The 142,502-nt window shown below is 44.1% G+C and overlaps 4 protein-coding genes, 1 long non-coding RNA gene and 2 other non-coding genes across 15 annotated transcripts; 3 read left to right on the plus strand and 4 right to left on the minus strand.

The window, feature by feature from the left end:
• Window positions 1-5,886: 5,886 nt before the first annotated feature.
• Window positions 5,887-64,242, minus strand: NCAPD2 (non-SMC condensin I complex subunit D2). 5 transcript variants are annotated; one of them, XM_078384741.1, is made up of 31 exons: window positions 63,545-64,242; window positions 49,557-49,632; window positions 48,314-48,372; window positions 47,683-47,864; window positions 45,038-45,171; window positions 42,362-42,489; window positions 41,731-41,854; window positions 41,508-41,655; window positions 40,227-40,424; window positions 39,438-39,572; window positions 36,047-36,128; window positions 31,832-32,009; window positions 31,423-31,547; window positions 30,514-30,726; window positions 28,908-29,082; window positions 28,467-28,551; window positions 26,720-26,853; window positions 25,528-25,660; window positions 23,974-24,061; window positions 23,721-23,882; window positions 23,301-23,518; window positions 22,383-22,494; window positions 21,443-21,566; window positions 21,138-21,293; window positions 20,771-20,948; window positions 19,258-19,352; window positions 17,690-17,770; window positions 14,534-14,720; window positions 14,218-14,359; window positions 12,907-13,059; window positions 5,887-6,414 (listed from the first exon to the last, which is right to left on the minus strand). In XM_078384741.1, the coding sequence occupies exons 3-31, from the start codon at window positions 48,321-48,323 to the stop codon at window positions 6,332-6,334; spliced, it is 3,963 nt and encodes a 1,320-aa protein (XP_078240867.1). In that variant the 5' UTR covers window positions 48,324-48,372; window positions 49,557-49,632; window positions 63,545-64,242; the 3' UTR covers window positions 5,887-6,331. The 5 variants fall into 5 exon arrangements, with proteins under 5 accessions (XP_078240867.1, XP_078240866.1, XP_072847906.2 ...); XM_078384740.1 differs by having other exon boundaries at window positions 31,832-32,012; window positions 63,545-64,209; XM_072991805.2 differs by lacking the exon at window positions 63,545-64,242 and adding an exon at window positions 55,215-55,338 and having other exon boundaries at window positions 31,832-32,012.
• On the minus strand, window positions 43,858-44,024 carry LOC140705159 (U1 spliceosomal RNA). Its single transcript, XR_012084654.2, has one exon. It is a non-coding gene; the product is annotated as a U1 spliceosomal RNA (small nuclear RNA).
• LOC140705304 (small nucleolar RNA U85) lies at window positions 47,943-48,266 on the minus strand. The gene has a single exon (XR_012084732.2). It is a non-coding gene; the product is annotated as a small nucleolar RNA U85 (small nucleolar RNA).
• On the plus strand, window positions 55,786-61,175 carry MRPL51 (mitochondrial ribosomal protein L51). The gene is made up of 3 exons (XM_020804195.3): window positions 55,786-56,014; window positions 56,983-57,090; window positions 59,283-61,175. Exons 1-3 carry the CDS (start codon window positions 55,906-55,908, stop codon window positions 59,480-59,482), a joined length of 417 nt encoding a protein of 138 aa, XP_020659854.3. The 5' UTR covers window positions 55,786-55,905; the 3' UTR covers window positions 59,483-61,175.
• Window positions 64,243-64,509: 267 nt separating the features above from the next.
• On the plus strand, window positions 64,510-73,463 carry VAMP1 (vesicle associated membrane protein 1). Of its 5 annotated transcripts, none has more exons than XM_020804159.3 (5): window positions 64,510-64,680; window positions 67,280-67,412; window positions 67,502-67,660; window positions 68,653-68,704; window positions 69,026-71,799. In XM_020804159.3, coding segments are annotated over exons 1-5 (363 nt in total). In that variant the 5' UTR covers window positions 64,510-64,678; the 3' UTR covers window positions 69,043-71,799. The 5 variants fall into 5 exon arrangements, with proteins under 5 accessions (XP_020659818.1, XP_020659817.1, XP_078240868.1 ...); XM_020804158.3 differs by having other exon boundaries at window positions 70,583-71,799; XM_078384742.1 differs by lacking the exon at window positions 64,510-64,680 and adding an exon at window positions 66,527-66,660 and having other exon boundaries at window positions 70,583-71,799.
• A 1,227-nt stretch (window positions 73,464-74,690) lies between these two features.
• Window positions 74,691-109,746, minus strand: SCNN1A (sodium channel epithelial 1 subunit alpha). The gene is made up of 14 exons (XM_020804156.3): window positions 109,372-109,746; window positions 104,532-104,580; window positions 101,803-102,211; window positions 101,159-101,414; window positions 96,022-96,209; window positions 86,550-86,650; window positions 85,282-85,445; window positions 83,757-83,855; window positions 79,583-79,700; window positions 79,321-79,399; window positions 78,505-78,562; window positions 78,012-78,067; window positions 76,766-76,841; window positions 74,691-75,388 (listed from the first exon to the last, which is right to left on the minus strand). The coding sequence occupies exons 1-14, from the start codon at window positions 109,378-109,380 to the stop codon at window positions 75,068-75,070; spliced, it is 1,983 nt and encodes a 660-aa protein (XP_020659815.3). The 5' UTR covers window positions 109,381-109,746; the 3' UTR covers window positions 74,691-75,067.
• Window positions 75,388-78,452, plus strand: LOC140704763 (uncharacterized). Its single transcript, XR_012084181.2, has 2 exons — window positions 75,388-77,187; window positions 77,999-78,452. It is a non-coding gene; the product is annotated as an uncharacterized LOC140704763 (long non-coding RNA).
• Window positions 109,747-142,502: the final 32,756 nt, after the last annotated feature.

Raw genomic sequence — 142,502 nt, forward strand, 5'->3', positions numbered from 1 at the left:
TGCCTCTTTCATGTAAATGTAAGCAAGATGACTGAATGATCAAAATCAATGTCAAAATGGCCAAAACATTCAATTTCAGTGGGGGTTGAATAATTTTGAACACAACTGTACATATAAAATGTGTGTGTGTGTTCTGTGCAATCAAGTTGGAACTGGTTTATAGTGACCCTAATAGGGTTTTCAAGGTGAGATATTTAAGGGGTGGTTTTACTAGTCCCAAACCCCCAGTGGGTTTCCATGGCCAAATGGGGATTTGAACTCTGTTCTCCAGAGTCGTAGTCCAGCACTGCCTTCACTACAGCACACCTTAATACCATCATTGCCTTCTGAAAACTTATGAAGAATTCAAAAGCTCATCTTATTTGTAACAAACCACAGATTATATTGCTGTTCCAAGATACAGATTCATGAAGGCTATTATGAAGATTGGTCCAGAAAATTTGGATGGAAAAAGTAACAGCCAGCCTCACGAGAAGATGAATCAATAAATGAATAACAACCAGAAATGAGGGTAATCTTAAGGAATTATAGATTTTTTTTTTAAAGGGACAAAATCAAATGCCTAGGATAAAGTGAGAACTGTGTAAGAATCACAAGGGAAAGCAGTAACTGAGGAATGACAGAATCTTCTCAAAGTGCAAATATTAATCAGAGCTATGCAAAAATTATGTGGAGGAAATATTAGAAAACATAACCTGTGGGGGGAAAAAATTAAACCTTCTTTCAGAATGAGTGCAGTAAATGCAAGGTGAGGGAGAAAGACCAGCAAAATATGCAAAAAAGCAAAAGTAAATGAGAAATGAGATGAAAAAGAAGTCATTTGATATGGTGTGATCACTTTTTGATCCATTTACACTCTTCATTTTCCCCATATGCCTCTTTTGCTCTCAACTAAAATTAAGATGTGCCTTGGTGCATGGCAAATAAAGAGAAACAAGGCATTTAATCCGTTTTCTTTACTGCCCAGAAAAAGCAACCTTTTTTCCTTGGGGCAAAATGAGTGATCCTAGGGTCTTAAAAGGGAAGAGTCTGGGCACAGAGCCATTGAAAGTATCTACTTTTGTAGCTTTATATGATTCCATTGTCTTCCAGCCTGGCCATGGCTTGGTCACCATAGCAACTATTTATCTCACTTTACACTCATTTCAAAGGTTCAAGCCAAGAGAAAAACCCTTTGCCTTCTCTTTCAAGAAGAGATTTGTGTGAAGTAGTGAATTGCAATCCCAGAAGCCTGGATATTGGAATAGTTAGCATTTCCCCTTTTAGGAAGAAAAATACATCCACACTTCTAGGAAAACAAGAAAACTGAGAAATACATTGAGATAGGAAAGACCACAGATTTGTTGTTCCGGTAGTAGCAAAGTACTAACCATAGCTAATTGAGGTGGAGATTCAAGGGGCCATAGGCAGCCCCTCATCTCTCAAGAACAAAGGCAGGAGATTTCTTTTGTTTTATTTTCTGAGACAGAGAATCAAAGGAGGTCTATCCATAGGCCACACCAAGAGGAGCACATGGTAGGAAACTTGAAGAGTCCCCCCCTGTGTCTACTCATCCCCATGAAAAGACATGCATCTTCTTCAGTGTAAGCTGAGTTGTAGTATCTAGTCTCTTCCAACATCCTAAACATGTAGCAGTCATTTAAGAAACCTGCACCAGAAAAGGGTATAAAGGGTGCCACTTTTGCTGGGGGGGGGGGGGTCCCACACTTCTCACCCTCCCTCACTGGATTGCACTGGGTCTAAAGGAAGTGTATGTCCTCATAGGCCGTCTCTTTCCTCCAACCCACCCTTGCACTAAGAGGTCCTGATAGTGGGCCCGGAGGTGATCTGCCATTTTTAGGCCAAGGCCAGCATCTCTCCATCGCTTCCCTGCCCGACCTCTGCAGGTACTTCCTCTGAGTGGGTGCCCACCAGAGGGAGCGGGGCACTGAGCCACAGAAGGCCTGTTCTGCTGTCCGCTGAACCGGCATGAACTGCCAAACCAGTGGTTCATGCCCGTCTCTAATCTCCACTGTGGACAGGTGGCTGTTTACCCTCCAAGGTCAAGTGTGAATCCAAGGATTCTTAGCCTGATCTGTTCAAAGTGTGTGTAGTTCTAAGCATCAGGATAAAATAAGTGTGGCGGACAGCCCACACGTCACTCCTGTCAGTCATCTTGGAGCTCTAGTGCAGGAGCCAATGACAGGACAGGAGTGGGTGGAGTCAACAGAATTGTGTGTGACAGAGACAGGGAGAAGACTGAGAAGGGTTTAGACAAGATATTGGACAGTTGGTTTGTTAGAGAATATTGAAGAGTTAAAAGGAATTAGAAGTACATTGACAGTCAGAATATATTGAGGCCTTGTAAAGTACAGTGGTGCCTCGCTTGACGATGTTAATTTGTTCCAGCGAAATCGCTGTAGTGAAAAAATCGTCAAACGAAATGAAAAAAGCCCATTGAAACGCATTGAAAACCCATGGTGGCCATTTTCGGTGCCTGTATAGCGAGGAATCCATCCTAGAAAACAGGGGGGGGGGGCATTTTGAAAGCCAGCGGCCATTTTGAAACCTGACAATCAGCTATTTGCTGATCATCGTAAAGTGAAAAATCGGTTCCTGAAACAGGGAACCAACCAATGTGAAACGAAATTCCCCCATTTAAAACATTGTTTTCTGATCACAAAAACATTGACGTAATGCGGATTCGTCGTCAAGCGGGGTAATCATCCAGCGGGGCATGACTGTAAATGAGTACAAGCAAGCTTATAAGTAATCAAATCCACATTTAATGAATGAATGACAGTAGAACATCCATGGTTTTCCTTCTGAGATTTACTTACTACTCCATGAATAAACCTTGTTATGTTTGGCAGCAAGAGTGTGAGATTCATAATTGATATGGTGAGGATAATATCCTCTGGTGGCAGCAAAAAAGGGGAAAAGAACAAGGCATGTCAAAAGATGAACTTGTGTGAGAGGCAACACATACAGGGGTCACTGGGGGTGCGCGACAGTGAGCATTGTGGAATATTTTGCTGATATCTTACTCAGTAGAGTAAGAAGACTGCTTTGCAAGAGGGGATAGTTTGAAATGTTCTTCTTTGCTATAGGCTGCTTGATGATGGCTTTATTATGTTTTCCAACCTGATTTCTCCGGAGCTCTCAAACCCAGAGGCAACTAGTGGCAATCCATAGATCTACAGTTGCAATGTATTCCAAATTTCTTAAGATTATTAAGAAGCCAGCCTGGCTGGATAGCTCCATGCTTTAGGTATCCAGCAGGGGAGCCAAAGGTTTGGGAGTTTGATTCCCAACTGTGCCTTCTGGGAGAATAGCCAGCCTGTGTAGTCAAGGGCACGCTCTATTCCCAGATATTCCCCACCTAGAAAACCCCCAAAAAGGATCACCATAAGTCAGAATCAAGCTGTGGACCCAAATGCTCCTATCTCCCTTCGGGCTTCCATGCCGCAAAACAGGCTGTAAGTTCTACCTGCTATTTTTCCAGTTGCAGAACATTCCTCCTTTTCTCTCTCTCTCTGTCTTCCTCTACGTTGAAATTATCAGTCAAAAGTGCAAGGTTGTAATTTTGTAGCTTTTGATACTACAAAAGCTAAGACCCCAAACAAGGTTACCTGGCAGAACAGAATACGCTGGCATTTAAGGAGGTACCACTGGAAAGGGAAGGCATCTTACTCGCTGCTTACTACACCTGGCAAGCCAAACATCATGGCATATTTGGTAGATGGGACAAAGAAGCTACTCCAATAGACCTTGACAGTGCAGTGCCCAACTCTTGATTGCTTGGCCTTGAAATTTTGCTGACTGTGTGGCACTGATTTGGCTTCAGGCCATCATTTGGGATGAAAGTTACTGGTGGGAACCCCCCCACTCCCTTTAAGCCTCCATGCAAAGGCCTTGAATGCTTGTAATGAAAACTGGCTCTGTTGGTGGGATTTAATCCTCACGTGCCTTTGGACATGGGCAGAATACTTCTCACCTGACCAATCACAACTTTATACATTTGAGATGTATCCCTCAAACAGAATAAAATCTCAGCACCCATCTTTTACAAACTGAAGTTCTATTCAGCTCTGCTGTTAGAAGGGAAAGAGGGCAAAAGGCAGGGACTTCCACCAAGGAAAGTGGCTTTGTTCCTGTGTCCCTTCCCAGCAAGGAAAGGAGGGCAAAGAGCCAGCCAGGTCTTTCAGAGCCTGCTGAGTACTGTTCATGCCAGGAATGGGCCAGATTCTTAAGAACACCTGGAGTTGCTCCTTCCTCATCTTCTCTATGCAGGGAAGGCTGCCCAGGTGCACCCATATTGCTGGGGAAGCTACCAATATATCAGCAGAGCACCATGTAGCTACTTCCTGATAAGCGGCACAGTCATGTTCTTTGATGCAACCAAAGGATAAGCAAGATCTTAAATAGGTTCCCCAGCCTCCCTCTAGAATACGGAGATAATGCCTATTTTCTCATTGCCGAGGCCACAATTCAAGCTAAAAGACACAACACCAAGGACCAAAGTACAGGCGAGGGTAGGGGTAGAATGGCCGGGGAAGTGCATTGAGCTTGCAGTAGTCTGGTCACAACTCAAGATTTACCTCTGTGTAAACCATATAACTTACTTTATTCCAAGGTTATGTGCCTGCTGGTGTTGCCTTTAAGTTCTCCACCTGCAGCCTCCTCACACTATCCTGTAATAAAGCATCTTCATAGTCCTAAACCTTCACTTGTTACAATCTCCAGCTTGTTCCCATACAGGAAAAGTAAAAAGGCAGAGGTAAGAAGATTGTGGAAGCAAAGACATTTCTTTGGGTTTTCCAAAGCCAGGGGGCCTCTACACAGGCCAGTAATGATAGGATGCAGCAGCACAAGCAGTCATTGTCTGAAATGCATAGATATTTTAATAATATTCTTTCCAGGATTGTTTTGCTTGACACAATGGAATTATACAAATTGTGCGAAAGCTATAGTGCCACCGTCATCTGGTGGATGCCCAGTTATATATCCTCTTGCTGACAATTCCGCTTGTATACCACATTCTTGCTTAGATGCTATAGGCAATATGTAATAGTAGAAAAAGAATCTGCCCTTGGAAGAAGAAAAAGAAGCAAAAGTGGCTGCGTTCTTATAGTTTAGATTAAGCTTAGTCCATTCATATCACACCCCCTGGTGGTTTGCTAAGGGAATGGGTGTTTATGGTCTCCATCAGTGGGGAGAGAAGGGCAAGTGATCATGGCAACTGAAAATATCTGGGGCAGAGCACAGATTTAGGGCACATGCCCTGGTCTACTCCTGCCGTAACACTCTTGCCTCCCAGGTGTCATTTCAGTAACCCCTTGGATAGCATTCCAGCATAAGCTAGTGTCCTTTTCCATTTGGGAGCAAATTAGTTCACTCTGACAGTTCACAAATTTTGCCTGGAGTTGGGAAAGAGAAGGGTGCTATTGTTAGAGGGTAACGTTGGTACTGAACAAGCCCACTGGTTGAAAGCACCCACTTTTAGCCACTACAACTGGTTCCTGTGACATAACAAAGCAAATGCAGGCAAAGCTAGAACTCCAGGGTGTCTTAGAGCAGCGGTCCCCAACCTTTTTGGGACAGCGGACAGGTTGGGGGTGCAGGCTCCATGTGCGGGGGCACCCCTGCGCTTGCGGGTGGGCATGTCACGCTCACGCAGCGAGGTGTGTGACATGCCCACCGTTTGTGCATGGGGGCGGAGATCCATCTCCATGGCCCAGTTTCAGGAAGCCCATGGATGGGCACCGGGCCGCGGATGGGGGTTGGAGACCCCTGCCTTAGAGCACTGTTTGTGCCTCAAAACAATTCTATTATAGAACATCATTGGTACATTTTTAGGGTCACTTCTAAAAACCCAACATTAGCCCAAATATGGAGGAAGCACTTAGCAGGAAATGGCTCATATTTACTGAAGGTTTATACTGTTTTTTTCATTACTTTATGCATCAGTATCAAGGTTCCTTCTAAGCTAGGTGCGCGCGCACGAGTGCCTCTGCCTCCCTCTGCAGCCATCTTCCCCCTCCGCCTAACAATCACTTTAGGTTCTGGTCGCGATGGAACCCTGCATGGCAGGTGGGGCGGCGGAGTTGCACGCAATAGGTGGAGCCCCACCCAGCGGAGCTGACCGGTAGAGAGTACACGTGGGTCAGTACATAACATCATCCATCGGCCTAAAGCTGAGAGGATGAGCCGTCTTCACATCATAATGCATGGTCTCCAAATATAAGCTAAAACATTCTGCATCGTCTTCATATACAAATCTGGGAGATGCAGGTCTTCTGGAACCTGAAGTTTTATTCCCCCATTATCCTAGAGCGTCTAAAAAACAGCATCACTGAACACGACGGGATGATGTGCGAGAAATGGGGGTAGTTTTCAAAGGTGTCTCCTCCTCTGTAAGTTCAGCTTCGAGTTCTGAAAGATGAAAAGGAAATTATCAAAAAGCTTTAGAGGACGATGCAATCTGCAGAAGACATAGCAACAGGCAGAAAGGCAGCCAATTGTAAGGAAAAAATTAATGTCCTGTTTATTTAATGAACATATAGCTTGTCTTCAGCATGCTGGATAGTTCAGTGGCTTAGCGCTCTGGATGCAGTCAGAGGTTGGGAATTCAGTTCCCGGACACTGTACCTCCTTGAGGGGAAGGAGTGAAGAGGTTACTTACCTGTAACCATAGTTCTTCGAGTGAACCTCTGTGAATTCACACTATAGGGTTAAGTCCGCGCCTGCGCCGGAATCCTCGGAAATTTCTAGAGCTTTAGAGAAAAAAACAAGTTAATTAATTGGTGCCCCTACAGCGCACGCTCTTCCCGCCCTTAGCCTCAGTTCCGTTTTATCCGCCACAGATAAGCTCTATATTACATGGAGCCAGTTAAACAGTGACGGAAGCGGGGAGGCCGGGCGGGACGTGTGAATTCACAGAGGTTCACTCGAAGAACTATGGTTACAGGTAAGTAACCTCTTCTTCTTCGTTCGTGACCTCTGTGAATGCACACTATAGGGTGACTAGCAAGCAGCCTTACCGGATGGAGGGCCGTCACTGAAGTAACGATGTGAGAACAGCTCTCCCAAAACTGGCCTCCCTCTTAGCTCGAAGGTCCAGTCTGTAATGCTTTATAAAGGTGGACACTCTGGACCATGTTGCCGCTCTACAAATGTCCGAAAGGTCCACACCACGAAGCAGAGCCGTAGATGTTGCCATGGCTCGAGTAGAATGTCCTTTTACGCCAACAGGAGGAGTTTTGCCCGCTGTTTCATAGGCAATAGAGATGGTAGATACTAGCCATCTGGATAGAGTTTGAGAAGAAGCCGGTGCACCTTTATGACATCCATAAAAACAGAGAAAAAGCTTCGGGGACTGGCGGAAGTCTTTAGTCCTCGAAGTGTAGTATGCTAGTGCTCGTCGTACATCGAGGCTATGAAGCAAACGTTCAATCGGAGATGACGGCTTTGGAAAAAGGGTCGGCAGGACCAGCGGCTGATTGATATGGAAAGTAGAGACAACCTTAGGGAGAAAGGAAACATCCGGGTGAAGCACCACCTTATCGAGGAAGAATTGAAGGTATGGAGGGTCAGCTCGTAGAGCAGCCAGCTCACTAGCTCGTCTAGCTGAGGTGATAGCCACCAGAAACAAAGTCTTAAAAGAAAGTAAACGAAGGTCTGTCGAAGCGAGAGGCTCAAAGGGAGGACGGGTGAGCGCGTACAGAACCAGATGGAGAGACCATTGAGGTAGTGGGGACCTGGCTGTTGGGCGCAGATTAGATAAGCCCTTGAGGAAGAGTTTCAACTTCGGGTGCGAAAAAAGGCGAGCTGAATCAGAGGAGTGAGGTTGGTGTGCTACAATCGCGGACAAGTACACCTTGATGGTGGCAACAACGAGACCCATATCGAAAAGATGTCTCAAATAGGTGAGGAGGTGTGGCAAGGCAACTGGTCTAGATTGAAAACCCTTGGATGAGGCGTATTTACAAAAATTGTTCCATTTATACGAGTATAACATAGTCGTGGAGGGCTTTCTTGCTTTACGTAAGACCTCTTGAATTAGGGGAGGATCCTCCATGCTGTGAGGTGGAGGGAGTGAACATCCGGGTGGTGAATGCGACTGGCATCCAGCGTCAGGAGGTGAGGCAGGCAAGGTAGTCTGAAGTGCTCGACTGCCATGGTCCTGAGCGTGGTGAACCATGGCTGGCGTGGCCACCACGGTGCAATCAGAATTGCATCTGCCTTCATTTGACGTATTCGAACAATGGAGCGTTGGACAAGCGGTAGCGGGGGAAAGAGATAGAGAAGCGACTTTGTCCAGGGGACCATCAACGCGTCTCCCATGGAGCCGACACCCCTTCCCGCTCTCGAACAATACACTTGGCATTTCTTGTTTGTTTGAGAGGCGAACACATCCACTTGTGGCACCCCCCACTTCAGACAAATCTGAGAGAAGACTGTTGTGTCCAGTTCCCATTCGTGTGTCTGAGTGGGCAGGCGACTGAGGGAATCCGCTAGGTAGTTGTCGGCAGTGGACACGTAAACGGCGATGGGAAATATGTGGTGGGTGTAACAATATTCCCAAAGAATAACTGCTAGGTAAAGAAGCGTCATGGAGTGGGTGCCGCCTTGCTTGTTTATGTAATGCATCGTGGTCGTGTTGTCCGTCACCAGCTGAACAGCACGACCATGAAGAAGTGGAAGGAATGCGCGGAAAGCTTTTATTACAGCCCACATCTCCAGGTGGTTGATGTGAAGACGCTTCTCCTTTGTGGACCATAACGCATGAACCCTGTGGGACTTGCAATGGGCGCCCCAGCCCGTTGTGCTGGCGTCTGTTGTCACTTGTATTGTTAACTGAAGTGGTCGAAAAGGACGGCCTATGAGAAGGTGAGGAGGAAAAACCCACCACCTGAGTTGCTGAGCAAGCTCTGGAGTTACTCTGAGACGTTTTTCTTGATCGTCCGTCATAGGATTGAATAGCGTCAGAAACCATGCCTGTAATGATCTCATTTTTAGGCGAGCATGTTGGACAGTTGCAGTGGTTGAGGCCATGAGGCCTAACAGGTGCTGTGCATGGCGAGCTGAAACTGTACGGTGCGGCCGGAAACGCCGTATGGCTTTCTGAAGCTTCTTTATACGAGCAGTAGGAAGAGAAACACGAGCAGTGAGAGAGTTGATTGTTGCGCCTATATAATCTGCCACCTGAGATGGGCGGAGACGGGACTTTGACTTGTTGATTCTTAGCCCAAGGCACTTTAAGGTATGCAGGACAAACTGAGTGTTTTGGATCGCTTGCTGTGGTGAGTCTGCGACAATGAGCCAGTCGTCTATGTAGGGGTAGATAGCTATGTTGTGCAGTCGAAGGTACGCTGCGACAGGAGCCATGCACTTGGTGAAAGTGCGAGGGGCGGTACACAACCCGAAAGGGAGAGCGGAGAATTGAAAAATGGTGTCTTGAAAATAAAATCGCAGATATTTTTGATGTTGAGGATGAATGGAGATGTGAAAATAGGCGTCTTGGAGATCTATGACAACGAACCAGTCTCCTTGTCGTAGCAAGTGGAGTATGGTTTCTATTGTTACCATGCGGAACTTTCTTGTGCGGAGGTAGAGGTTTAATGTTCGAAGATCCAGAATAGGGCGGATACCTCCGCCCTTCTTGGGGACGGAAAAGTAGCGGGAGTAGAAACCGTTGCCTGCTTGACTGTGTGGAACAACTTGTATGGCATGTTTCTGAAGAAGGCTGTGGATTTCTTCCTGCAGAGTTGGATCGAATTTTGAGTATCTGATGTGACCCAAGGGGGGAAGTTCTATGAATTCGAGTCGGTAGCCGAACTGAATGATGTCCAGCACCCATTTGTCGTCTGTGATGAGAGACCAGTTTGGAAGGAACTTTGCAAGGCGGGTTTGCGGGTGGGGTGGTGCGTGAAGTGTTGTCGGAGAGTCAAAGATAATGCTTTGTTTTCTTGGCAGGTGGACGGTAGGACTGCCGGCGATGAGTCTGGGCCTGCGAGCGAAAGGGAACAGCAGAAGTCGATGGCTGAGGAAACCTGGCATTAGGTTGTTGTTTGAAGGAACGGTAGGTTTGTGAAGAAGAGGGTAAGTATTGATTAGCAGTGTAAGGTTTTCGCCACTGATAAGGTTGAAATCTAGATTGTTGATGAATTGTATAGGATTTCGCAGTCTTCTTCATTTTGTGAAAACTCTCCATGGATTCATCTGTCTTGTCATTGAAGACCCCTGTAGCATCGAAAGGGAGTGCTTCTATGCGAGTTTTGGCGTCTTCGTTGATACCAGATGACCTGAGCCAGGCATGGCGTCGCAGAATGATAGAGGAAACCATGGTCTTGGAAGCAATGTCAGCAGAATGTCTGGAAGCAAGAAGCTGATGCTTGGCTACATTAGAGGCTTCTTCAAAGGTGTTGAGAAAAAAGGACCGAACATCATCTGAAGTGTCTTGCAAAGCAGGTAAGACCCTTTCCCACAGCTCCATCTGGTAAGCTGCCATTGCTGCTTGATAGTTAGCAGCTCTAATCAAAAAGGTAGTGAAAGAATACATTTTCCTACCTAGCACATCCAACTTCCTGCCTTCCCTATTGGAGGGGGTGGCTTGGGTCTTTGATGAAGTTTTAGATTGGTTGGATTGCACGATTATAGAATTAGGGATAGGATGTTTGGTCAGAAATGCAGCGTCCTCACCATGGGTTTTGTAGTGGTTTTCGACTCTCCTAGTCACCTGTGAAGACGTTGCTGGAGCAGACCATGACTCCTTGACTGTGTTCATGAGAGAAGGAATGAAAGCAATACTGAGTGGAGGTGCTTTGTCCTTTTCAATTCTGCCAAAAACAAGATCATCAGTAGGAGGTGGGGGTTTTTCAATGTCCAGTTTAAGGGCTCTTGCCATACGGGACACCATTTGTACATAAGAGGAATAGTCCTCAGAAGATGAATTATGAATGTCAGAACTGCCCTGCTCAGATGGAGCCTCAGCGTTGGACTCATCATCTGACCTCTCTGATGGTGCTGAAAATGGTGCAGGGGATTCCTGTAAGGGATATCTGTCCCTTGGCAGAGACGGTTCTGGAGAGGATGGTCTAATAGTTGTTCTATGTGGCTTCCTAGGGGCTACCCCAGAGAAGGGTGCAGCAGAGGAAGGTGCAGTTTTTTGCCTAGTATGGGCTGTTCCCAATGAGGTGGAGTTATGGGATTCACCAGCCTTTCTGTGTTTGTGCTCTGTTTTCGATTCCAATGAGTGATGTGTCCTATATTTTTCTCGAGGACGGTGTCGGGGGGGCGAGGGTGAGGGGGACGAGGAGGAGGCATAGATGTAGCGGACCCTTTTCCTCAGGTGTCGCGCCTCATCCTCCGACCAAGAATCTGAGTCATCAGCGATGTCCCGACGCCGATGGAGACGATCGAGATCAATCACATAGGGCCCCTTGTTTCCCTCCTTTTCCCGACGGCGAGCTGCCCTTGGGAGGATGAAAATTTCCCTCGTAGAATGGTGACGATGAGGGGGGGAGCAATGCTTTAATTTCGCTGCTCGTTTTCGCGGCGGTGAGGCTGGAACTGGTGATCGCGAAAAGGAGCGCGAGTGGATGGATAACGCCCGCCCGGCTGACGCAGGGCTGAGAGGGGCAGAACCAGCACTAGAGATATGCTCTTCCTCTAGTGGGGGCGGGCTAGGTGAACGGCTACGCCTCCTGGCTGATGCCGATCCCTGCCGGGGAGGAATAGGTTCAATGTCCTCAGTGCATTCCTCCGCAATTCCTTCCTCCTCCTCCAGAATCGGGGGTGGTGGTGAACTTGGAGCAGCCAGAATGGAGCATAACCGATCCTCCCCTTTGGAAGCAGATCCCTTTTGAGATCTAGCAGAGACCCTTTCCTTTTTCTTTTTCATAGGGTCTGCTGCGGAAGATTTCGCCGCCCTCAAAGTTGCTTTGTGGGCGGGAACCTCAGAGGAAACAGCCAGGGCAACGGAGGCGCCGGGCGCCGGTAAGGCTGCATGAGGAGCCGAGGAGGAAGACTTTTTTGTTGGTTTCCCTGCTTTAGAAGTGAGCTGAGGAGGCAATGACTTAGCTCCGCGCTCAGATTTTGACCCCAGAGAGGCAGCTGGGGGAGGCTCCATAACGGTGTGCGTCAAGGCAGACAGAGCTGCTTCCCAGAGGAAAAGGCGGAGCTGCTGCTGGCGCGCTCTGAGGGCAGCTCGAGTAAAGTTTTTACAATGGCTGCAGGATCGAGCCAAATGCCCCTCTCCCAGGCAAAACAAACAGTTCTCGTGAGCGTCTGAGGACGGTAGCTTTCGGCCACACGAAATACACTTCTTAAAGGGGCCCAAGGGGGGCATAAAATCAGGGAGGGAACTCACTGATCGGACCTGAAGGCGGGCTCTGGCGTGGTCAGGCAGTCCGAGGTCAAACCGGAGAAAGGGAAAAAGACAATCCAAATCGCAAAGGCGAGAACTCAGTCCAAATCCAGTCCAAAGTAGGGGCAAAGAATAGTCGTATATAAAGAGTTGTCGAAAAGGCCGAAGAGGCAATCAGTAAGAAGAGCTCTATCGAGGAGTTCCTAACGCTGAAGGCGGTAAAACGGAACTGAGGCTAAGGGCGGGAAGAGCGTGCGCTGTAGGGGCACCAATTAATTAACTTGTTTTTTTCTCTAAAGCTCTAGAAATTTCCGAGGATTCCGGCGCAGGCGCGGACTTAACCCTATAGTGTGCATTCACAGAGGTCACGAACGAAGAACAATGTTTATTATTAATTATTTAAAAACATTTCCAAGGCAGCTTCTAGGACAAAGGGATGACAGAAAGACACACGAGATTACCTTAAATGTCCTGCCAAAAAAGAATTTGTAAAATGAGAACCTTCCAGTTATGATGCAATCAGCCAGTGGTTAGAAAAATGCCAGACATATTCTCACCTTCCTCTAGGTCGTTCTCCTCATCGCTAGAGAAGACAATAGAAATTTTGCGCCGTGAAGTCTTTCTGCGGGATCTGGAGAGACGAGGTTCTGGAGTGATGAAAGGAGAGCCAGTGTCTCTGTTGGCTGCACGGAGCGGTTGCCGGCGGGACCCTGTAAAAGGACATGGTACAGAATTTACGGAAAAAAACTAAACATACAAATGGCTAAGTAGCTACAGTACTACTACAGCACTGTTTGTCAAACACTTGTTGCAGCATATATCTGTGCAAGGGACTGCTGAAAAACAGTAACAATTTGGAGTCTTGAAGTACCTTAAAGAAGTGGTCCCCAACCTTTTCCCAATCGCGGACTGGATGGGGGGGGGGATGGCACGCTCGTGGGGGTGTGGCGTGCCTGCAGGGGTGTGGAGCATGCTAGCGTGCATTGCACTCGCAGGACGCTGAGCCCACTCATGCGCATGGCGGCAGATCTGTGTCCATAGACCGCTGTCGGGTTGCAGACTGGAAGTTGGGGTCCCCTGCCTTAAAGAGTACAAGTTTTATTCTGGCCTAGGCTTTTGTTGTGGCCTTCATGATGCCCAAGGACTCTTTGTTGCTTTTGCTACAAAAGACTAAAATGGCTGCCCCCCCCCCTTTTGGAACTCATTCCAAAGCCAAGTGTACTACATCCAATCAGCCTCCGGTATGCTGTCCTATCTCCCATCCTGGACATACAGCATTAGGGCAAAGGTAGGCAAACTGCAACTCCGTTTTTTGGCTATCTTTTCCGGTAGAGCACAAGTTTTAAAAGGAAAACTAATCTGAGTGAGTAAGGCATGGGAGTGGGACAGGTCCAGGGGGTGGGCGGGCATGTATGGCTCTTGAATCTCTGAAGGCCACCCAGCCCTGCTTTAGAGGGAAGCACCATTAAGTGTGCAGAAATACGTACAAAGGGTTATAACTTGTACTGATGAATCACTGCAAGGTTTTTCAGAATCCTCAGATGTTCTAACTCCAATTTTAAAAAACAAACAAACCACCACAGGCTGAACTCCGAAGAAAACTTGGGCAACACTTTGTTTTTCTCTAATAAACCTACACAATGTTTTATGTTTGTTTCACCCACAGTGTGAGAAGCCGTATTCACTCAGTATGATTCTCAGCAGTGCCCTGAATTTCACTCCTCTAAGCTCTGCAATGGCTCAGAAAATGCTTCAAAATTTATAAACTGTCAACAGTAAATATGGGCCACTTAATTTAATGGTCCAATGGCGGTTCATGCTACACAGATATTGCCGTTTTAGTACAGATGGTTGAACTGTGGACATACTTGATGCTCCTTTCTTTGCTGTAGGGCAGACAGATGTATTTCTGTGGTCTTGGCCTTTGGATGTCCCGGGAGTTTCAGCGGAGGAGTCCAGGCCCTTGCTGTGGCACGTTCGGAGCTTCTGCTCAAATTCTTCAGTAAGAGCCTGACAAATGGCACAAAATGCAAAAGTGAGTAGAAACGAAACAATAAAAATAGGGGAATGATGATGGTTGCTTAGGCTGCAGCACTGAGCACCTCTTGCTTTGCCTTGTTTCCAGGGGGAGGTGGAAATGGCAATTGCTCCCTAACCCAGACTGGGAAAAGAGATGAGCCGTACCTTCATCTCAGGCTTATTGGCCACCCGGCGAAGCCGGCCCAGGGCACCCAAGAAACAGCTGTACACCGTTGCATCCTGCAGCTTATCAGCAAAGCAATCAAAGTTGTCTTGCATCTTGCGGAGACCTCGCTCCGTGAGAGGAAGCAACGTAAGGCAGTACGCCAGATCATGGTGCTGACGCTCCGTCCTGCAAATCAGGGAGGAACACAAATGTTCAGTTTCAACTAGAGCAAAACCATGCCCTGAGAGACGGACCTGCATGTTGTAGATCTGAAATGCATGCAAGATTGCTGGCATCTCCGGGGTAAAGCTAGGAAAAATGCTCAGAATATTCAAGTGGTGATGTAACAAGGATAAGGAAAGCTTAAAAACACAGGAACCCTGCTTAATTTAGGCAGATGTCCATGGGAAGCCCACAAGCAAGACCACAGGGCAACACCCACATCTATTTGGTGCTGCAACTGGCACTCATCCAAACTTCTCCCTTTAAAAAAAAATGTTCTTACATATACCAGTAGCTAATGATGGCCAAGTTTATATTAAGGCAATGTCTCTTAATTACTGGGTCGTTCCATTTCAGATCAGTTTGCTCTAGGAGACACACCCACGTTTCTTAATTAACAATGGGATGAAAGACTTGCGACTGAGTGTTTCAAATGGAACTCAAATTCAAGGAACATAGTCAGGATCCAGTCCGTAACATTGCTTCTTTCGGATACTCATTTTATTTGCACCATGTGTGCACAAATGCACAATTTGAACAATGACAGATGTGTACGCTTAAGAGGAAAGGTATCAAGAAATGGGTCAAGGTAATCTCAAGGTGTCAACTTCCCACTGTGAATTAAGTGTGTTTGTACAAGAGTGTACAACTGCCCTGCCTTTGTGTTACAAGGATTATTGAGCATATGGCAAGCTGATGGATTGTCCCAATGAACTTTAAGAAGGAAGAAGGCAGCTTTGGTAATGAATGAGGAAGGTAACAGAACTATGATTAAGGGAGGTATGTTGCAAGACAAATGGCGGCTGCCCAACCCAAACACTGTCATCCCCAGGACCCTTCTCCCTCAAGGTGCAGGCCTTGGCTTTATCCTTGCGTTATGCCTCTGAAACACAGCATAGGGGGCGAGAGGAATCTAGACATGGAGCTGGAGAAAGGGAGTCTAATCCAAGTCAGCTACCAAGCCTTGTGGGCTTTTTCTCACCTCCTGTATCTCGCCTCTCTAGTCTATAGATGGAGAGAAGGGGTAGAAGCTTCTTCACTGCTCTCCGCTTTCATCGGCAAGTACAGAAACACGTCAAATCCCGGCTGAGCTTTTGGAACTGGGCAGCAGGGGCAGTTCACCCCTTCCATTTTGCAGATCTGGAGGAAGCCCAAACTCATCTTTCTCTTGGCTCTTCAGGTAAAGGTCTCTCTCTGCCACTCCCCAACCCACTCTTTAATGGCCACAACTTTGTTTACAAGTGTTTCCATGACGGCATGGCTGAGAACGTTTCAATTCTGACTAAAAGATGTTTTATAACTCAGACCAAGACAGCTTATTATATCAGCTTCTGCAAGATTCCGACCCTCCTTTTGGGTCTACTGCCCTTTTTAAAAACTGAAACTGATTAGCCTAGACATTGGGTCTTTAGGTTCACTGAGTCTAGAGCTAGCATTTCAAACAGTTAAGAGACGAATAATGGACACTGAGATTGAGGAATTGTGGAGTGCAGCTGATAAGACTTGTTCCCCGTTGTCTCTCCACATCCCCTTGGAAATGGGACAACCAGCTGCTTTCCTCACGCTGCTTAAATGTCCACAAAACCACAGGGCTTTTTCTCTGGCCAGATGTAACATCATGCCTGGTGCTGTATCATATGGTACGTATAACATGACCCCTTAATTCCGAAAGATATTGTCCATGTGAGCGCTCCCTGTGAATCCAGAAATCTAACAAACTACCTTGACTATGTTTATTTTATATGTCAATAATGGTTTGTTATTATTATTACAAGTGTTTCCACCCTGTGGGCTATCACCTAAAGAATAAAGCGGTCTAGACCAGACAAAGCTTTACAATTCCTTCTTTCGTGTGAAGAAGCTACAAAGCAGGGAGCTAGATCAGAGCAGTGCAGGAACAGAACAGGAGAGGACATACTGACTGCATCAGCATTCCATGTTATTTTTGGAAGTAAGCAGTGAAAAAGTAGTTCTACTTAGGAGAAGAAGGATTTGGGCACATGCAGGGAAGAGAGGTGAGAGGAAAGCCTGACTTTCAAAATAAAGAAAACAAATAAACAGAGGCAGAGTTGTTCAGTAGAAAATTGTAAAACTCACTGAATCCAGATCTAGTTGGTGTGGACTGCTGACTCACTTTGACTAAAGGAAGCATTACAACATATCCTGGCCTGTTGGCTGCTGTAACAGTCCCCTGTGTTCCCAGAGCAGCATACAAACTGGACTAAAGAATTCTTTGTAGATAGTCTGTTGCAAATATGCAGCCTGATAAAAGCAACAGCAAATGCTCTTTATAGGCACACCTCTTTCCTAGCGCTACCATGACCAGAACAGAGAAATTCTTTAGCTGTCCCCTCAAACGAGAGCAGCTTCTATTTTAAGAGCAGGCGGATTGCCTTCACTGGCCTCAAAACAGTCATAGCGTAGGTGGCAGCTCACCAGGATGAAAATAGGATTTTTAACCCAACCCTAAGCCCTACCCCAGTAGGAAATATGGCAGATCTACATATAAAAAAGGCACACACTACAACTGGGGGCTGGGGGGGGGATTTCACCCCTAATAACCGGAAAAAATTCTCATAGAAGCAAGACATGATGCAGCAACCCAAAGAGCTCGTGGTTTGGATGGAGTTTCCACCTGTAAGGAAGGGAGTGCAGTCTGCTATGAAATCACAATTCCTTTGTCCAAGTTGTTCCACTGCACAGAAATGAGCCAAAGCTATCTAACCAGCTGCATCTTGTGTATTGCTCCACATTGTCCCAGGCGATACCAACAGCAGCAATACAAGCAACAAATATGACCGATCACGAAGTAGGGAACACCCTTTCCAGCCAACTCTCTCCCACCAGGTTCCTCGTCCCTGAGGTCATTGTCTCTCTCATTGAGAGATGCTCTGGGCTTGTACGCTACTTCCTTCGGCAGTTTCCTTACTCACCGAGCCGTCCGAAACCGCTGACAAAGCTTTTCCACTAGGCTTTCGGTCTGCTTGTCTTTGGTGATAAAAGAGAAAAGCTGCCTGTTGGGGAAAGAATGGTTAAAAATCAGGAGCTGGTTATGAGGGAAAAGAGAAAAAACTATTTTGCAAAGTTAGAGCACAAGCTACACTGCTGGATCTAGGATTTTCTGCTGGGCTAGAATCAGAGATACAACCTTGCAGAGAAGGTGGTCTAACATTTATTCCATGCAGGCCAAAATTTACTGTTTGTTGAAGCCAACCACACACAAGCCTTTCAGTAAAGAACGGGCTCTTCTCTCTGCCAAAACAGTACATGTGTGGAATGGGTTTTCGTGCTCACCCTCTGTCAAGAGATGCTTGGGCTGGGGATTTCCTATTTTGACAGAGAAGCTTGATGCCCTGTGGCAGTGGTTCCCCACCTTAGATAGCCCAGGTGTCCTTGGACTGCAATTCCCAGAAATCCTGGTCAGCACAGCTACTGGTGAAGGCTTCTGGGAACTGCAGTCCAAAACAACAACAACAACAACAACAAAAACCTGGGCTACCCAAGGTGGGGAACCACTGCCCTGTGGGATCCCTTCCAGCTCCATGACTCTGTGATCATTTCAACACTTGAGACACACCCTGCACATACTCACAGCCTCAGATGTTGTATTTCATTCTATCTTATTAACCAGTGGTTCACGAAATAACGACTGCTATTACCCAAGCACTGCCACCACTGGTCCTTGGCTTGAGTTTCCTAACATATGCACAGGACTATGGGAAAGGCCAGGGTCTAGGTTCGCCTGCAGTGGGGCTTTGGGGAAAGCATGAAGTCATGTGACCCCCTAACGTCTGCAGCCTTTCTTTGGCTATCCTAAGTTTTAAGGACAAAAGGACTCATACAGCTTCCTGCCTTCTTCTGACCACTGTAAGTTGTGCAACAGGATGCTAACCTTTGTCCAAATCCCCTAAAGCCCACCAGAAGAAGGGTAGACAGGAAAGGGGTTGGCCCTTGTTTCATTAATCACCACTTTCCTCCATCCCATAAAGCTGTTGCCTGCACTCCTTCTAACCAATCTAGATTTTTTTTTTTAAATGAAACTCGCACTAGGAATGCCCTGGTTACCTAAGGTATGATTTCTACAAGAGCATTCTGAAGGTTTCTCAAAACTCCTGACCCTCATTCTGATTTTTAGTATGGAGTAGCTGAAATGCAAGGTGAGCAGGCCCTTGAAACTGAGCCTCTTGACCTAGCTTCATTCTGGATCAGAACCAGGGGGCTCGAGGGGGCTCCTTGTCCGCTGCCTGTCTGCCGACATTCAGAGGCACAACCTTTCTGAACATGAAAGCTCCGTTTCTTGAAGAAACCTGTCCGATACAATCTGACACACTGTCACATCTCCTGTTCTGTTTGTTAAGAATTCCAACGTGGCCTACAGAACACTTGGCCTGGTAACAGACCTGCCTCCATTGGCCAGCCTAAGCGCCAAGGTCACTCTGTGCCTGGGAAACCAACTTTAAGGGAGAAAAACCAAAAAGAAAAGAAAAAAAAAGCAAGCCACCTCATAATGGTATGGAAAGGCTGCTCTTCTATGCCAGAGTCTGGGTCAGAGAGACGGCTGATCATATCTGGGAGCAAGTTGTACACAGCGTTGTCCTGTATGGAGAAAGCGAGAGCGCAGCGTGTTAAACCCTTGAACTCCTCCAGTACCAAAGCTAGGGCTGGACTTGGCAGGGCTACAGATTCTGGCTAAGATACAGGCACTAAAATCAAGGCACAGGCCAGCTGCTTTGTTTTTTTCACCAGCCATGCAGAGAGAGAGGCTTCCCTGACATAGAAATGTGAGAACAGCTATCAGGAAATGAACTGTCAAAGGGTAAGATAAAAAAAATACTGTCTCACCTTTGAATAAGTGGGCTACAGTGCCAGAGCTAAATATAGAACAATATCTTAAAAGAATGCTTAAAAATAAAATCAATCTAGAGAGTTTATAGCCCTATTAAGGACATAAAAGAGGTGGTTTCCATGGGACTTCAAACCAGCATTTGATATTTACCAAAGTATCATTCTGGATCATTTTTGCGATATGAATTTAGGAAGTACAAAAGGTGGCTCCAGACATTCCCTGCACAGCAGATCACTGAAAGGGGTGTGTGCTTGGGGCAGGGTGTTTGAAGTAGTACAGTACTTCCCTCATATGAATGTGCAGGAGGAGGCTGTCCAGAGATGTGGGCTCAGATGCCAAACATTTGGCAGTGGGGACCAGAGCAGGAAGGAAAGGTTCATTTGGCTGCCCCACTATGCAAAGAGCCAGCTCCACCCTCTCTATCTAGGAGGAACTAGTGACGAGAATGGGGATCCAGCTGTTGCACTGGAAATATTTCCCTTTTTAAAGCTGAACTCAAATGCTGCCCCCGCCACCAAAAGCCAACACACAGATATTCCTGTGCAGACACTAATTGTTGCCTTTACCTGTTTCCCAAACCATGGCCTCCACCTCTTTTGGTTGCTTAATTTAATTGTCCTTAATTGGCTACTGCTCAATTATACTATTCTACTTAATTTACTCTTTGATTTCATGTCTCCTTTTGTATTTATTTATTTATTTATTTATTTGATTTATATACCACCCATCTAGAACGTGTCTACTCTGGGCGGTTTACATATAACATAAAAATAAACTAAGGTAAAATCCAGATTAATCACAGAGTCCAAGATGGGAAGAGAAGAAAAAGAAGAGAGAAAAAAGAAAAGGAGAGATATGCTAGGTAATGGCTGCAGGGAAGGCCTGCCTGTATTGCCTTTATTTTAATGTTATCTGTTAGGTAGTTTGGACACAGAAAGGGAGCTTCAGGTCACTGGTGAGATAAGATTCTATTTGCATGTGATCTGATTTCGTAGGGAAGATGGCTTTCTGTTCTAATTGCCATGAGATCTCTGACAAGTATAACTGGGCCTGTTACCTGGCAATTGGGTTTTGATCACCTGCTCTATCTAACAATATTTGAATCGTAACGCACAGCAGTGAGGTGTTCTGTATTCCAAAGATTTAGCACTACGGTCCATTGACCCACCTTGCTGGAGAGTTCAGTGAAGAAGTTTTGCGCCAGTCTCGCGATCTCTTCCTCCGGATCAATGAGAAGCGTTGCCATTTCGCTCACCTGCCCCTTCACTTTTACCATGTCCTTCAGGATCAGGTGAGTCATGACCAAAGCAGCGGTCTGCCTCACGTACTGACAAGGGTCACGCAGCCTGAGGAGCAAACCCGTTCAGAAACAGCGTGAGCATGAAATCAGTATCACCCTGGGCACCATCAGACTCCCTGGTGGCCTTCCCACCTGGAAACCGCTTGATTCAGCTACCAGCCATCCTGTGCTAATTCTACGGCTTGCACTCTCAGGCCCTTCCCACCTCCCACGGCTCTCCTTCCCAAGGCTTCACCTGGCGTAGAGGTGGGACGTCCAAGGTTCCACCACATTGGGGAAACGGATCGCCAGGTCCCCAGCGGCAATCATGAGGTTGGCACGCACGCTGGAGTGAGTGGATTTTTCCATCATCGTGAAGAAGAGACGCAAGTGAGCATCACAGAATCCTGCACTGCATCGAAAAGAAAAGAAAAGCAACTCTGGCTATATCATGAAGAGACTTCCAGTTGTAACCTGCTTACAAGAAAACATACAACCAATGTGAAAAGAGCCCCAAAAGAATAAAGAGGGTATGGGGGGTGGGAAGAGGATAAGAAATACCTGATCATACAGTATTTTCCAAGGGCCAAGGCAGCTGCTGCTGAGAGGGCTGGATCATTGTAAAGTCCTGGGTTATTGCAAATCTTGAGCACCAGGGGAATAAAGGCGGAAATAAGTTGTTTTCCTATTCCATAAGAAGAAGCAGAGAGGTTGCAACAGATCAATTTAGGGAACCTTTAGATCTTTTCCCCAACAACCTGAGGCTGGAAAGCACATTTTCTCTCTAAAACATGTTTGCTTTTCGGTCTGTTTCAGGTAAGTGCAAGTAAGCAGTTATAATTAACTTTATGTTTTTAAACACAATTCAAGAGGTCCAAGAGATTAACAAGAAAAGAGCCATGATCAGACCCAAGGCTTCATTTAGTCCAGTATTCTGTCCATGCCGTGGCCAGCCAGGTACCCAGGGGAAGTCCATTAGTAAGGCATGAAGCCACCACCAGCATTCTGCTTGTACCACTGCCATCAATGTGATTTTATCCTCACACATTATTTTACATGTTGTAACACATCTTGAGTGTGAAATACAAGGCATGGATCAAATCACGGAAAATAAAATGATGCTTTTATTGGGAAGACATGAGAACATTCCAGATTCCTTTTAACATTACTGAGCACTTTTTACGTTGCAGTGAACATGAAGGCTTCTCTGTTCAGCTAATTACTTTTCACTCCAGACACCATTATAACCATCACTAACGGTGCTTTAGATTAATCATTCCTTACAACATCAACCCTGTAAAACCTTAACATCCTATGGAGTAGGGGCCATTTGTGGATTGCCTAAAGTCACCTACCATTTTTATGGGAAAGGCAAAACACAAGCTGGGAGGTTTGTTGTCAGTCACTATGATGCTAACATAACTATTGACTACAAAGAAGCTCAGCCATGTGGGAGAGATGAGACAGAAGGAACGTCTTCTACTCAGAAAGCCATACTCACCGTCCAGCAGCTCCGTCTCACAGATGGTGCGGATGAGCTCTGCTTCTGCGTCCTCAGCAGAGGCCCCCACCAACCCAAGGTCCTCTTCCATAGTGGTCTCGTTCCCAGTACTCTGTGCAGAGGGAAGGAAACTACTGGAAGTTAACATTCCTCATTCCCCAATCCTCCGATAAAGGCTGTTGTTTGTAGCAGGGCATGGTTAAAGCAAAGCAAAGTGTGATGCTTACATACTGCCCCATAGCATTTAAAACACTCTCTGGGTGGTTTACAAGTTAATTATGCAGACTACACATCCCTCTCCCCCCAGCGATCTGGATACTCAGTTTACCAATCTTGGAAGGATAGAAGGCTGAGTCAACCTTGAGCTGGCCATGAAGCTCTCTAAGGCCAAAGGAAAGGGACAATATTAACAACCGTTTCAGGTTCTATCCCTGTACTTCAGAAAATCATTCACTAGGTAAAGAGGCTGGAGGAGAGTTTTGCAGATACCCCGGACAGCCAGAAAGACAAACTAGCAGGTTCTAGATCAAACCAAGCCTGAATTATCTCCGGAGATAAAAATGTCGAAACTGAGGCTGTCCTCTATTGGCCTCATCATGAGAAAGCAGGGTTCTCTGGAAAAGGCAATAATGCTGAGAAAGGTGGAAGGCATCAGGAAAAGAGGAAGACCCAATATGAGATGGACTGACTCCCTAAAAAGGAGGTTACAAGAGCTAAGGAGGGCTTTTGGGGACAGGACATCATAGAGATTGCTTATTCATAGGATCGCCATAAGCTGCAGACATCTTGATGACACGTAACAACAAAGGGTAAGAAGTGTAATGGCCATCTTTTATAGGTCTAAGTGACTTAAGTCAAGTGAACTTTAAAAAAGAGGGGGTGGAGGAGACAACAAACCAAGAGAAGACCGGCTCTCACCTTGTTCTTCTTGTCCTTTGTCTTGCTGGCAGCCTGCTCCTTTGCTTCTTGCTCTTCTCCAAGGATCCGGCGCCTGCGTAGCTCATTGCTCACGGATAACTCGAGATGTACAAGCTGCTGCAAAGCCACATCCCCCGCGAGGGAGACCAAATGCGTTAACACGACAGTATCCACTGTGCTAGAATCACCACCGGTTTCACTGGGAGAAGATCCGGGTTCTGAAAAACAGACAGAAACTTTTTCATGACATGGTTACAGTCTATTCTTTCTTCCTGGTTGTTTCTCTGGAATGCATAATTATGGACTGAGCTCTTGTTGTCCCACACCTAGTCTTTTTTTTTGGGGGGGGGAGTGGCGGCGGCTTCACTGGTCTCTGCTCCCAAGGAGGTCCTACTAATAGTAATTCTGTTCCCAACTAACCTGTTTCAGTCCTTTCAGATTCCTGCAGCTTCTCCAAGGCACGTTGGCTGCAAGACTGCAAGATCTGAGCACATATTTCCTCAGGTCCTTCTGCCAACTGATAGATGAGAGCGACTGCTGTCTCGGTGAATGGGATCCAGTGTGCACTTGATCTTCCAAAGCCTAAAGCAAGTCAGATGGAGGGGCACATGATCAGAGAAGCCCATGGGTCTGTATACAGGTCCACCCTTAGCTTTAAGCTTCAGAAACTCACCCGCCGTCACGACCTCTTGTAGCCGTTCAAAGAGCATGTGTGACTGCAGAAGCCGGAAGGGGGCACTGCTGTTCTTCCCGAGGCCAGGCTGTAAGGGGAGGGGGAGACTGCTTTAGTTTTCCCCAGTCAGGACCTTTTCTCCTTTGCCTTTTGGCAATGGCTTTGTACACTGGTTAAGTGAAGCAGAAACATACTTCTTGTAATGAGTGGCAGCTTGTCTGTAGCTCCTTGTGTACAACACCCAATTTATGGACCTGTTTCAACTAGTTTACACCGTAGTTGGAGAACTAAAACCTCCACTGATACCATAAACTATGTTATTATTCTGAATCAATTTTCTGTGGATGGAGACACTACCTTGCAATGGTTTTGTTGCTACACAGCTAGCAGTTTCCCGAAGAGGCTGCTGAGCTGTAGTTCCTCCGCTGGGTGCTGCTTACGCTACAGGGTTTCATTCTATCTCCTATGCCATTTAACATTTGAGTAGACTAGGGAACAATCTGAAACTATGAGGTCTCAAAGGAACCCTCTTTCGTATGAAACTGCCCGAGAGCTCCCTAAAGACCTCTTCTGGGTTCACCCGCCTTTGCAAGCTAGCTCAAGCTTTGGTACCCTTTCAACCTAGACTTTTGCTTGTTACCACCACAAGGTACTTCTGTTCACCCAGCTTGGTCTAACCCGTTCACCCAAGATCTTAAAGGAATCAACCTCTGAGTGGGCCTGCCCGTTTGGCCCTGCTGAAACCATTAGGCCTGAAAACACAGAAAAGACAAAATGGGTGGCAGAGACTATGCAAGCACACGGAGAGCAGTCATTCAGAAATTCAGACGTGTGGTGCCAAGCGGGTAAAGGAGTGGAAAGGGCCTTTGGCCAAAAGCACTTAGGAGCTCCTGTGACTAGAAAGAACCTCCTGATAAGGCAAGGCTTGTGATCCCAAGAGCTCTGTAACAGCACTTGGCAGAAGAAACCGACAGCAGCTTCTGCAGAATTTGTTCTATGCCTGCAACCCATTCTTGTCTCTGCCTCCCATTTAGTCCTCTTCATGCTTTCAGGCATAACACCTGAATAGAGGGCTTTTGTTTTAATGGACATTGTTTGTTGCTTGGGGCGGTGTTCGCTGTTTAAATAGTGTATTTTCAGTTACACATACAGTTCCCCCCCCCTTTCAGGGGGGGACAGGCAGGAGAAACATATTTATATAAAAATAAAGCTTTCAAGAATATTTGGATACTTGAAAAACTGCACCTGCACTGCATCTGATGGAGAATATTTGTAATGCAAAAATGTGACTAGACAGAGAATGTAGAGACATCAGAACTCCAAGCCTACTACTGAAAATGTCAATAGTATTTACAGATATTCTCCTAGAAATAGTTGCCTTTTCCAGAGTACAAAATAATCTTAATTCCACATGACGAGCAATTGTAGCTCTCCCATCTCCACGTAGTGAGTCCTCAAACTCATCTGAAGAGCATACTTTAATAAATTAGGTGCACCTGCTGTGGTACATACGGTGTAAAAAAGAATCCAATATGATCAGAAGCACTTTCTCACCTTCTGGCTATTACCAATTTTGGAGATAGCATGGCATACTTCCCGGGCAAGGTGATAATCTTCATGTGCTCTCTCGTCCAACCCCACTTTTACCAAAACGTCAAGGTTGCTCCCCACAATCTCAGGGTTCCCCCTGGTGTTGGGAAAACAGATTTTGTTAGAGTCAATGTACTGCTGAATTCCTCCAAGATGTTAGAGGGACTATGAAGGACTAAAGTCATTTCTTTCAATGGGTGAGGCAACGGAGACTGCTTCCCAGACCAAGTTCTACTTTTGCACAAAGTCTCAGCTAGAGGAAGATAAAAAAAAAAACACAAAAATCTCACTGGGATGCTGCAACTACAAGAACCTCACAAAACTCAGGTATCCTTGCTCACTATACTAGAATCCATATCAAGGCAACCAAACTGGCAGGAAATTTATACAAGCTTTCTGTTCTGCAAATCTCTTCATCAAGCGAATTAGGGAAGGGAAAGGCTTAGGGTGGAAATATAGCTCTCATCCCCTGGAATAGAATGGGAGAAGTTTCTCTGTGCCCTCACCTTCTCAGTGGGAAGGCACATAGTATGTGGGAGAATTGCACTCCTGTTTCCAATCAAATTAAAGAGTAGCAATGCCTTCTCACCTAACTAACTGGGAAGGAAAGCAATGGAAGCATAGCTGTAGAGTTCTCTCCAAATCAAGAGGGAGCTTCACCTGACCTGCATGTATAAATCCATTCACTGGGGAGAAATCATTTTGTTTTAAAGGTGAGGAAAGCAAAGATATGTGGCTAATTGGAAGACAGTAAAGCACTCAGTTGCCCAAAAACCTAAATGTGAGAAATCCAAATGTCCAACAACACGGGACTCTTCTGTGCGAAGCAGGGAAGAAAAACTGGCAGCACATCCCGAGAACTAGAACTGTTTCAAAAATCACAAGTCATGGGATCCCTGTCTCCTTGGGCAGGTGCCTAGTCCTTGGATACCTCCGGACAACAGCCAGAGAATGGCAACTTCAAAATCCTGAGAAGCAATGGCAAGTCATTCCACCTCTTCAAGAATGAACAGACGTGTGAATGCAAGAATAAATTTGTATGACCTTTCCTGAGAAAAGTGCAAATTCTTTTAGGACCCACTGCACGCTGATTTTCCTTATATTTTCTGAACTTCATGCCAGAGTGAAGAAGGCAGAAACAGAAGCAGTGACTCACCTTGCCATCATCCCCAAAAGCATGAGGGCAGCACGGCGCTCCAACCCTGAGCACTGTGATTTCTCCGTAAATCGCTCCCAGAGCAGCTGGACCACAGCAGGTTTTATTTCATCTTTTTGCACAAACTCAGAGATCTAGGAAACCACAAATCAGGGGAAGGAAAGTGTTCAGCTATTTTAAAGGATAAAGTAAGAATGAAAGCTAGTGCCTGATCAAGACACAACAAACTATAAATGGAGCAGCTGGAATAAACCTAACCCTGAATCTGCCCTGGCCAGCTACCATGGGATTTTTATATCATTTTGATATAAAAAGTGTAACTCCATGAAGGCCACTGCTTTGGAGTCAGCAGGCTAGAAATTCAGAGGGAATTCTCTCTATTTGGATGATGTACAAGTGGAAGGATTCAAATGTAAGGTGGGTGGGAGTAAAAACTATGCTGAAACTATAAAAAGAAATGTAAAAGTAGGAGATACTTTTAAGACCACTAAAAAAAAAACCCATACAGTCTCCTAGCTTTTGTGGATCAGGACCATCCACTTTATCTGGCTTATACTGCTATGAAGAACTTGGAAGTCCCAAAAGTTCATGGCAAGATGGGATTTTGCCAGATGGTGCTTTTCTCAGATCTAAGCCAGGAAAGATGCAGACTGCACTAGAGATGCTTTAACGTTATAGCCAAGGAAGATGTGGATTGCGTATCAAACCCCAGTTCACAAAAGGATTTTTGTCAAGAGTGGTAAACATGTGCCTCAGCTTTTAAAAATGGTTGGAACGTGGCTTAAGAGAGTGCTATTTTGGGTTTTATTTTACTTCTAGACCATAGCATGTTTCATTCTTAGGCGATTAAACAAGGACAGAGCGGAGGCATTACACAGTGCAGCAAGACAGAAGAAGGATCTTACAGCCAAGGAGCTAATTCATAAGAAGTGCCCAAGAAGTCCATAAACAGGACATGAAGGCAATATAGTTTGCTCCTTGAAGGTGGTATTCAGAAGAACATATCTCTGAAACACACAGGTCCAACTTAGCTAACCGTCAGTAAATTTGCCTTCTCCTCAAAAAGATTTCAGCCAGATGCCATCACTACATCCTGCAACAGGGCAGTCTGTAAAGTGTGCTTTGTGGGAACCACAGTGGAATATGCTGCCTCGGAGTGTGGTGGAGTCTCCTTCTTCGGAGGTTTTCAAGCAGAAGCTGGATGGCCATCTGTCAGGAGTGCTTTGATGGGAGTTCCTGCATGGCAGCGGGTTGGACTCGATGGCCCCTGCGGTCTCTTCCAACTCTGTGATTCTATGAATCTACTGGTCCTTCAATGCCACCGGACATCCCCATAGTCCAACAGGATGAGGGAAAAATATTTCTCACCATACAGCTAGGCATTTTATACTCCACTCTCATGTCTCCCCCTCAGCTGTGTTGTTTCCAGGCTAAGGGACACCTAGCTTGCGCCAACTTAACCTGCCTTCAATCAAATTCCTGTCTCTTATTAGCATCAACAGCAGAGGTCTGAAGAACACCTGTATGATGGTGAGGCACTTCAAAAGTTTAAGAAACCCACAAGGAAATGTGTTAAGACAGATAACAATGCTGCCACATCTGGGAATGCAGATTGTGTAGTGCTCAAGGTGGAAACCCTTTGAGCCAGCAAGGCAGATTTTAGGGCAACCAAGATTCATAACCACAAAGCAGAAATATTCTGAACGGAGCATGACTAGGATTATGTTACAAGGCAAAAGGCACTCACAATTTCTCCAAGGCATTGAACAGTTGTCAGTGATGCGTCTACCATGAGGAGGGAGAGAGAATGCACCAAACTCTGGGCTCTAGCCCTGTGTAAAAGATAAGAACACCTATATGGGTTCCACTGATTTCTGCTAGTTAATAACGCAACTTTACATAGACACATAAACGGAGGACTTCTTTGGGGGAAGAATGGATCTTGACAGCCCACAGACTCCCTATCCTCTTGCAACTTGATCGGTGAGATTGAAGTCTACTAGGTAAGGACAACAAGCCTCAGCAGAAGCAGTCAACGCAGTGCTCAGGCTTTGGCAAGCAGCAATATTACACTTCACAGTCACTGCACTCTGTATTCTCCTCACAACCATCCCCATACTCTCAGGAGAGAGAGAGAGTGTGCACGCACTCCCATGTGCTGTGGCTTGAGGAAGAGGATCGTGCAAACCTTTCAGTCTCTCCATTAGGGTTTAGATAGAGCCTCCTGTAGGCATCCAGCACAGCTTCTCTGATGCCCGGTTCCTTTGACCATATGAGGGGGAGCATTTGGCGAACTCCAAGAACTGCCTGAGGGATGCCAAACTGAGAAACGACCACAAAGAATTCAATAGCTTCTTGTACCACTGGAAAAGAAGAAAAGGATGAGGAAGGCAGTTTTGTACTGCCGCCCAAAAAACTTTTTTGGAAAGTACATTTCTGGACCTGAAGCTGCTTCTAAAACATTTGCAACTGGCTGCCTTATTGAAACGACCTATTTATTTATTTATTTAGTTTATATCCCGCCTATCTGGTTGGGTCAGGACCACTCTAGGTGGCTAGTTCCTACTTATGTTCCTGGTTGCATGTGCATGCTAGGGTTGAGTCACTCCCTGGTCCTTCTATTAACCAATGCTTTCTTGTAACCAAGGTATTTCCCACCGTTGTATGTTTATCTTCCAGACAGATCATTCGGTCCCCCTCTTCTACAAAACTTGACATTTGAGAAGCAGTAAAAGATGCCTCTTAAACGCAGGTAAGTACATTAAGCCCCTGTGTGTATTTTGTACACTAGGTTACTCATGCAATGGCATCAGTGTTGTGGAAGATCAAGGGCAGAAAGTGCTGTATGTAGGAAGCTCACTGCCTAGCTAGCCCTACCAGCATTACCACACACGTGCCTTTGAGGCTCTCCAGTCGGAAGCTATCCTCTCAGTCAGTTCTTATCTTCTCAACTGGGCCCTTTCTGGAGGGGCAAGAGCACAGCGTAGCGGGATTATCCAGCTCCTCCAAGTCTTGGGCATTCAGTGGAAAAGCCTAACATATCAAGTGACCATAATGAGTAGGGCTAAGCGAGAGAGAGGGTCTTAGTGAACTTTCCAGTTTCTTACATAGGAAAGTCTGAGGAAAAGTGGGGGTGAAACCACGACATGATGTGAATTGTCCTCTCCATTTTGATGCTCTTCCTGTGAGTCTGTAAAGGTAAAGGTTCCCCTTGACAATTTTTGTCCAGTCGTGTTCGACTCTAAGGGGCGGTGCTCATCCCCGTTTCCAAGCCATAGAGCCAGCGTTTTGTCCGAAGACAATCTTCCGTGGTCACATGGCCAGTGCGACTTAGAACGCTGTTACCTTCCCACCGAAGTGGTCCCTATTTATCTACTTGCATTTGCATGCTTTCGAACCACTAGGTTGGCGGGAGCTGGGACAAGCGACGGGTGCTCACTCCCTTGCGTGTATTCGATCTTACAATGCTGGTCTTCTGACCCTGCAGCACAGGCTTCTGCGGTTTAGCCCGCAGCGCCACCATGTCCCATTGTGAGTCTGTGGAGCTTCTCAAATCTTAGAAGTGGATTTTTGGAGGTGCAAGTGTCGCCTTACTATTTGTGTCACTTTTCAGATTTTCCCTTCAGTGGTTTAGGTCTCTGGCTGTGGACCCAGAGGTTAAGGAGTTCAATTCCTCATGGTGCCTCCTTGAAAGGGGCTGGGCTGGATGATCCAGAGGGTCCCTTTCCAGCTCTGCTGTTCTAGGGTAATGGTTCTAAATGCCTTGACTACCCAAAACCCTTCTTTACACCTACCAGAGACTGAATTTTCATACATCAGTTTGGAGACCATGCTCAAGGCTTCGGTGATTTTTGCAGAGAAGTTGTAGGCGTCCTGTAAATATTGTACCAGCATCTCTTGCTTCACCAACTCTGCTGGCGCCTGCTCCTCCTCTAGAACGTGCTCTTTGTTCCCACCATTCTGTACATCATCTGTCGATTCCTGAACACTGGTTTCAGCCTGGGAACCTACACCGTGGGAACCAGAACGGAAGATATCCACTTTACCAATTTCCTGATCTTGTGTTGAGTCATAACAAAGCAAAGCACGTACAAACCTGCATGTTTTGCAACCAAAGTCTCCTGAATGGTGTTTTTAGACAGAAAAGAACTGGCAACCATCTAAGTGTATTGGTGGCCGCCTCTTTAGTTTCATCATGCCTAAAACTGGTGTGTGTGTGTGTGTGTGTGTGTGTGTGTGTGTGTGTGTGTGTGTGTGTGTGTGTGTGTGTGTGTGTGTGTGTGTGTGTGTGTGTGTGTGCGCGCGCGCGTGCGCGCGCGCGCGTGTTAATCAAGTGTAATTTCTTCACAAGGAGTGAAGGCAGCAGAACAGACAAATCCCCTGTAGCTTACATTCTTCTGCTCTCAGGGCTCAAGGCACTTTTCTCTCACGGTGCCTCTCTGGTGATACAGGAACTGGGCTAAGAGAAAATGGTGGCTGGCTGACTAGAGAGGTCAGGGGGCATGGAAAGTAAGGCTCGGTGTTGAACACTCTTCCATTCCTTTAAGCTCTGAAATGTTTTTTGTCACACTATCACTTTTACACACAAAGACAGCAGACAACAATGATTAAACAAAAAGAGCCACTACTGCCAATAGGAAGATCACCTTTTGTTTCCATGTGAACCCACAAAGTGACAAAATGGAGTACCAGCAGATGGTTACCTAGGTAGAATGTTCTCAGTGTGCTCAGGATAAAACCTTCATCATCACTCTCTCTTCTTGGACTGGTGAAGGGTTCCTCTCCTTGGAAGCGGTGGATCCCTTCTTGTGTCAGACGGATGGCACCCCTGCATTAAGAGGGTGTAGGGTACCGTGAGACATGATCTTTTCTTTACATATCCTTCCAATGTATCCACAGGAGGTGCAAGGTACCTCAAGGATCATTTACAGGCTAGTAAGATAAAAGAAGCAGATCCCAAGACAAGCCCTCCTACTGCAGTCAGAGGCACCCATAATGTTATGTGCCATGATCTTTGCCATGGGTTTCCATGGCTGAGTGGGATTTGAACCCAGGTCTTCTAAGTCCTATATATCACACTGTATACTGCACTACAAAGCTCTCTTCACTCACTTGTAATTGGATTTTCTCAAGAGCTGGACAACACTTTTGGATAACTGTGCTGAGTCCTCCATCTCAAGCTGATTCTGGTTCAGTTCTTCTTCCTGTTCCTGTGAGGAAAGACAACTCTTCAAAGTCGCCTGGATCTCTGGCTGCATTGCTTCCCATTCCTCCTCTGGGGAAATCACCACTGCGGTGGAATGAAAGGCAAAGTAAGTTGCAACTTTCTTCCACTGTGATAAAGAACATTTCGTGGAGTCTTTGAACCCTAAAAATCCAGGAAATATAGTGTTTCTGCAGTGAACTCTCTGACAAACTGGGAGGCTGGACACCAAACATTCCAGGAAATAATGACTCAGAGAGTGCTTATAACTTTCGATAGAAGCTACTGGTATGGAGAAAAGAACATTGGTACTTAGTGTGGAACTTCCTTTCTTGTCCTTCCTACTCACTTCCACAGGCAGAAATGACCAGTCAGTCAGGTAGCACCTCCGTTTCCCTTCAAAGAGAGGAAGGGAAAGTTGTTCAGGCCAGCTGTCAGAAAGAAAAAGGAATAAAACAAGGCAGAACAGTAGAGAGAGTAAAAGACAGACTTGGTAGGTGCCCCTCCGACAATTTGATTGTAAGAGATTCAAGGGAGAGGAAGGATATCCTCCTTCTGCTACATAAAACGACTATTTCATAGTGAATACCAACATTTCTTTTTTCTGCAGTAGAGGAGGACATCCTCATGGGATGTGATTTACTGAACCAAATTGTCTCGAGATTGGAATGAGGAGGGGTTCATCCATCAACTACAGGTACAAAACCATTCAAGTTCGGTTTAGGAGAGGTTCACCACCTGCTGAAGGACTTTTCTCCAAAATGCCACCTCAGTCAAGGCAAAGTGTTCCGTGGACAAGGCTGGATTTGACCTTGGGGGCCATGGGGCACTTCAGCTTCGGGGAACTTATGTGTACACAGGAAGGTTTAATGGAGAATACATGTATACATTTAAATATATGCCAGGAAAACTCCAAGCAGATTTTAGGTAGAAAATTACAAAAAACATAGTTCTGCTGCTATATCCCTTTAGTTTCCATGGATAACAATGGTTAAATCAACAATTTACACAACCAAAATTAAACTCTGAACCTGTCAATGCAAACGTTTTAAGTTTATCTAAGTCAAGGAAAGGCCCTAAACACATGCTTATTCTGCTTAACGGTTAACTTTTACAGATGACTGCAGGCAAAGTACTGTTTCCCAATATCAATTTTAATAAAAGAAACTTGAAAATTATATTTTTGTAAGAGGGGCCCCCCTTCTGGCAGGGCCTATCAGGGCAATTGCCCCCTTATAAATCCAGCAGTGTCCATGGAGTAATGCCTGACAAAGGAAGAGTGCACCTTCCACGTGGCTGCCTTGCAAATTTCTTCCAGAGAAGCCCTGATACTAAATGTGGCTGATGTGGCCACACTCCTAGTAGTGTAAGCAGTGATCCACCCCAAGCAGTCTGGAACCAGAATTCTAAAAGCATACACTGATGCAAACTTTTAGTCATCTAGAGAGTTTGCGTAGAAACTCTTTTTTCCATGGTAGATGGTTAACTTGGAAGAAAAAAGTGCTCCTGGTCAGTTGAAAGAGTTCACAGAACTGTGTTAGATGGGGTGACACTCCCCCTGAAAACAAAGGTGTGCTGCTTGGGTGTGCTCCTGGATTTCTCTCTGAGCCTGGACGCCTAGGTTTTGGCAGTGCCTGGAAGGGCATGTGCACAATTAAGGCTAGTTTACTGTATATATATATTTTAAAGAAGAGGAAAGACTGAAGAAAGAAGAGGCAAGGTGAAGACAAGGTTGAGATAACCCAGTGCAAAGTGGAGGCAAAAACTGAAACTGAACCAGCCAGAGTGGGTCCCCGTCTCTTAAAGGGGTCCTAGTGCCACCTGATTGGCTGATCAGTTCTGCCTCAGGAAGCAAGGAGGAGGAACGATCTTCGTTACAGGAAAAGGAAAATTATCTGTTATCTGTTTTCCAGCATAACCTGCCTGGCTTTCACAATGCCACAATAAACCTCTTCCCAAAGCACATACACAACAGCCAGTGGATCAGCACAGCAAACAAGTCCAAATGCTTGACTCTGAAGCAGCCCAGTTTTCCTGACTGAAACCTCAGTTACCTTAATGCATGAGAAGACAAATCAGCACAACAATCACAGTCAACTTATTATATGTGCACTAGGCTTGCCTTTAAGCAGTTTGTTGACAGTGTACATAAAGAGTTGACTCACTGTTATTCTGTGCTGTCAGGTTGCTTCTCACTTATGGTGACCCTAACAAGGTTTTCAGCATATACGAGATACTCAGGGAAGAGTTTACTATTGCCACCACTGGGTAAATTTTCATAACTGAGTAGGGATTTGAACCCTTCTCCTGAGTCCTAGTCTGACACTCTATCCACTACACATGGACAATTTAAATATATTACCGTATTTTTCGCTCCATAAGACGCACCTTTCCATAAGACGCACCAAATTTTTAGGAGAAGAAAACAGGAAAAAATTATCTGCTTTCTTCTCCTAAAATTTGGTGAGCCTTATGGAGAGGTCCATCTTATGGAACACACCCTAGGGTCCTAGGGTGTGTTCCAGGACCCTTTGGAGCCTCCCCCTGCCTCCCTCGGGGGCGAGAGGGGGTGAAATCGCCACCTTCTGGGGCTCTTCTGAAGTTTCCCAAGCCTCAGAAGAGCCCCCAAAGGTGGTGATTTCATCCCCTCTGGCCCCCAGGGGAGGCAGGGTCAGTCTCCAAAGAGTCCTAGAACACACCCTAGGACCCTTTGGAGACTCACCCTGCCTCCCCCGGGCGACAGAGGGGGCAAAATAGGCAGCTTCCAGGATCTTTTCTGAGCCTTTCCAGGCTCAGAAAAGGTCCTGGAAGCTCCCGATTTTGCCCCCGCTGTCCCCGTGGGGGTGGGTGGGTGCCTGGCAAGGGTCCAAGGGAGCCTCCCACCCCCCCATGGGACCAGGGGGGGTAAAATCGCCAGCTCCCGATTTTACCCCCCCCCGGCCACGTGGGGGTGGGTGGGGGGAGGGTGGCATGGGTCCAAGGGAGGGTCCCTTGGACCCTTGCCACCCTCCACCCCCCCCACGGAGCGGGGGGGGTGTTTAAAATCGCCAGCTTCTGAGTGTGTTTGGAGGCTTATCAAGCTTCCAAACACTCCCAGAACCTGGCGATTTCGCCAGGGCTGGCCCCGTGGGGGGTGGGTGGCAAGGGTCCTGGGAGGCTCCCTTGGACCCTTGCCACCCTCCACCCCCCCCATGGGACCAGGGGGGGTAAAATCGCCAGCTTCTGGGAGTGTTTTGAGGCTTGGGAAGCCTCCAAACACCCCCAGAACCTGGCGATTTTGCCAGTGCTGGCCCCGCGGGGGGTGGGGGGAGGGTGGCAAGGGTCCAAGGGAGGCTCCCTTGGACCCTTGCCACCCTCCACCAACCCCCCACAGAGCGGGGGGGGGGGGGTTAAAATCGCCAGCTTCTGAGAGTGTTTGGAGGCTTATCAAGCTTCCAAACACTCCCAGAACCTGGCGATTTCGCCAGGGCTGGCCCCGCGGGGGGTGGGGTGGGGGGAGGGTGGCAAGGGTCCTGGAAGGCTCCCTTGGACCCTTGCCACCCTCCACCCACCCCCCCATGGGACCAGGGGGGGTAAAATCGCCAGGTTCTGGGAGTGTTTGGAGGCTTGGGAAGCCTCAAAACACTCCCAGAACCTGGCGATTTTGCCAGTGCTGGCCGGTGCGTGGGTGGGAGGAGCGTCGCAAGGATCTGAGTGAGCTCCCAGGACCCTTGCGACGTTCCCCCCACCTGGAAGCTGGCGATTTCGCCGGTGCTGGCCCCGTGGGGGCGTGGGGGAGCCTCGCAAGGGTCCTGGAAGGCTCACCCGGACCCTTGCGACGTTCCCCCCCACGGGGCCAGCAGCGACGAAATTGCTGCATTCACACCATTAGACGCACTGACTTCCCCACCCACATTTTGGAGGGGGGAAAGTGCGTCTTATGGTGCAAAAAATACGGTAAATGTGGAATGTATGATACGCTGAAGACCAGAGACCTTTTGTTGGCTTCTGCCTTTCTGTTTGCATCATTCCCAAAACGAGCCCCACCCCTGCCATTCTATTCCTCATCATCCCAATTTGGGTGGCACTGGGACTTAACCCATTCCTGGATGGCACTTCCCCTACAAAAAGAGACGCCTCATTACCGGCTGTGGTTCTGCGTTTTTTCATTTCCTGAAGTTTCTGCCTTTCTTTTGCAAGTAGATCAGTTAACTCTGTGCAGCTCAGCTGTGGATACAAAGAGAATTCTTAGTATTTTTTCATTCCCCAGCAGAATCCTCTTCTTTTCCTCTGTGGCCATGTTTTATCTCCCAGTCCTATGCGATATGACACAGAACACTGCAAAAATCAGACCAAGCTCCACCTCCTTGAGCAAATGCTGATCAAATGCACTTCTGCTGGTAAGGAACCTCTTAGGAAACACAGCTAATTCTGAAGATCATCCTAGAGCAGGGGTCAGGGAACTTTTTTACCTTTTACCACCACCACCCCAAATTTATATACACCGACATTACTCCCTTGATTTGAAAGGAAGGAAATCATACATTATTTGAATTCAAAATATTATTGAATCTACACAGGCTGTGTACCGAACTAGCAGGATATATCATAACTATCAATGGCTGCCAGACTATGTACCAAACTAGCAGGATGCACCAAATCTGATAAAGATGTGCACTATTTTTGGTGGAACACATTGCACTCCAGCCATGGGGTGGTATAGGGAGTAGTAAGGTGGCCAATGTGCCTAGCAAGTTGCATTAAATTTTTGCTAGCTCGCAGAGGATTTAATCATCATCAGTGGCTGCCAGAGTGGATTTAGCAATGATGTGCTTGCTAGAGACAGCCAAGGCAGAGTTGGGGGTGGTGGTTTCCTACCAATTTTAATCATTCTATGTTTGGTGTGCAAAAAGGAACAAAGCAGGCTAAAGGTCATGTCACCCACCCTGGTGCCACAGCCCAATATCAAAGGACCAGTGCACTATTTTTTATCATCATCAATGGAAAACTCAACAGTGGCCAGAGGACTGGAAAAGATCAGTCTACATCCCAATCCCAAAGAAAGGCAGTGCCAAAGAATGCTCCAATTACTGTACAATTGCACTCATTTCACATGCTAGCAAGGTTATGCTCAAAATCCTCCAAGGTAGGCTTCAGCAGTATGTGGACCGAGAACTCCCAGAAGTACAAGCTGGATTCCAAAGGGGCAGAGGAACTAGAGACCAAATTGCTAACATGCGCTGGATTATGGAGAAAGCCAGAGAGTTCCAGAAAATTTTTTACTTCTGCTTCATTGACTACGCAAAAGCCTTTGACTGTGTGGACCACAGCAAACTATGGCAAGTTCTTAAAGAAATGGGAGTGCCTGACCACCTTATCTATCTACTGAGAAATCTACATGTGGGACAGGAAGCAACAGTTAGAACTGGATATGCAGCAACTGATTGATTCAAAATTGGGAAAGGAGTACGACAAGGCTGTATATTGTCTCCCTGCTTATTTAACTTATATGCAGAATACATCATGCAAAAGGCAGGACTGGAAGAATCCCAAACCGGAATTCAGATTGCCGGAAGAAATATCAACAACCTCAGATATGCAGATGATGCCACTCTGATGGCAGAAAGTGAGGAGGAATTGAAGAACCTCTTAATGAGGATGAAAGAAGAGAGCGCAAAAAATGGTCTGAAGCGCAACATCCAAAAAACTAAGATCATGGCCACTGGTCCTATCACCTCCTAGCAAATAGAAAGGGAAGACATGGAGGCAGTGACAGATTTTACTTTCTTGGGCTCCATGATCACTGCAGATGGGGACAGAAGCCATGAAATTAAAAGACGCCTGCCTCTTGGGAGGAAAGCGATGACAAACCTATTATGACATGTCAGAAAAATAAGTAAAGCAAATTAAGTGTGAGCTTTTACTAGAAGCTAAAATAACCAAACAAATGGTATTGTACTACAGTGACATCATAAGAAGACAAGCTCACTGGAAAAGGCAGTAATGCAGGAAAAAGTGCAATGCAGTAAAAAAAGAGGAAGACTGCACATAGAAAGAAACCCATAGTCTTTTGTTTGGTGCTGCAGTCAAAGTAGGACTAGGAGCAGAAAGACTGGGATTCAGGTTTTGGGAATAAACTATGATACAATTGTCTCCTTTGGGGATGAGAAATAGAGAAATGTGATTGCTACACACTTCAGACTTCTGTTGTTCTCAGCATAAACTGCAGAGCTAAATGCAGTGGAGATTAAATTTTAGAAGGTTCCTTTTTCATGGTTTTATGAAAGAGTCAAGTCTCTCTCATGCACGCACACACACACACACACACACACACACACACACACACACACACAGAGAGAGAAACCCTTCATCCTTCAATTTTGAACAATTAGTTGCTTCTGTTCAGTATGTCCATTTCCTCGCATTACATTTAAACAAGCTCGATGAAGTCACCCTTTCCCCCCTTAATTCAAGTCTTCCATCCTCCTTGCCTGTTCCTTTTTTTATAGTTTCGAGTCAGTCTCTCTCTCTCTCTCACACACACACACATTCACCTTCCCTCCCTCCCTCAATTTTCTACATACATTTAAACTAGCTGATGAAACCACCCGTCGCTCTCTTGTACCTTCCTTTCCTCCTTAACTGGAGCTTTCCTTCCTCCTGCTTGCAGTCACCTCCAGCAGAAGCAGTCATTCACAAGCCGGATTGACTGCCCGGGGCTGTTCTACAGCTGCAACCAATCAAGCCACCTTATCTCCACTCTAAAAGAATGGATGATTTACAAGTGCCAAGTGCCGCAACCAAGGGAGGAGGGAGAGGTGGCTTCCAGTTTGAGGTTCAACTGCAGGGGGTGGGGGTGGGGGGGTTTAGCACTTTGCTCATTACCCCCAGGATTTTCATTTTTACCCCATTTGGGGTAATTTACCCCTGTTCCCTGACCACTGTCCTAGAGCAGTGGTTCCCAACCGTGTGTCCCAGGTGTTCTTGGACTACAATTCCCAGCATAGGTAGTGGTGAAGGGTTCTGGGAATTGCAGCCCAAGGACCCAAAGTTGGGAATCACTGCCCACTTATGCAACGGCTACTCATCCTGTTCTTCATGCGTAAAGGAATAGAAGAAAAAATTAAGCCAGCAAGTGTGAGCTAGGATATAACTTATGTCCCCTGCGCTGAACAGAAAAATGCATCTCCATTGTGCTGAACAGAAAAAAAAAGTGAAGTTCTTTACCAAAGGAAAAAAGAGATGAATGGTTGGTTTTGGGTGGGATATCCAGATGAAGCTTTTTACTACTGCTCTGGTCTGTATCGTATGCTGCACTTCCTACAGCTTCACTGTGTTTTATGTTTTTGAATGACTATACTTTCCAGCTGATGTGTTCATGGGCAGGAACCAAATTTGAGAGGGAGGGTGTCTACTGGCACAAGAGAAGGTGAAGTGTAGGTGTACCATTTACACACAAACACACACACACACAGAGAGAGAGAGAGAGAGAGAGAGAGACGCGCGCACACACACACACAATTATCAAGTGTTTACCTTACAGGAGAAAGGATTGTTGGAAAGGAAGGCAGCCAGCAGCTGAATAGCATTCTTAACAACAGTTACTGATTTGTCCTGTAGGCGACCCACAGCAAGGCACACGACAGCCTGGAAACAAGTTAAAGGCAGAGCCTACGGCAAGGAAGGAAGAGTCAAAACTGTTACCAAAGTAGAAGTAATAAGCAAAAACATTTAGCAAGACCAATACCACTATGCTTTGGCTTTCCACCTTGATCAGCCAGTAGTGAAATCTTTACTGGAAAACATGCTCCTTCGAGACACAGAAAGACTTCAGACACACTATTCAAAAATGTATTACTTGCTCTTGAGTTTCTGTGAACTAATTTTGCCAAAGGTCAAGGGAGGGACCCAGCCTCACTTGGCTTAAACTTCACTGTCCATTCTTTGTTAGCAACGGCCATGTGGGGTTGACTGACCTGCACTCCTCAAACAGCTGGATTTGGCTTACTGATCCCTCATCTAGATTCTTTTTGTTCCTTACAAGTTATGAACTAGATTGAGAGGAAATAGAAGGTGACACCTCTTTGACATATGTGGGACTTCACATGTGGGTCACAGCAACAGTGCCACCATCAAATTCTTTCTTCACAGTTTTGATTAAGTGCAAAGTAGAGTGATTGAGGCAGACGCCTAGTGTGGAAGCTCCTCTAAACATTATGCAGGTTATTTCTCCATTGAAACTAGACTTTGTACCCACCCCACACTGCGTTAGGAAGTTGAAGGCCAGCCACCAACAACAAACTATTCACTTTGCCCCAAACTCACTTTTTGTTGCACAATTCGGGTGAAAAGCTGCAGCACACGGCTGCGCACAAAGCCATGGACATCGCACGTGTGTGCCTGGAGAGTGTCCAAGAACTGATCCCTTGTGCTTCTGGCGCTTTCTTCGAGTTGCTCTCCATTTAGGACCTGCAGCAGCACTTCAGCCATTGCAGTCAAAATGGCATTACGCATCCCATAGCTCTGAAGGACAGCAATGCAAAGAAAAGAACTTTTTTTTTAATGGTTCCCAGATCTTTCAGCAAGCCGAAGAGGACAAGAGGCTCAGGAGCCAAGTGTCCCAAGGAACATCCACCCTGACTTACAAGGACTTCTCCAACAGTCCTGCATCCAATGGGCCAGAGCACAGCAGCCGCTTGGTGCCAGGTGGGGACTAATGGTTGTGGGTTGCCAAATGCTGCTGGTAAGAGGCCATCCAAATTATGCTGCTGATTAAATACTTGACTGATATTGGTGAGTCATCGCTCAAGAGGTCCAATTCAATAAATTAAGATGTTTCCCCCTGCTTTTCCAAAGAGCTGAACAAGCACTGGCACAGTCTCACAACCCTGGTGTTCAACCTTCCATCTTGATCTAAGTTGAGTTTACTCAGGAGAAAGAAACCCCACCCCCACCCCGGAATTCAATACTGCTAACGTCTAAGTAAGCACGAGCAGAACTAACAGGCAGCTTCATTAACTGAGAATCACAAAGCTTGTATTTAGGCCAGGCCTTGTAAAAGCTGATTTTTCCATTCCTGCACAGAGTACACAATTATAATTTAAGATAAAGAAAAATGCTAGATGCTTATTACTAGAAGGAGGGTTTCCAGGTCATGTCATCTCTTTTCTGCTGCCTGTGTTTGAACTTATAAGTGGGCTTGGAAATGTTTATGAGTAATCTGGTAAGAAAGGCCAGATTATCCGTAAACATGTTGAAAATTGCTTGTGGGTTCAAGTACAGGTTGCAGAGAATATATGAAATGTCACAGAAATCTTCCCCCTACTTATTACTTTGAACCTTGAATTATCAAGCGAATTGATATGGTTCTAAGCCTAAAAATATGCAACAACAGAAAGAGCAAGCAGGCAAAACAACAGAAGACACGCCGCTTCAAAACACAGAAAGCTTAAGGAATATAAAAGGAGGCTTTTCTCTTCTCTTTTCTGGTCAAAGAAACAGATCAGGTACAAGTCCTCTCAAACACGTTCAAGTTCTCAGGTCGAAGGAAAGCAGCCAGTAATATAATATTAATAATATCTTACAGGATCCCTGTTAAAACAGTACCTCTCCATCTAGGTGATGAACCAGGACGCTCATGTTGGCCAACACAATGGCTGGCATTTGTTCAGCTAGTTCTGTAAGGAAGGCAGCATAGCCCTTCATTCCTGAGGCATCCCGAGCCAGGTCTTGAGGGCACTTCTGTCCAATCTCCCTGCACGATGAACCAAGAGTCAGTGGCCAAAGCAGCCAAAGATTGTGGGGATGAGGATAGAAGAGTGTCTCTTACCTTAATAACTCCCCAACAATGCTCTTCATACCATACTCCTTGATCCAGACACTCACAGCTTCTACAAACACTGGGGCCACATGTTCAAAGTGCTGAAGCATTTGTGTGACCTTCAGAGTGGCACCTACCAAAGACACCAGTGGTAAAAAAGAAGACTGGCTTTCAGTGTTTGGAATCCTACTGCCAACTTGCACCAACATTAAGGAAATCACATCTGTCTCAGCAACACACCAATGCCCTTTAATTTGTTGCTAGGACTTTACACAATTTCCCTTACACAAGTGCAAATCAGTACTGTGTTTCCCTGAAAATAAGACAGGGTCTTATATTTTTTTACTCCAAAAAACACAGCAGGGCTTATTTTCAGGGTACGTTTTATTTTTTTCATGCACAACAATCTACATTTATTCAAATACAGTCATGTCATCTTTCGTTTGCTGCACAAAGGTGGAGGGTGGGGTTTCACTTAACTAGGTCTTATTTTCAGTTTAGGTCTTATTTTCGGAAAAACAGGGTAATAGGATTCTGGCCAATGGGAGGGCTGATTTAAGTTAGGAGTTATTGTGTAGCAAGAGCTAAACTACATCATGCCAAACATCAAAACAGCTTTGAGAGAGATTAGCAGACTTACTGAGCATATGGTCATATCGTCGCAAAGCAACACCTAGTAGATGGATTGCTGCCTCTCGTGTAGATCGATGTCTCTGGTGCCCAATGGTAGGATTTTCCAGGATGCGGTAACAGCTGCTAGTCACTAAACTGAAGGAGAAATCAAAACAGCAATTGCAACATGTGTTCCTAAACACATGGATTTGATTTAAATACCCATTGAAATGACTACTCAGATAGACTTACTTTAATCATGTGATTTTCTCCTTCCCACTACATTTTCCCTTGATCTAACTTCTAACCTCAGTATCTATTTTACACAAATTACAGGGGTTTTTTTTTTGTCAAAAAAGCCATATTATATATTTCAAAAGCATTTGTCTTTAAAATGCCTGCAATTCACATGTCACTGGATATGACAACTTCATTATCCTTTTGTTTGTTTTTGTTTTTGCAAAGTTAATGGTAAAACAGCTGGTTGAATGAGTGAGTGCTTGGGTTGATTGACAGGTGACTGTTGAATAAGTGGCAGCTGGGCCTGTTATGATAGTTGGAAATTGGATAAAAGGATGCCTCCATGAAACTCTGTTGTGATTTAGCTGCTCTCCCCTGTGTGTGTGTGTGTGTGTGTGTGTGTGTGTGTGTGTGTGTGTGTGTGTGTGTGTGTGCGTGCGTGCGTGCGTGCGTGCGTGCGCGCGCGCGCGCAGGATGCTAAACAGAGATAAACAGGAATGGACAGGATGATGTTAAGACAGAGATTGGATTTTGAAAACTGTCAGGATAAGGCTTAGATAATGACAAGATGAAGAAAAGAGGGATATGTGCTACAATTAATAAAATCTGACCTAGTTTAGGTGTATGTGTGTATCTATCTATCTATCTATCTATCTATCTATCTATCTATCTATCTATCTATCTATCTATCTATCTATCTATCTATCTATCTATCTATCTAGAGAGAAAGAGACAAAGAATGAGCACTAAATAGGCTAAATTTTACTTTTCCCCCCAAGTTTTAAAATTAGGGTGTAACCTGTACAATGGTGCCTCACAAGACGATTTTAATTCGTTCCATGGAAATCGCTGTCTTGCAAAAACATTGTCTTGTGAAACCCAGTTCCCCACTGGAATGCACTGAAATCTATTTAATGCGTTCCAATTGGGGGAAAAAAATCACTGTCTTGCAAAAATTATCCATAGATAGAAGATATCGTCTTGCAAAACACAGTTCCCCATACTATCTTGGGGAAAAGCAATCCCCTCACCTGCACTGTCTTTGAAAATTCAAGGGGTGTCAGATGGCCTTACCCCTCTTTCTCTCTCTAGCAACAAAGAAAGAGGATAAAAGGAGTCAAAGCAGCCACCTGGCTCCTGACAATGGTAACTCCACTTGCCCTGATCCTTTAACACAGAGGAAAAAAAAGAGAAATAATTGAATATAAAATATCATCAAGACTTGCTGCCTTTGAAATAGGTCCTGATGAGGAGAAAGAGAGATGAAAAAGAATTTAGAAAAACTAGGGCTAATCACAAGTGCAATCTTCCTTTAACACAAATTATGCAGTTGAGTTCCCCACATTTGGGGAAATCACAGGGATCATTAGCACACCCAAAGTGCAATGGATGAGCCTCCCCTCCAGCATAGCCATTTTTATGACATGGTATTTCCCCTGCAAGGTATGACTTGAAATGGCCCTTGCATCTCCTACCCCATTCTGTCCCGTAACCCCCCAAGGCATGGTGACCTCCTGGCTGCACCTCCCACTCAGTACAGGGCTGCACAGCCCCAGTCCTGCCAGAGGCCAAGAGAGCTCCTCAGTGTTTTGGGGTGCCCTGCGGGACCCCCATCAGGGGCTAAGTGCTCCTCTCACAATCCTCTAGTGCACAGGTATTATTCTTGGCAAAAGAAGCTGGTTTGGATGCAACACAACATCAGTTTTTAGGGTGGCCACATCCAAAGTCAAAATAGCCATGATAACTTCCAGTTTACCATTATGAAATATCTTTATTGTCTGATCTCCCAAAGTTAAGAAATGTATGGCTAAAGACCAGTATATTTAAAGACACCAAAAATCAGATTTTCAAAATACCGTGAAATGCTTTTGTTTAAAATAAATGCTCTTCCATGTTGTTAGTAATAAATGTGCCATAGTTTAATGATCTATGAATATAAATTCTATCTCTCTTTTATGCGAAATGTATTTGCATAATTGATTTTAATGTAACAGGGCACAGAAAATCTAGATGGGATTATTGTTAGCCTCAGTCTTGAGGGTTTGAAGGAATGCCCACAATGATGTTAATATATGTGTTTTTGTGACAACAGAAGAAGGAACTGTCTTCCTTCAGAAATAATGCATACGTAACAAAATATGTGCAAAAAGTAGCAGTAAGAGATTATAATAGATTAATTACGAAAGATTGAAATCACAGCAGTAGAAACAGGTTATAGAGATACCTTATGCTAATACCTGTGCACTAGAGGATTGTGGGAGGAACACTTAGCCCCTGATGGGGGTCCTGCAGTGTATTCCATTTTATTGCAAGCCTCCAAGAATTACTAATTCCAAGCATTTTCTCCTGGGCTTCAGTTCTCTTTGTTAGCCCTATGGTTCCATCTCCTTGCAAATGACTGATTTCTATCAGTTTCGCGCCAGGGAAATAAAGATGTCTGAAAAACAGCTTCCAATACCCTTACCTGACAAATTCTTCCTCCACGACCAAGCCGTTCCACAGACGATGAAGGTCCAGCTGAAGTAATTGCGTCAGCAGCTGCAAGACTGACTGTCTTTCGTCCTCCCACAGAAATCCTTTAGCCTGGCTCTTCTTGCTCTGTGGGGCAAATGGAAAACATCCCCTTCAAAAAAGGATGAGATAACAGAACATACTGGGTACAGGCATCCCTCTTCAGAAATTAGGTTCCACACACTCAAAACACACCAGTGCCTCCCATTCAGACCTCTATTGTCTTTGGCAGAAATCAGAATGTATAATATACGTTTGATTCATCCTTCATAGCTACCTCCCAATGCAAAAACGCACAATTGCAGTTGGCAGTAGATCACAGGAACAACAGGATGATGCAGGAGTGGCCAGTGGGTACAGTCTCATTGTCCCCTCCATATGTTCTTCTAACACATGAAGTCTGTACATCAGTGGTTCCTAACCTTTTTGCCTCCACAGACTGGCTTAGCTTGCGGGGGGGGGGGGGGGAGTGTCCATGCAGGGGTGGAAGGGACCATGGGGGTGGGAGAAATAGAATGGATAATAAATGAACAATGTATTGGAAGGAAGAAAGTTAGGATAAATAATAAAAAGGTATCTACCACACAAAAAAGGGGGAGAATTGGGATTGCCAAATATTAGTAATTATTATTTAGCAAATCAGTGGAGAATCATCCTGGATATTATAGTAGAAAGTGATGAATTAATATGGAGTGGCATGGAGTGACATTGAATTACAGGAATTATACAAATTGGGATACCAACAAGAGACATATTGGTATAGAAAGAATATTAGAAGAACCATTAACAAGATTCAGAATCCTTTTATAAAGAATGTATTTGAAATTTGGAATAAATGGAGACATCTTTTTTTCTCCTGGTATATAACCTTTAACGACGGTGGTAGAGTTAGAGAATTTTGCAATATATGGGATTAATTAACAAATTACAAAAAGAGAGATACATAAAAGGGAAGATTTGAAAAATAAAAAATATAAGAATCAATTAAGAGGTATTTTTGAAGAAGAAAACTTAAATTGGTTAAATCTGATACAACTGGAACAATGATACAATGGTTGAAAGAAAGAAAAATTTAACTAAAGGATAGGCAATTGACAAAGTTTGAACATATCATAAAATATATGGAGAATGAGGTGAACAGAAAAAAGGAGAAAGAGACTTGGTAATAGTTATAGAATACTGACAGAAGAGGCCGATCAGGAGGGTTAAAATAGTATGGGAGGCAGATTTAGGAAAAATAGATAAAGATGAATGGAAAAATATATGTAACAGGAGGGTTTTTAAAAACATGTCAGTTAGAATAGGAAAGAATGGTTATAAAACAATGTGAAGATGGTATTTAACAACAAAATAATTAAACAAAATTGATTCTAAATATTCCAAGATGTACTGGAGATGCAATAAAGAATTAGGTACATATCTGTAGTTATGGTGGAATGTGAAATTATACAAAGGGTTTGGAGGGAAGATTTAAAAGAAATTAGAGAAATATTGCAAATCAACTTTGAAGCATCAAGAACATTATTACTGTTAACAGATACTCATAATGTAAATAACTCAAAGAAAGAGATGATGATAAATATGATAACAGTTGCCCGATTACTTATAGCAAGAAACTGGAAGAACCGGAATTTTCAACCACATGAATGCTATCATGAAATCTGAAATATTGCGATTAATGATAAATTGACATCTGAAATTAAGTTTTAAAAAGATGCATAAATTTAATGAGATATGGAGTGGCTTTATAAATGCCACACTGAATATAGGAAAAGGGCAAAAACAAGGTCAAGAATATAAGTACTGTATTTCTGAAAGCGACGAGGGACCTTTGGAAAGGTGAAGGAAACAGTGTAAAATATATCTCAATATTGTATTAATGGATGATCCCTGGAGCGAGGGGTGCACTATTCCTTTGGGGTTTTTTTTTTTTTGGGGGGGGGGGTTGTATGTAAACCAATTAAATTTGATAAAAAAAATAATATTAAAGAAAAAGATGGGGGAGAGACAGCCTAATCCACAACATCAAAGGTGAAATTGGAAACCAAGACCACTGGCCTGAGTTTCAAGTCATTATTACAGAAATTCCATTAAACGAAAGAGCCTGGCCTGCTCATCTGTACCATGATTTTTGGAACTTTTAAAAGCTTTAGTCCTCGGCCAGATGAAGACCCATCCTTGCCCTTGGAGTGTAACCAGTAGGGTCACTAAAGACTTGCCTATGGTGTGCTTGTTGCATTTGTGTTCTTACACGGTTTTGGGCAAGTGTTGCAAAACTCTTGACTACATACTTTTGTTACCTAAGCCTAAGCCAGAGGCAAAAAGGTAAGTTTTGCTAGATCTCCTCTTCTCTATATCCCTGGAGTGGGCAAAACCTCAGTGGGATGGGGCTCCTCCCTGAGAAAGAGACTAGGCAGAAACCAGTTAACACACGTTTAGTTACGGGAGGAAGCTGAATGAGTTTTCCCTCCTCCGGATAATCTTCCAATTAGCAAAGTGGGTCTTGGGGTGCAGGTGGTGTCTAGGAGTACCACGTGAGTAAACTCAGAGGAAGAAATTCAGTCAATATTCAGTATGTTTACAGATTCAGCCTCCTACCTTCCTCTTGGAATCCAGCCCCACCAGGTTGCTCTTCCCAGATTCTGTTTCAAAAGCCTCTACGAGACGTACAAGTAGATAGCAGTTCATTTTAAGAGCATTAAGATGAAGAGCCTGAACCGAGGGCACCAGATCAGCATCACTCAAGACGGAGGTGAGGTCGCTGGAGTGAGTGGTCACCACTAGAGGGAGAAGCAAGACGACAAGGTCACCAGGCACCAGCTCTTGAGGCAGATTGGCCCCAAATGCCAACGGACTCCAGCTTTCAGATTACCAAAGACTTGTGCTCATGAGGCCCCAACTGCCAAAACTCTTGCAGCACCCGCCAACCCATAACCGAGGCGCACGAAGCTGGTCTTGTTGCCACCCTCCCTGACCGTTCATTCCCTGCAACGCTTTGCAAAGAGACGGGTGCCTCCCCAGGACTGGAGAGCAGGAGGAGTGGAACATCCTGTCGGTCTGCCCTTACAGTGAACACACATTACTCTGTGTTGACCACCAAGATTACAGACCTTTTGAAAGGCGACAGGTTAAGGGAGCAGCAAGCCAGTCAGGTCACACTTGCCTTGACATCATCACGAAGCTGTCAAAAAGAAATCACGCCTGCCTGACTTCAAGTTGTCTCACTCACCTTTCATCATCAGTTCTAGAGCATCTTCTTTAACGGCAGAATCCACAGCTCTGAAGTGGCTAAAGTGCAGACACATGGGGAATTTAAAAACGAGTAAGTAGAATGCAGATTTAATTTAAAACAGCTATAATTCTAAGCAGAAAATCGTTCTGCCCCCCCCCCAAAGCTTCTCACACACAACCTGCCCCAAAGAATATTAAAAAGGCCTGGAAGGTGCCCTTAGGATCAGGGTAAAAGGGACATACTACTTTTTCTGGGGAAATGTTTTAACCCACCAATAACATATATAGTAAACAGCACCCAAAGCTATATAAAGTTCATTTCACTATACAGTGGTGCCTCGCACAGCGAGGTTAATCTGTTCCGGATTAACCCTCGCTGTGTGAAAGCATCGTTGAATGGGGCAGGAAAAGCCATTGGGCCGAATACTCACCGTTCAGCGATGCTTCCCTATGGCCGGCAGCCATTTTCACACCCTCCCCTCACTTTACAAGGGCACGAAAACGCTGCGCGCGGCCATTTTGGGGCTTCCGGCGGCCATTTTGTAGCCGCGGAACAGCTGATCGGCAGGTCGCAAAGCGAAGGTCGGTAAGCAAACCGCTTACTGACCTTCGCTCTGCAACTTTCACCCTATGCAGGCACCGTTTTGCGATAGCATTTGCGATCGCAAAACCAGCCTCGTAGAGCGAATTCATCGCTCTATGAGGCGCCCGTTGTGCGAGGCACCACTGTAGCATAGTAACCAACCTAATTAGCAGATTTAGAGGGGGGGGGGAAGATTAATTAAAAGTGTCAATGCATATTAGCCAACATACTAAGGGTGCACATTTTTTCATTCCCAACAACTGCAACTGACCAGAGCACAGGTTGCTGTCCTCTGAAGATGCCGGCCACAGAGACTGGCGAAACGTTAGGAAGAACAACCTTCAGAACACGGCCAAAGAGCATGAAAAACACAGAACAACTGCAATGATTGCTTCATTCATACGTTCCAAAATTGAGAATATCTCAAGTGGTGTGGCAAAACTTCATGCCAAGACAGAGGAGTTAGTGCTGGACCTTGTGTTTGTAACATTCCATATGAGGGCTGTGGATCAGTCACATACAGCCTTCTTGTCCCTGGAAACTCTCAACAGCATCTTCATCACTAAGAAAAGCATCCCAGCCAAGAGCCTCCCAACCCCAGGAAGCAGAGGTCCCTCCACTGCAATCTGTAGAAAATTATTTAACTGTGCAAACTCACTGTAAAATGCTGTAGACAGTATCAAAATGCTGCAGGATAGCAAGAGCGCCTTGTGTGCGGAACACTGCCCGGAATTCTGTAAAAGGAGGAAAAAAATACGTGATGGGCCAACTTAGGACAGGTGAACAGACATGTCCATGTGAACCTATAGACTTGAGACACATTTATGGAATAACAAGCCTATTGACAGCTCTTAGTCACAAAAGACGGTATCTTATGATGCTTCCACTGATGCTGCCCAATAAGCTTGGCAGTCTTAGGAAAGTCACAATTTTCCAGCCTCAGATTTCCATGTTCAGAGTGAACAATTGAGGGGTGTTTTTGTGGAATCTTTTGAAGAATAGAAAAGCAAAGAAAAAAAATGATGTAGTAAAATAAAATACTACTTAATTACCTTACAGGGTATCTGTAAGTATTACACAAAGGCCTCTGAACACAATAGAAGAGATATGTCTTTTAAAAAAGTCTTTTAAATGACTTTTGAAAATAACTAGAGAACTACAGCAAATGTAATGTAACTCTTTGGTTACAACCCAAAGAGTAGCTATTTATAGACAAACAAGTTACTTCTAAGTAGTTACTCTGATGGGGATGCCATTGCTCTGTAATACTACAATATACACACAGGTTTCCTTTAAAATTGTTGGTGCTGTTGCTGTATTTGAACAATAGCAATAAGACTGCTCTGGAAGGCTGAATGACAAAGACCAGTGTCTTGTTCAACATTCCGACTTGCAGAACTCCAAATACAGTGGGGTCTCTACTTAAGAACGTCCCTACTTAAGAACAATCCAACTTAAGAACAGCTCCATTTGCTAAATTTTGCTTCTACTTGAGAACAGAAATCCAAGATAAGAACAGGAAAAAAAACCTTTCCTGCTCTTTTTTTAACCTTAGGTCATTTTTGGTTAAAAAAATTCTCCCCCTAGTGGTAGAGTACGTATTAACCAGCTTTGCATTAGTTCCTCTGGGAACTAATGCTTCAATGTACAAACGCACCTCTACATAACAAAAAAACATCCAGAACGGATTAATTGGTTTTCAGTCCATTCTTATGGGAAATTTTGCTTCAACTTAAGAACGTTTCACCTTAAGAACACCATTCCAAAACGGATTAAGTTCTTAAGTAGAGGTTCCACTGTAGTTTCTATGGACGGAAAAGAGCAGATACGGATTAAATGGTTTTCAATGCATTCCTATGGGAAATGCAGATTCAACATAAGAACTTTTCAACTTGAGAACCACCTTCCAATACGGATTAAGTTCTTAAGTAGAGACCCCACTGTACAGTACATAAGCTGCCATGGGAATCTGATGAGGCACTGGTTGTTTGTCTAGTCATGTGCAACTGATATCACTTCTGATTCCTGTGGCCACTTAGTTGTCACATCATGCCCTCCAGCTACTGCTAAGGAGCATCTAAAGTGGGTTCACCTCTAGGTTTCAGTGCCCTACTGTGTTTCCCTGAAAATACAGTTTATATTAATTTTTATTAATAGTTTCTTTTTTATTAATTTTATTACATTTTATTAATATTAATTTTTGCTCCAAAAACGCTTTAGGGCTTATTTTCAGGGGATGTTTTATTTTTTTCAGGTACAACAATCTACATTTATTCAAATACAGTCATGTCATCTTGTTGCTGCACAATAGTGGCGGGCGGAGTTTCACTTAACTGGGGCTTCTTTTGGGGTAAGGCTTATATTATGAGCATCCTGAAAAATCACACTACGGCTTATTTTCAGGTTAGGTCTTATTTTCGGGGAAACAGGGTACGTGCAGCCCCAGACTCCCTTTATTTCTTCACAAGGTCTCCCACAGCACTGGTTGGCTACTTCTAAGCATACAAGTAGCATTGAAGTAAAACTGGTCTGAGTAATACACCCCAAAACATCTCTGGAAACAGTCATGTATCTATGACTTCTGCTTTAGAATGGGTGTCTAGAGACGTTTAGTCAAACAATATCTAAGCCAGTCTGTGCTAGATGGGATATGCCTATAAAAGGAGGTGAGGTTGGCTTGGGAGCTAATTATGACCGTTACATGCATGGTGCAGGTAGACTGCATCTAAGCTTATTTCAAGAAGCAAATCCTGGCCTTAACAACCATGTAACTTTGAGAATCTAATACATATTTTTCTCAACTACCGACAAAATCCTGGTCCATAGCTTGAGGAAGATGAATCGAAAGCTATCTGTAGTTTGCTTGTGTTTTTTTAAGTGGTCTAATAAGGGTATCACCACCTCTTGTATTTAGAAACAGAGCAACAGTCAATGGCATAGAATAGAGATGGTAAACCGCATGCCACAGCTGGCACGCAGAGGCCTCTCTGTGGGCATGTGAGCCATGTCGATGCCGCCACCCATGCCAGTCTGGTGTGGGACGTGGCACCGCTCACTACTCAGGCTCAGCTCAAGGCACTGCCTCGCCCCCTGCCCGGAAGGAGCCCACGAGTGGTGCTCAAGGAGGTGATTGGGCGGCGGCGGCGGCGGCAGCAGCAGCAGGAGGCGAAGGAGGAGCTACACTTGGCGCCCCTCACAGCTCCCTATTGACTGCGGTTCTGGCAGCGCAAGAGAGCGAGCGGTGCGGAGGAAGCCCAGGCGAGGGCCCTGCCTATATTTGGGGAGGGGGGAAAAGCGCCCCCTAACCACCCTCTGGAGGACGCGTCGGCCCAGAGGGTGCCCCTTGATTTGGGCAGTCAGGTTCAAAAAGGTTTGCCATCACTGGCATAGCTCAACATACAATTCTTTCTTTCTATTACAGCTGTGACAGCAGCCAAGATAGGCAAAGGGCCAACCATGCTTTGTCCATCTGTTGCTGTGAACAAGTGAGAATTCAGATTGCTTCATGCTTGTTCAGTTGAAGTCAAAATAAATAACAAAAAGAGAAGCCCCTATGCCCATTTCCCTACATTTTCCGTTGGAAAACACCCTCCAGCGTTCAATGTGTCCGACCAAAACTTGTCCTGCTCGAGAAGGAGAGGATAGAAAACCACAGTCCCACCCTCAAATTACAACCGTGCATTTTTAATTTAGAGAAAAGATGCAAGTAGAGACCACCAGCTTTCAGAAGGTGAAGGATGGAGAGACAGAGCTGTAGCATTTGTGAATACAGGTGCATGTGGGTGGACATCCTCCACCATTTGTTTCTATAAGAAAAGGACAATTGAAAGCTGACACTGTCCATTATTCTATGGGGTTTGATTCACTTTTGGCAGTCAGAATCTGGACACCTATGCTATGGATGGGGTTCAGAATGAACACATGGCTTAATTGAGACACTTTCACATGCAGCTATCCAGTTCATGGCACTCCCATGGCAGCATAGCAGTTCTTTGAAGAATACAATCTAAGTTCACACATGACAGAAATCAAAAGATGCAGGCTTTTGACCTTGCCATGCCTTCAATTTCACTTACATGACTTTTGGGAGAGAGTGTTGTGTTCATTGAACAAAACCTAAATGGGACTTTAAAGGACTGACTAGGTTTGGCATAGGGCATCATCTCAGACTGGTTACTTCCAGCAGTGATTCAAGCGAAATGTGATTCATTCATTGATGTGAAGACATATATGCTAAAACAACTTTAAGTTCATTATACTTATGATTCCACTCTGTGCTGTATGATGATTCCTGAATGAGTAGCCCTCCCCACAGGCTGAGAATGTCACTAAAATCATAGTTGGTCGGTGGCAGAAGAAAGGTTGGGTTTCGTTCTCTCCTTGAATCTGCTCTTATCAAATTAACATGATAATTACTGAAATCTTATGCTGTTGTTGTTTTGTGCCATCAAGTCACCTCTGACTTATGGTCACCCTATGAATGAGCGATCTCCAAAATACCCTGTTCTCAACAGACCTGCTCAGTTCCTGTAGACTCAAGTCTGTGGCCTCTTTTAAAGAGTCAGTTCATCATCATATTTGCTCTTCCTCTTTTACTAACTTGTAAGTTAATGGTTAAAAAAGGAGAGTTGAAAAAGAATAATTTTTATGAAACATGTGGCAGATTTTTGATATATGTGTTAACAAGAGGAAAAGGGAAAGCTCCAAATCAAGAACCAATGCAGTTCTGGAGAAGAGAACAATAACAGAAGAATATAGATGGAGGAAGATTATTGCAAGAGGTCCCATCTATGGTGGTGGGGAACACGGTTAAATTGTATTTTGGTTTGTGTATTTTATGTTTACGGCATAGTTATTTAAAAAATTTAAAAGGAAGTGTTTGGAAAGGGAGACTCCTGCTTTTGTCCTGTTCAGAAGGTGGAGGAATCCAGCTCCACGGGTGGGCTCAGGGTGTGAGGGAGCGCCTTCTCAGTCAGGGCTGGATGGAGGCAGCTGCTCATGCTTCGTCCTGGCAACCAAGGAAAGATTCTGTGTCCTCTGACCAAGGGTCCTGTTTCTGTTCCCCGAGTGCCAGGAGGTAATGTTCCCATCAAAAGAAGCCCAGAGTCCCACCTGCTCCCTCCTCCTCAGGAGAGATGTTTGCTGAGGGACCCCAGAGATGGGATCCAGTTGCTGGACAAGATCCTGTCGGAATTCCCGGAGTCTGAGGAACTGGTTGCCTCCCTGGAGCCCCTCCTTCCAGACTGCCTCTGTGCCTCTCAAGCCCCAGCAGAGCCAAGAGAGTTGATTTACTGACTGCTGGCGAGGAGAGGGGCCTCTGGGTGCCTTCCCAGAGGAGGGGAAAGGATCCAAGATCCGGAGGGCAAATGAGGAGCCACCGCCGCCCCCCCTTTCAGCCCATCCCTGGCCTCGCCCTCTTTCCCTCACCCGCGTCCCATCTGCCCAACTGACCTGAGAGGCTCCCCGGGAGCTGTTTCAGCAGCAGCACCTCCTGCACCACGTACTGCGAGGCTTCCCCGCCGCGGAGCAAGTCGGCGGGAGACAAAGGCAGCTGGAACTCCCACGAGGGAGCCGCCATCGGAGCCGCCCCGGCCATCCCGCTCAAGTCCCCGGCCGGAAGCAGAATGAACAGACCCCCTCTTCGCGCCACGCAGAGTTCAGCGGCAATCGGCTAATCAGAGCGTTTGGAATGCAAGCCGGACCAATCACCGTGCGAACACCTCCGCTGCCCCGCCTAATCAGAAAAGGCCCCCAAAAAGCCCTCAAAACTGCCGAACGAGCCTCAGCCTCTGGTGCCCGCAGCAGCGGTGAAGGAAAAGGCGCGCCGTCATTTCGAATAGGCTCAGCCAATCAGAGTGCTGGGTCTGAGATTAGCGGCCAACCAGCTGAAGAGGACGGTACTCGCCCCCGCGGCCCTTGCAATCTCACATCCGTCGTACCGAAGAGATACGAAAAGAGTAGCGGGGCCACCTACGCTGCTCTAGAGGGAGCTGGCGGGTTCCTTTCGGGCAAACCAAAACAACACCACCGAGAAATTCATCGTTTTTACAAACCAACAGCACTTCTTCGCCAAAAAGAAAACAGCATTTCTTATTTTGCGTGCAAATGTTGGGGTTTTTTACATTTAACCTTCCTAATTTTTATAAAGGATGATCTCACTATGAGAGGGAAAGGACTTCAGCCCTGGGAGCCCCCTTTGCACTCAAAAGGGCCAAAACCAGAGAAGCCCCCTTTCACCCGATGCACCAAAGCGAGCCCTTTCACGCTCTCCCCTAACTCAGGGCATGATTCGTGCGGGTTTTTCCATTATCCTTACCGATTTCGAAAGAGTTCCCATCAGGAAATCCGTCGGATCACAAGTTTTATCCATGGAAAACAGGCACAAAAAAAAGAGGCAGGGAGCCGGCTTGGTTTTTGGGGGTGACTCGACTCGATGGACTTTGAGGAGTGAAGTGGGTGCGGGTGGGACCCCTTGCAGAATCAAATCGGGAGCGGGCTTGAGGGTGGTGTTTCGTGGGTTGAACCATGAAATCTTGCCCGTCCCGTAGCTGGACGGAGAGTTGGGTCGTAGGGATTAAAAACACACCCGCCCCCCCTCGATATAATATAGTAACCGGGGGGCGGCTTGCCTTTGCAGCTACGGTCCCTTCACCCCCCCCCCCCCGCTTTTCAGGGCGAAAGGCGTCCTGTGTCCTGATCGCTGCAGAAGAAATCCGCCCAAGCCCTTCATTTTGCCCTCTCGACGTCCCCTTCCTCGCTCCCGCCTTGGCTTTTCCAGCGGAGGTTCTCCAAGCCCAAGAATCCCTGGGAAGCCCGATCGGATGGACCCGCTCCTGGCCGGCGTGGATGCTCTACTGTTTTCCTGCCTCTCTGCGGCGACGGCGCCGCTTCCGCTCCAAGGCCAGGAGGAAGACCCCGCGGCCTTGTGGGTCGTGTGAATGGCGGCTCCCTGAGCGTGTCGCGCTGCTCGGGAGGAAGGGAGGAGGTCTCGCCGAGCAGGGAGCGCGATGGCGGCGATGGCGGCCAAGCGGTGGTGGTGGGCGGCGGCGCGGGACTTCTTGAGCCGCCCCTTCTTCCCGCCCGAAGCCCGCCGACTCTGCAGCAGCACGAGTGCCAGTAAGGCGGGAGAGGGGGATAAAAAAAAGAGAAAGAAATGGCCCTGCCAAGGGTAGGCGAGGGAGGGTTTTGTAGCCCAGGTCACCTTCAGGCAGGCTCTGGCGCAGTTCTCCCCCACCCCGTTTTATAATTTTTGTGACCCAATACCCTGTTATGATTTTTTTTAGAAACTAGTATACGAATCACATACTGTACTTAGATTTTTTTTAAGGAACTGCCTTTCTTCATAAAACATCCTTCATAAAACAGACCTGGTTTTAAAGGAGAATCCTGCTTTCTAAGACAAGGTGCACGTTCCTCAGGTGTATTGCTGTAGGATACAGTGGTAGTGTTGCTGCCATCACGCTATCAATTAATGTCCAAGATTGTAAAAAAGCAATCTGGATTGCATAGGTGGAGCAATACAGGCATGCATTTCATTTCGACACAATACTGTAGTTTGCTCACTGCATGTCTTCAAAGTCTATATTGCAAAAAAAATGGTTTCAAGTTGGTTCTGACTTATGACAGCACTTCCTAGGATATTTTAGACATACACTAGTAGTCGGATTAAGTTTGCTACATTTTTTAGTGATGCGCTCAGAGCATGCGGCCCAATCAAGTTTGCACAAGCTGGCTTTTTACCCAGGAGGCATGGTGGGGAATTGAACTCCCAAACTCATGTCTGTAGCTAGTTGTTTAAGCCCGCTGAGCTGACCAGCCAGCTGTAATAGTGAATATGAAATAGAACTGATAAAATAGAACTAATTTGTTAAATGCTTTTCAGTCTGTACCCAATAATATCCAATACTCAGTTATGAATTTTTAGAAACGAGTATACAAATCACATACTGGATCCAGAATCTTGCTTATGTAAGACCAACTCTCTGGTGTTGTAATAGTGGCTCCTGTTGGAATATGCAGTGTGAAAGATCTGGTTATGAACACCCATCTAGCAGTTCTACTGAATTTTCTGTCCATTTTTTTAGGACTCCCAAAAGTCAGGCATGTGAGAGAGCCCCCCAGACCGAAAGAGGTTGACAGGTGGACAGAGAAGCGAGCATTGTTTGGGGTGTATGACAACATTGGAATTCTGGGTAAGTATTCTGAAGGTATATTTTGAATAGATAAAAGAATGTATTTTCCGCCATTGATGGGACTGGCATGTTTAAGCCCTTCCGTGACACTAGAGAAGTGATATTATGATGTGTTGTATTAAATTAAGTGTGAGGAATCAAAAAAATATGTGATTTTTTCAGAGTAGGTTGTGGTTGTGTAAAGAGGCAAGGGCATCCACAATCCAGGACATGGCCTAAAAATGTTAGTGCTTTGCTTGTTGTTTTTGGTTATGCTTATTGTTACAAAAATATTAAAAAGTGCCTAACATTTTCAAAATCTTGTAGAGCGATTGAAAGATAGTCTCTACTTGTAAGCCTATAAATTAATGGGAGGAGGGGATACAAAAGGGAAAGAGGAACATTAGAGCAGCTGCAGTTTCAGTGACCATGGGATGGGGTTGAACTGGTCTCCCTTTTGCCATATTGTTCTTCCTGGAGACACGATTCATTGGATTCAGCCTCCCAAGAATCCTTGATCTTCTCACCATTGAGCAGACACTAGTGTGTTCCATTCTTCATCAGTGCAGTTTCAAGGTAATTCTGTGCGGAATGTGTGGTGCAGCAAACATTTTAAAAGTAATGAGCAGTGACAAGCATCCCATGCTATCATTTTTGTAGTCTGATGAGCTCACCAAGCTAGCCAACAACATTTACATTTCACTTTTCTGCTGTGCATTTCTGATAGCTGAATGATTCAGTTATCTGACTGTGGAGCCAGAGATTGGGAGTTCGATTCCCCAGTGTGCCTCCTTGAGAATTTATGTTATATTATATTATTGAATTTTATAGCTTCAGTGCTCCTTTTTCTCCTCTTTGTTTCTATTTCATTTGCATGTCTTTTTTCCTGTGTTAGTTTCTAATTTCCATTTTCTCCTCCTTAATTGTGCGTTTCTCATTGCATGTATTCCCTTTTCTCCTTTTTCTTATTTTTAGTGTCTTATGACCTCTTTTTTATTTACCTAAGACTGCCTCTTGGATTTTTTTTTCTGCTAATAGTGTTCATCTATGATCTTTTCCTCTCCTACACACACAAAAAAGGGGTAGAGGTTATTCCAGTCCCTGCTCAAGCAGATTTCCTTCCCATTATGCCACATGTGGTTAAAGGATACAGTACTTTTCATCTTTTTTTGAGGGGTTTTCTTTTTTTTTGCTAAGTGATTAGGTAATATGTATTCACGAAGGCTTTCACGGCCGGGATCTAATGGTTGTTGAGGGTTTTTCGGGCTCTTTGGCCGTGTTCTGAAGGTTGTTCTTCCTAACGTTTCGCCAGTCTCTATGGCCGGCATCTTCAGAGGACAGCACTCTGTGCTCAGTGCTAATATGTTCATATACATTCTTACAATGATTTTGGTTTCCCGAGGAAAAGGGGATACCTTGGGAGATGTGTACAGTGGTGCCTCGCAGGATGAGCCCCCGTTTAACGACGAAATCGCATTACAACGAAGTTTTTGCGATTGCAAAACGATGTTTCCTATGGGGGAATTTCGCTTTGCGATGATTGGTTCCCTGCTTCGGGAACCGATTCTCACAAAATGATGATTTTCGGCCAGCTGATCAGCGGTTTCAAAATGGCCGCCGGGTTAAAAAAAAAAGGCTCCCCGCTCTTTTCTGGGACGGATTTCACTGCACAGGCAGTGAAAATGGCCGCGCTATGGAGAATCTTCACTGGACGGTGAGTTTCAAGCCCATAGGAATACATTAATCAGGTTTTAATGCATTTCTATGGGCTTTTAAATTTCGCTTTATGATGTTTTTGTTCTACAGCGATTTCGCTGGAACGAATTAACATCGTAATGCAAGGCACCACTGTATTTGAGAAAGAGGTGAAAGGGGCCGCAACAAAAAACCAATCCCTCACCAGAACGTAGTGGAAGAATCATGGCGGATTACGTCCCCTGGGATAAATTTCAACAGCAAATTGTGATTAGGGAAGAAGTCAGTGTAGGCATTTGGTGATGTGCTCTGAATCCTGTATGTGGTGTGTAGCACCAGAAGCATGGGCTGACTTCTTTACTAGCAGCAATTCATTACTGAGACTTATGCCGGTGGATGCATATTGGCTTGTTTCTGCTCTCCGGGTGCTAAACCTAATAGCTACTTGTGCACGGAAGTGATGGACTCATGGCTAACCTCTCTTTCTATTACATCATTTGTCTTTCTCTTTCTCTCAGGGGATTTCATGGTTCATCCCAAGGAACTTATAAAAGGCCCAGCATGGCTGCGTGGGTGGAAAGGAAATGAGCTACAGAGATGTATCCGTAAAAAGAAAATAGTGGGTGACCGGATGTTTTTAGAGGATTACCACAATCTCAACAAGAGGATCAGATATCTGTACAGTCGATTTAATCGATATGGAAAGCATCGTCATTGAGAATAGTTCCTCAAGAACCACATCTATCTCAGACTACATGGTGCATTCAAGTAAAACATCAGTCATCTTTATGACTTTGGTATTATCAAGAAAATGATGGCTATGTGAAATTTTACTGATGATATTCTTATTCTGGTTTTTCTAAGCTGTATCTGTCTTCTGCTTTACCTACTAATGCATTCTTGCATAGTGCACTGAAATTCTACTCCTGTAATCCTCCCTCTGCTTAATCACCAGAAGATGCCACCTTTTCTGTGGTTTATGTCATGTTTCTGTACACGACAGTATGAGAATTTTGTAACATGTTCCTTGATTATGTGCACCCCAAATATTTGTCTACTAGACCTTTGTTTTAGGATTAAAATGACTTAGTTTAAGGATACAATGACATTGCTATGAATATTAATTATAAGTATAAGATGGATCATCTTGGCAATATGAATTTCATTTTTCTAATTTCTTTTTGTGCCTACCCATCTCTGTTTATAAGGAATGTGTTGCTTTCCACATATTTATGGATTACAGGTCTCAACAGCTAAGGTAGCAAGTGATGAAGGAAATTGGGAGGGCCGTTTTTTAATGATGATGTGGATTGCTTTTCCTTGTATTATTTATGTTAAGATTATGGCCAGATCATAGCTTGTACTAACCATTTAGACACACTGTCCAAATTTTCCTGGTGTTGGTAAGTTCCAGGAGGGCCAGATGTGCTGCGGGAAAATCTTCATGCCCTGGATCCCTCCCAACACGCTGAGTTATTCTGATTACACAGTGCTCCAGGGAGTTACCAAAAACCACAAGATTAAGTTCTTTGCTTTGTATACCAACGCTGCAATATAGGAATACCAAAATATCCACAAAATATAAAAGCACTTAGTAGGTGATCAAGGTAAGGCCCTTCTTTAGTGCCAACAATCCTTTTGTTCCCAGAAATAACCAAGCTGTTATAAAAATGTTCATTTCATTTAATGATCTTACAAGAAAAAGGCAAAACTTCCAAACAATTTCAGAAGTCACAAAAAAGTCAAAAGCTGTGCAGCAAATAAATATTCAAAAAGATTTAAAGCTTGAGGCAAGAACACTTCCAGAACAGTTGGCACAAGGAAGTAAGAAAGCTAGCTGATCTAAGCTAATACTTAGAAAAAGACAGAATATCAACATGGTTTCAGAGCATACATAGAATACAAGTCAGGCAGCAATGCAACAGATGAGCATAGAAGTCTCCAAAGAGATACCAGGCTAAGCAATTTCCTTCTCACTTTTATACCTATCATTCCCTTTTTAGACTTTTCAAGGAGATGTTCCAATCAGGCAGCAAATTGTCCCAATATTTCTTGAAGAGAGTAACTTCTTCAAAGTGACTTCTCTCCCCCTCCCTTCCTCTTTGCTGAAACCATTCCTTGTTAAAGCTCTGTACCAAGTTGTGAGGGGCCTTGAAGATTCCTCTCTCACACAGTGTTAAGGTTTCCCATTTAATGGGTACTTTCTTGACCCACTCCTGGCTAGCTCATCCCAGGCACAAACAGGCCTGTATTTCAAAAGGGCAACTGAACCCATGATCCCCTATCTTCCCAATCTCTTGACAATTCAGCATTTTAATAACATGTTCTAAGCCTTTAGTGTAAAGTGCTTGGGGCAATGAACTGCTTTGTGTTTGTTAATCAAAATCCAGAATAAATGACTGAAATCTTGACTTCTGTTTTTTAAAATCATTTTATCTACATATTGTGGGCATCTGCCCTTTTTGCTTATTATTTTTACTGAATAGCTTTACTATGGGCAGTTTGTGTGGGCAGAATTTAAACATACCTGTCAATCCCCGATACAGCTGTTCTATGGCGTCAGGAGTGTGGAGGCCCTTCAGAGCAAGGCTGCTGTTCTTTAATCTTCTGTGTCCATAGAAATGTTGGAAAGGTTGTTTAGTTCACTTTTACAATCATGATACTTTTTGATAGATGCTTTGGCTGCTCTCTTGCATGGGTGTGGGGAAGTTGGTAAGTATGACGTTTGGTCAACTTATGCTGCAGGAAGTCTATTACAGTGGGCCAAGGACCAGAAGAGCCAAATCACACCAAGAATCCCTCTAGTCCAGTGGTGGTGAACCTTTTTGAGTTTGCGTGTCCAAACGGGGGGGGGGGGGGGAGTGGGCGGCGGAACGAAGTGGCACCAGCGGTGGACCGGAAGCAGCAGCAGAAGGGGGAAGCCCAGCACGGAGGTGCCTCAAGACCCCACTCCGGATCCGCTGCCAGTACCAGGGGCTTGTACACACATACAGTCGTGTCCTGCTTAACGATTATCCCACATTACAACGAATCCGCTTCACGACAATGTTTTTTCAATCCCAAAACAATGTTTTAAATGGGGTTTTTTCGCTTTGAGAAGTTCGGTTACCTGCTTTGTGAACCGATTCTTCGCATTACCACGATCAAAACAGCTGATCGTCGGGTTTTCAAAATGGCCACCGGGTACTAAAATGGCTCCTCGCTGTGCTTAAAGACAGATTCTTTGCTATACAGGCACCGAAAATGGCCGCCGTATGGAGGATCTTTGCTGTTTTTAGCCCATTGGAACGCGTTAACTGGGTTTTAATGCGTTTCAATGGGTTTTTTCACTTTACAACATTTTCGCTCTACAGCGATTTCGCTGGAACGAATTAACGTCGTTAAGCAAGGCACCACTGTACTTGAGGCCTTTGCAAGGGCATTGTTCTCCTCCACCTCCTGCCTGCCTCCAGCACTGTCCCCTTTTTCTCTCCAGTCCCACCTGGGACTTTGTCCCTTTAAGGGAGGGAGGGGATGTCCTACATCATTAGAGGGAGGCGGAAGGCAAGTTATTTTCTTGCGTTCCTTTGTTTGCATCCACTGGGTGCTCGCAAGATTCAAAGGAAGGCAGGGTCTCCTTACCCCCCCCCCCCCACATACACCTCAGGTTTGGCTGCGCAGGGCGGGGGGGGGAGTACTTTATCTGGTGACCTATGGCTCGCGTGCCAGCAGAAAGGGCTCCGCGTGCCAGCCGTGGCACGCATGCCATAGGTTCGTCATCGCTGCTCTACATTTTGTCCCCAAGCAAGATGAAGTCTAGAACGGGCTGTTGCTTCATGCCTATTTCTCTCCCAGCAGTTACTGTTGAGACATGCACACTACTGTAGGATCATGAGACTAAAGTTTTGGCTAGAAGTTCTGGTGTGTTCAGAGGACAGAGGACAGTAAAGGCTTTAGTCTGTTGTTCTTCGAAGCAGATCATCTTGGCTTCTGCAGGATTTTGCTTGCAAATAATGGTTCCTAGAGACAGTAGCTTACTGCCACATGCACAGATAAAAGAATAAAGTCTTTAGCTATACTATGTTCTTTAACTCTCTCTCTCTGTGTGTGTATGTGTGTGTGTGTGTGTGTGTGAAATGCTGTATTTAAGGCGAGAACTGAAGATAATGTGCAGCTCTGATGCTTTATAAGGCATGCTTCTTTCCCCTTGGGGCTTACTTGTGTAGTGTATTTTATCCTTGCATTCCTGCCAGCAGTACTGAGTTGGAGTTCCTGTGTTGTGCTGTGGCAGATTACCCGCTACAGGTTCTCTGTAAAGGGGCAATTCTGATCTTCTTTTCTCTCAGCATTCCTAAGCCTGGCTCTTTGAGAGAGAGAAAATGTACTTTCCGTTCTAAGCACCCTTTGCACCAGAGTTCTATCACCAAAGTCTGTGTCTGCATATCTCACAAGTATGCATGTTGTGAGGTCAGAGTTGCAGAGTTTTCAATTCCCGGTAAAATTCTCATTTTGCTACATAGTAGAAGTATGTAGATCCACAGAGGAGATTAACTAGTAACTTCTCCAGAGCCCATCTCTCATTAACTCTTTCTAATTTTCTGGAGTGCTGCACAGAGGCTCTGCCCCCTGTGCGCAGGATTCTGGCTGTGACCGGAAGCAAATGGGTGAAAACACCGGACTGGCTGTGCACACCTGATGCAGTACTGTGCACCTGCCGCCTTAGAGGGAACACTGACTGGCACCTGAGTAACTCATTCTGAGACATTTGTAGGAGAAAGAATAAAAACATTTCTTTACTTACAGTTGCTTGAAATTAAAGATTTGTGTACACGTGCTGCTTTCTTTACTGCATGCATATTAGCAGCCTGCGACGTTGCTGGAACCAGTTGTATTGGCTCTTGCCTTTCCATTGGACCATTTCAGCAACGTGGAGAGGGGGGATTTGCTGCTTGGGTAACAACCTATCCTCCATACTACTTTACCCAGGCTTCATGCTCTGGAGAGGACACTTCTCGATACAGAGCATGTTACCATGGTCTCTCGAGACTGAAGGATGCCTATGATTAGCAGCCAACCAGACAACAGCCAACAGCAACAAAATAACAGCCAGCAACCAACAAAAGGCAGGGTTCAAACACTCAGCAGAGAGGAAAGGCTCTCTTTGCATCCAGAAGCTGGAAGGAACAATTGGTTAGTGCTAGAGAGACAGACAATCATTCCAGCCCAGAAAAATTCCTCCTAGTTACTACAGATGGCAACCACTGTACTGTAAAATCCTGGATTTCTGACATCTCGCCAGGGAACGGAGAAATGGTGCTGCCGGTGGAAATCTCCCGTTCTAAAAGAAGCGAAAGCTACGATGCCTGAAGCAGTCAACCATTAACGGTACAGTCCTATAGTAGTATACGCGCCCACGCCGAAGTCAGACTCTCAGACATCTTGCCGGTTAAGCCAACGCATCCAAATGAGCTGCCGCGGAGGAGCCAGCCGGACAGCTTCGATAGGTGGGCGGGGCTGTGCAGGACGAGGCCCGGCGCGGACAAGGCTATTGGACGAGCGAGCCAACCCTCGCTTTCTGGGACAAGGGCGTGGTCGCAGGAGGGCGGAGGGCGAACGTTCCATTCATTCGCTCCGCTGCGCCGGCGACCGTGTGGGAGGGGCGTGACGGGAAAGGGCTCTCCATTGGCTCGCCCTGGGGCCCCCGGGCGCGCCGAAAGGACCGCCCCTCCCCTTCTCCTTGTATAAAAGGCGGGGGGGTGGCCGCGCGGCTCCTGCTGCAGCAATTTGGGGATCGCTAGAGGGAGGCGGGCATCTCTGGCTGTCGACGTTGCTCCGGGCGGGCGGTCGCCTCGGACGGTCGCACGATTCCTACGCTACTTGGTGGGTTCAGCTCTGAAAAAAAAGAAAAGGGGATCTGCCAGAGCCGAGGCGAACCATGTGAGTAACGCTGGGGCGAGGAGCAGCCCGGACAGGGGTGACCGCCCGCCTGCTTGCTTGCTGCCCTGCTCTGTGCTGCTGCTTTCGCTGCACAGTTGCGGTACCTGCCGAGTTGCGCATTGCAGCACCGCCTCCTCCCACCCCACCTCCGTACTCTTTCCCATTCATCGTCCGGTGCCGGGGCGAGCACGATCGGGCTATGCCGCCTCCGTCGCCTGTCCGATCTGCCCGGGGCCCCCATCCCTAACCCCACCCCGTGCTTGCTGCGGAGTGGCCCCCCACGAGTCTCCGCAAGATCGCCTCTTCTTCTGTGCTTGCTCAGCCCTCGGCCGCGTCGGAGCTCGCCTTCAGACCCCCTCGGCTGGCTGCGGGGAAGGGTGGTTCCAGCGGAAGAACTGGGACAGTGGGGGGGGGAGGGGAAGACGACGGGGGGGTTGCAATGGGGGGAGCGGGGCATTTTCACAGGGGAGGAGGAGGAAAGGCGATTCCGAAATGCGGCACTTGTCTGCAGGTTTCTCTCTCCCTTGTTCAACGTCTGAGGAAAAGGGGAAAGGAGTCGGTCAACAGCCCAGATCTCGGGCTTGTTTTAAAAATTACGATGTTAAAAGAGATTTCATCGCGCTCTCGTAGAAAGCTGTGCGACGGAGGTGGCAAGATCTGCTTGGCATGTGCCAATGCTTGGAGGAGTGCGGAGATCGCCTTTCCATGGATGGGGGGTGGGGGTGATGGTGGTGAAGAAAAGAATCCTCCAGGCTGTCATAAGCTCTGAGAGGTGACCCTTCCTATCACCTTGCTGGTGATCATCTGGAAAGGAAAGAGGGAAGACTTTTTGTGTGAGAGATTCATTGCGGAGCAGAAAAGCTGGGCTTAGTTTCCTTTGGACTTGCGCGAGTCTGGGCTGTCTGTTCATGTCCAGTGGAGACAGCTGTCCCTTGTTTTTTCCTTTCTCTGGATTTCATGACCGATTTCTAGGTGATGTTGCCCGGAGCATCCTATGTCTGGATCGAGCAGCAACCTGGTTCTGAGATTCTTTTAACCCCTTTTTTGCTGGGATTGAGAAATGCAGCATTGCTCTATGAACTGGTGTTTTAACTCCAGACAGCAACATGATAGCAAAGAGAAAAGCTCTTGGTAGCAACTTTCCCCAATGAAAAAAGGTCCCTGTTTTATGACACAGCAATTATTTCATGTTCGGGGATCACGCTCTGATGATACAGAAGTGTCCTGACCTTGTTCGCTGCAGTATTGGCTATCATGGTGTGACTGCAGTCGTAACGGTAGTAGACTTCAAATGTTCAGTGCCCTTCGCGTTTGTACTGCCATCTCCGCAACCCCTCACAACAGATCTGAGGAAGGCCCACAGTCTCTGCTGCAGATGGAGGAGGGTTGACTTAGGTGACTTCCTGGGCTAGAAATAGCCACTTACCACCTATAAGACAACATTTTAAAATTATTTTTCATGGGCTTTCACGTGACCAAGCACACTTCTTCACGTGAATGGAGGGACTGTGTCTCTTGGGGAGTATAAAACTTGGCAGTTTAAAATCATTGGGCTAAGCTTAGAACAGTTGCCAATGGTTTTAAACTGCCAACAGTTTTATACTCCCTTTTATATTCTAGATTAAGTCACGGCATTCATCTGAAAAAATGTGTTTGGACACACAAAAGCTTATGAAAAATAAAAAACTTGTCTTATAGGTGTTACATGACTGTTTCTGGTTTGCTGCAATAGATTAATGTGGCTTTCTAGGCCACAATCCCTTGTACTTGTTCCCATTGCACTGAAAATATGTCGAAGCACTGTTGGTCACTTATCAATTCTGGACTTGTATCCTATCCTGTTTAACTTCTGCTCCAGTTTCCACAGTGTTTCTAGAAGATCCCTGAAGGGTCAGACCTACAAATGTGTCCTCTAAAAGCATTGAGACTCCAAAGTGCAGCACTCAGCACTTTTAGCTACGTATGCTGGGTAGGACATATGTGAGTTGTAATCCATCATTTTCAGGGAGTGTCCTTTTTTCATCCTATTCTGCAATTTGTTCCTCGGTGGAGCCTGCCTAGATATTTCAGGGAAGCCACAAAGGAGGGCATGAAGGCAACAAATCCCAGTCTTTCTCTGCTCCAGTGACTAGGATAACACTGCCTCTGTATGCAGAATGCCCCCTTTTACCTCATAAATATCGAGACCTGGCCTCCTCAGTGCTAGTATGCTTCCCTGCATCTTGCATGTGTCAGAAGTCACACCTTGCATGAAGGACTGCTGCTCTTGAATTTCTTATGAATAGTGGTCGCTGTGCAATCCCCTGAGTTCTATTAAATAAGGAGGTACATCTCTCTTCATACCATGCATAGTTCTCTTTACTTCTCACATTTCCTCTTAGGATTTTCTTTTCATTAAGAAGAAAGAACTCTAAATACTTCTAGCTTTTGTGGGGGGGGGGGGAACCATCCAAACGAAGGTCACTTTTGCTGCCCTTTCCTGTACTTTTTCCAGCTACAATGTGTATCTTTACACAGTAGAGATGTAAACTGTACTTAGAGGAGGCAGTATTCTGCATCAGCACTGCCACCTTTTTTTACTTGACTTCCCCATCTCCAGGTCTGATCCAGCTCAGCCAGCTGCCCCAGGTGCAGGACCAGAAGGGGGAGAAAATGCTGGAGGCCCTCCTGGACCACCCCCAAATTTGACCAGTAATCGTCGCCTGCAACAGACTCAAGCACAGGTGGAAGAGGTAAGTTACTAACCTGTTTAACTGAGCAGTTGTGGTGGGTTTTTGTGATTTCCTTCTCACGAGTGGCCTAACCTGCCTTTTCCTTTCAGGTGGTAGATATAATGCGTGTGAATGTGGATAAAGTCTTGGAGCGAGATCAGAAATTATCAGAATTAGATGAACGAGCAGATGCTCTCCAAGCTGGTGCCCAAGTATTTGAAAGTAGCGCAGCAGCGCTCAAGAGGAAGTACTGGTGGAAGAACTGTAAGGTGAGCTTTTGGTAAATATTCCCTTGGCTCTTTTGCCACGGTCTGAGAAGGCAGCTGAGACAAGGGGGGGATGAACTGGTAGCTTTATTTATTGGTGGAGGACCAATGTATCAGAAGCAGAAGGAGTACTTTGCAAATATATGGTTCCAGCTTCATTGCATCCCTGGGGAGCGGATTCTTGAACTGCAGCTCTGAGAATAAGGGGAAAGGGGGTTTCCTCTGCATATTGACGAGCATTTTTCAAACTAGTGAATAAATCAGAAAGCATTAGAGAAAATGTGTATACATTTTGGTGCATTCAAACTAATGCATAAAAATCACACACGTTGCCACTAAGCCTTCTTTTCAAAAACTGGAAAGTGGGTGAAAATGGGACAGAGTGACTTGTACTAGGGGGAAAAAAAACCAGAAGTGTTCCGGAAGGCAACATGACTCCCAGATGAAAAGAGTTTCTTCCTGAGATCATGAAGAACGGCTCTCAGTTAATTAGACAGCAATGGACTAGACAGGCTCATGGTCTGATCTGGTGTGAGACAGCACTGAAGGTTGTGATGATCAGCTGTCTTTAGGGATGGGACTTTCAGGACTTGTAAGGGTTTATAGGAGGTCAGAGTTTCAATACTCATTATGATCTGTAGAGGGCCCTCCCATGGAACTACATCTCCCACAAACCCTTGAGAGTCCTAGGTAGTTCTGCAACTCCCAGGGTGGTCAGGGACAGTTTCCTTGTTTTTCAAAGGAGTTCCAAAACTTATGGATGGAAACACTACGGGGGGTGGGGCATGGTAGAGGCTACTCTGAAGCCTACGGTTCTTGGATTCCTACTCCCAAATTTTCCCTGGAGGAGTCTTGGCAGATTCTCAGAGTGGGAATCCCCTCCCCTTCCACAAATTACAGAATTCTCCACCTTAATTGTCCACCTTTATGGGAGGTCTTATCATCTTATCTTGGATGGCAGCTTTGTATGGTCTCATTTTCATTCCTCTTTGCAGATGATGATCATGCTGGGAGTGATCTGTGCCATTGTGGTCATTGCAATTGCACGTAAGTACCAAAGGGAACCAGGATAACTGGGCTTGTGAGCCACTGGCAGTGGATAAATACAATATCTATCTGCCCCAGGGAGTATGGGAAATGGTGCTTGCTGTTCTCTCTGATGCTAAAATCCAATCAATCTGTGAGCCAAGGTGCCCTTTAGGATAAGGGGTTATTTTGTCTCTAGATTGGGGACAGACACGGTAGTATGAGAGGACCTTCCTTTTCCTGGATGTTCAACAGCCTTTGTTAAACATTGAGTGCTGGATGTAACATGCCCTCTTGTTTTCTCCTCTTTTTTTTCTTCCCTTCTGTTACTTCTGTCCCCAGTCTACTTTTTTACCTGAGAATGTGGTCTTCTCCCCTCCCTCCCCAGTCTGCAGCCTTCTTTCCCCATTGCCTTTTCCTGTCCCACTTCTTCCTCTTCTTTCCTTTCTCCTTTCATTCTGGCTTGGTCATCTGTTTTCTTTTACCTTCCATACCAAGACTTTTATGCATTGTTTCCTGGTTTTCAGTTCATTCTCCGCATAGCTGCTGCAGCCTTTGACTAGGCCAGCTCTTTTGTTTTTAAATTTTTAAAATTATTTCGAGGGTAGCAAAGGGGCCTAGTGGAGGAAATTTTGGATGAGGAGGCTGTGATGTTCTGGTTGATGGCACACATGGATTTTGCTTGCCGTTTGAGGTGTATTGGAAGTATCCTTTTCTCTTGCGACTCAATTGCAAAACATGTCCTTTGGCCATGGACAGCGTTAATGAAGTTGTTACTGGAAAAATTGGAGAGAGACGAGAGAAGGTGGGTGTTTACTGGGAGTAAACATAGTGTTTGCCAGGAAAAGATCCTGGTCCCAGAATTGTTCTGATGTTCCCTTAGTTAGAAATCCATGATGGATGTTCTGCCTAAAGAAATGGTGGTCCTAAGAAAACTGGTACTCTTCCCTTACCATCTCTGAGACGACTTTTGACCTCATGAATGTGGTAAGAAAGATGTTGGTTTGATTCATTTTCCTTGGCTCCAGAAGAGGTAGCTTGATAATGGGGCCCTGTATTCTGTAAGGCCCTCTGAAGTAACAGTGGGATAAAATGGGTCTCTCCTGGTGCCTGCTGTCTTGTGTGGCTTGCTTGACCACTCTGACAGCTTGACAGAGCTGACTATTCAGTTAGCAAGCCCCACACTGTTTTGCTCCTTAGCTGAAAAGGAAGCACAGCAGTGGCATGACAGCTGTGCATTTGGGGGACTGTCTTATCCCTCAGGAGCAAAGTAAGGTGGTTGTGCCATATGATGCTAGGCCAGGTTTTTTTTGCCTAGTTGTACATCCCTAGTTCCTTGGGACAGAGCCAGCAGGGCGAAGTGCTGGTGCTTTCTGAGGATGGCCTGAATGTCGATTCTCACACTTATTCATTGCTTCTACTTTAGGTTATCATTTGATAATTCCATCAGTGGCAAATCTGCCTATATTGATTCATGCTCAGTTGTCACATCCCACGCACTCTGGCAAAGTTGCATTACTCCTGACTGAAAGGAGCTTAGAACAATGGGTGGATTGTTTAAAGAGGTTTAAGAGTAGGGAGAGCCCTGTTTGCTGGTCGAGGCCCAGGAAGTGGCAAAGCTGTGAATTACAGTCGGAGAGAGAGGTCTGTTTGGATGCACATGCTATCTCCCTGTCAGGTTTGCACTGAGAGAATGCTTTTGAAAGGGAAAAGAAGGCTGTGGTGCTCCAGCATAGCTATGGTGGATTAAAGGCCCTTGGGCATGTTTTAGCCATTGAGCCCCTTTGTATCTGGCCCCTCAAAGCGCCCCTCTTAGGTGTGCTAGGAATAGCCTTTGCTGTCCCCTTAGCATGCTGCGAAGGTGCTAACTTTTTTTGCATGTTCACTGCCGTGCACCAGCATTTCATTTGCAGAGTCCACCTCCTTGCAAATCCTCATTTTTCTCCACCTTTGGAGCATGATGGAGGAGAACAGGAACAGAACTCTTCTATGGACAAACCTCTCCCATGTCAGTGGAACTGTGCTGGTCGAAGTGCACCATCCGAAGAGGAGCCAGGGCCCAGTTGGTGGTGGTGGTGGTGATGCTGTCAGCATAAGAGGAAACCCAGTGAGATGCTGAGGCCCCTCTTGATCTCTTCTGGACAAGATCTTGGTTGACTTCCTGCTGCCGTCTTTACTGAAAGAAGCTCGCCCGGCTGCTTTCTTCTGCTTTTCTTGTCTGTTCTCATGGATGTTGTACGTCGCGCCTCTTTCCCCGTCTACCCTCTCCCCTGCTCCATCTCTTTATGCATGGGTAAAAAAAGTACACCCACCCACCCCCAGGCCCTCTGTGCTGAAAGCAAGGGACTACTTTCTCTATGCACAGGACTTCAGCCGCTTTCTCACGCACGTGTGGTTTGTCCTTGTGGGGAACGCAGCCGTATTCTTTCCTCTGGCATGTGTAACGACCAGCTCATGTACTCTTAACGACCTCTGCTAACAAATTACTTCTCTACCACCCAAATGAGTCTGGTTCATCTGTCTCGAGTCACTTGAGAGAAAAGGGGTTCTACTTGCAGGTGAAGTTAAGGCAGAAGATGCCCAACTGAGATTACTAATAAAGGTGGGCTACTTGATCGCCTGAAGTGGTATCATCTGTTCTGAGCTAGAGTAGACGCCAGCTGCGCATAGACGTAAATGGGCAAAGTCTGAAGAACTTGTGGGCATGGCAGGAGGGCATCTAGGTCCATGTTCTTTCGGCACAAGCAGTGCTGCATTGAGCCTAGTTCCCGACTCAAGTAGACTGCAGATGAAACAGCATTGGGTGGAAAGGGCTGCAGATGTACTCAAGTACAACAGCATTGTCTCACACTTGTGGTGAAGGCTTGTTCAAAGGGTAGCTTTGGAGAGCTTTCTGACAACCTTGCTATCAATGACAGTGGAAATTTACCAGTGTATGAAATGATCCAGGCTAGTGTCGGCTCCGATTCAGACTTTAACTGGCCATATCATATTTAGCTCTTATTTGCCCTGTTTGCCCTTGTCTTAACAGGAAAATGCACCTTGTATTTCTTTTGTATAAATAGCTAAGTTCAACGAAACCATCCTTATATGCAGAATAAATTGTGTCATGAAAACTTGGCAATATAATTTTCCTAACTTGGTTCTAGTTGGGAACAGTGGCAATTGTCTGTATAAAACCCACACTTTTAGGGTGCATGAGAGAGAGAGAGCCTTGTTCTTATATTGCTGCTCAAATGTAAGGTGTTTTTTTAATTCAAAGAGGAAAGAACACTCTTTTTTCTATTTAATATGGATCAAATCTAATGCTATCCCCTGCAAGTAGGCTTTTATCAAAAGAAAAAAAAACCCGAGGAAAGTTGTTCAGAGCTGCTGTGTGTTGTGTATGTCATAATTTCTTGTGTTACTGCTATCTGTGTTATCTATCCATGTTGGAGTCACATAGAAGGTCTTACTGTACAGCTGCTATTAACACATGTGTATACATTTGAAGGCACCAAAATCAGAGTAATACTTTGTCCTTCCTCTCACACAAATGATATGCCCAATGAAAACAGGAGGGTTGCATTTATGTGTGATGTTTGTGGTCTCAGTCAAAGCACTGATCCAAGAGCCCCTCTCCTGTTTTCACATAGCAGAAAGCTCTTTTCTCTGCTGTATGATGTGTATATTTTCTCTACAATTGGTCCTGCCCTGATGTAAATGCAAGGTGTTTGTTTTGCTACGGATACTCCTGGGGAGAGAAAAAAAGTAACTGTCCAAGAATCCATTAAATGAAAGCATTCCATACCATCATCCCCAGCACAGTGGATGAAATCCCAGACTCTAACTTAATTGTAGTTATATGCAGCCATGCTAGAGCAAAGAGGCATTTCCCTTGTGCAAATACTGCATTGTTAGAGAGCAAGAAGAGAGGGCTTGAAACGTGAAGAGCACAAATCTAATTTTTACATGCGTACCCAGGAAAGCTGCGTAGTGGCAGTGAGTTCCAGGGCAACTTAATGATCTCATGAAGTTATATATGGCAATCTTTATAGCTACCTGTGTCCCCATAAAATGATTGATGCTTAGACATGCTTGGGTGTGTGTGTATGGAAATCCCACCCAGAATGGGATCTTTGTGGTATGTGGACACTTTGCCATGTCATCTTCATAAATTGCTCCTAACACATTTTTGGATGGGAAGTTCATTTACAAAAAATTTACAAAAAGCAAGCTGTCACTTAAGGGGAGGGCCACGGTTTCAAGCTGTCACATGCAATCTGGGGTGCGTGATGTCATGCTTTGACAGCACAAGAAGAAATACTTGATGCAATAAACACCAGAGGAAGTTCTTGAAGAAGAGCAGAAAGAAAAATACCCTATAAGCTGCCAGTATAAAAGACTGGGTCCAACACTGAAGAAGCTTGTCTATTCCAAAGCATCTATTACTGTGCAGTTTGCCATTAGGAAAGAGGGACTGAGGCCGTTATCTTGCCAGTGACCTTTTTAAATTAGAGGGGGTTTTCCAGAAGCCTCTTGTCTTCATTTCCTAACTTTGGAGGTTAAACAAGTATATTGCACAGGAATTGGTGGAGCACAGGCAGTGTCTGCATAAGCTGACTTTTCCTTTGGACAATGTTCATTCCTGCCCCACTCTTAAGTAAATAATTTCTGCACAACACATCGAATGCAAACACATCATCTCTTGGACCTCTCTTTAGATCATATTTAGCCTTGCTCTGGTACAAATGGGGAAAAGGATCTGAAGCTCAACCAACCCTTTCGTTTTGGAAGGAACACCCCCCCCCCCGAAAGCAACTTCTGGGTATGATCTGTTTAATCTGGTTCTTCCTTTTAGATAGGCTACAGACGACAGGGGTTGCATGTAGCACAGGGAGAGCATGTTAAAAGAGCAAAAGGTTTTTCATCTCACCTGCATTTCCTCTGGAGAAAAGATGGGATGTTAAATGTAACAAATCTCTGTGCACTTCCATGAGAAGAATCAGAAGATGGATTCTCCTGGACCTTTTTATAGCCGAGGTAAAGTATCTTTTCCTTAAAACTTCAATACATGTTTGTGTGGGGAGAGGGGTGCGCACACGCACACGCACGCACGCACACACACACACACACACACACACACACACACACACAGAGGACCAACACACAAACACGCACACACACACACACTTTGAACCACCCCCAAGAACAAAGGATAAGTGCTGTATTTGCTGCTGTGGTGTAGACCCCTTAATATCTTCTACCTCCCTCCCTCTGCTTCCCCTCCAGGTTAAGAGACAGTGTTTGGGTTCCAAACCCAAGGTGATGCTTCTGAGATTCCCTTGTGTTTGTCAGCTCTAAAAGGGCCAAAATGAGGAAATCTCAGGGTGCTCTATTGGAACAAATGTCTTTCTGGCACTGCTGCTTGGGGCTTCTCTGACAGATGCATCTTACCCCACTTTAGCCTTTCCTTTGAAGGTATTGTCACTATTCGAATTGCAGAAGCTTTCCAGTTACTATTTGTTTGTTTTTCCATTCTCGGTATATAGGCCAATCTTGGCACTGTTTGTCATTTTTAAAAAGTACTCTCCAGGCATGTAAGGGGATGAAGAAAGATGCTGTGAAGGAGGTCTTTCCATCATTTTAATAATCTAAAGCTGTGGTCCCCAACCTTTTCTGAACCGCGGACTGGTTGGGGGGATCCATGTGTGGGAGGGGTGGGGTGTGCATGTGGGTGGGGTGCGTGGGGGGGCAGGAGGCCTGTCTCTGCAGCCCGGTCCTGCCATGGCCACGGACTGTCACCGGGCCATGGACTGGGGTTTGGGGATCCCTGATCTAGAGCATTTCAGTCCCATTGAAAGTGGGATTCAGAAATTCCCTCTGGGCTGACTTTCCCAACCCTCTTCATAGAGTGAACTTGGTGGCAAAGGAGCAGCATCAATATATGTGAAGTAGGTGAGTATTACAAGCCAGCCTCTCTCTCTTGGGAGGTGTGTTGGACTTCCAGAAACTAGTCAGGGCTGTATCAGTGCCGGCTGCCGCCTCTTCATGTTCTTTTCCTTGGTGGGTTACCCATGCATCCCAGCCTCTCGTTTATCAAGCATCACAAGCCTGAAAAGGAAGCCGCCTTGACTTGGTGTATAACCTATCTCTTTAATTTGGTGCTTTCTTTTAGATGGCTACGGACTACAAAGTCGCACGGGGAACATGTAGCGAGAAAGTTCCAAGTCATGCCTTGGGGCTTAGACCGAGCTGCCCACAACCTTTCAAAGAGACCTTTTTGTCCATGGTGCTCTTGTGTACAGCTTCCAGACTGAGTCAATGAGCTGAGTCTTTATGCCAGCATTAGCTTAGTACATCTTAACATTTCCAGACAGTTGCGAGTCATCCTGGGGCTGGGTCTCACTCTGCTCGATGGAAAGAAGCTCTGTGCAGTGTCGGGGCTTCCAAGCTCTTATAGGATGGCAGTGTATTAGTCTCAGCTTCAACAGAGGCACGGTGTGGGGCATCGGGATCAGTTAATACTTTGCCGCAGGCTGCAGGGCTATAACTGCTGGGGGTAGGAAAGTCAGATGATCCCTTGGAGAACAGCCGGTGGAAAGCCAAGATGCAGGTGATGACAAGCAAATCCAGAATCAGTTCCACCAGCTCTACCACAGAGAGAACCGATGAACCAAACCAGAGACTCCACTGGTTGCCCAACTGTGAAAGCAGTGTTACCACCTGCACAATGAAAGTCAGAAAAATGAGGATTTTCCTCCCCCCATTTCAGAAATACCCTTTGCTTCTAAGGGAGTAGCTACATTAGTCTGCTACAGCAAAAAATAACAGGAACTGTGGTGGCACCTTAACATCTAACAAGCTTTATTTGCCATAGGTTTTGGTGTGCTGTGGCCCAATGCTCCCCATTTCCCTTACTCCATGCTTTCAGACTTGTCTAAGTCATGACTAAACCTATTGCTGCATGAAGTTTTTTAAAGAGTCAGTCTATGAATTGCAACCCAGGAAATAATACCATATGCAGTCTACCTGAAAATAGCAGTAATAATTTTGTTGTCGTCCCCCCCCCCGAAGGCTGTTTGTATGCAGCGATCAGATTTCAGATTAGAATCTGAAGTATATATTTTATGTCCAAATTTGACCCAAAATGTAACACTTGCATTTCAAAATTGCTGTCAAACATTATCATATACGTTGATTTGCTGAAGCAAATACAAAATGTACTGCAGGATGTATATTATTGCTGAGAAAATCTGATCCCTCATGCCAGCTGTCGCTGTCAAATATGGACAGCTGCAGGAAACTATTTGGATAACAAATGCTAGTATTGGTCAAATCCTTGATGAAGATCTGTGAGTGTAAAAAGCAGTAAGAGCTACTCCCCATCAAAATCTGCACAACAGAATTGAGGAAGGGAATTCTTTTCAGCTCTGTCTCCAATGCAGAGTACCTGCTTCTCAGTCTACAAAGAATGGACTTTTTCAGAAGTTGAAATTAACTCCATGTCTTTCTACTCTTGTTGGGTAGGAAAGTAAAATAATGTAGCCTTTGTCTCGAGACAAACTGCAATGAGTTAGCTTTTACCAAGGGCTGGTGACAGTTGGGGGAGGAGAGGCTTGTACTGCCCAGCATCAGTGATGATATGGACATTTTCTATCATACACATGCTTTTTAAATGATACTCCAAATTTTGGTGGCCCTGGGGAAAGGATCTCCACAACGATAAAAATGCTGTGATTCGAGTACTGGGGAAATGCAACATGCTTAAAACAAAAGAATTTCTTGGAAGGAAGAGGTCAACGTACATGACATAAACAATTTGTACTTCCAGACCAGGGATGGGCAATTATGTCCTTTCTGATGTCTTTGTCCTATAAATCCCATTCAGCTCTAACCAACATAACCAAGAGTGAGTGATTCTGGGAGTCTGTATGGTGGGCCCTTCCCAGCATGTTCTTGTGGCTGCTGACTGGCAGGCCTTATAAGCATCTGCACGAAAAGATAGGAGTTTTTTAAAGGGTTGTGTGTATGTGTTATTGGTGATGTTAGCCTCACGGTTCAGGAGCTAGGTACTAAAATGATACTGAACCAAATACCTACTGTAAAAGCAGGAGTCTCCCCGTTGCTTTTGTAGTTCCACTCCTCAAAAAATACATTCACCTTTGCAATTCCATTCCTGGGAATAAAAGATGGATTGAATGAACCCAGATGGGTAAAAAAAAAAAATGGCAGCTCTATCAGGATCCAAGCCTTCCAAATCTACAGGCCAAGATTCCCAAGTTGCCAACAGTTCTCTAAGCCTACAAATCCTGCTATTCCAGTTTTATTTTACAAACTCCCCTTTTGTCCTTCAGTTATCTGATCACAAACATGAAAATAAATGTGAGCATCAATTCAGAGAGGTCATAATTTCTTATTTCACCTTCTAAAACCTGAAAAGTACACCAAAGATACCAGGTGGACTCTTAACATCAGCCAAGCAGGATTGAAAACTGAAGAGGACACCTACTTCCAACCACTAGGTAATATAATTCATTTAATCTGGCTCCAATTGGCTCTGCCTAATGGGTGGATTACATTTTAACCCCAGTTCTTGATGAAACCTCACCAGGGTTTTATGTTGTCCTGTTCACCAGCCAAATAGGAACTTTGCAGTTTCAAAGAAGGCAATATAAGTATGTGCATTGGGGCAGGGCTGGGGGACGTGCAAACTATCTGGGGATTCTTTGTTTGCGGATCTGGGGGTTGATATTTAATCAACAGGTACCCGGAGTATAGTCTGAAAGCCGCCTCTCCAAAACAGCCTATGTTTTTGTAACTCACCTCTAAGAAGTAGACCTGGCACAGCTGCTTGCTGTAAAGTTTTGAGACTCATTTATAATTTTTCTGCACTGTTTCTAAAATATCAGTGCATGGCCTGAAGAAGTGAAAGTCAACCTGCTGATTGACTTTTTTTAAGTGATCTGGTGGCTTTGTTCCCTCCCCCCCAATAATTTGTGTTTATTATTTGTTTACTTTTTCAACAACCTATAAAATGTTATGGAGAACTGGATTTCTGTATTTGTTAATCTTCCAGAATTTTTCTCCATAATTCCAAAAACCATACCTTTAATTCCAGTAATCGTAAAAGTTCTGCCCCCAAGCTGGCTTTTCCTCTATCTTGGAATTCACTACACTGTTGTTCTTCACCAAAACTTTATCAGAAGAGGAGATTATGACTGTTGTGATACATTTCCCATTTCCCCATCTTTGTTCAATCTTTGGACTTGTGTTCCCATTGCTTGTTCAATGTTGCCTGCTACTGGAGCCCTGAATGTTTATTTTTTACTGCAGGTGGCGCTCTTACCTCTTGGATGTGATGTTGTACTTGTTCTGCAGAGACAGCACTTGGAATACCCAGGCCTGGAGGAACAGGAAACATACGCCAAAGCAGAGGATTAAAAATCAGCCTGCGCAATTGGGGAGATGCCTACCTGTTACACTTAAATGCACTTGACTGAGATTCAATGCGTTGTTTTTTTAATAAGAACCCTCTTTAGAAGACAGGATTTCAGTGAAGACGTGGGAGCAGAGGGGCAGTTACTTCTCCCTAAAGCTTCTTCGTGCCAAACTGGTGTTTTAAAAGGGTGTGTGATATAAATACGTACAGTACTTAGAATCCTGCTTGCAGGGAAAGGGTTAAGTTGATTGACTCTCATCTCCTCTCTCTTTTGAAGTTGATTTTTATTTTAGAAAAGTGGCATTATGGCTATATGTATTTGTAATTAGACCTTCAGTTCTTACTGGGTATTGTGTGTGTGTATGTGTTGGCATTTATACAAGGAACCAAAATAGCTTACCTGAGACGCAGCAGAAGGCCAGCGTGAGTACCCAGCTGACAGCTGGTACTCTGTCATTCTGAAAAAAAGGCATGGCAGAGGCATAATTGGCATGGGAATCTCCCTTATATTTCAGTGTTACCTAATAATGCAATTATCTTAGAACTGCAGGGCTGGAAGGGACCCACGGATCATTGAGTCCAGCCCTTGTCAAGGAGGCACAGTGGGGAATTGAACTCCCAACCTCTGGCTCCACAACCAGATGCCTACACCACTGAGCTACCCAGCAGAAGCAGCTTAAGTCCCTACAGTTCTAAGGTGGTGGTGGTGGTGGTGAAGTCCTCCTTCTGTTATTTAGGCCTGGATTAAATTGTGCCTTGCTTTCATAGTTTAGTAGGGCAAAGTTCAAAACGAGCCTCTGTGGTGGGAAATGTAACCCTCCAAGTATTATTGGATTGCAGATCCCATCAGCCTAATTCCAAATAAACAGTGGTGAGGAATGATGGGAGTTGTGATCCAAGGACATCTGGAACGCAACACATCATAAACAGTCTTAGTAACCTCTGCTCTGTTGGGACTGAAATGATCATCTGGAGAAAAATAGACAGCAATAGTCTGTGCCAAAAAAGGTCACTGGAGACCCCTGCATTATGAGATTCCTAGAGAATGCTTAGGTTTGTGAGGGCAACATGGAATAGTGTGTTAGCTACAAATCCTGTTTTTCTCCATTTCACTGAACTGAAAATATTCACTGAATATTTCTGTACTGCCAAGCAAGCTCTGCGGAATTTGACCAGGCCCAGGAATGTGACTCCACAAGTTTTGAAGCCTACTTACTTGCAGGGTTTCCGACATTTGGTGAAACAGCCCAGATGGTCTGCTTTGAATTCGGCCTGGAGTTTGTAATAACAATAACCTAAGCAGGAGGCAGAAAAACGTACAAGAAGTTAATGGTGCATGGTGGGTACATGAGACTGGAGCCCTAACGTCTGGCACCACTGCAAGCATGGGGGTAAACAGGGTGGGGTAGGATTAGGGTTTATAGAAACGTGACATAGGTGGGAACATGGACTCCTTCTCGTCTTTTGCTTGTACTCACCCCAGGCGATGTGTTTAGTGTAGTCACAATAAACTGCCCCAGCAGGTAAGGGATAGATGTAATGACCACAGCCACACTGTTCTACCATGCTGTTCTGAAAACAGGACCGAATGCAGACCTAGGAGCAGAGGAAGAAGAAGAAGAACCTGGATAATATGTCAGCCTTTGTCTCTCTCTCATGGGGAGCATACATTCATATATATATGTATTATTTGTATGATCAACAGATCAGATGTGAATAACACAGAACGACTGCATAAGAATAAACAGAATAAATACAACTATAATATACATTATGTGCAACAGACTCTTAGGGAGACAAATTCCATAAATAATTGTTAGGAGCATAACCCCACTCCCAATGCATACATATTTATATATGCATATATACATATATGCATATAGCCTGTCTATGAGAAGGAAAACTCCCACTGAGGCGCCGCCATTGCCGTCCATGCCATGAGGGAACAGGCCGGGTAGGTGGGGCTCGTCAGCCCTGGAAGCCAGCCCATCTAGGAGAAGGAAAACACTGATTCCAAACCTCCACTGCCTTGTGGCTATACCCACTGATGCAAAAGGCTTCAAGCGTTAACCTCGAGGCAAAATCCGGAGCTGGAGTCCCGGAGGCAATTCGTGTCATTCTGGCAACTCCTGCGACGTTACTGGAACCAGTTGTATTGGCTCTTGCCTTTCCATTGGACTATTTCAGTGATGTGGAGAGGGGGGATTTGCTGGCTGGGTAACAGCCTATCCTCCACATTACCTTACCCAGGATTCGTGCCCTGTAGAGGACAGTCCAGCTTCACGTACAGCGTCAAAACACTAGACGCTGTTCCAAGTCCTCCATACAGAGCACGTTACCATAGTCTCTCGAGACTGAAGGATGCCTATTAAGTCACCATTTCTCCCTGCAGACTAGTGCTGCTGCACAGAAACTGGCCACTTTAATCGTTACTGATGGACACTGGTCTGCCAGCAGATAACATGTATAGTACTCATCATCTCTTCCAGGAAGGCTTTGCAAAATTGGATGAATAAAAGTATCACGGAAACCAGTGTAAAAGGAGCAATACAACAGAACATGGCCAACTGTCTCCACCACACCAGCCTCACAAGGACATAAGCGCTCTTCATAGGGAATGTTCTTGTATCTGCCTTCCAGCAGGACTGAAGGAAGTACATTAAACTTTGCTAATGTAAAAGTTTTTCTATATTTTGGAAGGGTCAGAATATTCAAATAGATTGTGGGTACAAATGCCTGACCATAATCTCTAAAGCCAGGATGGGCCGTAGCTATGCTGACATGGTGTTGCAGCTCATTGTCTGTGATGCGCTGGTGTAGTTCCTCTTTTGTTTTTGTACCCCCCCCCATTAACAAAATAGCACTTCTTGAGAGGCCCAAATTATTTAATTTCTCATCCATAGATCTTTCCCATCTGGCCTGAAACTTATCAGTTAGCACTAAGGGAGCCAACCCCACAGGGGTGAAGAACATTTTGAACCAAAAATTCAGCTTAAGTATCCATGCCCGAGACTCTATCAACATCTGGCCTGATTCTAGTCCTAAAAGTACATTTGGCACACAACTCAGGAGTCCAAGAATAGTTCTCAGAAATTTCATTTGAGTGGACTCCATTGTGGTAAAATTTCTGTATCTACACCATTGTGCACCATATAACATCTGTGCTAACACCTTTGACATTGAAGACCTGTATGGCTGATGGTATATACTGACCTCCTTTTGCAAAGAAAAAAATGTATGAGTGACTTACTACTTCTCTGAGCATTTGCAATACCGTTGGATAATTGAGCCTTCCAAGATCCTGAGGACTGAAAGATCACACCCAGATATTTATATGATTTGACTTGCTCAATTGGATGGTCATTTATTTGCCATTTATGTGTGATCCGTTTCCTGTTAAACACTAAGACTTTTGATTTATCATAATTAATTACTAACTCCTCAGTTTTACAATAGTTGCCCAGGGCTCTTAATAACCGCCGTAAGCCAACACAGGTTAATGAAAGAAATACAACATCATCTGCATATGAGAAAGTAGATAGGGGTCTGCTAGATTGGGGGGATGAAAGTTGGTTCCAGATAAATTCTTAACCAAGGAGTTAATATAGATGTTGAACAAAGTGGGAGCCAATACAGAGCTTTGTTTGACGCCAGCATATGTGGGGATGGCCTTGGTGAGGTGACCTGCCCTATTACATCTCAACCTGGTTTTTGCATAGAGGCAGCGAATTGGAAGCAGCCGCCGCCTATCAATGTTGGTTGTCTCAAACATCTGCCAAAGCCTGTCTCGTGGGATCATATCAAATGAGGACTTGAAATCAATAAAGACTGTATATAGTGTTCATTTGGTCTTAAATGAATATTTATCCGCCAGATGTTGTAAAACTATACCATGATCTCCTGTAAAGCGTCCTGATCTGAATCCTGCTTGCTCATCATCTAGAAGATTTTCCTCTTCCATCCAACATCTTTTCAAGAAGATGGTGGGCATACAGCTTACTGATAGCATTTAGCAAACTGATTGGCCTATAATTTGCAGGGTCAGCTCTTTCCCCTTTTTTATTCATTGGAATGATAATAGCAAGTCCCCAGTCCTCTGGTATACATGCAAGCTGGTTGATGCATGTAAATAGTGTTGCTAATACTGGGGCCCACCAATTAATATTGGCTTTAAGAATGTCAGGAGGAATGTTATCACTCCCAGGTGCTTTGCCTACTTTAAGCTTAGCAATAAGTCTGGTAATTTCAGAAACTGAAACTGGGGGCCAATCAGGGAGATCACGGGATGCGGTTTGTGGAATCAAATGTCCGGATAATTTTACAATATATAGACCAGTAAAATATAGTTCCCATGTCATAACAGGTATGTGTGAATTTGCTGCACCTGCTTGACCATCTAACCCTCTTGAGACAATTTCCCAGAAAGTAACAGAGTCATGTGACCTTGATGCTACAATTAATTTCTGTCAACTCATCCTCAATGCCAAACGTTTTTTTGTCCTTGATTAGCTTTCTATATTTTTTCTTTAACCAAAACCAATTAGGTGGTAGGGATGGCAGGTTTGATTCCCTGTATCTCTTATAAGTTTCTAATAGTAGATACTTCATTTCCAGACATTCCTGATCAAACCATGGTTTGGATCTATGGGTTCTACAAAAAGGGGGATCCTGTCTTATGGATTTTTTATGAATCAAACATTTTTGTAGTGCTGTACACTTTTTTTTTGTAGACTATTTCTTGATATAGATAAAGAGCCTTTTCAGGGGAACCTGTTTTCAAAAGGGACTCCCGCACTCTGAGACAGCTTTCCGAATGCAGGAATGCAGTTGTAACATACTCTGCCTTGGCTGACCATCTCACCCGAGATACTCCAATTTCTGCCTTTGTACTGACTTGCAGTTCGTAATCTGCATTAACATTCTGGCTCTGACCAGATAGTATTGTAATCAGGGGGAGATGGTCACTCTCTGTGCGCGTACCAACTTCGAAACTGAGTAACAGATTTAACAGGTCATAGGAAATGATAATCAATAACTGAAGCACCACACCCTCCCAGGAAGGTATATTCCCTAGATCTATCCCCTTCCACTCCTCTATTTAATAGCATTAAATCCAAACTATTCATCGTCTGTAAAAGACATAGACCAGAATAGTTACAAATCTGATCTTTGGATTGTCTAACAGGGATCAGATTTCCCATCTCCATTTCAGGAGCCTGTTCACCAAAATGATGGTGTTACATTCAATTGGGCCTTGCTAGCAGTCTGGCTTCTAATATTGTCTGTTGTAACATTGTAAGGCACCTTGGGTCCTTTTGTGGAGAAAGGCAGGGTACAAATAATAAAAAGGAATACAGTGAAATGAGCCAAGGGCCTCTGGTCAGATATTTGAACTGTTTGCCTTGAAGTTTTATACCCATGTTTGCCTGATAAACAATGCTGGAGAACTCAAAGTTCATCTTCTTAGTAACCTTTAAGTGACTTAATAAAGGTGTTGCCCAGCCTTGGGTTTTATAGTAACTTCTATAATACCTCAGCAAATCTATGGTGACAGGTCTATTATGGGAATAATCCCAGTGCAGAATAATGGAAATAATAGACAGGTTGGGCTGATGTCACTGGTGGGGTAAGGGTGGGATTAGTTGACAATACCTGTTCAGTGTAACGAGACAAGTAGAGGTTCTTCACTGGCACGTCACTCCCATCTTCTGTGCAGTCGCTGTAGCTGCCCCCAAGGCGGTTTGTGGTTTCCTGCCAGTCAATTTACAACATGTCAGGTCAGCGTAGTTTCCTTCCATCCCTCTAATTTGCACTTGCCTCTCATACTAAGTTGCCTCCCCCACCACACACATGTAATACATCACTTGATTCCAAATCTCAAACTGGGAATGTTATCGGACAGAAGGGCCTACTCTAAGAAATCATTTTGGCCTGCTAAAAATACTGCTTTGTTTTTACTTAGGGCACAGAAAGGAACGGTGGTAGGTGGTGTGATGCCTCTGTATGGGCTGGTACAGAATCCTTGCCTCTTTCACCTGGTCAACAGGGCCATTCTACCCATGCCCTCCTATACCGCGTCCATCCTTGTCATAGCCTAATAATGCTTAAATGTTGCTCAGGGCCAGTGCATGGTTCCACCTATGCCGAGAGCAACCTACATGACTGAAGGGTCACCCTCCAAGGTGAGGGCAAGGAGGGAGTTGTCTTGAAGAAAACATCCTCCTGCAATGCAGTGTGGCCAGACACATTAGTGGTGCATGGGGTGCAATAGATTGTGGAGAGGAAAAAATATATGAGTACTCTAGTCTTCATACTGGTTGGCTGTAGAATCGCAGTTTTAGTGTTTATAACATGCAAGGTGGTCAGATTTCTTCCTTTATTTTAATCCTTCCCTTTTCCCCCTTCCTCACGAGAATCATGTGAGATACATTAGACTGTGAGAGAGTGATTGCTGAACATCACCCACTGAACTTCTTGCTTGAGTAGAAATTTGAACCCAGGACTCTGTGATCCAGGTTTCTTTACCATCGGTCTCTTCAAATACATGAGGACCTGGGGCAAAGCAAGACTCTGTGACACACCTTTATCTGCATTATCGACTGTAAAGAAGGCAGTAATTGCTTCACACATTGGCTAGAGACCTATTGTGTGATTCTCTGTGTGCAAAAGCTCATGATGTCAGCTGGTGACTTTAATTTAAATTGATCAGCTGGGAGATGGGCATATGTGCAAAAGGCAGTGACTGGCTTCCCTTCCAGAGGATCAGTTGCTGCCTCTACGCATGCACCGGACTCTCCCTGATCATCCTGATCAGCTGGTGCATGCCCAGAGGCAGCAGGCCCAGCTGGTTCCTAGCTCAGTTCATGCCCATCTTTAGTTTAGGCTGTTGTATCTTGAATTAACTTTCTTGAAGGCTGTCATTTGTTTTAAATGCTTCAACCTACTGTATTGTGGGACTAAAGGCCCACATGTTTATGCAGAGCCTACCTTAAGACCGAGAGAAACCTTAATAGTTTTTTCTCTCACACTGTGAACACTCAAAACAGTAATACCAGTCTTTTCCTCTTTTTATGATCTAGGAATTCAGATGGTAACAATGAAAGCCCTCTTTTCCTCATATCAGAAACCATTCCATCTGCATCCTGAGCCTTGGCCTCATCTCCTTTTTCCACCTCACCTTTTTCACGCTGATGGATGTTTCTATACCAGGACGAACATTAAAACCTCCGTCATCCATGAATGCAGGTTCATTCTGATTATGAACCATCACTCGAGCTCCTGTCACAGTGGACAGTAGTGGAATAAAGTCATTTTCTTCTGTCCGAACAACAAGGGAGAGGCCTGTGGAGACAAAAAAGCAAGGAAGGTGAAAACCAGTCGCTGGAATAGAAGATGACTGTGAGAGTGCGGTGAAACTACTGAAGATTAGTAGAGAGGCTAAGGAAAGCGTCTAACAAGTTTGGGAAGCTGAAGAATGCTCAGAATTGCATTTCAGGCAAACAGACTGCTAGGCCATGGTGGATTTTCAGAGACCCACAGATGTTGGTGGAGCTGAATTCCAATGAAGATGGCAAAACCATTTAGGACTATACCACGTAAGACTGTTCCATAGTGAGACGGCCACAAGCAATGGAAAAAACTCTGCCTGAAGAAGTGAGATTTACTCATGAAAGCTTGCAATTTGTATGATTTTTTAAGTGGGTCAAAAAAGATACTGTATCATCTTACTCTTGCATTTTTGTATGTAATCTGAAGCACACATAGTTTCCCTAATTCCTCCTGCACATAGTTTATGAAGGATCCTTCCAGATGGTAGGCTCCTTCTACTGCCTGCTACAAATGGAAATGCAGAACTTGCAAATGTTAATCTGACTACAACTTCCAGATTCCCCCATCGTGGCTGTAGTTGTCGTCCAAACAAGTTGCGTTTCCAAGCTCTGTTAAAAGGCATTATATACAGCAGTTCCATGTTTCCCTCTTTAAAGGGTGGTCCGAAGAAGAAATGATGAAAGAACCAGTGGAGAGAGAACATTTGGACCCATGCTAAATTTCTACCAAGAATGAATAAAATCCTCTTCTTGGAAGCACCTTAAATGCACGACAGATGAGCTGTACCCTACTTCATCTCCTACATTGCTAACTTAGCCATGTCAGGGACCCTTCTACCATGGAGGAACCTTCATTTGTAGCTTTCCTTAGCATGTACTCATCTTTTAAACCATGCTCAGGAAAAAGGACAGCCTATCTGAGTTATCCCAAGGTCTGCAGTCTAGCTGCCTTACAGAAAATGAGCAGAACTACTAGCAGCAGTGGCTTCCATTTGAGGCATTTTCAGAGCACATATTAGCTGCTGGCATTTCTCTATATGTTAACAAAAGGGAAGGCAAGGATATGGATAAAAAAACAAGACACTCACTCATCACCACATTCTGCGCATGTGCTCACCGTTATTGATTCCGGGCATAGAGGACATCCAGGGAGTGCTACTGTTGTCGTTGAATGTATAGCAGTTCCCATAAATGGGGTGATGGAAATGAGTGTAATTCCTGCAAGAAAAGAGACGAAGCCCTCTAGTAACTGAGTCACTAAGGAAACTAAACATGAAATACAGCCAAGTTGGTCTATCAGTAAAACATGAATCCAGCAGCAGCAGCACAGTTCTTTTATTGTACGGATCGACAACAAAAAGATTTCAGTGGCTCTCAGAAGCACTAAACCGCTTGTTGACAAGGAGGATGTGCATCTTCAGGTTTCAAGGAATGGAAAGACCCTTTTCCCTTCCATTTCTGGGAGAGGCCCCTAGAGGTCAGCAGCACAGAACAGTACCCCAATGAATTTAGGGGGAAGTTAAGAATGTTACCCATCTTAGCTTTATTGGAATCAACTTTTTAAAAAACCACAAAGGAGTGAACCACCTTTTGGATTTGAGAACTTTCTAGCAGACTGGGTGTTAACCCCCTCAGAAGGAGAGCAGCAGAGGAAAGTGGCATTGCTTCCTGGACAGGAGAGAAAGTCCTATGCTTTAATTTAATTCGAATCATCCTAAAATGCGGGCAGGGTGGCCTTGTTCAGGCCAATCCTTGTCTCTTCAACCTAGCAAGCCTTTCTGCAGTCTGAGACCTGTCTGAACCAGCAAGCTGTGACAGTGCTTAACCTGCCCTCCATGGGAGTTCAACCTTACTGTGAAGTGGTGGTCTGAGATTTTCATCTGCCCAGCAACATCTTTCTCTCTCTCTCTCTCTCTCTCTCTCTTTCCCTTTCCCATACTTTATGTGTGTGTATTGCATCCAGCCTGAAGCAGACTTTTAGTGAACTCGGAAGTCCTGTTACTTTTCAGTGCTTGAGTTGTTTATGCAAGTACCTGGTTTGTTTTTTGTTTGGAATTTTAGTCCAGTAGCTGTAGGACTCCAGTTCCAAACTTGACAAGTGTAGGACAGCTGGCTGTATAGCTCAGTGGTTTAGGTATATGGTTGCAGAACCAGAGGTTGCGAGTTCGATTCCCTCCTCCTGGGAGAAGAGCCAGCCTGTGTGGCCTTGGGCAAGCTGCACAGCTCCAGGGTGCCTCCAGAAAAAGGGAAGAGCAAACCACTTCTGAGAATTCTCTATCTAGGGAACCCTAAAAAGGGTTGTCACAACTCTGTTTTTTTAAAAAATAATAATAACCAGTACACTAATTTTGCCACTCTGTCATCTCTAATTTTGTAATCTGTGCAGTCTTTGGACAGTCAGATAAGGTGTGACACAGTTTCATCTTTCTGTTGGCAGATATTTGTTGTTAGCACTAATTATTATTATTACCCTGTTCCCCCAAAAATAAGACCTATTTTTGGGGACCTGAAAATAAGCCCTAGTAGGATTTTTCAGGAAGCTCGTAATATAAGCTCTACCCCCAAAATAAGCCCTAGTTAGGTGAAACCCCGCCCTCCACCATGGTGCAGCAACCAGAAGATGACATGACTGTATTTGAATAAATGTAGATGGCTGTACATGAAAAAAATAAAACATCCCCTGAAAATAAGCCCTACTGCATTTTTGGAGCAAAAATTAATATAAGACCTGTCTTATTTTCAGGGAAACATTGCATCATCATCATCATCATCATCATCATCATCATCATCATCATCATCATCATCATCATCATCATCATCATCATCATCAAATGCCAGGCACAGACAATCAAAATTATAAAAACATTGAGTGGTATTATATAACAAATACAAGTTTTAACCAAAAACCCAAGTATTTGTTAAATATCAACACAGTACTTATGGTGTTCCTAATACACAGTATTCCTGGTTTGTTTTGTAGCTGTAATTGTATTTATTTATTTATTTATTTATTTATTTATTTATTTATTTATTTATTTATTTATTTAATATCCCGCCTATCTAGTCAATTAAGACCACTCTAGGCGGTATTCTTTCTGAGATCTGCAACTGCTTACAATACTGTGTGAAATTTCTTGATATTGTTTCCAAAGCCCCAGTGACTACAGGGACCACTGAAGTATGCTTCATCCACTAGTAAAATGCTTTGATTGCCAGGTCCCTGCATTTTGTTAGTTTTTCCAATTCTTTATTTTCAGTGGCATCTCCTGGAATTGTAACGTCAATGTTCCAGATGTTTCTTCATTCTATTACTGTTACGTCTGGTGTGTTATGTTCAATCCAGTTTGGATCCAGAAATCCCACAAGATTTTGACTTCCTTATTTTCTAACACCTTCTCTTCCTGATGTTCCCATGGGTTTTTGGAAGCTGGCAAATTATATTTTTTTTGTATAATGGCTGGTGTACTGATTTTGCCACTCTGCCATGTCTAACTTTGTAATCCATTTGTGCAATCTTTGCACATTCACAGATGAGGTGTGACACAGTTTCACCTTTCTCTTGGCAGAGTTGACAATTGCTGTTAGCACTAACTCCTTGGATCTTAGCTTTCATCACATTGGTTTGAAGTGCTTGTTCTTGTGCAATGAAAATCAAGCCTTTGATTTCTTTCTTAAGGGTCCCCAGTTTTAGCCATGCCCATGTTCTATTATTATCATGCCTTCCAGCAATATTTCTCATGTGTTCTACATGTAGCGGTTTATTTTTCCAACTGTTTAATTGATTTTCAAATTGTTTTATCTTATATTGAGCCTTTGTTTCTATTGTTTTCAAAATATTATCCATTTTCACTGCATTAACTAATTTTTCTCTTTTTGTACTGATATAATCATTGTCGCATCCCCCTAGTGTCTCTTGTTTGTTCTCCCCAAACACAGGTCCACCCTCAGGATGCATCGCCTCTTTTCGCACTGCCACCAGTTCACAATATACCAAATATGTCTCAGACATGTGCTGCCAATATAACAGGTTTATTGATCAGTAAGTTGGTATGTAAATCACAGATGTAAATCACAGTTGTTGAGGATCATTCATTAAATTGGATTTGCTTTGATTACACGTTTACTTGCATGTGTTTTTATTCACAGTAACCTCTTTAACAATATCCTTTAATCATCTATCTATTCTCTATTCCTTTTAACTCTTTCCTATTCTCTATAACATTCCAACTTTCTAATCTCTGTCTTAACTATCTCAATTCAATGTCCTCACGCTCTCACTTCCATTCCCTATCTCTCTAACTGTCCCTCTAACTCCCCAACTGTCCCTCTAACTCCGCTCCTCGTGTCCTATCATAGGCTCCTGCACTTGAGCTCCATATGATGGACAGGAGTGACATGGGCATTCCGCCACAATCATATAGACTTCTTTTTCCCCTCCTCTAATACCTACGGCCTTCAGTTTTTCATGGTAAATATAATATGTCCACATCACTTTTTGGATGTAGTGTGTAATGCATGTTCATTAGTTTCTGTGTTTTTCTATCCAATTCTTCTATTTTATTTTGGGTTTGTTCTGTTATTCCAGCTGGTTATCTAGTTACTGACCATGTGTTTATGCTTTGATTGTATTTCCACCATTTAGTTTGATTTTAGGATTTTCTGCAGTCTTTGACATATTCCCTTTCTGTCAGTTCTTTAACTTTCATGTGCACCATGTTATCTGCCTCTGGAATTCCAAGGTATTTATAATTATCATCACTTGATAGTGATTTTATAATATTACAAATTTTTAACTCTATTCCATCTAGTTTTTGGATCTTGCCATGGTGTATAAGAGCTGCACATTTATCAATTCTAAATTTCATTTGGCTATCTTCACTAAATATTCGCACCGTGTTTAGCAGTGATTCTATCTCCGTGGAACTTTTTGTATATACATAGTTTTAACTCATCCTTTCATAACAGGTGATTGATTTTTCCTATTTGTTCTGAAATATGGCAGCCCAATCCAGTTTTATTTAAAATTATTGACATGGGGATTAGTGAGATGTTAAACAGCAGTGGTGACACAGAATCCTCTTGAAATAGCCCTCTTATGATGTCATCGTACCCAATTTCTTCATCATAGGTCATTAAGATAGTTTCTATTTTTCCATGTTTTTCTTGAGGAGCCTGAATATTTTTACTAATCCCAATTTTTTAAGGTAAATGTTAATCCAGCTGTGTCGCAATGAGTCAAATGCTTTTTTATAGTCTATGCAGGCCGTGTTAAGATTTGGTTTTTGTCTTTTTGCATTCTTTATTACCATTTTATTAACAAGGAGCTGATCTTTCATGGCTCTTGACTTTTAAAAGTTCCCTTTCTGTTCAGTTGGGTACAGGGAGCTTTCATTTAAATAATTATATACTGATCTTGCAAGTACTCCTGCGAAGAGCTTGAACATTGTTGGAAGGCATGTAATTAGTCAATAATTACTGGGTTTATTGCTCTTTTGCTGACCTTTTAATATCCGAAATATGCAGCCTGTTGTCATCCAATTTTCACCTGTAGAATTTTGAAGTAAGTGTTTAAATTGCACTGCTATATGTTGATGGAGATTTGTTAAATGCTTTAGCCAATATCCATGCAGCTCATCTGGAGGTGACTTTAGTTTTTCACAGCCTTTATTTGCCTCTTAATCATTTCAGTTGTTATTACAACTCATCCTTGAGTTTCTTTACAAATGTCTTTAATCCACGAGGCATTTTTGTTATGGCTGGTTGGGCCTTCCCACATTTCTTTCCAGAATTTTAGAGCATAATCTTTACGCGGGCCTAATTGCTTTGCTCTGCATTTTCTCCTAGTGATTTTTGGAACAATTTTTGGATATTTTGAAATTGCGTGTTTCCTCTATATTGTTTCAAGCATCCATCATGTCTTGCAGTTCCTCTGTTGATATGTTTTCTTCCACTATTGTGTCTACCGCTACCCTCCATTTGTCTTTCATACTATGGTCATTGTGTTGTTTTGATTTTTCTTTTGCTACCTTTTCTAGTTCTGGATAATAAACCTTTTCTGGTCCATTTATTGTTGTTCAGTTATGTCACTACCTGGGTGTTTCCTTTTCCAAACTTCCATAATTCTTTTTTGAAAACCACAGGTTGTTGGGTTTGTTTTGTAATAACATTTCATAATTTCTCAATTTTCAGTGGGAGTCCGAGTTTTGTGTTTATGTTGTTCCAGTAGTATTGCAGCAGCTGTCCTTGTTCCTCAACAGTGTCTGCTGAGCCTGTAACCCATTCATCACCAGATGTCCAGAGGCATCTGACACAGTCCTTGTTGACTCTGGCAACGACTGATCTGGTATGGATTTCAGTTTATTTCCTCTCATCATTAATGATGGATGGTGGACACGGTGGTCTGGCTTTTTAGCTGAGACCTGCCTGGCTGGGGAGACCCTTCAGTAGAGCTCTAAACTTTACTGAGGTGTGCAAGCACCTCCACCTCAACAAGGCCTGTGCCCATGGAGGATTTAGTGGATAGAGTGATGGACTAGGACTCTGGAGAACAGGGTTCAAATTCCCATTAAGCCACGGAAACTTGTTGGAGGAGTAGAGCTCATAAAACCGCTCCTTAAATATCTCACTTACTGTACTCTGAAAGCCCTATTAGGGTTGTTGTAAGTTGGTTCTGACTTGACAGCATATGACATAAACACAAGGTAGATGTTCACCAGATCAAGCTTTCTTTGTGGTGGCATCCCATTTGTGCAACTCCAGCCACAGAAATGCGACCTGGTTGTTGTTGTTGTTGTTGTTGTTGTTGTTGTTGTTGTTGTTGTTGTTGTTGTTGTTGTTGTTGTTGTCGTCATCATCATCGTTGTCTGTATGACACTAGACAGAGAAAATGTGTTGTAAAAGGACAATTTAGATGAACATTGTGATCTTCCCAGAGAACATCAAAAGCTTCCAAAATCTGATATTGTGCAGAAAGGGGTGGAGGTGACCTTCTTTCCACAAGCTGTGTCTACACCACAAATAAAGTGGCCACTGCATAAAATGAAAATCAGCATGGCTTAAACACAGATCATATTTAAACAAGGATAAACAGCATTCAACAGCAGACACCCTCGTTGAAGTAGCAGGTGGTTTTGGAAGGGGGATGAGGGCGAAGAGGTGTGTGCAGATTGTGAAAGCAATGTTAACTTACAAAGCATGACAAATGGTTTCTAGAACTAACTGTGGCTTGTCCAGATGCCAGCTCAACCCGAAACAACCAAGGTTCAGCTGCACTGGAAAAAAAGAGGGTATTTTCTAAACAAGAGATCCATCCAGTTTCGCAAATGCCTGTCTAATACTGGTCACGGATGCTTAAGTCAAACTTTTTCAACAAGACAAAGTTAGCCCACTAGGTAAGCTGATAAACTTCCTGGTCTTGTTGCTTACTTTGTACTGTGAAAACAGAAAGGAGGAGACTTGTTGTCAGGCACCTGGCAACCGGCCTGGATCTGCAGCCGGTGGGCTGTGGGAGAAAGGTTGTACAGGTCTGTCTCCGCGGCGTGACTGATTTCTGCTTACGAAAATGGCTCCTCAAAAGCTGTGGGCAATTTCAAGCTCCCTTCTTTTGTTCATTGAAATGGCTGCCATCACCAATCACAAGCAGAACCCCCTCACAAAAACAGCTTCTTAGAGGTTTAATTGGGAGAATTATCTCTTTTTCTCTCCCTTCACATCATTCTGGTGTCTGCATTTGTGTCCTTCCATGCCTCTTTGGTCTCATTATTGCTAATATGTACATGTACATTTATATGCTCCGAAAACATGAGTATTGGATGAGTCTCTCCCTAAAAATGGATCAATACCATCTTGAGTAAGTATCAGATTTTTTTTACAAAAAAGGCCCTGATGGGAAGAGGCCACAGAGTTTATAAAACATTTATGCTAATGGATGTTGTGTTAATATCCACAGTCTATTAATTTTAGAACCAAAAGACAACTACTTGCTTGCTAAAATTAAATGCCGAAATGGTTTGTGAAAATGTACCCCTCTCTTTTGGCGATTCAATGAAATGAAATGAAAGTGAAATCCTCTTCAGAGTGAAGAAAGGAAACACTGCCTTCACTCAGTTGTGGCTTCATGATTTTTCAGTCAAATAGCAAAATCTGGTTCCCTGTGTCAGTGGTTCCCAGCCTTGGATCCCCAGAGGTTCTTGGACTGGAACTCCCAGAAGCTTTCACCACCAGCTGGGCTGGCCAGGAGTTTTGGGAGTTGTAGTCCCAGCAGAACCCAATGTTGGGAGCCACTGTCCTATGTAACTATGTGATATCAATCAATCTATGCCCTGTAATCTTCTGGCTAGACTATTTTGGTGTGTAGCTTGTGAGTTTGCCTTTGAAAACCACTCGGAAACTAGTGTTAATACAAAATATGATTACCAAGCACCGAACTAGAGAATGCATATTGACAGCATTGAAGACACTTATTTCACTGGTTCACAATCCATTTTGGCTTACAAATTCAAAATGCTCCATACCCTTGGACGTGGGCATTTGAGGGAACATTGTCCCTCTGCCACTGTGTTCCCAGAGTCACTTCTCCAGGTTGCCCTCTGCCAGTTTAAGCAGGATAACATAGCAGCTAGGGAGAGGGTCTTTTAGGCTGTGATGTCCTGCCTACGAAGTTTGTTTTCCAGTGAATATCACTAGACACCTCTCTTGATCTCCACCAAGCACCAGATAGAAGCTTAATTTTCTCAGTTTTTTTAACATCCTTTAATGGGTATTGAGCTGTTTCTTTTCTAAGCAGTTAATATTTCTGTTCTAGTATTGCTTGTATTTTATTGATTTTTCATTATTATTATTATTATTATTATTATTATTATTATTATTATTATTATTATTATTATTATTATTATTATTATTATTATTATTACTACTACTACTACTACTACTACTACTACTACTACTACTACTACTACTACTACTACTACTACAAAAGACAAAAAAGTTCTTGGTTGTAAATTTCCCTAGAAATGTTCACTGAAATAAAATAAAAATTAAACCACACCGCCTCCGTTATTCCTAGCTGATTGGGACCAGTGAGGAAATTTCCCACACACACACAATTTAAAAACCAAATGACATTAATGCTACATGATTGGGGAGGACGAAGCAGCTGCAAACAACATATGAACAACATATGCAAGATGGGTGTGGACATGTTTGAGAGAAACTTACTAATGAGTGAAAATATGAGGCAAGCCCTACTAAAATTTATTGATACAGTGGAAAGCAGGCTAAGATGCAGTGGGGTCTTTTCTTTTCTTTTTAATTAACTGCTCAGCTGTAATAGAATATTTACTGACAAATTCAAGTCACAGAATGGAATCACTCAATGTGGACACACCTTAAGTGAAAAGGCTATTTTTTTGTGAGAAGAAGTTAGCTTCTTCATTACCAAACTATTGCTTTCCATCTGCTAACTGAACATTTGGACATAGTTGTGGAACTGCATCTGGAAGCCCTACCCTAGTGTTTTCAATAGGAGGTCTGGCAGGGGCATTTAAATCCAAAGATTTGTAGCTCTACTCAGATGTTCAATAACAGGGCTGTTCTGCACCCATGAACACAAAGAGCAGGCCAGCCTCCATGCCCTCCCTCCTAGCTCTCCCTTATGGGCAGTTAAATCTCTAAAAGGAAGAACCTGCTCTACCCAAAGGGATTCTCCATGTGATTAGAAACACTCAAACACCAGGGTTTCTAATGGTGCAGATATGCTCAATGCTTAGAGACTGCTCTCCTTTTCAGATTCTTCGTCCCTCTGCAAGGGAGAGTTAGGACAGAGGTAGGTGGGGCCAGCCTGCTTCCTCTGCTCAAGAGTTGGTATTTAGCTTTTTGCTGAACACCTGAATAGGGCATGTGTGTATTTAGATTCTCCATGTGATTGGGAATTACAGTATTGGGCATATCCATACAATTAGAAACCAAAGGCTCTTAACTGCTGGGAGACAGATCAGGGCAGGACTAGAGGGTGCAATCTCTATCCCATATTCTGGCTTTAATCAACAAATGGAAAAGTCTGAACAGGTCTATGTATGGACTTAGCATCCTGGGAACCAGTGTAAAAAGAAAGAGATTTGCATATTCCTTCAGCAGAAATCAGGAACTCTTTCAAAAGCAGATGAGACAGTAAACTAGACAAGACCTTTCTCAGTTTTATTATTGTGGACTACTGGCCATGCTGAATTTTTATCAGATTTCAAGTCTAATGCAGAATTTGCTATTCTCTTCAGGGAAAATAAATCATTACTTTAAAGAAACAGGTTGTTGTTGTGTTTTTTTTGCACAAAACAACAATAAAATGTGTGATCTCACTTGGAAAACGACATTGAGAAAAGAGAGTGAGGAATTCCCACGTTGCTATGCATTGCTCCATTTAAGGTAGCAACCCGTCAGTCTATCTGGAATTGGTATTAGAAGCCATATGGACCATTGACAGAAAGAGGGAACATAGGCCATTCAAGTTAAATAATGTTTGTGAAAACCAGATCAGAATTGAGAACGGTATGGCCTCTGCTTGTCTATAAAGTTGCAAGGATTTGGGGACTCACGCTTTGTCACATGTCACCTCATTGAAACGGCAGGAATAGATGAAGCTTGCGAAGTCAGACTCATCTAGGTCCTTGGTGTCAGGCAGCCTGGACAGGATGTTGATGTAATGGAAACTGTACCACTCCCGCACAGCATCCACACCGGAAGAGTACATTTGTTGGAAGCAGTCTGTGTTGTTTTCATTACACTGTAAAGGAAATTAACCGCATTAGGGGGGTTGCAAAGGGAGACTGGTGGGAAAGGGAGACATCCCTGCTTATAGGAGAAGTGGTGAGCAATTCACTCCACCTTAAGATTGTGACCAGGCAACCATCGTGAGATCTAGTCAGCTTTTCTAACCTCCTTTTCTCCACTACTGATATTTGTGGCATCATCTTGTCTGAAGTTCTCAAAAGTCGGCCTCCAGTTTTGTGCATTTGGGGTTAGTCCTAGTAAAGATATTGTTTGAATAGTGGAGAAAAAGAGTTCTCTGGATGCTTGATGATGGTAATATAATGGGTACCAGAAAATGCTCAAATATTGACAGACAGGAACAAGATTTTAAAGATATGCAGGAGTTCTATATTTTGCCTTTTAGTACACTGAACTACAAACATATTCATTCATTCCCTCATCCCAAGGAATCCTGTAGTACAGTATAGTGCTGTGAGGGACTATAGGACCTAATAAACAATAATTAGTACCTCAAATTATTGGCATCCTCAAATCTTTTCCACAGAAGTATTTGATGACCCCATGATACACTAATATGAAATGGATATAAACACTCAGTGTAGATATAATATGAGGAAACCAAAGATGATTAGCCAATAGATTATAAAAATGTTCATACGTTATTTTCCAATAAGAAAAAGTATTTCAGTGGGAAAGGATATACTGTATGTTTTCCTTTTCACTCGAATGTTCAAAAATATCTGAGTCTGTATCATTTGAAAACATCAACAGTATTTAACCCAGTTAAATAAAATTATTGTTAGATAAAATTACTTCATTTAAGATCCAAGGCTTGTTATTTATCATAACTAAAGGGCACTGCTTATTTCATGGCACAAGAATCCCTTTGCAAGCAAATCAAGGGACATCGAACAATTACTTATACCCATTGCTGCCTGAGTATGGGTGCCACTGAGGCCAGGAAGAACAGCTACAGATAAACCATGACACAAAGAGTAAACTCCTTAGCTGCTGAACCAGAAGGAGTTTTTTTTAGCCTCTAATTTCTAAATTAGCTTGTGATTGGTCTTCAGGACTTAAGTATGGAATTCCTTTGAAATCTGATTTCTCAAATATGGAAGACTGTCCGCCTTCTCTCTCCCCAAGACTGAGGTCCCCGTGGTAACCACAGGCCTAGTGTAACATCTCTTTCAGCCTTGAAATCAAAGTTCTCTCCATGAGAGGGAGTCAGCAAAGGGCTGTCTTCTCAGGGTGCTTGCAGTAGCATAGAGGTAAGTCATTCAGATTGGGAAATATACGGAATTCACCAAATAATGCCATATTCAGATAGTTCTGAATACATCTGACTCCAAATTTGATAGTTCTGAAAGTCTATAATAATTCCTGACACTCAGAGTCCCATTGACTCCTACAGATTAGAAAGCAAAAAGGCTAGGGTTTCTTTTTGTGAGAGGAAGAAGTGAAAGTGAACCTATTTCTCAGGTATCCTGGAGTGATTTCTTGAGAAATGAAACTTAAAGACACGGTGGCACCAAAGGTAGTGGGGGGCAGAGTACTTAAGTGTCTCCTGAATGGGATTGCCATGGATTTCTCAAGGGAGGGAGGCTGGAATGAGAGCAAAACGTATATTATTATGTCTGCCTGCCCCAATGAAATTTAGAAGCAGAAACAGACACCAGGAGGTATTTTTTTTTCACCTTGGTTCTTTCCAGCTGAAAGTTGGGCATATAGCTGCTTATAAATCACCTGCTGTTAAGATATGCTCTGGTTTAAGCCTGGATAGCAGCAATTTTCTTTGTGCCCTTTTCTGAAGCCTCAATTTATATTTACATTCTCTGTATCTCATTGTATAATGTTTACTTAACATATTTAGGAATAAGATTTAGGATTAGTTGGTTCATAGATTAACACATTAGAAATCAATAGGGAAATATATTAGGTTTAGGACCTTTGGAGTATATCAAACAGGGAAATAAGATTTTGTTATATAGAGACAGATATATTAAGTTAATATGCTGTCTGGATCGATGGAGTTAGGTATCTGGCTGCAGAGTCAGAAAATGGGAGTTCGGTTTCCCACTGTGCCTCGCTGAAGAGCCAGCCAGTGTGGCCTTGGGCAAGCTGCACAGTCCCAGGGTGCTCCTAAAAAGGGGGGAATAGAAAAACCACTTCTGAGTACTCTCTACCTAGAAAACCCTCAAAGGGGTTGCCGTAAGTCAGAATTAACTTGACGGCACTCAATTATTATACTAAGTTAATAGATCGTGTGTGTCTGTCAAGGGGGTGGCAGAATAGCCCCTGGTCCAAGGTGGGACAGATATGAGTGAACTTCAGACATGTTCCAGTGACATCTTTGTACAATCCAGCCAGGGCAAGGGGCCCAAAAGATGGTGAAGGTGACATTTTCCTTCCAAAAACCAGATATGCCAGAGAAAGATACGGGTGGCATCAGCACTCAAACTGACACGGTCAGCTGGGGTAGCGGTAGTTGTTGGGAAAGAGAATTATGTAGAGCACCTGACATTGCCCTTCATATCCATACCATGCAGCTCCACCATATTCAGGGTTTACCCACAATCCCCCTTCCCAGAAAAACTCTCCTGTGCAAAGCAGCATCGTGATTGGTGAGAACTCCCTTTCAAGTATCTGCACATCTGGCATGGGATCATGGGGAGGAGGAGACTGAGGGGACTCAGACGGACACTTTTGCACAAGCAAGTGACACTGAAAGCACCCCTGCCGCTCCAGCTGCACTGGTCCCACCAGTTGCCGGAACCAGTAGCGAAGATGACAAGTTAGCAATCCCTGTTAGGAACATGCCAGTCAAAATCTGAAGCTCCCAAGAAGTCAGTGGAAGCATTTCCAGCGGTGTGCAACAGATGGCTCTCATAGCTGAGTGCATGTAGTGCAAAAAAAAAAAAAAAAGGTGCTCAAGTATAGGCAGGACTTGGGCCGCCTCTCCAACAGGAGCATGCTCAGCCCCCTGAAGACTCAGTACAGGACATTGCTGCTAGCCAATGAAGTGAGTATTCGGGGGGGGGGGGCAAGTACCCTTCTTGTGAAAGGTAAGAGCCCTCAGGGGGCAGAGGTTGAGCCATCAGCCCAGGGAAGCAGAGAGAGAGAGAGAGATGAGCAAATAGGAAGACGTGGGAGACAGCAAATGCTAGACCCACATCTACAGAATACGTTCCAGGCTCCCCTGGATGAGCTTGGAGGAGTGCAGGAAAAGGCCTTCTGCAAATGTAAAAAATGCAAGAATTGCTTATCATTGAGGGATGATGATGGCCTGGATAAGCAACGGTTTACTCTGGTGGAGGACACTGGTTTCCAAAGGTTTGTGGCTGAACTGGCACCCTATTACCAATTGTCATCCTGAAACACCACTACCCCCCTTAGCTGTATGATGGTGCAGATTTATATTGGGGTTTCAGGCAACAGATGCAGCAGCAGTTGGCCAGGGCACACAGTCAGGAGAGAAAAGCATGCCTATTTCTCCCTGGCAGGACAGTGGTGAGAGGTGGAGGCATCAGGCACAGGGCGACACAAAAGGGCAGGATACAGGTGACCCTTGTTGAATGCGGCTGTGATGGAGGGCAGCCACTCAGCTCACAACACTTAAGAGGCTCTGAGGGCCACGCTGCAGCAGTAGAGTCTAGCTACAGAAAGGCAAGGCCTGTGGGTCACAGACAATGGGGCAAGTATGGTGGCAGCAATGAAGGCTGGGCAGATGAAAGAGGCAATGGTGTATGGCCCACACTCTCAGCCTAGTAGTTCAGGATGGACTGCAGGGTATGAAAGACACATGCGCCCCTAACAGACCTCAGTGGGCCAGAAAGGTGGCAGAGCACTTTCACTACGATGTCTAGGGCAATGAGCTGTTACAAGCGGAAACAAGAAAAATCGGGATTGCCACTGTACCACCTAACCCAGGAGGGGGAAACTTGATGGAATTCCGCTTTCTACCTGCTTGAAAGAGTGCTGGAGCAGCAAAGGGCACTCCAATCCCGCCTGGATCCTAGCTCTTAAGATAAACTTGTTTTCCTTAAAGTCCATGGATGGGCTTCATGGAAGTCCCTTTAAAATAAGAGAGCACGACACACTCTGTTCACAGGACTAGGTATGCCATGCTTCAGTCTGCTGCCCCCTCCTTCTGTCTCTTTCATTCTTCCCACTGCTGCTCACAGTTGAGTGCGATTGTGCTCACTCCCTCAACTGTGCCGTGCCCCATGCTTTTGGTACAGTTCCCACAGACCCACCACAGGTCTGTCTACCATCGCTGCTCAGGCTATTTGTCTACTTCCCAGTGGCCACCTGTCTTCTGCTTCCCCAATGCTGTTGGTATATCTTGCTGGCATTCCCACTGTTTAGGGTTCAATCAGTACTGTATGCCTGTTTCAGTCATTTCCTAATACCTAAGCACTGCTGATTGTTGGTGCACGCTCTTTTTGTTAGACACAATCACTGGGAAAAGTGTCAGAAGACAGAGAGAAACCCTTTAAAAACTTTTTGTCTGTCTTTTTTAAAGGGGCAGGGGAAATAACATCTGTATAGTATTCATACTGACTGTAATGGAGTCCCGGCTAGCTCTAAATGCCAGATATTTAAAATTCAGAAGCCTGAATCTGAAGATCTGTAATTCTGAATCCTAAATTTGAATTCTGCATCTGAATGTTGGTGCTAGTGCACCCTAGTAATCATTGTTCAAATGTGTAATGGTAGTTTCCAATACAAGATCAGTTAATTTGTCTGTGGAGAAATGAACAGGATGATCTAATGAAAAACCGTCCAGCCACGAATAATCCTAGATTATGGAGTATGGGAAGAGAATTCCGTATCTGGTGTTTCTGAATTCTGCTAGAGCTGACATCAATGCTGGATTTCAAAACAATAGCAGGGAGAGAATCATATGAGAAAGGATAGGCTAAAAATGGGAAGGAGATACAGAAAGGGACCTGTTCTTACCATGGTGAAGCCAATCTTCCAATCATCCTTTCCCACTTGGGGATTGTTGTTCTCCACACTGGCTTGGCTGTCACGCTTGTGTCTGTGCAATGGGTGGCGCTGGACATGATGGGAGAGACTTCTATAGCTGCGTTTCTGAGATGACTGACCCATTGAGTTACTTTGCCCAAGGGACATATCGTATTTATACAGCTCCATCAGAGTCTGGTGGGTAATGTAATCCAGTTGTTCCAGATCCTTCTGAAGAGCACTATACCTAAAATAAAAAAATAAAAAAATTGAGGGGTAGGATCCAAGGTCAGTGTTCCCACAATTACCTTTGGTGATGCAGTAGAGCAGCAGTGGCTTATGGTTTGACCAGTTACTAATTTATGGCAGGTCTCTTGGTACGGGGATCCTTTGAAAGACTGATGAAGCAAGTGTACTATACTTTTGAGCTTATTCAACAAGAAATTTATTTTTAAGCAGGAATCTATACCCCAGAATCACATAACATCGTGCTTTAATTGATAACACATCCTGGGCATTAACTCTTATTGTATGTAACACCGACAGAACACACATACTTCAGGGTTTGAGGGGAAGGAGAGCATGCAAGATGGAAGTCAGCCCAACCTGGCAGTGTATTATCCCACAAGGCTTACCTATAAGGGTTGAGAGTACACAACGTGACAGCAGGGAAGGTAAGCCTATCAGAGTTGAGGTTCAAGTTCAAATTGACTGGGAAACTGAAGTATTCTCTATAGATAATTCCAAACTGCCAGTACATAAGGCCAAAGGTGAGGAAGAAGAGTACCGACCAGAAGGCGGTCTTCATCTTGTTCTTCTTAGAACAGACTAGACGGATGGCCCCGTGAATGGTCGTGTTGTTACAAAAAAATTGGAAGAGCTCTTGGTAGGAACTGAAGAACTCTAGGAGACCTTCACTTTTTTCATTTTTCTCCTCTTCCAACTCTGGCTCCATCTTCATCTTCTGTTCCTTTGCCTCCTGTTTGAAACACTCTATCCTCTTGCTTTCTGGCTGATTTTCAATATTCATGGTTATCACGAAAGCTGAAAAAGGGTATTCACAAATATTCAACATTTACCGTTGCCAGTTTTACCGTTAAACATCTCAAAGTGGAAGTCTGCATTCAAAATTAAAACTCACATTCCGAGTATAAAATTCTACCTCAGCAATAGGAAGGCCATTCGGCCCACTCCTCGGCTCGATTAGGCCGAAGTCAATCCCACTGGCTTCTAAACAGATCATTTTGATGTTGGTAGGTACATTTAAACTTAACATGTAATACATGCAAACACTGTGTGGATGCTGGAAAGAAATTTGCAGCACCTTTTATAACATAGGTTTGTATCTTGTTATTTTTTAAGTGCTTACAGTCTAAGCATTGTACAATACTGTTAGGTGTTCACTAACTGTCAAGGACTTATGAATTTGGGGTGGGGTGGGGGGTGGGAATAGACAGCATGGCAGCTGTCAGAAGCCAAATATAAATATATGTCAATTGTCAGATGCTGTCAAATATCATACTTCGATTTCAACTTTTTTATTATTATTCCTCAGATCCTGCAGAGGAAGATGAGTCCTCTCCCTCTTCCTCCTTTGTCTCCCTTACAGTAGGCTCCTACCAGCTGAGTGTGGCCTCCGCCCGGGGTGGGGCTCAGCCACCCCTGGCATCTCCCTCCTACTGGGGCCTCCATTTCCTTCTCTGTGCCCTCCTGTCACCTGGCCGCTGGAGGTTTTTGTTGGCCCCTTAGGGGTCGCAGGGTGAGGGCACACACCGCTCACTGGGGAAGCCCAGAGCACCCTCCTCACAAGGTACCACTGAAAGCCTTCCTGCATCAATCTATCGGTCGCCAAAGGTCTGTCTAAACCAAAATGTCTTTGGCTGCAGGCAGAAGGACAGTGGAGAGGGCAGCCTGGTCTCTTTTGGAGGAGAATTTCATAGTCTGGGAGCAGCCACCAAGAAGGCCCTTTCTCATGATCTTATCAAAGACATCTGTGAGCAAAGAGGAATAGAGGGAAAAGCCTACCCTATACTACTAATGACATTTTGGCTCCTCACTGAAGGACATTCCCAGGATCCAGTACTCTCTGGTTTCTGTATAATAGCAAGTGCTCACACGAGAGGCATGTGCTTTTGTCTTCATCTATGGGCCTCCAAATCAGGATTACAGTAGGACCCCTGTATCTGTGTGGCAGAGCTTCCAAGACCCCCCCCCCCCGGATACTGGAAACAGTGGACAGCAGCAAACCATTAGCTACTGTCTATGTAGGGGAGGACGGTAGAAGGAGGTAAGTGCGTGTGGGCAAACACAACTGTAGGCTGGGTTGCAAGAGTGGCAATTACATCAACAGAAACCCGGGCTACTGGCTCTGTGGATATCAGGTATCTTACTGTATTTCAGTCCCCAAGAAACTCTCTCTCTGTGCATGCTAATGCAAAGTAATTTTGCATACAGACTTCTTTGTGTAGCATGTAAATCAGAACATACAGTAGGTAGCCTTAGTGTTTCATGCTTTTCTGAATTTTGCAATGCAACTTTTGCTTCAGGAGAGATTGGAAAATGCATTTGATATTACATATTTTAGGATAGAATACATATACAAATAATTATTTTGAGATCTGCTTAAAATGTGTATCTCTAATTCTTTTAGTAAAAGTATTTTTTATCCCACCTTTATCCTTCAAAAAGGAGGTAAGTGTATGTGGGCGAACAAACTGTAGGCTGGGTTGCAACAGTGGCAATTGCATCAACAGAAACCCGTGCTACCGGCTCTGTGGATATCGGGTATCCTACTGTATTTCAGTCCCCTTTGTACGTACTTTACAAAGTACTGCCGTGTGGTGTAGTGGTTAAACTGCAGTACTGCAGCCAAAGCTCTGCTCATGACACAGGTTCAGTCCTAGGTAGTGGCTGGAGGTTCACTCAGTCTTCCATTCTTACCAGGTCAGTAAATTGAGGTAATGTGTAGCCCGCATAATTAAACTGTAAACCGCCCAGAGAGCGCTTTAAGCACTGTGAGGCAGTATATAAGCAGCACACTTTGCTTTTTTGCTTTACTTTCATGTAAATGGGTTCAAAAGTACATATTTGAACACACGTGTATGTCTCAATCCCCTCCTGTCATTTTGAATTTATGCATCAATGCCGAAGTAGGATGGAAGGGGTTTATGAATGAACCCATGGGAAAGTGACATGGGTAAGAATTAAGCTGACCACCCACCCCTAGAACAGGTTTCAAAGAGGCAGGTGTATTCATGTATTTCAAGCATGCTATCCTCCTTATGGCGCCTTTAAGACTAACAGATTTACTGTAGGGCAGGTATTCACGGATTACAATCTACTTCCTCAGCCACAGGACGTCTACCTTTTCCACGAAGCCTTCGGCTCAGCCCATTAGTCTTCCGTGTGTCTAACTAAGAGAACAAAAGAAAACAAAAGTAAACATGACTGCATTTGTTCCCATACAAGCTCAAATGCATGCAAGTGCATTTGCTGACCTCCCATGTCCCCTCCCCTCCCCCCCTTTTTTTTGCCCAAGGACTGTTCATTTTGCTAATGTTACACACCATGCACATTGTTGTGTGAATGATGGATGGTTAGATATATCGAACAGCAGCAGGTAGAGGAAAATTCCACATCTGCTAATACTTGGATAAGGAAATACTTCCAAAAAAGCATGCTATAAAGAAATGTACAGCACTGTATGCACAACAATACACCTGCTTAACAAAGTAACACATCATGCTTTTTGTGATGCAGGGCTCTGCTTACATTCATGTATTTGGCTGTGTACTCATTCCTCAGATATATATTTAATGCTGGTCTCCAATCACTGCCTTGAAATGCTGCCAGAAAACAAGTGCTGCTTCAGCTTATCTGAAAATTTACTTAGGGTTACATAATAGAATAGAAGGGTCATTTATCTCGACCAAAAATAATAATAAAGTCTTGCATTATTTTCATAAAGAAAGCAAGAAAGCACTTTTATCAAGCCTAGACAGGAAGAGCTCCCTTTACTGTGGTCTCTGTTTCCTAGGAATTAAGCCATGACATTGCTCCTATTCAGTTCTTTGCTCTCAGAAAGCATAAACCTATTCAGAATGTATCTAGTCACTCTTTTCATATTATTACAGATAATTTGGTCTTGAATGGGCAGTTAAGAGCCACAAGCTTTACAAAAGACCTGCTCTTAACTGGTTGGTAGAACTCATCCAATGGTCTGAACTTTGGACTCTTCTTATGACTGGGGACTAGCAGTGAGGATTGTTGTGAGGAGCACCTCCAAAATTTACCACTACACCACAGTGTGCAAGGCTTTAAAGGTCACCTTAAATTTGGCCCAGTATAAAACTGACAGCCATTGTAACTACTAGTCTAAATTCTGCTTTCCTGTACCATTCAGGAGATCTGTAGCAGCGTTCTGCACGAGATGAAGCTTCTCAGCAGCAGCACCTCACAGAGAGCAATGCGTAATCAGGCTGAAAGTTACAGAAGCATGGATGAACATGGTAAAATAATCCAGGGCCTGGAAGTATTAATGCTATAGCAGATCTGTTGACATTGATCTGGAAATTAATTCATCAACTGTAATCATTTAAAGGGCACATGTAAAATTAATTTATGTTAATCTTTAATTTAGGGTTGCATGAAGCATTATTAACCCAACAGTTCTAAAGGTTAACAAAAATTAAATAATTTTTATAATAATAAATTTCCCGCATTCCTTACTGGCATCACCTCTGCGGAACCCTTATATAAAGGTGGGTGCCATCCAAGCATTTATGACATTTGGCCTCAGTGTTAAACATGCTCACAATCAGCAGTTTTATAGAGTAAATGAACAGCACTGTTGATACCATGTGACCTTAAAGAACCCTACAGCACAACCCTCGTGATGATGACACAGCCTCTCCCTGTACCATGGGGAATCTTATAGGCTCCTTGAGTCCTCTGGAACAAAAAAGGGATGGATTGACTGGAATGTTTTGCCCCAGACACCTGCCAGATGTTCTTAGTGTGGTCCACAGCATGAAAAGCAGTTGCTAAATTTAGCAGAAACGACACGGGAATATCCCCCTTGGTATAGTCCAGTAAGGGTGCCAACCTGAAAAAAAAAGTCCCTTCTATGGCCATGTGGACAGATAAGGAAGGGGGAGAAGGGAACTCCTCTCACTATTCTACTCACTGTCACATAAAATCAAACGCTATACCCCCCTTTGTATACTTGGAGATGTCCAGGTTAGCTGTTGTGACACACACCTTGGTTACATCCTGCTTCGATTACTGTGCCACACTCTATGCAGGGCTGCCTTTGAAAAGTGTTTGGAAACTTCATCTGGCTCAAAATGCTACAGCTATCCTACAGACTAGGTTTGGTTACAGGTTGCAGATTAACAGTTCCATTGGCCGTCCATTTCCAGGCCCAATTCAAAGTGCTGGTTATATGACCTATATGACTTGGTCTATGCCATACCTGAAGGACCACATCACCTCACATGACCTTTCCCAGCTCCTAAGGTCTTCAGAGGAAGCTTTCCTCTCAGTCCCATTACTTTCACCGGCATGTCTGGTGGGAATGCAAAAGAGGGCCTTCTCTGTGGCTACTCCCAGGTTGTGGAAAGCCCCTTCCTTAGGAGACTCTTGCCTGTCCGGTGACAACCGAAGGCAATACTTTTAAAGAACTAAGTGGGAAGGGGGAAATTTTGATTTTGGGTGCTGCACATCATCATCATCATCATTTTATGTATGTTTGCATGTGCGTTTAAGGGGTTTCAAACTGTTTTAAAAACAAAGGTTTTAAATAATTGTTTTAGTACTATTATATGTTTAATTGTTCTTTTGATGCAATAACTTATCGTGATGTTAGTTGGCTTGTTTTTGTGAGCCACACTGGGTCCCTTCACTGGGGGAAAAGCAGCATAAAAATGCAGTCAGTCAGTCAGTCAGTCCATCCATCCATCCATCCATCCATCCATCCATCCATCCATCCATCCATCAATAATCACCAGGATAGATCTGTGAACAATACATATGATTTCATTTGTTATGTTTCCTTCGTATAAGCCAAAAAGGAAACAGCTCCACACAGTGACAGAGGCATAGGGAATTGCAGTTGTTAAGCACTGGGCAGGGAAAAAATTAAAGAACTGCTCCTTCCTTCCAACTTCTCCGCCCCACTCACACCCAAAAAGCTGTTTTTAATTCATAATTTTTGCCTGTCATTTGGTAAACGAATGACTGCCAAATATAGAAATGGACTTTGATATTTTTTTCTATACAAATTGATTGCACTGGCGTATACTATACAGTACTATATTACAGTATACTGGCCAAATTCTGTTGCTTAAGTAGTAAATCACACTAGAGTAAGCCTATTGAACCAAATGGGATTTGGTGAATCAACTCCTCCATGAGCTCCATTGATTCAAATGAGCCTACTCTAACTCAAATTACTATACTAAAGGAAGTCACAGTTAAAGTTAGAGCCCTCTATCTATGGAGGAGGCAACTCACCAAATGCCTCTGATTCGATGGGTCTACTCTAGTGTAATTTAACTACTCTAAGCAGCAGGATTTGGGCCAATACAATATAAATTGGCAAGAATCGCATTGCTAATCTCAATAAAGCTTGGTTGCACAATCAGGTGCCTGGCTAGTTATGTGACTCATGTCTCAGCACTTTTCAATGAATCACAATCACCTGCAGCAAGTTATGGAAATCTTCCAAGAACACCAATAGGATTCTGGTCATTATGATACGATGGCTGAAATTCTGTTGCATAACTCCACAGGCAGAATGGGAGTGATGTTATCAGGAACGGCAAATCACTGCTGACTGCATGTTTCCTTCAGCAATTTGTGGTGCATGAGATACGCTAATTTGCCACTGATGATGGCATCATTGCCAGTGCACATACAGAGGTGCATCACCCACTTTCAGCCTATGTATTCCACTTGGGTCCAGGCTATTTGAAGGATTGTGTCATTCCAGCTGAGCCTTCTAGGCTCTTAAGATCCTCCAGGGAGATTCCACCGCATTCCCAAGTTCATTTCAGCCTTCTCAGTGGTAGGTCCCAGGCTTTGGAACATGCTGCCCCAAGAAGCCAAATTGGCCCCTTCCCTCTTGTCTTTCCAGTTTCAGACAAGCTTTTAAACAATAAGAGTCTCGGAATACTTTGTTTATTTACTTACAATTTTGGAAAAATGTTTAAAAATGTTTTAATCTTGATTTTAATTTTGATATGTTTTAAATGTGATATTTATATTTTAAAACTATTGATTGTTTTATAGTTTTGGTTAGTGTTAGCTACTCTGAGTTCCTTATGGGGAGAGAGGCAGCATATAAATAAAATACATAGACAAATACATACATATATACACAATGTATATTGTAACACACACATACATACACACCCCTTCCTCTCTTTCTCTGGTGCTCTTTTTCCCCAAGTAACTCTAGTTAATTGTTTAAAAAAAATTCAGGAGGCACAAAGAACACTGTTAATTTCCACACACCCCCAAAGGAATGGCTATAAAAACAGTGTAACCCTGGGGGTTCGTGCAGAGAGCAGGACAGACGAGACTGACATTGAGAGACATCCTGTACTGTACTTCAGTATGTGATGTACCTTCATTCAGGTCTGGGGTGAGGGATGTCAAGAGGGTTTTTTTTTCCTTCGAGAGGAACGTGGATGGCAGCTGTTTCAGCACCACAAGGGAGACACGCTTCTAAAGGGCACGTATGCCCATCGTAGGGTAAGAAAGGACTGAACCTGCAAAGGATCTACCGACAAAAAAAAAAAAAAGCCCGCTTTTTCACTTGCCCTGCTGTGCCTTAAAGAGCAGCTTGACGTTCCAGCATGTCAGCCGGTGACAGTCTCTTAGCAGGAACTTAAGTACCACTTGCTAAGCCTTTGTACACCTGGCCGCTGCTAAAAGCACTTGAGAAGGGCCAGTAAAGCCACAAAACACTTGGCAACCCTGTTTAGTTAGGGATTTGGAACGAAGGTTGTATTTGTCGTCCTAGTGGAAAATAACTGCCTTTTCCCTCCCCGGCTGGCTCCCCGGCGTCTTGCCCATGTGCTTCGCTCCTGCCTTCTGTCACTTCCAAGGATCTGCCCTTCCTCGCTCCCAGGGATACAATGCCCCATCTCCCTCTGCCCTGCCTTGGGAAAGAAATGGATTCAAAGCCACAAGAGACCCACCTCATGCATGTTGCCTGGGAGGATGCTTCTGTTGTACTCCTTTCTCCCTGGAGGGGCTGCTCCCCCCAGCAGGTGGCTGGGGTCTCCCCTCCAGTACAGCTGTTTCTTCTTCCTTCGCTGGCTTTTTTGGCCTGATCTCAGGAGGCTGTCCCTTGCCTTGCTGGCAGTTCCCTTGTCTTGATGGTTGGGATTAAACTGGTTCCCTTCCAGATCAATCTAGCAACTTGTCCTGCTCCTGCCCTCCCTGCCTCTCCCCGCCCATGAGAGAGGCTGGGATGAAAGAAGAGTCTCTGTAGCAGCCACAGCACCACCAGCAAAGCTGCAGCCGCAGCACCGTCTTTCCTCGTTAGACCCTAGCTAAGCGAAGAAAAAGTGGAGGGAAAGAGGAAGGCGGGAAAGAAGAAGAAGGGAGAGTAGGAGGAATGGAAGCACCCACTGCCTCACAGTACATTCAGGGGCGAAGGGAAGCATGCTCCATTGAATTAGAATAACTACTTTGAGACTCTGATTTCTTGTTGTATGTTGCAGTCTCTATTTCTGCATCTCTTGCTCACTGATCTAACACATGCCTCTCTCTGTATGTATCTTAGCTGAGGGAATGGAAGAAAAATTCCTTTCAGTTCATGTTTATACCCCCCCCCCCCATTCCAAATATCTACATACCTGGAATTGGAAGAAATTAATAGTTTTTTTAAAGTCCAAATGTCAAAGAAAACCAGATGAATAGATTCATCCATCCAGGCTCAGGTTTTCAATGTTTTACAAAGTCTGTGCCTAGGTACCGGTGTGTTCAACCATGTTTATGAGAAATTAGGGTTGCCACTTTTCCCCCCTAAGACATTCTTCATCTTTAACATGGAAGTACAACATGATCCCTTCCGTGCTGGAAACAGCTCTACCTATCGAGTTTGGCCAGTACTGATAGGTGAAAAAGTTATCTTTCTTTTAAATGCCATATTTAGGATGAAAAGTTTACAAAAATAAATGCAGAAGAAAGCAAAACTGGCATATTTTCCTCATTTAACTGCCTTGTTTTATGATCGTTGTCCTTTAAATGAGGCAAAAAACAGATGTGAGGAGTAGCCTGTGACTAGAAAAGGGAAATTCTTAAGAAAATATAAGCACCACAGGAGAAGCTTCTCTCATTTCTGGAATGATGTAAATTAGCTTCCTTTGTTGGCTGATTTGTCATTAGGATTTAACTACAGGATTCCTATGAAGTCTGACCATATCAACAATATTTTGCATTACAGGAGATATATGATAATAACTGTGTGCCGTCAAGTCAATTCTGATTTACGGAGATCCTTTCCAGGATTTTCTAGGTAGAGAATACTCATATGTGCCAGGCTAATGTAATCTCATTTTTTGATCAGGTAACCTCCCTGACATACAGAGGGAATGCTGTAGACATAGTATATCTTGACTTCAGCAAAGCTTTTGTTAAAGTGCCCCATGATATTCTGATTAGCAACCTAACTAGGTGTGGGCTGGATAGAACAACTGTCAGGTGGATACACAGTTGAGTAGAGAATTGCACTCAGAGGATGATGATTAATGCCTCCTTCTCAAATTGGGAGGAGATAACAAGTCGGTACCTCAGGACTCAGTCGTGTGCCCTGTGCACTTCAACATTTTTATTGGTGACCTGGATTGGGGGTGCAGGGACTGCTAATGAACTTTGTGGATGACACAAAATTGGGTGGAATAGCTAATACAGTGGTGCCTCGCTTAACGGGCGCCCCGTTTAATGACGAATCTGCATAGCGATGCGGATTTTGCGATGGTAAAAGCGATTGCATTGCGATGTTCCCTATGGGGAAAAATCGCTTTGCATCGCTAGGCCCCATTTTCCCCCAGCTGACCGGCAGGGGCTTCGGAAGGAGCGCGGGGGAGCCCTCCCTTGCGCTCCTTCCCAAGAGCTCGCCCGTCACCTGGCCGAAAAAGCCGCGGGCGCTTCGGAAAGAGCGCGGGGGAGCCCTCCCCAGGGCTCCTTCCCAAGAGCCCGCCAGTCAGCTGGCCAAAAAGGCCGCAGGTGCTTCGGAAGGAGCATGGGGGAGCCCTCCCTCGTGCTCCTTCCCAAAAGCCCACCCGTCAGCTGGCCGAAAAAGCCGCGGGCGCTTTGGAAGGAGCGCGGGGGAGCCCTCCCCTGTGCTCCTTCCCAAGAGCCCGCCCGTCAGCTGATCGGCGGCTCCAAAATGGCCGCTGGATCAAGAAAATGGCCGCCCGCAGCATTTTCGCGCCCTGCCCTCGCTTACTGAGGTGGCGAAAATGCCGGCCGGATGGGGAATCTTCGCTTACCGGTGAGTTTTCCCCCCATAGGAACGCATTAAACAGAGGTTAATGCGTTCCTATGGGGTTTTACTTTCCGTATAGCGATCTTTCCGGATAGTGACGTTTTTCCTAGAACGGATTAACATCGCTATGCGGGGCACCACTGTACTCTGGAAGACAGAAACAAAATTCAAAATGATCTGTATAGCCTTGAGCACTGGGCTGGAAACAACAGAATGAAATTTGACAGGAGTAAGTGCAAAGTACTGCATCTAGGAGAAATAAACCAAACACACAGCTAGTTACAAGATGAGGGATGCTGGGCTCAGCAATACTACAAGGATCTTGGAGTCACTGAAGATCACAAGCTGAATATGAGCCAATAGTATGATGTGGCTACAAAAAAAGACAAATGTTATTTTAGGCTAAATAACAGAAGTATACGAGTAGCCTCCAAAGCACATGAAGTACCAGTTCCTTCCTATTTGCTCATCTTGAGTATTGAGTCCAGTTCTGGACACCACACTTCAAGAAGGATGCTGACAAACTGGAACAAGTTCAGAGGAAAGCAACAAGGATGGTTGAAGGGGGGCTTGAAACCAAGCCCTGTGAGGAAAGACTGAAAGAACTGGGCATGTTTAGTCTTGAGAAAAGAAGACTGAGGGTAGATTTGATAGCACTTTTCAAATACTTAAAAGGCTGTCATACAGAGGAGGGGCAGGATCTGCTCTTGGTCATCCCAGAGTGCAGGACATGTAAAAATTGGCTCAAACTGCAGATTTCAGTTGAATATCAGGAAAAACCTCCTAATTGTTAGAGCAGTACAAGGATGGAACCAATTATTCAAGGGGCGGTGAGTGCTCCAACACTGGAGACATTCAAAAGAAATTTAGACAACCACCTGGCAGATCTGCTTTGATTTGTATTCCTGCCTTGAGCAGGGTTTTGGACTCGATGGCCTTATAGGCCCCTTCCAACTTCATTATTCTGTGATTCTATGATGCCCAGCCCTTCTTCTGAGGGTGCCTTGGGACTGTGCAGCTTGCCAGAGGCCACACAGACTGACATTGGAAGCACAGTGAGACATTGAATTCCCAGTCTCTGGCTTCACAGCCAGAAACCTACCTCACTGAGTTATCCAACTACAGGATAGGTTGCAACAGTACCCTGTTCCAGGGAAAAGCCGTTTGTTTCCCGGTTACTGTAAGAATTGCAGCTAAGCTCAGATCCTGCTCAGAAAGTCCTAAACTTTTGAGACACCAAGTTATGGCTTCACTGAGAGTGTGTATTAATATATATGAATATGGGGAGCGTGCAGCATGTGTCTGGATCTGGCATCAACTACATTTGGCTTTTGCCCTGCCCACTTTGGCTTTGGTCTTGCCCATTGCTGGGATATGGCCCAGGACATTTCCAACATGGAAAATGGCCCTCAGTGTGAAAAAAGGTTACTTTGTGCAAGATCACACTCTGTAAAAGTATTATAATGATCGGCTGTTGCATATGTCTCCATAACCATCAGGCAAAAGGAGGGGAGCGAATGAAGCAAAGTGGGAAGATTCATGGGTGGGGGAGAGAACTAGAAGAAGTGCAGACAACCCTGCCCGTCACAACAGCTGAAATACGTTATTTCCACTCACACATCCTTTTGTTGTGATGTAACATATCAAACCTTTGAGTAAGTACAGTGGGGTCTCTACTGAAGAACTTAATCCGTATTGGAAGGTGGTTCTCAAGTTGAAAAGTTCTTATGTTGAATCTGCATTTCCCATAGGAATGCATTGAAAACCATTTAATCCGTATCTGCTCTTTTCCGTCCATAGAAACTACAGTGGAACCTCTACTTAAGAACTTAATCCGTTTTGGAATGGTGTTCTTAAGTTGAAACGTTCTTAAGTTGAAGCAAAATTTCCCATAGGAATGGACTGAAAACCAATTAATCCGTTCTGGCTGTTTTTTGTTATGTAGAGGTGCGTTCGTACATTGAAGCATTAGTTCCCATAGGAACTAATGCAAAGCTGGTTAATACATACTCTACCACTAGGGGGAGAACTTTTTTTTAACCTAAGATGACCTAAGGTTAAAAAAAGAGCAGGAAAGTTTTTTTTTCCTGTTCTTATCTTGGATTTCTGTTCTCAAGTAGAAGCAAAATTTAGCAAATGGAGCTGTTCTTAAGTTGGATTGTTCTTAAGTAGAGACGTTCTTAAGTAGAGACCCCACTGTACAGATTTGACTGGTACAGATTTCAATGCAATAATGACAAATATACACACTGTCCCTTCATTTAATCCGATTTGTGACCGAACTGGAAAACCTGAATTAATGAAGTGGATATTCATTGCTCAACCTCAACACTTCCTTTTTTTTTAAAGGAGGAGGAGGAAATTTGTAGTAATTATGGATTTATTCCAACCTTCCAGTTGCTGATAGGCACCTCCTGATAATACCAGGTAAACACCAGTACCATGAAATCCATGTCCCTCTTCATGTTCAGAGAAGTCTTCTAGCTTCCCAGTTCTGTTATTCAGTGAAGGCACTGATGGCAAGGCAATTCTTAGGCGCTCTTCCAGAAGCACACCTACTGCATCCAGATATTATGGGAGCACACCAAGTAGCCACTCCCAACATTCAAGTCACCTTCATGTCTACTTAGTACAGTGGGGTCTCGACTTACAAACAGTTCGACTTACACACTTTTCGACTTACACACTTCTCCGTCCGCAAAATTCCATTTCGACTTGCAAACGGAGAATCGACGTACAACCCCCCCGGGAGGCCTGGTCTACTGCCCAGGGAAAGTTTGGTAGACTGGGTCTCCCAGGAGAAGCGGTGGCGGCGGTGGCGGGGACCTCCGAGATGCCGCCATGGGAGGCATTTCGGAGCCCCCCCCCACCGCTGATAGTGGCTCCGAAGAATTGTGTGGGTCAGGCATTCTGGCTTGCAAAGACTGGACTAAGGTGTGACTTCCAGACTCTTGTCTCTGTGTTAAACATGCTTTAAAATTGGCTTCGTTGAAAAAAAAGATTTCAAAAGTGCTTTTAAAACTGTTCCCTGCCTCCCCTCTCCTTTCCTGAACTTTTCTTGAAAAAGAAGAAAATATCCCCCTCTAGTGGTAGAAGGTGGAATAGCACTTCCCATTAGTTTCCCATTAGTTTCTATGGACAGAAAAGAGCAGATACGGATTAAATGGTTTTCAATGCATTCCTATGGGAAATGCAGATTCGACCTACAAACTTTTCAACTTACAAACTGCCTTCCAATATGGATTAAGTTTGTAAGTCGAGACCCCACTGTATGATGAAGTAGGAACAGGCCACTGAGAAGATACTTTCCATGCTGGGAGGAATGCTTTAACTGTGGAGGCCTTTCTTGCCTGGGATATGGTAAAAATTGAGGCCCAGAGGCCTCTAGACTTTTGTGACAGGGCAATCTATCAGGACTATTAGATGACAAATTGAGTTCAGAAGTCCTAATCATAATGTATGTGCAGAGGATAAACCTTTTAAATCTGGCTAACAATTTGGATATTTTGGGAGTTGCTAGGGCAGGATATAGAACAATAATGAATTATATACCACACCATCTGTGTTGCAACCCTCAAAGTAGCCAGTAGTCCTCAAATATGGTGGCAGATATTGTTCTGTCAACACTTGAAGAAGGATGCTGACAAATTTGAACAAGTTAAGATCAGGCCAACAAGGATGATCAGGGGACTGGAAACCAAGCCTTATGAGGAGAGATGGAAAGAAAGAATTGGGCATGTTTAGCCACAAGACAAGAAGACAGAAGGGTGATATGATAACACTTTTCAAATACTTGAAAGTTGTCATACAGAGAAGGGGCAGGATCTATTCTTGGTCATCCAAGAGTGCAGGATATGCAACAATGGAGTCAAGTTACAGGAAGCCAGATTTCGGTTGAATATCAGGAAAAACTTCCTGACTGTAAGGGCAGTATGACAGTGGGAGGTAGTGAGTGTTCCAGCACTGGAGACATTCAAAATAAACTCAGACAACCACCTGGCAGATATCCTTTGATTTGTATTCCTGCATTGAGCAAGGGGTTGGACGCGATAGCCTTATAGGTCCCTTCTAACTTCACTATTCTATGATTGCACAATTTTGAAATAAGTTTCAGTCAGCATCTGTAAAGATGGAATGGAGAGAGTTGTAGCGCCATCTGGTACTTTGCCTCAAGCAGCAAAATCTCTTGAAGGACCCTCTGTTGGGCAGCAACTCTAAAAATACTTCACATAGATAGCAAGCTGATCTCCTTACAGAGCAAACGGAAGATGTGTGTCACAAAATGTTTTATATTTGGCAACTTTTTTTTTTTTACTAGGAGCAGTTTCAGACACAGCCTTTATCATCCTATTGCAGTGATTTATTCAGTGGTCAGAATCTTAGTGGCAACTTATGCTTTTGTAAGGGTAACCATGCCAGTCACGGCAGCAAATTACCATTCACTAAGATGATGCTGGTTGTGCGTGGGTACAAGGGTTGGGGCGTGGGTACAAGGGAATAAGGAAGGAATGGATAGGGGCTGGGGATGGGGAAGGGGTAAAATTCCTGGGAGTGGAAGAGTATTTTTACATCCACTGACTTAGTTATGTTAAAAAGGAAATCACATAAGTAAACAATCTAACAGTTTTTCCAGACTATCTATCTTTACAATTCTCTCCATTCCTTTGGACCATCTCATACTTCTTTTATCTATGCTTTACAGTCCATATTTCAGATCCAATTGTAAACCCATTCCCATTTTTAAAGTCCTTTTTGAAATGATCTTTCATTTAACCACTTTCTTTTCTATTGTCGCTTACTAAGCAGCTTGCACAAGTGGGAAAATGAGCTTGCAAGCTGCAAGGGGACATGAATGATACAATCACACACATAGCATTTATATGACAGAGACCTGCAACTTCTCCTCTGCCCATCTAATCTAGGCCTTTGTTGGAAAGAGCCAAGGAGGGAGAGAGCTCTTTTGGTTGCTATTCACTTCTAAATACTATTCTTTAAAAATAAATCCCTTTTAGGTAAAACTGAATTAGTAGCCATGGTTTATGGCTCATAAGGCAGCATTCTAGGGTAGGGGTGTCCATACTTCAAGCTTTAAGCATCTTCTGACCCTGCAGCACAGGCTTCTGCGGTTTAGCCCGCAGCGCCACCACGTCCGTTTAGTTTTTCTTTTTAAAAATAGATCCTAAGGTCAACCAAAGAACCTGGTGCACAAGACATGACCTTGGAATGAAAGCCTTCTGACCTTGGGCACTTGTTTCTGAAGACAGAACAGAATGCAGACCACAAAGATGCGAATTATTTCAGTTCCTCTCCAGTTCAGCAGTAAGATCTAGCCCTTTTATTGTTGCTGTTCTTGTCATAAAAAGGTGGGAGTCGGAAATCCTGGCCTGTTTACTGAAAACCACCTAGAGATTTACCTAGCCGTTCTACCTTCTGCCCATCCCTGTTCTAGGAAAGAAAGCACACCTGTTCCCATGAGCATGTTGGCCATCAGAACTTGCCGTCTCCTGAGGAAAACATGACACTTGGGGTCTTCTGGAATTCCCTGGAAGATAAAATGATGCCCATCTGTCATAGAGGACAAAGCAAACACCCCTGACCAAGGTTGCCACTGGAAGGAGAAGTATTTCTTGCCTTTAACAGTTCTCTGACACTCAGAGGTTCAGTGAGTGAAGCCACTCTTTTCATGTCCCTGCTTGCAAAAGTCATCCTATGCTTTTTTTAAAAGAGAGGAAAAAGGGGGCAAAAGCTTTACTGCTGACCATTTTGTCCCATGTCTTGCTTGACTGTGCCTTGCTTAGCCTGATTGCAATCTCCTGGCCCTTCTCTGCCACCTGAAAGGGGTGAGCAGGAAGAATTACACTTTCTGCTTCGGGGTATAACTGCAAACTACTTACAAGAACATTGTGTTCCTGGAAGTGTGTGTGTGTGAGGGGGGGGGGAGAGGTGACTAGTGGGTAAACAATATCCTAAGTACAGAACAGAAAAAGGAGGAGAATGGAACTCCTGCAGCCGACTCTGAGATGCAGCAGAAACAACAAACAAGGTTGTTATGACATTGGGAAGAGATAAACGTCCACAGACCACAGACCACTTCATGAGATATAATCATCTGATTTTATAAGACATCCACACACACCTGTGGCCTCAATCTACAAAAGCATATGGCCACAAAGCCCTTTGCTGTTTTTGCAGAAAGAGGCCAAAACCTGGCTACTCCTTCAGAGTCAGAAAGACAAGAAACAGGATTATGTAACAGCTAAGATGAACGGTTCCTGTTCCTGGTGCTGAATGTCTCCCTCCTTTGGAAGCCTGCCTAGCGGATCTAGTCAAAACGTCTCTGGTCCATTTAAGCCACAGCTGTTCGTCTGTCTGTCTCCCTCCCTCCTTTGCAAGAATCGTCGAATGTCTCTGTCGGTTTCAACCTCAGTGCTCTCCTTTTTTCCCTATCTGTCATTCTGTACTAGTGCTATGCCAAATTGAAAGGAATGAAAAATAATGTAAAATAACACTACAGCAGCAGTGGCTAGTGGCTGTGAAAGGCAGTCAGTGTGAGGGTGGGCAGGCACAGGACAACGCCTCAAATGCAATGACTCTAAAATCCTTTAACAGTTCTCCCTCCCAATACACAACACAGTTTAAAAACAGATTAAAACTTTTCCTGAGAGGATGCACATGCCAACCCAAAAGCCACATGACTTTAAACTGAATTCAAAAGACCTGATTTATTTCCATGTTGTAACCGTTCTAGGAGGCAGTCCTTTCTTTAAACTTGTCTTCTCTCTGAAGGACTCTTGAAGCTGCTTCTCTGCCAGTAGCACGTGGACAGGCAGAAGGGGCAGGCAAAAAGCGGCTGAAGGGGCTGCTACCTTCACCATTAGAGCAAGAGGTTTTGTATTTATCCCCCTCTTCTTTCATCAGAGATTGGATGCCATTATGGCTACTTTGACTTTGAATGCAGCTGCTCTAAAGAGCTTTATGTTTCTTAGCATATGGAATTTTATATACATTGGAATCTTCTTTTCTCTTATTTTTTTGTGGGGAGTTTTTTTTTAAAATATCTAGCCAACCCTAGGTGTCTTTCTTTTGGAATCACGTGGTGCCCACTCAGAGGCAGTGCCTGGATGCCCAATGGGCGCCTGCTGGAGGGGGTGAGGCACCGATCCATGGATCAGTGTTTCAGCTGGGAAATAAACTGGGCCAAACTGCCAAACCAGTGGTTTGTTCCAATCTCTGAATCTAATTCATGAAGTTATTAAAGGCTTCTGGCTGGAAGCCTCAGTCTCAGAAATGAACACTGCACAGAAAGTTCTGTATTGCTAATCTCCACCCGCCGCAACAAAGTGTTGTACAAAATAAGACAACCCTTCTATGAAGATCAAAGCAACATGGAAAACAGGAATCTCAGCAAAACGAGCCTTGTGTCATCTGGTCAGTAAGAAAACACCTCTGAAAGAAACGGAAGTAAGCACTTCAGCCTCCACCTGGTCCTCCGTTACTTAAGGCAGTTCTCTTCCACTGGACGTTGGGTCTTTTTGATGGGACCGTGGAGTCTTCTGTGTTTTGATCCGTCTTTGGTATATTATCTCACTGCTGGTGGGATCCAGTCTATTTTTAGTGTTCTCCAAGTCATTTCATCACTGCTTGTGTTTTTATTTCTCCATTGTTCTATGTTCTGTTATAAAGAGCTGTGTATAAATGTAGTAAAAATATCCCGCATGCAGGAGCTGGCTGGTCCTTGCTAGTGAATCTTGTTTTGCACTGGTGACAAGCCAGTGCCTCCCACGGCCCTTGAAGTTAGCCGGCTAGTTTAGATGGTGCCGTGCAGTCAATGTGGTACCTATCACTATCTTTTCCAAAAGGAAGGCTCAGCTAGAAGGTGGCACTACTGGCTCTCCCCACATAGTACTGGCCCCCTACCCCTCCAGTACTGCAAAACAGGACTTGCCTCACAGTCACAGATTGCCTGTTCTCTAAATTAGATGTGTAAGGTATGTCCAGTCGTGTCCGACTCTAGGGGCAGTGCTCATCTCCATTTCCAACCCACAGAGTTGGCGTTTGTCTGAAGACAATCTTCCATGGTCACGTGGCCAGCGCGACTAGACATGGAACGACGTTACCTTCCCACCATGGTGGTACCTATTTATCTACTTGCATTTTTGCATTTTGCATGCTTTCAAACTGCTAGGTTGGCTGGAACTAGGACAAGCGATGGGACTTATTCCGTTGTGTGGATTCAATTTTATGCCTACAGGTCTTCTGACCTTGCAGCACAGAGGCTTCTGCAATTCCACCACACTGAAATATACTAACCAACTACACATAAGACCGTACATTCAGATATTACCCGTATACAGTGGTGCCTCGCATTACGATGTTAATTCGTTCCAGCGAAATCGCTGTAGAACGAAAACATTGTAATGCGAAATTACAAAGCCCATAGAAACGCATTAAAACCCGATTAATGCGTTCCTAGGGGCTTGAAACTCACTGTCCAGTGAAGATCCTCCATAGTGTGGCCATTTTCACTGCCTGTGCAGCGAGGAATCCGTCCCAGAAAAGAGCGGTGAGCCATCTTTTTTACCCGGCGGCCATTTTGAAACCTATCAGCTGGCCAAAAATAATCGCTTTGCGAGAATTGGTTCCCAAAGCAGGGAACCGATCATCGCAAAGCGAAATTCCCCCATAGGAAACATTGTTTTGCGATCGCTTTTGCAATCGCAAAACCTTCAACGTAAAGCGATTTTGTCGTAAAATGGAGCGCTCGTAATGTGAGGCACCACTGTATTCTGAATGCAGGCACGAAAACATGCATGGAAGCAAACATGGAGAAAAATAGTTTGGGCTGAAATACAGTAGTTTTCAGGTGCAACTAGAGTTAGGCCCGTTGAATCAAGTGAACTTAGAGGGATGCTGACTTACCAAATTCCAATTGACGCAGTAGGCCTAAATTAATTGCAGTTTACTACTGGATTGCAAAGCAAAGTGTGCTGTTTAAATACCACCCACAGTGGTTAAAGCTGTCCTGGATGGTTTACAATTTAGTTATGCAAGCTACACATTGCCCCCCCTCACCATCCAGTGAGCAGCTGGGTACTCACTTTACTGACTTCATTTATTACAGACACAATAATAAACTACCCTATTTCCCCCAAAATAAGACCTAACCTGAAAATAAGCCCTAGTAGGATTTTTCAGGATGCTTGTAATATAAGCCCTAACCCCGCCCCCCCCACAAATAAGCCCTAGTTAAGTGAAACCCCACCCTCCACCATTGTGCAACAACCAGAAATGACATGACTGTATTTGAATAAATGTAGATTCTTGTACCTGAAAAAAATAAAACATCCCCTGAAAATAAGCCCTAATGGGGAAACAGGGTAGAAAGCCTCTTGATGTCATCTGGTTTGGCATCTTTAATGCAAGGGGAGGCAAAGTGCAGGTTGCTGGATGTGGTTGTACTGCAATTCACAGGACCCATTGCCAATGGTGAGAAATGCTGGGAATGAAGACCTGCATTTTGTCCATCTTGCATTAGAGCCCATGTATGAGAGCCACACCCAACATTGCCCTCTTTGGTATCTAAACCAAAGTGCAGAGTGTGTTATTTGGAAGACATTGTAAATAATAAGAACGTGCCAGTTTTTGGGCGGGGGGGGCCTCCAACTCTCAAAATTCTTCATCAATCTCCCAGGCACACACCTACATTTCACTCATCTGGAACAAGGCCTGTCTTCCATGCTGTCTTGGACCTACTTCCTATACAAAAAGGAATCTGCCCCAGTGGTTTCTGGGAGACCAAGGTCTTCATGGGACCTGTAGTCCACCCATTGGGCTCTGTTAGAGGGCTCCTCTGAAGCACTGCACCTCTCAGAAAGACTGTAGCCTCCCAGGAATTTTAAGAGAATTATGTGAGTTCCTGCTTACAGACACATTTACACACCTACATTTCACTCATCCACAACTGGCCTCTCTTCCAGAGTGTCTTGGGTCTACTTTCTGTACCAAAGGGACGGAAACTGCCCCAGGGAGGGAGGGAAGAAAAGCACACCCCTAAGAAATATGACTGTTCGTTCTAAAGATGTGCCTCTTATACAGGGACCTATTACTGTATAGTGAACGTTAAAATTGTCACTCTTGTGTGGCCATCACAACTGCATTAACAAAATATATAGTCTTTGTTAAAACGTCAAGTCCTTCTGGAAGCAGTGCTGTTCCCTGGACTCACTTTCTGGAAGTGCCTTTTGAGCTTGTAAGAATACCGAAGGAGTGAAATACTCCACTCTTGCCTGGGCTCATTGCCCAACTTGTGTTGGAATCACCTCACAGGGAGGGAACAGGTAGAGTTGGAAACTCAGCCTTTAGCAAAGCCAAAGGCAAACATTAGCTTAACTATTTTAGCACAGCCCTTCCAGGAATAGAGATTAGCAACAAACTCTTCTTTGCAGTTGAGAGAGAAAAAATAAAGCCTTAAATTTCTGTTAATCAGATTTCCCCCCTCTTTTTTCTTTCTCTCTTATTTTATCATTTGTTTTCTACAAGATTATGAGGATTACGAAGCTGGGCTGCCCTCTCTTGAGGATGGGAGATAAGTAAAAGGGGAACACACATTTAAGATTGCTTCAGGAAATCTTAATAGTTCAGAGATCTTAAACTCAGGATCTTCATAGCAGAACAAATGGCACCTATGCTATCTCCTGCTTTGCCTGTACCTGTTAAAGCTACTAGAGCCCCCTCCCAGCCCCTTCCTGTCCCCTGGAAAACTATTATGAAGATACTACAACCAGGAACCTGTCCTCAGGTGACTTTACCAAGAGAACAAATGGATTGGGGAGAAGGGGAGAGAGCAGGTTTCTTGACAGCTAGTTGCATTGGCTAAATACTTCTAAGACTGGAACGAGGAAGCATAAAGGACTTGGCCGAGGAGAAGGGGGGGAAAAACACAAGAATTCTTCAACTCTTGACTTAAAACAGAAACACATGGCTCTTGCTCCTCAAGGTAATACATGTGCTGGAGTGCCGTGTCCAGGGAGATCTTGTCCCCTGCTCTTGCTGGGGAAAAGCCTGTGGAGTTTCAGCTTTTGGAGGCTTAAGAGAGGCAGCTCTGCGCAATTGCTTCTTCCAAAAATGGCAGCAAAAGCTGGAGAAGGATGTGCTAAGAGACTGCCACCAACCGTAAGAAGGGTGGTTTGGAACCAACTGTCAGAGTATTGAAAATGTACAGGCCTGAACAAAACAGAACAGAGCAGAAGTGATAATGAGCTGCCATGTTATACAGGTGTGTAATTTGCTGAGTCACAGTGACTCTGGAGAGGTAGTGCCTTGGATGATGCAACACCTGCTGTGATTGGATAAGGGCAGAAGCTTAACTGTATATATGAACTGTATAGAGAACATGTACCACCACCTTCATTTGATGATGCCATGCTGTCATGCTGCTGCTTTCTACATTTGTATACATGCTGTAAATACACGTGTCATGCTGGAGGAAGCTGAATGTGTCTGAGTGATTTATTTTGCCTTCTGGACCTGAAAATATTAACTCTGCTGGATTCTACGCGGATTCGCGATAACACAAACCCTGCAGCTTGGCTTGCCAGTTCAGCTGCATCCCATTCCCTGAGATTTCAAGGCCAAAGTCTGATCCAAGGAGGCAGGCTCTTGTGATGTCACAAAGGCAGGGCAGGCATCAGGTTCCATTCACAAGTTTCAGGTGTGAAGGGGGAGCAGGTGTTATTGCTCTCTCAGACTGGTTATTGGAAGTTCCACATGGCACCTCATGGTAATGAACTATCTGAGGGTCTGAAAAAAATGAATTGTTGCTCTACATAAAGATGGACTAGGCTATAAGAAGATTGCCAAAACCCTGAAACTGAGGTGGTCAAGACCATAAAGTGGTTTAATAGGACAGGTTCCACTCAGAACAGGCCTCGTCATGATTGACCAAAGAAGTTGAGTGCCTGTGCTCAGAATCATATCCAGAGGTTGTCTTTGGGAGATAGACGTATGAGTGCTGCCAGCATTGCTGCATAAGTTGAGGGGGGGGGTCAGCCTGTCAGTACTCAGACCATATGCCACACACTGCATCAAATTGGTCTCCAGGGCTGTCGCCCCAGAAGGAAGCCTCTTCTAAAGATGATGCACAAGAAAGCCTGCATGCAGTTTGCTGCAGACAAACAGACTAAGGACATGGATTTCTGGAACCGTGTCCTGCAGTTCAATGAGACCGAGATAAACTTATTTGGTTCAGATGGTGTCAAGTGTGTGTGGCGGCAAGCAGGTGAGGAGTACAAAGACAAGTGTGTCATGCTTACAGTCAAGCATGGTGGTGAAAGTGTCATGGTCTGGGGCTGCATGAGTGCTGCCGGCACTGGGGAGCTACAGTTCATTGAGGGAACCATGAATGCCAACATGTACTGTTACATACTGAAGCAGAGCATGATCTCCTCCCTCTGGAGACTGGGCCACAGGGCTATATTCCAACATGATCACGACCCCAAACACACCTCCAATATGACCACTGCCTTGCTAAAGAAGCTGAGGGTAAAGATGATGGACTGACCGAGCATGTCTCCAGAGCTAAACCCTATTGAGCATCTGTGGCCCATCCTGAAATGGAAGGTGGAGGTGCACAAGGTCTCTTAACATCCACCAGCTCTGTGATGTCTTCATGGAGGAGTGGAAGAGGATTTCAATGGCAACCTGTGAAGCTCTGGTGAACTCTATGCTCAAGAGGGTTAAGGCAGTGCTGGAAAATAATGGTGGCAACACAAAATATTGGCACTTTGTGCCCAATTTGGACATTGTCACTTATGGGTGTATTCATTTTCGTTGCCAGCAGTTTAGACATTAATGGCTGTGTGTTGCGTTATTTTGAGGGGACAGCACATTTACACTGTTATTCAAGCTGTAGACTCACTGCTTTACATTGTAGCCATGTATCATTTCTTCAGTGTTGTCACATGAAAAGATATACTAAAATATTTATGAAATGTGAGGGGGTGTACTCACTTCAGTGATATACTGTAGATTGAGATTCCCTGTCTGTAGAACCACTGAAGGATAGTTGTTCCCTGAGACTTCAGCTGGCACCTTGTGACCTCATAAGCTTACCTGATGGAGCGTCCTTATGTTTGAGAGTCATAGAGTGGTTTCAGACAGGCTTTTTATCATTCTGTCACCCTGCCTTAATCATTGAATGTGACTTGCTCTTCAGATAGCTTTGTCCTCCATGCGTAACCTTCCCTTGTTTTTCCACTGCTCCTTCTCTCTTACTGCTTGCCACAGAAAATCTAGTCAAGAGACAAGGATAGAGAACTGCACAGTGCCTCCTCATGACTCATTTGAGGAGTACTCTGTGTGCAAACAGTTATGCAGATTTTTTTTTCTGGGTCCCATTTCCCCACCAACATTCTGCAGTGAGGGGCAGAAAGACGAACGAGTTCCGTTTAGCCTCTGACAGTTCAGGAGGATTTTGAGGATCTAGGCTTGATGCCCTCACAGAAAGATGAGACTGTGAAGGAAATTAGCTGCAGGGGAAACAAAAAAACAAAAAAATCTAAGGGAAAAAAGATGTCCTGTTATATCTACACTCCCCACACCCAAGAAATCAAAACAAACCAGAGTGGATGAAGACCCAAAATGTCATTTTAAGATATGTACAGTTTTTAAAAAGCTTCTGTGTCTAATTCATTTTTGGGGGGGTCTGGGGGGGAATTGTCTTAGGGCAGAGTGAAAATAACCTCCCAAAATTCTGTATCCTGTTAGCATTGGACATGAAATTTTGTTGTTTATACCAGTGGATAAAGGAAGCAATTGGATAACAGAGCAGGATGACTAGAAGGTGCAAGGGCCAAATCCGCTGCATCGAAAAAGGACTGAAGCAATTCTAAACCATATTAAAACCGACTGCACAACTGCAACTTAAATTGCCCACCCTCTTTGCAAACAACAGGTTTGGGGAATGCATTTCACTGAATATTCTCAAAGTGAGGACAGGGGATGGAATATTTTCAGTGTTTTTCAAGTTGTTTTGGAAAATAAAGTATGAGGAAATTATTTTCTTATAAATTTATTCATCATGATTATCATAATCATTGTTACAGACAGCATCAGCAAAATGTTATAACCAACAATGAGTAATACTTATTACTATTTATTCTTCTTCTTCACATGGTGCTTTTAAGTATTCAGACTGCTTCACATTACTGTTATAATTTCAGTGAATATTCTCAAAGTGATGGGGGAAGATGGAAATCTTCCAATTGTTTAGGAATAGTTTCTGAAAATAAAATACTGAGAAATGATTTTTTTTAAAAAAGACAGTTATTCTGGTTTTATTATGTTGGTTGTGGTAGTAGTAGTTAATCATTCAGTTTTATTCATTATTATTAATAATAACCATTGCCTTCTTTTACTACTATTCTACTTCTACTACTACCACTGGTAGTACTTTCAAGTGCTTAGACTGCTTCACAATATTATTATAATTATAAAATTTGTCAGGTAGAGCCATATTATTATCAATGGATTTCAGACTATGGCTACTAGTATAGGATAGGTTATCATGGCATGATGTGAACTTCTCAGCCCACACTCTAGCAATTGAATCACTGTCATTGTTCACATTGAAATGTTTGAAATTTCCATACATCCCAGCTCCCTCCCTCTCATCTTTCTCTGCCATTATCATCACCTTCTTCTCCATCATTACCCACTATTAGCCATCATGGCAGAACGACAATATCTCAATTATTCATAACACACACATAAATACAACATGTACAGGAGGAGTCCTGTCCCTTCAGCATATATCCACTCTATAAGCAGGCATTCAAATTCCTTCATTAAAAACAAGTAGCAAGTGATATAGTGCTGAATAGGAGGTGGTAAACATTTGAATCAGTGCTGTATCAGTTTAGCACTATAGCACTATAATACTAAAGGAGGAGAAAAATATGCTTTAAAATTACAATTTACAAATTGCATTTCAGTTGTAGTCCTTACCAGTATGAGCAAAAAACAACCAAAGGTATACAGATCACCCTTACAGCAGGTTCCAATATGCACTCCAATAATGATGTCACCTAAACATGCCCAACAATGGCTGCAAAGGATCAAAATAAGTGATCACACAAGCCAAAAGCAAAAGAAAACAATGCAAGCGGAAATGGTAAAAAAAAAAACACACACACACACACAAGCCTTGCTGGCTGAACAAAATGTACTGCATACTTATGCCAAAAGATTAGATCTACTCGCAATTAGCACTATGTCGTTTAGTTAATGGAATAAATATCGAAAGGGACAGTGAGGAACAAGGCACAAACAAAAGGACCTATCTATTCAGTTTATAGAACTGAGTTTTAAAGAACAGCTTCCCTAAATTCAAGTGTGCTTGATGGGAAGATTTGCTGTGGGAGTCAATATAATGCCCACAGTATTTTTTTGTAGCACTGCTGGAACACAACAGCCTAGGGCAGGAGGTGTGGGGTGGAAGATTTTACTATTTACCAGCTACTGATTTTCACTGTAACTTCTAGAGTCTCACAACCATCACGGTGACTGGCCATGCTGAAGGAAGGATTCTGGGATGTGCACTCTAAAACAACCACATTTCTCTCTTCTGCTGTGTTGTGATGGCTGGTAAGAAGAGTCTGAGCTCTAAGAACTGGCTAGAGTCCCAGGATACTTGCATACTAGGTATTTACGTAGCAATAACCATGCTATGTTCACTCACTGCTTACAGGTTATTTAGGCAGGCTACTTTATCGCATAGTTGCCTTGCTCTGCCTCATCCATGGAATTTTTTGGGTGGGGGACTAGATGATGTAATGTTCATCTTGTAACCATCCCATATTTTCCCACTGTTTCTGCAGACCTTTGTCAAACTGAGAAAAATCCATTTTTTAAACAAATTGGAACAGCAGTGATGACTATGCATACAGATTGCCTTAGAATTACTTTTCTCTGTTTAAAAGAATTTTGATTCATTGGAGGTGACTGGGTGCAAACCAGTTTGCGATAGAGAAGATGCATTTCTTTGTCTAGGGAGAAGTAGATATACAAAGAAGGACCTCCTCAGGGTTTGTAGACTGTCTTTTCCCTGCTCTAATCTTATGCTGACCTTTCTTTGACCTGGACTGATATTATTAGGGTTGCTGATTTTACTTCATCTGCACATTTCCTTCTTGGACAGAGATGTCTAGCCTTTGATGCATAAGAACATAAGAAGAGCCATCTGCTGGATCAGGCCAAGGGCCCATCTAGTCCAGCTTCCTGTATCTCACAGTGGCCCCACCAGAGGCCTCTGGGAGCACATGAGACAACCAGATACCTGTCTCCTGATACCTCTCACCTGCATCTGGCATTTTGAGGTACCTTCCTTTTAAGCCTGGAGTTTGTAACCTGAATTGGACTTTTCCTCCAGAAATCTGTTCAATCCCCTTTTAAAGACATCTAGGCCTCATGTTCAGGTGATACCCAGGCAAGAACACACTGGATGTTAAATTAGAATAAATAAGATAAAGGTCACCACTTCTATCAGTTACAGCAAAAATAGCATTGGTGCAGCATGAGGAACAGATCCCTGCTTTGGGTGACCTAGTTGTCCACCAAAGCCTCTGTCAGGATCCCCTCTGAAGCCCCCTTTCCCCTGGCCTTCACAAGGATCTCGCTCTTCTTCCTTCTTCGCTGCCACCAGATATTACTGCTGTAATATCAATTGAGCATGGAGATACGTGTGCTGGCATAACTTAATTCTTTTATTTAATCAGGGAAATTAACAATCAATAAATATTCATAAGATAAATCACAGATGGCCAATCACTTATATATGAATCAGATAGGATGTAACTTCAAAACTCTTTCAATATTCTGCTTCAATCTAGGCTCATACAGATCTCCCACTCACTCTTCGATCACTTTTTTTTAGCTACACACAGTCTCTCTCAGACTCCATCCACCAGTCTTTATATCTAGCTCCCTCCCCCCTTGGCTCCGCCTTCCGTTCGCTCATTGGCTCCTGCTTCAATGTTCTGTAGTGACAGGCAGGTGAGGGCAGGGCTGTTCTCTCTACAGCCTCTCTCCTAGCCTGTCTGCTGGGGTGGCAGCTGAATATGGGTATCTTGTGGATGCAAGACCTCTAAAGAGATTTTCTGCCACGTACCTCGAGAGACTGAGGCAGCCCTCCCAAACTAGGGCCCAGCCGGCATCAGCCTCATTACAGAGACTTTAAAGGGATTCTTTTTTATGCAAAGGAGCCCAAGTGCTCCTGTTCCAGCAACCTGGATTTGTTTGTGTGCAGAAAACCCCACCACATAGATGTACAAGAGCCTGTAGTTCCTTACTCCCACCCAGCTAATGCCTCTATAACCAATCAAATGCCTCCCATCAACCACCTCTCCTGTCCAAAGTCTGACAGATGAATCCTGCCAACCCTGAAGAGATCAGCCTGAGCAAAAGTGATGCTTCAATGGGGTACCCACATGACACCTGACTCTGTCACAACATAACCCACAATCCTGGTTCCTATTCCCCTGGCCAAGTCCATCTTCCCTGCATTCTTGTCCCCCACCCTAGCACTCACGGCTCCTGCAGATCTGACCATATGATGGTTGTATAGGATAGCTGCAGCCTCCGCTGATCCAAGTCCTTCTCCACTAACAAGGTCAAATCCACATTCTTTCTAGCTCTTTTGTTGTTCTTGCAATGTTAGATGACCATGGCATCTGGCAGTCCCCATTGCTTTGTGATGTGTGGGTCCATCAACTCCCACATCATTCCCTTCTGCCAAATCCAAGTAATCTGCAGCCACTCATGCAGCTGGAGGGAATGGCCTCATTCTGATCTTGTTCCCCATGTGTTTGCCCAATGGACAATTCTGTGGCCACGTACAGAAAACTTTCGACCTGCATCTCAAGGGGCGGGGGGAGGAACCCATTACTTATTAATAGCTAGTAGTGGTTTAATATAACATTTATACCGTGTTTCCCTGAAGATAAGACAGGGTCTTATATTAATTTTTTCCTCCAAAAAAACACATTAGGGCTTATTTTCTGGGGATGTTTTATTTATTTTCATATGCTTATTTGAGACACTTACATAATTCAGATATTGTAATTGGTTATTGTTATTTGTGGCCAACAAGGAAGGGCGGCAGGGGGTAGCTGCGGTAGTGCGACAAGGCATGATCAGGGCTGTTTATATATATAATTAAATTATATATATAAACAGGGGCATTATTTTATTTTATTTATTTTTATTTTGAGTTATATATTGATATATATATATAAAAGAAAGGAAATAAAATAAAAATAATAGAAATAAATTATAATATTTTAATATTAATCTAGTTGATTAGTAATAAATAATTAATAACTGAATAAATTGGAATATTTTAAACTTGTCTAGATGTGTTGTGCATTTGGTAGGTCCCTGACCGATTCTGTGCCTCAGCAAATGGCTGATTTGCCTGCCTGCTAACACTGGGCGTGTTTCTGGGGATAACAAATTACTCATTCCCGTTATTCTCATGGTTAAGGACCAGGAAGCAACCTCCATTTGGCAAAAGGGGAAAAAAAGACAACTGTAGACTTCACTTAACTTGACAGTTTTGTGCCTTGAGAAAGTCCTGTTGTGGCGAAATCAATTTTCTTGGCAAACCAAAGGACAACAGATCATTCTGATTGCACTTGACTGACCCAATATTTGAAGAGAAACAGTACCACAAAGAAGGCCCAAGTTGTTGTGCAACATCCACACAGGTGCTTTCATTCATCACTGCTGCTGCTTGACAGAAAATCTCAGTTCTGGGCCCTTCTGAGGAGAACTGGCAATATGGAAGACTGAGGAAGTTGAAGGATCCTTACAGACTTCCATAATCTCTTGCCTACTGGCTATTGCCATTCTAGAGTTTATGATTTCCACTTTCCGTAGCTGAATGTCTGGTTTCACATTAGGCTGCAGGCACAGGATCAGTGAGAAGATACAACACTCTCTGCCTTGCAGTGTTCACTAAGTTGCTAGGTAAGGTGATATCTGGTTTTTCCTCTGTTTTGAAAACAGATGGAAAGATCTTTCTGGAACAGAAATATCACCTAATTAAGGCGACACTCCTATGCAACCCTAGGAGTAAACTCACTATTATTTGATGTTCGTTTACATCCAAGTTGCCTCCAAAGCAAATAGCTTTGCTGCTCCACCCCAGGCAGACTAGTGTCACTGTGAATGTAATACCTTAAGCTCTTCCACACTCTTAGCATACTGTATCTTGAGGAACATTGGGTCTTTTTCATTTCCAGATGCATACTCTGAGGAAATGTACAGGTAAATGTGTTTGATATACTCAGATCACCGCAGATCATCTCATTTTGGCAAGGATTCAAGGCCAAAAGAAATGATGCAACAAAGCCAATGCTTTCTTGTAGATGTCAGATACTGTATGCTCTGTATGCATGTACAGTTATACACTTAGATACGCATAGAGTTGTAATCAAATTTATTCAACCACTATTGCAAATCAGGTGTCTTGTCAAAATTTACAGACTTTCAGCTGTTTGCAATGAACAAATCAAACCAAAGCAACTGAAATAGCTCAACACAATGAATGTTTCAAGTGGTTTCCTGAAATTCAACCGAAAATGCAACTTTTCATGGATTCTGCAGTCTCAAAATTATTTGAACCTTTGAATAGAATCCCTCACAGCAGTACAAGTATGCAAAACAGGTGTTGTCTGAAGCACACCTGATGCAACTAATAAGGGCTTCATTAGTTGCACCAGGTGTGCATGAGCTGGAACACATGAAATACCTGAACTGGCTAGAGGTTGGGTGAGTGTCACATTTGACTGCATGTTAGAAATATGGCTAAGTCAAAAGAACGGCAGCAAAAGTTAAGAGAAGAGATCATCGCCCTTCACAAGCAAGGAACAGGGTCTGAAAAGATATCAAAAACAATGTAAGTTCCTAGAGATAACATTGGAAGCATAGTTCGCAAGTTCAAAGTTAAAGGAACAGTGGTTACACTACCTGGATGGAGCAGAAAAAGGAAGCCATCAACGGCTGCAACCAGATTTCTGGGAAAGCAGGTTGAGAAAAACTCTTGAATGACTGCAAAAGCCCTGCAGCAAGGCTTGGTCGCAGCAGGCACTGAGTCTTCAGTTTGCATATAAGGTGCATACTAAACACAGAAGGTTTCCATACCAGAACTCTAAGACACACACCACTACTGACCCAAAAGCACAAGAAAAGTCAGCTCCAATATACTCAAAATCATATAAATAAGTGACGTAAGTTTTGGGGTTCTGTTCTGTGGAGTGGTGAAAGAAATCTGGAACTTTTCAGCCTGATGGGTCAGTGGAGGAAGAAAAATGAAGCATATGCTGAAAAGAACACTCTGCCTAAAGTTAAGCACGATGGTGGCTCGGTGATGCTCTGGGGCGGCTCTGCATCCTCTTGTCACTAGAAAGTTGCAGCATGTGGAAGGCAAGATGGGTTCATTGAAGCATCCGGAAATCCTAGGACAAAACATCATGCCATCTGTGAGGAAACTAAAGCGTGGGCGTCATTTACCCTTCCAACTGGACAATAATCCCAAGCATACCTCAAATTCCACCAAGGCTTGGTTGCAGAAGTTGTCCTGGAAGATTCTACAGTCACCTGACTTGAACCCCAGAGAAAATCTCTGGTGGGATTTGAAGCAGGTGGTTGCAGCATGCAAACCCAAGAATATCACTGAACTGGAAGCCATTGGTCATCAGGAATGGGCTAAGATTCCTCAGGAATGCTGCCAGAAGCTGGTGTCTGACTATGCACCTCATTTGCAGCAGGTCACAACAGCAAAAGGGTACTCTACTAAGTACTAGACAGTAGTACTACTAGTAGTAGACATGGTCTGGGGCGGGGTATAAATTTAATAAATAAATAAATAAATAAATAAATACTAAAGATGCTTGCAATGAAGGGGTTGAATAATTTTAAGACTACAGAATTCATTAAAAGTTGTATTTTCAATAGAATTTGGGGAAACTACTTAAGTGTTCGCTGTGTTGAGCTATTTCAACTGCATTTGTTTGATTTGTTCATTGCAAATAGCTGCAAGTCCGTAAAATTTGACAATAAACTTGATTTGCAATGGGAGTTGAATACTTTTGATTACAACTATTATATAGGATGCTGGATGTAGCACACTTTGAGTTACTACTTTGACAAATAATGTGGGATGTGCTCCAGGTTTGGGAAAATCAGATTTGCATTATTTTCTCTTGAACACATGATGTAAAAATCAATGCAAAATCAGCCTGGAGTCCTGCCCCATCTGTGTTTTTTCCCTCCACTGCTGGAGTGGCTACCTTTTAGAAACTGAATGCATTCACATCAGTTCATGCAGTAAGATCACTTGAGTCATTGCGGAGGGATTGGTAACTGATCTGAAGCCATTCCAACCAGCTAAGACAGTAGTAGGAAAGGCAGGCCAGAGGGGAAACTAACTGCCATTAGAATCCTCTCCCCAGCAAAACAGGTGCCTGGGTCTGATTTCCTCCTACCTTCCCATTCCCTTCTGCTTCCTTCTGTTTCTTTTCTGAAAAGAGCCACCATTTTCAGGTGGAAAACAGATATTCCACAAAATGGCTAGAATGGCAGCTTCAAAGTAGGACAACCCAGCAAAATCTAGCCATTTCATCAGATAAGAAAGGACTGATGCTTCAAGCCAGAAAATATCCATAGGAATCAAGTTCCAATGCCCTCTTGGGCAGAAAAACAATATTCCAGAAAACAGCTTGGAATGGCAATCTCAGATTAGGAAAACCCAGAAAAAGTTGCTTGTCTTGTCATAGTAGAGGTGACTGATGCAACTTCAGAACATCCCCAGGAAACACATTCCAGTACTTGTTCTGACTGGAAATCCGTATTGCCCCCAAACAGGCCAGGATGGCAACTTCTGGGTAGGATAAATAAATTCACAACTCACATGTGACTAGCAGGGTCTGACTCAGAAAACAGGTGGATTTAATTGAATTGTTCTCCTCAAAAGTTGCATAATTTGGATTTTCTGCAATTTTCTACCTCAAACAGGTATTGGAATGTGGTTCCTGGATATCTTTTGTGGCTTTTTTGCATCAGTCTCAGCTAGTCAATACATATTGATCTGTGGGTAGCAAAGCAATAGACCAGACCAGAGAATGAGGGAACACGCTAGGAATCCTCACAATTTGTGTCGACTTCTGATGCTCCCAGGAGTCACAAAGTCTGGTGTGCAAGTGAGGTTGTCCTCACCAACTTCTCCACTTCCAACACAACTCACAATGAATAGACTCTGAAAGCTACATGAGGGAATCGTTTATTTTTGCTGTTGCCTGTGAACCAGAATGAAGAAGAACGATCCAGTGTGTGAGAGGGCTGCAACAGAAAACAACAGAGCGAGTGAGCCTTCCACAGTGATTTTTGGGTCAAAATCCACTGACCCAAAGAGATTTTTTTAACCTTTGAGATGCTGTAGCATGGCATCCAGACCGGTATATCATTGGGACCCAATGGCAAAAACATTCTTGAAAAGATCGTGGATTCATCAGCTTTGTTTAGACCACAGCACTCTGGTCCCTTGTTTAGTTCTGCTTCTAATGCCAATTATAGGCATGGGCTCAATGTGCTTCTCAGAACTGGGTCAGATATATAGAGGACATTCTCCTAGAAGTATGGATGTGTGATTTGGGATGCCCCAAAGTTTAGTTAAACAGCACAGGGAACTTTCTGCAAGAACAGCCTTTATGTTTAAGGATGTTCAAAGGAAAATGCACTCCTGCACCCTTTTTTGTGGACAGTTGTTTTCCAAAAGACAAGCAACAAAAGAGCAGAGCTATTTCAGAAATCTCAAGAGAGTAGGGGCAGCATTTTTGTAGAAGGTAAGCCTTCAGTTGGGAGGTGATTAACATCTTCTCAGCCTACCTCCATTGCTGTGTTGTTGCTGTCGATTTGTATGTGTAGATACGCATGATTGGCAGTATGCCAGAGAAATGTCATCACAGAAGGATTGGATGAATAGATAAATAGGGCTCTCTTGTTTCTTCTTGGTTAGTACTAAAGTCACTTAAAGTACAATAGGACAGTGGATAAGGAAAGTGGAAGTGGAGTAGGGCTATACATTGGCCGAACATGGAATTCTGGGTTGAATCAAGGCTATTTATGTTGAGCTGGGCATTCCATGATTTGAAACAAACAGACTCAGCCTGATTCTGATATAGATTGAAATGGTACTGGATCATGTGCCCAAAAATTGGTATTTGGAAACAAAGTTTAAAAGATGTGTTGAAAAGCAGGGAAATGAAAAAGAAAGAGCCTGTCCAGTTTGCTATTTGGATCACTTTGGTGAGGTTTGGTTCAAATCAAATTACGGTGTCCACATGTGTTTTGACTTAGAGCACTTCATACAACCCCTTTTTAGAGCTTTCTGGCACAGCACTTGGGTTTCTGTCTTTTTGGCATGATTCAGCATGGGACGTGGTGGCGCTGTGGGCTAAACCGCAGAAGCCTGTGCTGCAGGGTCAGAAGACCAGCAGTCGTAAGATCGAATCCACGCGACGGAGTAAGCGCTCGTCGCTTGTCCCAGCTCCCGCCAACCTAGTGGTTCGAAAGCATGCAAATGCGAGGAGATTAATAGGGACCACCTCGGTGGGAAGGTAACAGCGTTCCGTGTCTAAGTCGCACTGGCCATGTGACCACGGATGATTGTCTTCGGACAAAACGCTGGCTCTATGGCTTGGAAACGGGGATGAGCACCGCCCCCTAGAGTCGAACACGACTGGACAAAAATTGTCAAGGGGAACCTTTACCTTTACCTTTACAGCATCTCCTTAATTATTCTGTTGTGTAGCCCATGCGGATGGTTGGTTTGCTCCCAAATGGAGCTGTGTGCGCAGTGTTATCTGAGGTGATAAACCTGTGATGTATTAGGTGGGTTGTGACATTTGAATGGATGGCAGGGGGAAAAACTTTATTTTCATTTTCTCTGCTGTTTTATTTTTTAAAAAAAACACTTCCCTATTGATGTAGTGCTATTCTAGACAAAGAAACGATGTTGACAATATTATGTGTACCGTGCGAGGTAGATCCGTTGCTGTTTTGATTTGTCGCTTTATTAATCAACAATAACAAAGAAAAGTCAGTGTGGCCCACTGAATGACCGCTATGGGAGAAGGTGGGGAAAGGGGCTATGTCAGTCCCCCCTCCAAATTCACTGATAGATGATGGCATCTCTCCCTTCCTCTCACCCTCATTATTTTTGTCTTAATAGTTGCTGGGGGGAGGAAATGTGTGGGAAATAAACAAAAGCAACAACAGGTAAAACCAGCTGGATTGGAGACTGGCTTAGCCTTTTAGTACCTACAGGTAGAGTCACCACTGACCAACTCCATGTGTTCTGCCTCCATGAGGCAATTCAGCCCCAGCAGAGCTCTCGTTGAGGAGAAAGGCGGGGGGGGGGGGGAGGGAATTTACCTCCCCTCTGTCTCCCCAAACTTCACCCCTTGCAATGTTACCTCCATTCACTCACATGGCCTCCTTACTTGCAAGTAAACTGGGTAAATTTTACACATGAGTAAACCAGTGCTCCAAATACCTGTCTGGACCCTTCTCACAGAAGAATAAATATCTCCAGTGTGAACAGAAGGATCCCTTAAGCGTGAGATAAGATAGCTTGCACTGAAAACAAGGACCTTTTAAACACGAACCAGGCTGCTCCAATTTCCCCTGTCTGTACAGGTCTTCAACATTTTGAAGACAGATGCTGAAGTATTATAAGATAATTAACAAGGGGAAGGGACTTGGATTTGATGAACGATGTCTTCTTGTCCCAGTGGTGAAAACGAATCTCTCCTGCACTCTCCAGTTGCTGGGAGTGAGAGGAGCATCTCTGAGTGAGGTCACTTGGGCTTTGTATTCTCTTGCATGCAGGATTTCGCTTCACAGCTGCCTGCTAGGTAGGGGTGGTGATCCACTGGTTTGTTTGGTTTCATTTTGATTTAGGACTCTCTCTGTGTGTAATGGCACTGTTTGTTTTATTTTCTGGCCTTTGAATAGTTAGGCTTCAGTCAGTTTTGGAGTGTTAGGGTCTTTCCCCCCCACACAAACACACACACCCTGGTTTTCTTCCATTTGTCCTTTGGATTCCACCTTGCCTGGATCGGGGTCCTCTGCCTACCATTAATCAGAGCAAACCTCCTCCACCTGCAGGAACAGAACATTTCCCACCCCTAACATGACCTCCAGTATGCGGAAGGTCCCCATCCTTGGAATGCCAGCACTGAGCAGCCAACAGCAGCATCGTAAAAGAAATGAAGAAAACAAGCAAATCTTGAAGGTAGCTTTCCCTGGTATCTGAAAACTCTCTGAAGCCTGGGATGCTGAATCCTCTCTTTGGGGTCTATTATTTTGCCAAGTTTTATGGTATTATGTAACCCCGCCTTAGCCCCAAAGTTATAGCTGTTTTTAGGTCTACGTTCCAGTGATCAGAAGTTCTTAATAGGAAAGAAAATCTGAATTTCAACCTGGATCTGACCTTGGTTGGGTCAGAAAGGGGCTGATCATGCTGGAATGAACTGAATCTTAACTGGAAATACAGAATTGACAAAAGGGGATTTTACCTATTTTCAAAATAATAGTGAAGTTAGTCTACCTCATCTTGGTTGTATATGGTCTTTGTTATATGTGGTGAATACACTTGTGTTCACGTCATATAACCAGTTAACTATAATTTTATAAGTACAGCATGTTTACTTGATGTAGCCCTGTGTGGAATAACTTAGAGGACATACAGGAAAAATTAGATGAATCTTGCCCGTTTTTGTTGCTTACATCATTAACTACCAGGATTTTAGAGATCTCAGTCTTTCATGACAATCGCTTTGTGTAAACAGCTCATGGGTTTCCAGTTGTTTCAATTCATGTTTATTGTTATTTTAACAGTAAACATGAAGTGACGCAACTGGAAACCCATGAGGATTTTCTTCCATAGTGGAAAGTGGTGGTCTCCTTTGAAGCACGGCGGATGAACTAGGGGAACCTGGTGCCTCTGGTTTCAAAGGGATAACTCCCAGCTTTAGCCAGAACTTCGAAGGAGTGATCCAAAGGTTTGAGCTTGTTTGGGGAAATATTGAAGTTCATACCAAAACCCAGAGTAGTTTCACCACTTGTGTGCAACTGGAGTCATCAGCCTCCAGGGGAGTAAACATGATACTGATGACAATATCTTGGGATGTAGTGCTTATAGTTATATCTCCTCTCACTTTTGTGATTGTTGAGGGTGCTATTTATTAGAATTGCAAAACTTGCTTTGAAAACAAACTATCCGTTTTATAGATTTTAAGAGGCTCTGTGAAAAGATACATCTGTGTAGTGTGGAGGTTAGGGATATGCTAGATTTGTGCCAGGCATTGTTCACACATTAGGAGGATTCCTCTAGCAACACAGAAGGCCTTGGTTGCTTTTTAAGGCAATATGGGTCTAGAGCAAAATAGAGTATCTTGGTTGATCCCAGGTATTTTCTCATCCCCAACTGCATTTGGATCACAAAGTCAGAAAAGTCCCAGTGTAAGAGTAAGTTGTAAGCAAACACAATTTGTGATTTTTGTATTATTATCCTTCCTGGTCATGTCCCGTGTCTTAGCTTCCACTTTCCTGCCTTTGTGATGGTCTTCTTGGCTTTTTCGTCTGGTAGATTTTTTAAAATTAATGAACATGTATTAGGGGAGTGTTTCCCAACCTTGGGTTTGCAGATGTTCTTGGACCAAAACTCCCAGAAGCCTTCACTACTGTACTAGTTGATTTCTGGAGTTTTAGTCTAAGAACATATGGGGAATAAAGGTTGGGAACCACGGTATTAGAGGATAGCCTATGCATCTGCAGAACAGAGTCATATAAACCTTATTTTCCCACGTGGCTGCTCATTCAGCTTTCTTTCAAACTTTCCTAGGAATAAGGGACTGGGGAGTGGGGACTAGTCACCAGCACCAGCCTAACCCCCTGCCTGGCAATGGGACTGATTTGCCTGATGGCCCTAAACAGCCAAAGGTTAGGAAGCGAGCAGCTCTTGCTTGCAGATTCTCCCATTCATGGTGTCAGACATCTGTAGTGGGAAAATCTTAAGCATGCGCATGCGCACTCGCGCGCGCACACACAAAGCGTGTGAGTGAGTGAAAGACTTTTCAGGTGTCTCAGAACACACACACACATACTGCTTAACTGGTAATACTGCATCCTCCAAATACCTAGCTAAACCTCTTGTATTTACTTATGTCAGCCTTACTACCAACCTATTCATGTGTGCAAATGCCAACTACTCTTCGAATTTAAAAAAGGGAAAGAAAAGAGCCGTAGAGTTTTCTCCACCATGTTTGTTAAAGCTACCTGTACTTTTTAGTTGATACGGCAAATGCTATTTGCACTTTTGATCTATTTGCATTAGAGTTCAATGCTTCTTTAATGTTAAGAGATGAGGGTGTCCAACTAGGACTGGAATTAATCAAAGCTGAAGACCTCAGTCATGTTCCTGCCCCTGGCTGAAGTGGACGGAAGAGCAGGAAGGTGAAGAAGTGGAAGAGCAGGAAGGTGAAGAAGCATCAGCCGGGTTTCATCAGGGATTGACCTGATGAGCAGGATGCTGGCTGTGTGCTCTGCATGATGATCTATAAGTGGACAGGTCGGTTCAAGGAGGTGGGATTGGGGATCCCAGGCACCTGGGCCTGGGATAGTCATATTTATTTGCAAATACGAATACCCCAGTTGAATATACAACTCAGAGGTAAGAAAAGTAGTTTCTTGGTGTGTTTCATTTCTACTTGTTTGTGGGTATATTTTTATTTATTTATTTATTTACAAGATTTTTTTAGCCGTGCCATTACCAATGGTCTAAGAGTGGCATACAACAATATTAAAACTTTAAAACATTAAAAATAGGCAATATTATAATAATGCCCTATATTAAAAACAGTCATTAAAACATTACTATTAATACATCCTCTTGCTCAGTGGTTCTTAACCTTTTTGAAAGAATCGCCCCCTTGAGCCATTGAGGAAGTTATCATCGCCCCCTCCCCGCGGCGATGATATCTTATTTGTTTGTTTGTTTGTTTGTTTGTTTATTTATTTATTTATTTATTTATTTCAGAATACTCTGAAACTAAATTAAGATTGGAGGAAAATATATATTCATGCACATTGTAAAAAGGCTGCAGCCATCTTCACAGGTTTGACTTGCTCCAGCACCCCCCCTACCGCCCCCTTCTGCTCCAGCGCCCCCACGCCGCCCCTTTTCGTTCTACCGCCCCCCTGAAAAATGAAATCGCCCCCTGGGGGGCATTATCACCCATGTTAAGAACCACTGCTCTTGCTCATACGGCCAACTAAAGGATACTATTTAATTAAAATGCTGGCTAAACTGAAAGGTCTTTGCCTGGTGCTGAAAAGCCAAAAGTGTTGGAGCCAGGCAGATCTCTATAGGGAGGGCATTCCAAAGTTGGGGGGGGCAACAACTGAGAAGACCCTATTTCGACATGCCATCCCCCTCACCTCTTTCAGGGATGGTGCCTTCAGAAGGGCCTCCTGGCCTCATCTTAGAGTATGGGCAGGCTCATGTGGAAGAAAGTGGTCCTTTAGGTAACCAGGTCCTAAACTATTTAGGGCTTTATATTTCAAAGTAAGCACTTTGAAATAGGCCCGAGGAGCAACTGGCAGCCAGTGTAAATTTTACGCAGTGGCACCACTTACCAGCCACGCAGCCCAGTTCTGTGCCAGTTGCAGTTGCTGGACCGTCTTCAAAGGCTGCCCCATGTATAGCACATTGCAGTAGTACCGTCTGATTGTTACCAGTGCATGTGTGACTGTTGCCAGGCTCTGCTCATCCAGGTAAGGGCGAAGTTGATATATTCTCCAAAGCTGTAAGAAGGCACCCCTGGACACCAAGTCCACCTGGGCTTCCAAGGTCAGACCCGGGTCAAGGAGCACCCCCAGGCTGTGGACCTTGTCCTTTAGGGGGAGTGTAAACCCATCTAAGGCAGGGGAATGGCCCTTTAACCTATCTGGCAGAGCACCTACCAGCAGCACATCCAACTTGTCTGGATTGAGCCTCAGTTTATTTACCCTCATCCAGTCCATTATCGAGAATAGGCACAAGTTCAGAATGGCAACTAGATTGGTAGAGAATGAGAGGTAGAGCTGGGTGTTGTCAGCATATTGCTGACTCCTCAGCCCAAACCTCCTAACACCCTCCCCCCAGCAGTTTTATATAGATATTGAACAGCATGGGGGACAGTATAGAGCCCTGAGGAACCCCATGATGCAACCGCCATGGATCAGAGCTACTGTCCCCCAGCACCACCTTCTGGACCCAACCGTAAAACAGTGCCTCCCATTCCCATCCCAGCCAATCTGTCCAGAAGGACACCATGGTTGATGGTGTCAAAAGCCTCTGAGAGGTCCAGGAGAACCAACAGGGTCACACTCCCCCTGTCTCTCTCCTGGCAAAAGTCGTCAAACAGGGTGACCAAGGGAATATCAAAGATGTCCATAATGCTTTCTAGCTCAGGGTCCAAAGAGGTTTATGAAATCAGAGCTTGGGAAAGCTGCTGTTAAGAAAACACAGATAGCATAGTAGGTTGATTCTGGCTGGCTGGGAAGTTCTTCTAAAGACCTAACTTTCCCAAACTAAATTTAAAAAAATGGTGACGACAAACTAAAAAGTTTAAAAGAGTGAGATATACACCCAGGAGACTAAAAGTGGCATTTGGCTGGTGCAAATGTAATTTTTTTCGGGGAGGGGTTAACAGTGGTTTTTTAATGACAGGCTGCCTTTCTGTGGCCGGAGTTTCACAAATGGGATGAGAACACAGAGAAAGCTTGATCTGGTGAACATGTGCTTTGTGTGTGTGTGTGATGTGCTGGCAAGTCAGAATCAACTTATAGCAACCCTAATAGGTCATTCAAAGTAAGTGAGATATTAAAGGAGTAGTTTTACCAGATCTACTCCTCTAACAAGTTTCCATGGCTGAATGGAGATTTGAACCCTGAAGTCAGAATTTGATTAGGTACCAAGGTTCTAAGCCCTTTGGGGCTTTGAAGGTAAGCACCAGTGCTTTGAATTGTTCTTGGAAGCCCACCAAAAGCCAGTGAAATGCTTCAGCACTGCAGTGGTATTTGGAAATAACCCAACAATGTAAATACAGTATATAAAGTTCTCAAGCTGGCAATGGTGCCATCTGCTGAGTTTTACTGAAATTAGCAGCAGACTTTATAGCTGCTCTTAAAGACATGAATTTATTAACAAACAGCCCTGAGAATTTTAAATATTGTAAGGGTGTATACCATTCACAGTACAGTATTTATTATTTATTAAGCAGACTAGCTATTTTCTGAAGTCATCCGGATCTGGAACACATTGAGAGTGTTGAATTTAAGCCTATTGTTTGTTGCTGTACCTAAGGAGTGGTTTAACATTCCATCTTCCAGTGGGCTTTCAGTGGCAAAGAAGGGTTTTGAACCCTGTCTTCTCTGTCCTAAAACGATCTCACACCCTTTTTTTTTTCTTTTTCTCATTTTCTCTGATATAAAATAAAGAAATGAATAGAGAAAGTAGCAATACTTATGTTGTCTCTGGAATAAAGAGAGATAAGCAGGAATTTAAAATTAGGCTGTACACAATCCATGTACTTTTGTCTCTGACAAATCTAGTGGTCAAAATCCTATTGCTTAGCATAGTAAATCACGCTAGAGTGGGCCCACTGAATTAATAGGAATTTGGTGAGTCAACTTCCTGTAAGTTTCACTGATCTAAATGGGACTATTCTAACA

This window comes from Pogona vitticeps, chromosome 2 (genome assembly GCF_051106095.1).
Source record: "Pogona vitticeps strain Pit_001003342236 chromosome 2, PviZW2.1, whole genome shotgun sequence".
NCBI lineage: Eukaryota > Metazoa > Chordata > Lepidosauria > Squamata > Agamidae > Pogona > Pogona vitticeps.

Excerpts from the sequence above, each read along its gene's own strand:
- SCNN1A (XM_020804156.3), bottom strand. Across the intron at positions 102,212-104,531 it reads CCGAAGGCTTCGTGGAAAAG|CTTTCGTGATAACCATGAAT; the intron begins GTAGACGTCCTG and ends ACCCTTTTTCAG. Across the intron at positions 101,415-101,802 it reads TGTACTCTCAACCCTTATAG|GTATAGTGCTCTTCAGAAGG; the intron begins GTAAGCCTTGTG and ends TTTTTATTTTAG.
- VAMP1 (XM_078384742.1), top strand. The coding sequence starts at position 66,584 with ATGTGTCCTCTAAAAGCATTGAGACTCCAAAGTGCAGCACTCAGCACT. Across the intron at positions 67,413-67,501 it reads CTCAAGCACAGGTGGAAGAG|GTGGTAGATATAATGCGTGT; the intron begins GTAAGTTACTAA and ends TTTTCCTTTCAG. Across the intron at positions 67,661-68,652 it reads ACTGGTGGAAGAACTGTAAG|ATGATGATCATGCTGGGAGT; the intron begins GTGAGCTTTTGG and ends TCCTCTTTGCAG.
- MRPL51 (XM_020804195.3), top strand. The coding sequence starts at position 55,906 with ATGGCGGCGATGGCGGCCAAGCGGTGGTGGTGGGCGGCGGCGCGGGAC. Across the intron at positions 56,015-56,982 it reads CTGCAGCAGCACGAGTGCCA|GACTCCCAAAAGTCAGGCAT; the intron begins GTAAGGCGGGAG and ends CCATTTTTTTAG. Across the intron at positions 57,091-59,282 it reads TGACAACATTGGAATTCTGG|GGGATTTCATGGTTCATCCC; the intron begins GTAAGTATTCTG and ends TCTTTCTCTCAG.
- NCAPD2 (XM_072991803.2), bottom strand. The coding sequence starts at position 54,494 with ATGGCCGGGGCGGCTCCGATGGCGGCTCCCTCGTGGGAGTTCCAGCTG. Across the intron at positions 26,854-28,466 it reads TTCAATGCCTTGGAGAAATT|ATCTCTGAGTTTGTGCAAAA; the intron begins GTGAGTGCCTTT and ends GTGGTTTCCTAG. Across the intron at positions 24,062-25,527 it reads AAATTGGTAATAGCCAGAAG|CCTGGCCTCGGGAAGAACAG; the intron begins GTGAGAAAGTGC and ends CTCCCCTTACAG.